We start from the raw sequence: 144,179 nt of genomic DNA on the forward strand, positions 1-144,179 counted from the left end.
TCACAAAGTCACTCACTCACTCAGACACTCGGAGACTCACACAGACTCAGAGTAACTCACACACTCACAGACTTACACAGTAACTCACAGTCACTCCCTCTCAACTCAGTCTCACCGGGTAACACACTCACAGACTCGGAGTAACTCACATGAACTCACAAAGTAACTCACTCACACAGACTCACAGACTAACAAACAAAACATTGCTTAATGTAGAGTGGCAGTCGGGATGGCGTCAAATTTTTCCATGAATACGTTGGCTACAACCGGAGATAGGGGGGAGCCCATTGGGGTGCCCTCAGTTGGTTTGTAGAAAGTTCCATTCCAGGTGAAGTATGTGTTGGTTAAGCAATGTCTCACCAGGGGGGGTACATCAAATTTGAAACTGACGCCATACAGACTGCCACTCTACGCCCGACCTTATGGAAGAGGTACGTGGATGACACCTTTGTCATCTGGCCACATGGCCAGCCTGCTCTAGACCAATTCCGCGACCACATCAATTCCATACACCCAGCCATCAGATTTACCATGAAGGCCGAAAAAGATGGCAAACTACCATTTTTGGATGTCTTAATTAAAAGGAGACATGATGGTTCAATGAGCCACTCTGTCTACAGGAAAGCCACCCATACAGATGCTTACTTGAAACCGGATTCCCACCACCATCCATCCCAAAAGAACTCCCTCATCAAGACTCTATACCATAGAGCCCAATGCATTTCCGACCAGGAACACATTACCAGTGAACTCAAGCACGTACACCAGGCTCTCAGGGCTAATGGTTACTCCGACTACACAATCTGCAAAGCCATCACTCCAGTCATGAAGAAGGATTCTCTTGTGGAGCCACTCAAAACCATCACCTTACCCTACATTGCAGGGGTCACTAAAAATATCTCCAAAATCCTGAATAAACACAAGATCCAGGTCCGATTCAACACAATACATAAAATCCGTGATCTAGTTCCATCTGTAAAATATGCTGTTCCAGACATACAGTACCCGGGCGTTTATAAACTAAAGTGCCTCTGTGGTAGAAACCAAACGACGTATCTCGGACCGCATCCGTGAACATAAAGCAGACTTGAAACACGGTAGGACGAACTCCTCTGCCGTGGCAGATCACTGTTATAATTCAGTGGGCTCACATGACATTGACTTCTCCAAGACGGAGGTTCTTTGCAAACCAACCGGCTACCATGAGAGATTCGTTCATGAGGCCATTCACATATACAAGCACAGAGACAATTTCAACCGAGAAGATGGATTCTGGCTTAGTAACCATTGGAAAGATGTTTTAAACCATTTCCGTTCTTAATTAATTGTATTTTACGATGACCTTCAGACCGCAGCTCTTTCACCAGCATTGACTCTTAATACCTCTCACACCACGGTTAATGGTATGGTTTACAACATGGAGTATAATAGCGCCTCGCAGCTGTCTCTCTCCCCCTCCTCTGTTCCGACCTTGGATGAACTCGTCCGTCTGAATGGGGCCCGTAGCTATCTGTGTTGCTAAAGTTGAGGGTAAGAATCCACCCATTTTTTTCGCCATATAGCATTGTGATATATAACGACTTATTGTTGGTAGCTTAGCTGATTGGAGAATATAGAGTTTATTGATAACATTAAGGTAATTTAGTTGTTTTATTGGTTCACTATGTAGTATTCATTATACATTGTATTGTATACCCAGTTACTGTGAATAGCTCAGATGTGTAGACCTTGACTTCAACATAGCCATTTCTGTGACCAGTCACTAGCTAGTCACTCAGTTATTTCAATGCTAAATTCGCCTAGGTATTTCAATGCTAAATTCTCCTGTTTGATTTGTACTAGGTGCCTCGGTGAATGTGTATGCTCTGACTTTAAACATAGCTATTTCTGTGACCAGTTACAAGCTAATCACTCAGCTATTTCAATGCTAAATTCTATTCATAATAACGGTTTTTGGGGTAGATCGCGTTTATTTATAAATGTGTCGTAACCCTCCACCACCCGACACGGCCAATCAGCAAAAAAAAGTGTCACGTTGACAAAAGACAAATAATTCACTACTTTAGCCCACCGGTGTGTTGAAGAGTGAATCCACATTTACAGTTTGAGTACGACGTTTCGCTGGTAAATACTTCCAGCATCATCGGGCAATTCGCCAGAATGGTAAAGCCCTCGCTTGCTCCCGGTTTTATATAGAGCAGCAGGGTGACGTCATCACTTAACTCATATCAGGTGCAGTGATTAGAGGCGGAGGGGGGGGGGTAATGTAATTATATAATCGATTAGTAATCAGTCATTGGTTATGATTAGTAATGAGTTGTAGATTAGTAATTCTTTAAATCAAAATGTAATGTGTATTATTTAATAATACGCTTCCAGGCCGCACTAAGCCGGTAGCTGTCAGAGCGATTAAAGTTATTCTTGTTCCTCTCAATTTCAATGGATTCTCTAATTAGTCTTTGCCAGTAATAATTAGTTTTACACACCACTGCAAAATTGTCAAAATCAATTGAGTGTCCTTGTTGACAAGCATGTTCTGCCACTGCCGACAGTTGTGTTTGAGATAATTTTATATTTCTCTGATGTTCTTTTAGTCTTACACTGATGTTACGTCCCGTCTGCCCAATGTAGCAGCTGCCACATGAACAATTAATCAGATATACACCTTCTGTTGATAGTTTAGGTAATGCGTCTTTAGTGCAAGATACTAGTTTTTGAATTTTGTGTACTGTACCAAATCTTACTGTAACGTTTTGCTTTTGCAAAACGCGGGCTAATTTGTCAGTTACTCCTGAGATATATGGAATTTTTATTGTTTTAACAATCTGGTCGCTTTCAGCAGTATTGCTTTGCGATCGTGATTTGGCATTCAGTGCTCTGTTAATTTGAGCATTATTGTAGCCATTCTGTCGTAGTGCGTCTTTAACGTGTTTAATCTCTCTCACTAAATTCTATGCTAATTCCTTTGTCAAGGGGTGCCTCTGCGGATGTGTATGCTTTAACTTAGCTATTTCAATGCTAAATTCTATGCTAATTCCTTTGTCAAGGGGTGCCTCTGCGGATGTGTATGCTTTAACTTTAACATAGCCATTTCTGTGACCAGTCACAAGCTAATCACTCGGCCATTTCAATGCTAAATTATATGCTAATTCCTTTGTCAAGGCACTTTGTTTCTTCTGACACAGCTTAAAGGTCGTGATCTGAACGTGGCTTTTTTCACTCCAGCGCTGTCCTACCAGACAGTCTCGTCCTTTCACCTGATGAAGGCCGCTTGTGTTGTGGCCGAAACGTCGTGAGAATATTATTGTGTTATTTTATTTTATCAATTTATTATTTTATTCTCATTCTACGTGACTTTACCGAAAGAACCAAAGAAGATGAATCCTTGCAGTCACGAAAGCTTTAAATCGAAATATAACTGCAATTGTCTGAGGACTTTGAGTGCACGAGTTATGTGAAACAGTTCTCGGTGGCAATTGTTATTTTGTTAGTTTTAGATGTTTGTTTGGCCTCCTCCATACAATTGTCCTACTGGTGGTGTATTTAATGGGCTGTGAGCTGCTGTTGGTCATTGCTGGTCGATGATGATGATGTGTGGATGTTCAGAGTTGGGACGTGGCGGTGGTGGGGAGGTGAGGACAGAGAACTTTGGGCATAACCCCCCTGACTCTACTCCACATTATCATCATCACATTCAACCTCCTCATTATCTCGCTGCTGCTGCTCATCATCATCATCATATACTTCACAAGGCAGCAACAGCAGCAGTAGTAGTAGGATGTGTGGGGTGGTGGGTGCCTTGTGTTTCGGCTCTTAGCAATGTGATCACAAGTTCCACATCGATACCCACACACGCCTCAATTACATTTTTTGGCGGGAAAGTTTATTTAAAATCTTTATTTAAAGCAGTCCTGGGCACAATGTGAGGAGATATGTGTTGCTGGATGTTGCTGTGCTCGTGGATATGAAAGAAAAGCGAGACCACTGTGTGTTGTAAGGACAACATTGTGGTGCTCACTCTGTGAGGAGTTTGTGTGCACCTTCCCAGGCAGGGTCGCCATCCGAGCCCCGTGGTCTCATCGCGGCCTACCTAAGTATTGCTTCCTGCGTGTCTGCCGCATTATTACCGCTGATTTAAGTTGTTGTCGCTGTCCAGCTCATTATATGACCGCTCCATCTTCGTGAACCAGCGTGTTGGGACGCTAATTCACTACTTTGAAGGAACAAACGCGTGTTGTAGGATGTGGCAGTGCATTTGTCTGCGTGGTTGTTGATACTGCGAAGGGACAGTTGTGGCTGCTGAAGTGCGATTTCTGGAGCTTCTTCCTCCTCATCCACACATTATTTTAAGTACACCACAGTACTTACAATAATTATTAGTCCATCTGTGGGTTGTATGAATGTCTCCTAACGCCGTGTTGGTCACAGGAAGTATTTGACTATACTTCACCATTCCTGGTGGGTGAGGGCAGGGGAAAGCCCTCCGATTCTATCCACCACACGGGGAATGTTAACAACACGCACTGCGCTTCTGGTCAAATAACTCGCACGGCATGGCAAGGCCCTCATCCAGCAGTGGATGGACCAGGGCTGCCCACGCTGCCTGCGTTGTGTTTGTGAGCGAGGGTGTGGGGAGCGGTGGCGCAGCGGTTAGCGCTACGCTGCGCTACGAACCCGGCGACCCGAGTTCGATTCCCGCTCACGGCCACCAACACCGGTGACGATTATCTGAACAGGTCTTGGGCCTCCCCTAGGTCGACTCGGCCTCAAATGAGTACCTGGTTGCGGTGTGTAAACATCGCCAATGGGGGAGACAAAGGCGGCCGGGCGTGGTGCTGGCCACCCACCCCCTCGTGTGCCGTGCCGGCCTTCGTAGGTGCTCGCTAACAGCACTTGCCCCTACAGTCTGTTAAGGGTTCACTGGGGATCTTTTTTTTTGTTTGTTAGTCTGTGAGTCTGTGTGAGTGAGTTACTTTGTGAGTTCATGTGAGTTACTCCGAGTCTGTGAGTGTGTTACCCGGTGAGACTGAGTTGAGTGGGAGTGACTGTGAGTTACTGTGCAAGTCTGTGAGTTACTCTGAGTCTGTGTGAGTCTGAGTGAGTCTCCGAGTGTCAGAGTGAGTGACTCTGTGAGTCTCTGAGTGAGTGACTTTGTGAGTCTCTGAGTGAGTGACTGTGAGTCTCTGAGTGAGTGACTGAGCGTGAGTCTCTGAGTGTGGCTCTGAGTCTCTGAGTGAGTGTCTGAATCTCTGAGTGTGGCTCTGTGAGTGCGTGCGAGTTTCTGAGTGAGTGACTGTGAGTCCCTGAGTGAGTGACTGAGCGTGACTCTGTGAGTCTCTGAGTGCGTGTTACTCTGCGAGTCTGTGTGTGTGTCAGAACTAGTATGTGAGTGTGAGTCTGTGTGTGAGTTACTCTGTGAGTCTGCGTGAGTGAGTCTGTGTGTGAGTCTGTGGGTCTCCTTGAGTGAGTGTGAGTCTGTGTGAGTGACTGTGATTCTCGGAGTGACTCTGTCAGTCTCTTGAGTGTGGCTCTGTGAGTCTGAGTGAGTGACTCTGTGAGTCTCTGAGTGTGGCTCTGTGAGTCTGAGTGAGTGACTCTGTGAGTCTCTGAGTGTGGCTCTGTGAGTCTGAGTGAGTGACTGTGAGTCTCTTGAGTGTGGCTGTGAGTCTCTTGAGTGTGGCTCTGTGATTCTAAGTGAGTGACTGTGAGTCTCTGAGTGTGGCTCTGTGAGTCTAAGTGAGTGACTGTGAGTCTCTGAGTGTGGCTCTTTGAATCTGAGTGAGTGACTCGTCATCACCATCGTCATCAACATCATCATCACCATCGTCACCATCTTCATCACCACCTCCATTACCCAGGTGCCATGGGGTGACACGCTGAGATGGGATGGGTAGCCAGCACCACGCCTGGCCGCCTTTGTCTCCTCCCATTCACCGAACCTGGATACTCATTTTAAGGCAGAATAGACCTGGGATGGGACCGAGATTGGTTCAGATACTCGTCACCGATGTTGGCCGTGAGTGGGAATAGAACTCGGGTCGCCGGATCCCGTCGCACGGTGCGCTAACCACTTCGGCACCGCTCCCCATGTAATCCTCACTTCAAGCACACACCTCATCACCGACACAGCTTCCACATCGTCATATCCACCACTCCTCCCCCAGCCCCATCGCTTACAACACTCTCACCCCTTCCCTCTCCACAATGCCGATGCACCTCACACTCCCCACACCTCCCATGCTCCCACCAGCAGCTTCCACTCCCGATGACGCCTCCTCACAATACCCCTTCACTCCCTCCCATCGGACCGCCGTTCTCAAACTATAACTTTTAAACTAAACTATATTTTGATTTAAAGCTTTCGTGAATGCAGGGATTCATATTCTTGGTTCTTTCGGTAAAGTCACGTAGAAGGGAAACAATAAAAATATAAAACAATAAAATTCTCACGACGTTTCGACAGCAACACAAGCAATCATCATCACCTGATGATGATCATCATCACCTGATGATTGCTTGTGTTGCAGTCGAAACGTCGTGAGAATTTTATTGTTTTATATTTTTATTATTTTATTGTTTCCCTTCTATGCGACTTTATCGAAAGAACCAAGAATACAAACTATATTTTTTATTTTACCAGTTTGAGGCCCCACTGAGCTATGGAGCTATTTTTTCAGAAGCAACCTGGCTATCACAAATGTTATCTTCAACGAAGTGGCTTATCCCGTGGAAATTTATAGAGGCCAAATACTCTAAACGCGTGATGTTTATTCTAAATGTAGTGAGAGAGAGACATGCAACCTCAAAATACACAGCAGGCGACAGGGTCGGGATTGAATCCACGGCCTCCTGCGTACCAGGCGAGGTAGTTAACATATTGCCACTGTGGTGCCCTGTGGTCACGTGAGGCCTACCACTTCTGAATGGCTTGTGATGCATATTTGAACATTACTGCAAGCGTCTAAGCCTCATTCATTAGTCAGGTATTCGAAGCGAATATTGTCATTTGGTAACGCTATTTCAAATATCGCTCATTAAACGTTCAATTTTAATGCAATGCAATTGAGGGACTTTGTGGAGTCTTGTCGTGGTCTGGAGCTGTGGTTGTTGTGTTGCTACCTTGCCCAAGCTTGCATTTGTTGACAAATTGGCAGGAATGTATGTACTTTGTATTTTTAGCAATTTGCTTACATTTTCTCCATCTTGCCTCTCATCGGTTTTGGAAATAGCTCGCTGACCCTCCCCTACTGGACATATGTGAAAAAGATCTTCATAGCTCATCGGATTCCTCCAGGATATAAAATAGATTCTGATTCTGATTAATCAGTGGCGCTGCGAACAACCTATTCCCTCTATTGCTGCGGGAATCTGCATCCACACATGATCAAGCACCCCTGTCTAATGCAATACACATGGTTCCTTTATCATAAACATGTAATTCTGCAAATGTGCAGAAATGTCTACCGTATGCGACTTACTCCAGACAAGGTTAGACTATTAAACGTGACCTGTTGTGACACGTCTAATGTGTATTATGTGGTCGTTAGCACAGAAAGATGCATCTGGTAATGTCCTAATGGACCAAAAATAGTAAAAAGGAGGCTGGGTCTGTGTTGTTCAGAGTGACCACCATATACAGACTCTTGTACGTACAAACGAGTTCGGTTCCATAGGTCTGTTCGTAAGTCGATTTGTTCGTGAGTCCAACTTTACTCCCGTCGATTTCAAACACGTTTTACGACTTGTACACTAAACACGGGGAATGGCTTTAACACTTGCCTCTGGTTCTTCACGTTCTGCAGATGCAGATGCCACCATCACCACCTATTGTTCGGTGGTTGAACTTGCGACTCTCGGTCCGAACAGGAAACTGGACATACGGACAGGTTTGATCATATCTCTGAAAGTTCGTAAGTCGAATGTTCGTAAGTAGAGGAGTCCCTGTGTAGTGGCATAGAATCGTAATGTAACAGCATAGCGCCTGCTGCTGGCAGGGAAAGGGATGTGAGGCTTACGGCCCTGACGTCAGCAGGCCAGGTTATACACAAGAGGGGGATCTAGGGAAAGGTCGCAGAAGGGGCACTGAATTCATAATGATACAATAATTCAGTAACACTGTACAAGTGTACAACACGTCAGATCATTACATGGCCTAACCCTGGTTGGAAACACCGTGGGAGTGAAGAAGAAGATGGATTAATAATCATTATTATTTACATTTGTAAGGTGCATTTTATCCGTATGCCACCAGACTTAACTTGGAGTGTCTAAATTACCTTTGCCCACCAGAATGAATATACCTCATCTTTCCCACCCCTGCAGACTTGGTATTAAAGTAGATACATGCTAATGTTTACAAAGTAATGGGCACTTGACCAATTTCATTTCCACATAAATCAATCATTTGGAAATAGGCCCCACTATACCCCACCGACTACAGCACTCTAATCTTGCCTCCTCGTTTTGCCTCTTCCACCTGCCTCATGCTCGTCAGCACCGCCTTTCGTGCAGCCATGCGGGTGTGAGGTCATCATCACGAGAGGCCGTGCACTTCATCGTTCGCACGCGGCGGAGGAACCACTGAAGTCAAACGTTTACATACGTGCGGTTTAGTGGGGTCATTTCCGAGCGAACTCGGTTTTAAAGTGTTTATCGTTGAATGTGGAAGGGTTTGGGTTAGTTTTCGTGTTACCACCTTTTCCACTATGGAGATCAAACCCAGACCTATGTTTCAGTCTGTCTAGGTCTGTCAACAACCATGCAGTAAATTTTGATTTAAAGCTTTCGTGACTGCAGTAATTCATATTCTTAATTTTTTCGGTAAAGTCACGTTGAAGAGAAACAACAAAATAATAAAATATATATAAAACAATAAAAAAATTCTCACGACGTTTCGACCATAACTCAAACGGTCGTCTTCAGGTGTGTTGGTTCGCATAAATTTATTTTTAAATGCTACTGTCATCATGGATAAAATAGAATACAACAACAAAATTAAAGAATTACTCGACGATGGTAGTTATACAAAAAAATAAAAAGAGATCCCACCAACAGCCTCGTCACACAAACCAACAAAATAATTTCTGATTCAACCGCATTAATTGATCAATCTAAACAGTTTTCGTTGAAACCTTCTGCTGCCAGGCCACCAAGATTATACGGCTTACCAAAAATACATAAAGTAGATACACCCCTTCGTCCCATAGTCTCTACTATCGGCTCCCCCACCTACAAACTAGCTCGTTTTTTGTCTGAAATCCTGCGTCCTTTCACTGGAAAGACCACCTCTGCGGTACAAAATTCTACTCACCTGGTATCGACAATCAAGGGTATTTCCCTGTCCCCAGACGACCTGCTTGTCAGTTTTGATGTAGTTTCCTTATTCACCAAGGTTCCTGTACCTGACACCACTGCAATCATTGAAGACTTGGTTCATCAAGGACTAAACACTGAGGTTCCCCCCTGGTGAGACACTGTTTAACCAATACATACTTCACTTGGAATGGAACTTTCTACAAACAAACTGAGGGCACCCCAATGGGCTCCCCCCTTTCTCCAGTTATAGCTAACATTTTCATGGAGAAATTTGAGACTGACGCCATCCAGACTGCCACTCTGCGCCCAACCTTATGGAAGAGGTACGTGGATGACACTTTTGTCATCTGGCCACATGGCCGGCCTGCTCTAGACCAATTCTTCGACCACATCAATTCCATACACCCAGCCATCAGATTTACCATGGAAGTCGAAATAGATGGCAAGATACCTTTTTTGGATGTCCTAATTAAAAAGAGACCTGATGGTTCAATGAGCCACTCTGTCTACAGGAAAGCTACCCATACGGATGCGTATCTGAAACCGGATTCCCACCACCATCCATCACAGAAGAATTCTCTCATCAAGACTCTGTATCATAGAGCCCAATGCATATCCGACCAGGAACACATAAGCAGTGAACTCAAGCACGTACACCAAGCTCTTAGGGCTAATGGTTACTCCGACTATACAATCCGCAAAGCTATCACTCAAACCATGAAGAAGAACCCTCTTGAGGAGCCTTTCAAAACCATCACTTTACCCTACATTGCTTGGATCACAAAAAAGATCTCCAAAATCTTGAATAAACACAAGATCCAGGTCCGTTTCAACACATTACATAAAATCCGTGATCTGGTTCCGTCTGTAAAAGATGTGATTCCGGACATACAATACCCTGGTGTCTACAAACTAAGTTGCATCTGTGGTAGTAGTTACATTGGAGAAACCAAACGCCATGTCTCGGACCGCATTCGTGAACACAAAGCAGACCTTAAACACGGTAGGACCAACACCTCGGCCGTGGCAGATCATTGTTCTAATTCAGTAGGCTCACATGCCATTGACTTTTCCAAGACAGAGGTTCTTAGTAAGCCATCTGGCTTCCATGAGAGATTCGTTCATGAGGCTATCCACATATACAAGCACAGAGACAATTTCAACCGAGAAGATGGATTCTATCTTAGCAATCATTGGAAAGATTTGATAAACCATTTCAGGTCTTAATTGATTGTTCACGCTTACAGTGGCTTTCAGACAGCATACATTATAAAAAAAAAAATTTCGTCTCCCCCCTCCTCTTTTCAGAATATAGATGGACTAGTCCTGGGTAAACTGCCAAATCGTTGCGCGTGGCGCTAACGTTTTTTTATAAATAAATAAATGCGCCGTTTAAAAATAAATGTATGCGAACCAACACACCTGAAGACGACCGTTTGAGTTATGGTCGAAACGTCGTGAGAATTTTTTATTGTTTTATATATATTTTATTATTTTGTTGTTTCTCTTCAACGTGACTTTACCGAAAAAACTAAGAATATAACCATGCAGTAGTAAAGTTCAGCACAGTACCGGTACCAGATCTCGGTACAAATTAATTCATGCCACCCAAACACAGATGCCAATTCACAGACTGTCTCGGCTGGACCGGGACAGGAGGTAACCCAAGGGTAGTGGGAGGATAACCGCTTTGTGAGCTATTTGTAAGTAATGCGTTTAGAGTATTTGGCTACTATAAATTTCCACGTGATAAGCCACTTCGTTAAGCTATAATTTGTGGCCAGGTTGCTTCTGAAAAATAGCTATTTAGCTCTCAATGGGCCTTACCTGGCAAATAAAAAATAGTTTACTTTAATGGTATACATACTTGAATTTTACTGCAGATGTTTTAAAACATGTCCTGTCTAACTGTCAACTTTGTTTGAATTTCAGTGGGAGAAGTTCTCACACAGACGTTAAAGCAGGTACCAGAGTCCACCTGAAGCTACTGCAGTGTGCGCCTCATATAGGATTCCGTCCATTACTGTTGGTGCGATGGTTTGGATTTTCAAGTTGAAATCTCCTAGTTCATTTTATTTTTACCCAGGCGACAACTCAATTGTCAAGGGTAGTCCTGTTTGGAAGAGGCATCCTTGTCTCTTGAGTTCCACATCTTGGAGAGGATGTGATTAGTCAGCATCGATGCCATTTTAGTTGGTGTCATGCATCATGCGTGCATTTTTAAATTACTGACGCTGACTGAAGACTGAAGATGCAAGTGTGCCATCTGACAATGAAAGTTATGAAGCCATTTTTTGTCATTGCCAATCTTCCTTTGTGCTCTGTCAGAGTCTGGGATAACACGGCCTTGGTGAAGTCTCCTGGACTTGTGTCATTTCTGTATCAATTATTTTTTTTTCATTTTGAAACCTCTGCTCCACGTCCTTCAATTGCATCCATCTGCACCTCCAATTAGCACGGCTGACTGACGTACGGCGCGAAAGAGGTTCAACGCACATACCTACAAGGAGTTTAAATTCATACGGTGCCAGAAACTCTGCACGAGTTCGTGCCGCGTTCTCCCGATGTTGCCGTCGATGTTTGTCCAGCGACAAGCCATTCGTTGCCAAGCGCGAACCTGTCTCACCTCCACAATCACAGGGCCGAGTGTGTGACGTGTCCGGCAAGCCGTGTGATGTGTCTGCGGATGATAATCTTCAGCAGAGGCCTGTGCCTTCTCCCATAGACGCCGCGCAACTGACGCCGCTCCCAGCGCCGCCGACCTCTGCTTCCCCGGCCACGGCCACGGGGAGTTCCTCTCCTCTGCTGGACACCCCGTGTGCTGGACCTGCTGCTCCACCACACTTGCCTGCCCACTACACAGGCACAAAGAGGTACGGGCAGAACTAATGCATAAACGCTTTCAACATAAGTTGGAGAGAGCTGAGCCTTTATAGGAATTCGGCAATGCTTTCCCACCTGTGATTGCTCCCCGATATATGACTCGAGAGCATGTAGGTTTTGCTTGCAGGCCACACACACACATGAATTATGTGTTTGGTATTATCTCATGGAAAATAATAAATTGCCCCATTCATTCTGAACGATTAAACCAAACTGACCCACGTTCACACACGAGAGCAGAGAGGTTGGCTGCAGGGTGACGCATGCGTAGAACACGTCGCTGTGAAAGAGTTAGAAGGTTCCCCTTCGTACTTTCTTACTCTCCCTCCCACCCCCCTCCTTCCGGTCAGGTGATTATGAAGTGTCGTCGTCACGCGAGGACGTGGACCGAGACAGCGCGTGGAACCAGTGGCTGTGCTCCGAGATCCCGGGGCTCTTCCTGCAGGCCCTGCACACGTTTACCGTGAGTCGGTGCAGATGTGGCCTCGCGACTGGGGCTGCCACCTGTCTGTGTTTGACCCCCGGACAGTGTTCGGGTGGCAGCAGGAATTGATTTGTGTCGAGATCTGGTACCCCGGGTATGGCTATGGTTGAATTTTATCACTGTGAACTGCACAGTTTTAACAATAGACCTGGGCTCGCTGAGAAATGTGCCTGGGTTTGCTCTGTCGTAGAAATGGTGGCAGCTGTACTTGGGGCATCGGCACGTTTATTCGCGCTCCAGCTCCATTTACACCGAGAGTCACGTGCTCGTCTCGTGTGGGGAGTGGTGGTGTAGCTGTTAGGGGGCATCCATTTAGTATGTATGCATGGAGGGGGGAGGAGGGGTTAGCCCAAATGCGTACGCTTGCGTATGGGGGTCTACTGACAATGTGTAAGCCGACTGCAATGGCATGAATCTGCCCATCGCAGTGACATGGGGAAGTAATTGCTTCCGACAAAGGCGTTCTATGACCTTTTAAATCGTACTCAGGTTTGAGCACGTGGACAATTTGCATTCATGATCCTGAATCATAACAATTCCTTGACTCTCTGGCAGTGGTGAATCGTTCCAACCACCAGTAGGAATCGTGTATATGTTGTGTACGTGTATGCACAGCTGTACCCATTGGCTTCTGTTGTGGTCATGTACGTTTATTTTTTATTTCGTGGAATATCACTTGTTGTACTCCACGCGGTGAGTTCTTTGTGTAGATAGGAATCATGTTATGTAGAGAATATAAATCTTATTCAGTACCTCTATATGTCTCCCACAGACGAGCGGGGAGACAGCAGCCAGGCGGTGAGCCGGCACTCCCAACAATCGCCCAAGATCTGCGGTTCTCTTTACATTCCGATATTTGCAGCCACTTACTGAGTGTTTACATGTGGGGGGAAACCAGTACACTCGCAGAAAACGAACGAATGTGAGCAAGGGGGCAACGTTCTATCCCGTGCAGATGGAAAGGATTCCACAGTTGTGTTCCACTGCCTCCTGGCAAGCCAGGGTATAACTCATCCTCGATGCCCAACGGAAGGGAGATTGCACACTTGCAATTGAATTCCCTGAGATTATTTATATCATGGGGTAGGCAGTGACAAAGCCCCTGACTCACTTAACATGAACATGCGGTCCAGTGCATTGTACGTGCAAGGATACTCGCTTTCCAAAATGCATTAATGTGTGTTGTGCTTGAATCTTGACTTAAAGCTTTCGTGACTGCAGGAATTAATATTCTTTGGGTCTTTCGATAAAGTCACGTAGATAGAACAATACAATTATAAAAATAAAGTGAATACAAAATAATAATAAAAAATATCACGACGTTTCGATCGCAACACAAGCAATCTTCATCATTTTTCTCCTGATGACGATTGCTTGTGTTGCGATCGAAACGTCGTGATATATTTAACTTTTTTATTCACTTTATTTTTATTTATTGTTCTATCTACGTGACTTTACGGAAAGACCCAAAGAATATGTGTTGAACTTATTTCGCAGTGTACGTAGCCAACCGTGCTAATCTGTGGTACATTAACACCTTGCCACAAATGCCCTGTTGCTCATGAGCCCAGCGACTAAAAATGAATCAGGCGCAAGGTTTGCATGATTAATGCTTACATAGTGGGGTCTATAATGAACAATATGGCTGAAGCTCGAGTTCTGTTCATTTAAAACCAAACGTGTTTCTTACCAACCATACCTGGTGTTTGCACACAGATACAGATTATGGGCGATGCGTTCTACACCATTCGGAATGCGCTGTTGCAATGTGCAGCCACAGCTGCTGCAAAAATATTTGTCTCGGTTTGATCCACTGAACAATATCCACTGACCACACCGCACGCGCAACAATGATATAACTATGAACAAAAATATTAATCAATTAGGATGGTTTATTAAATATATTGCACGTAAGAAAATACAGCAATAGACGTAAAAATACATGGCAGTTTAACACGTAGGCTTTCGCGACAAATATCCATAATACAGGTTTTACGGGTTGGATCGTGTAAATATACGTGTCATTATGAGACCTTTGCCAGTAGCAAGATATAGTAATAGGTTTTTACCCCTTTATCTGGCACCAAAACTGACACCTTTATACAAGGGATCATGTTTGCAATAACCACAACACAAGCAGTCAAAATGCAAACAAAAAGAGACAACTCTGATAGTGATATACACTGTCCTTGAAGTTGATTGGTCCACACCCGAGACGGCTTTTCTTAGAGCCTAGTCTCCACTGGTGTTGGACCAGATGACGCCAAAAGGCATACAACTCAAAAACAGCGCACTATCAGAGTATTGAGAGCTCGGGGTAAGAATTTACATTATGAGACCTCCTTTGCCAGTAGCAAGATATAGTAATAGGTTTTTACCCTTCTATCTGGCACCAAAACTGACACCTTTATACAAGGGATCATGTTTGCAATAACCACAACACAAGCAGTCAAAATGCAAACAAAAAGAGACAATTCTGATAATAATATACACTGTCCTTGAAGCTGATTGGTCCACACCCGAGATGGCTTTTCTTAGAGCCTAGTCTCCACTGGTGTTGGACCAGATGACGCCAAAAGGCATACAACTCAAAAACAGCGCACTATCAGAGTATTGAGAGCTCGGGGTAAGAATTTACATTATGAGACCTCATTTGCCAGTAGCAAGATATAGTAATAGGTTTTTACCCTTTTATCTGGCACCAAAACTGACACCTTTATACAAGGGATCATGTTTGCATAAAGGTGTTAGTTATGGTGCCAGATAAAAGGGTAAAAACCTATTACAATTTAAATGTGTCGTTAAACCCGCCACCACCCGACAGCCAACTAGTAAGGGTTGTCACGTAAACAGAACATGCCAATTCATCACTAGTACAGCACACCGGTGTGTGGTGTAGCCATTTCTGTGAGCAGTCACAAGCTAATCACTCAGCTATTTCAATGCTAAATTCTATGCTAATTCCTTTGTCAAGGGGTGCCTCTGCCGATGTGTATACTTTAACTTAGCTATTTCAATGCTAAATTCTATGCTAATTCCTTTGTCAAGGGGTGCCTTTGCGGATGTGTATGCTTTAACATAGCCATTTCTGTGACCAGTCACAAGCTAATCACTCAGCCATTTCAATGCTAAATTATATGCTAATTCCTTTGTCAAGGCGCTCTGTTTCTTCTCACACAGCTTAAAGGTCGTGATCTGAGCGTGGCTTTTTTCACTCCAGTGCTGTCCTCCAGACAGTCTCGTCCCTTCACCTGATGAAGGCCGCTTGTGTTGTGGCCGATGGCATCCACTGCATGGTGATAAATAAATTATGTATTAGCGCGTGCGTGTGCTCAACGGTGGATGTCTTGTGTTCCAGAGGAAAAGCCCTTCCCGTGCAGCGACTGATCGTACGGAGCGACGCAGAAGTCGAAGCTCAAGAGACACGTCCTGAGCGTTCACCACGTGCCCTTCGATAGCGCGCTGGACTCGGACTGCGCCAAGAAGAGAAGGCGGCTGGCTGGGTGCCGAGACCACGGCTCAACTCTGGATTTGGAGCGCGCACGATGCTCACGGAGAACTCCCTGATGATTTATTTCATCTTGAAGATGAATCCTTGCAGTCACGAAAGCTTTTAATTGAGAGGTGGCCATGTTAGTGAGACCCCAGCCCATTAATGCAGAGGCACCTAACAGGGCAATGCAACTCAGAGAGTCGGAGATAACAGCCAAATGACAGGAACGAATGGGAGCGCCACAGCAAGTTACGACTTTGCTTGGTTAATATCGTCCTTCCAATGATTGCTCAGCTTATACCCATCTTCTTGGTTGATATTGTCTCCGTGTTTATTTTTCTGGATGGCTTCATGGACAAATCTTTTATGGTAGCCCGAAGGTTTGCAGAGTACCTTGGTCTCGGAAAAAATAATATCGTGCGCGCCCACTGCGTTATAACAATGATCATCCACGGCAGAGGTATTGGTTCTGCCATGTTTCAAATCTGCCTTGTGTTCGCGAACACGGTCCGAGACATGTCGTTTCGTTTCCCCAATATAACTGATGCCGCAGACACAGCTTAGTTTGTAGACGCCTGGGTATTGGATGTCAGGAATGACATCCTTCACAGGTGGGATAAAATCATGGATTTTGTGTTCTGTATTGAATCGGACCTGGATCTTGTGTTTGTTTAAGATTTTGGAAATATTTTTGGTAACACCTGCTATGTATGGCAAGGTGATGGTTTTGATTAGGCCCTCAGATGGTTGTCTCCCCATAGCTGGAGATACAGCTTTGCGGATTGTGCGGTCTGAGTATCCATTCATCTTGAGGGCTTGGTGTATGTGTAGAGGCATTAATCGGCACTGCCCATCCTGTTAGTGAGTAGCTCCCCCTTCTCTTCAACAGGGGGTGGAAGCGCTATCACGCCACTGTTAATGACTATGGCCCAAGGGGCCAACGACAATCCCTGGGAAGTGGATCCTGAGACACATTCCCCGGACCTCGGGAGGGGGGACTGGGGGATGTTGTCACCTTCCAGAAAGTTTTGGAAGGGAGGCGTGGCTAGGGCGGAGCAAGCCACGAACCAGTATATAAGCCGGACCTCTCAAGGGTCCGGCTCAGGCATCTCCAAGCCGAAGACTGTAGACCTGGGCTGAAGTTAGGACCCTGGACCCCAAGCTCCGTCGTCCTTCCAAGGGTCGGAGCTCAGTAAGGCCAGTGGTCAGGACTCGAAGACCCTGGCACGGTCGGGTCAGCATAGCCTCCCCTAGGGCCCCCAGCCGGAGGACGGGGAATTAACGGGTTCCCAGTGTTAGGGCCCGTGTAGTCCGGAGGCCATACCTCCCCAGGTATTGGGTGAAGGGGCCGCTACCCCTTTGTGTTAGGGATCCTGTAAAATAGAGTGTTAATAAATATCGTGTTGCCTCACAAGAAGTTCTCCGCCGATGATTTACCCACAACATATGTGCTCCAGTTCACTGGCTAGGTGGCGCTGGTCGGAGATGCAGCGGATTATTTTTTCCGCCTGAGGACGACCGCTTGTGTTGCGATCGAAACGTAATATATTATTTTTAATTTTATTTTTCTACCTACGTGACTTTACCGAAAGAACAAAAGGGTATGGATTTCTGCAGTCACGAAAGCTTCAAATCACCACCAAAATAAGATTTTGTATATGAACAACAATTACTAATTATCTCTATTTTCCCAATGTTACCCACCAGAGATCCTTTCTGTATATACACAACAGCAAGCTAATTATAGCACCATACGTTCAGTCCCTATTCATGACACACTTGGCTCCCAATCCCCATGTAAGATTGCAATATAATTTCTGCATGAGGGCCCGTCAAAAAGTGTTGAGAATGGACACTTTTTTCAAAAAAACTACGTAAAAAATTCTTAATTAAAAGTCCAGTATAGTACTATTCGTGGCACTCATAAGTGGACTTCATTATTGCTTATGCTAATTATTACAATATTAACTATTTACCCAGGAAAGCCTCATTGAGTCTAAAGACTGATTTTTTTCAGAAGTTTCCCATTGCATTGAGATATTTGGCAATTACATTAATGAGCGTTTGGCTCTGTGTGAGTAGAACCCAGAGAGACCCCCACCTTGCACATGGGGAAACAGCACAACTCTGCACAGATTCTACCCACACTCGATAAATAATTCAAACCGATCTTGATTTGAAGCTTTTGTGACTGCAGGAATCCATACTCTTTGGTTCTTTCGGTAAAGTCACTTTGGTAGAAATAAAATAAAATAAATCACGACGTTTCGATAGCAACACAAGCCATCGTCTTCAGGTGAAAATCGCGACAGCCGCGATGTCTGCTGCGAGCAGCACGATGTCTGCTGCCTTGTGAAGAGAAGCTGTTACCAGCAAGAGTTTATATAAGTTTTTGAGAACAAAGGTAGCCAAAGTAGTGCTAATGGGGTATTATAGTGTAAAGGTAATAAATAGCGTGCCGTGTTAAAGGAAATTAACTTAGATGAGCATGTTGGATTATAGTGCAAAGTCAATTTGCTTCCGTAGCGCAGAAGAGTTCAGATTAGCATGTAGGATTAGCATATGTATTTTGATAAGAGATGCATGTAAAAGTTAGTGAAAAAAATAGCAAGTTAATGTCAGTCTATGTGTAACCAAGAATAGCATGTTAAAGTTGATGAGAAAAGTATGTCAAAGTCTATGAGCGAAGTTAATGAGAATATCATGTTAAAGTCAATGAGAGATGAGCAAGTCGATGTCAGTCTACGTGTAATAAATAGCGTGGTATGTTAAAGTTAATGAACTTAGCATAAGAACGGCTGGCGGTAGAGAGAGAGAGAATGTGTTTTAATGAGAGAAGCATGTAAAAGTTAATGAAAAATTTAGTAAGTTAATGTCAGTCTATGGGTAACCAAGAGTAGCATGTTAAAGTTAAAGAGAAAAGCATGTAAAAGTACATGAACGAAGTCAATGAGAATATCATGTTGAAGGCAATGAGAGATGAGCAAGTCGATGCAGTCATGCCGGTGGTAGCATGTCCACGTGTGACAAAAGCAGCCGTGTTAGCGATCCAAAAGATGGCCGTGCCAACGCGTTCGGGTGCGGAGCTCGCTCCCGCCACGGAGCTCGCTCCCGCCACGGAGCTCGCTCCCGCCACGGAGCTCGCTCCCGCCACGGAGCTCGCTCCCGCCACGGAGCTCGCTCCCGCCACGGAGCTCGCTCCCGCCACGGAGCTCGCTCCCGTTACGGAGCTCGCTCCCGCCGCGGAGCTCCCTCCCGCTAGGAGCTCGCTCCCGCCACAGAGCTCGCTCCCGCTAGGAGCTCGCTCCCGCCACGGAGCTCCCTCCCGCTAGGAGCTCGCTCCCGCCACAGAGCTCGCTCCCGCTAGGAGCTCGCTCCCGCCGCGGAGCTCGCTCCCGCCGCGGAGCTCGCTCCCGCTGCGGAGCTCGCTGACGTCACAAAGCTCTGCCCCCCCCCCCAAAACCATATTTCCATTTTTAAAATAAAACATGCTTCAAATCGCTTTAAACTATTGCCATTGTATTTAATGTGGCACTGCACTCTGATGTTGTAGGAGAAAACATTTATTAAAAAGTCTATTTAACTAAGTAGAACATGTTGTCTATATTTATTTAAAGTTGCGCATTTCGATGTGACGTCACATTTCTCAACCCCCCCCCCCCCTCGTCACAAATGTCTGACCCCCCCCCTCCCCAGGTGCGTGACGTCATTTATGGACGGCCCCCATTGCCTTAAAACGCGAACTCGCGCTTGCAAACTGAAACCGCGGAACTTTTTTTGTTCAGCAGCGCGATCCTCCGCGAGATGTAATGAGTCGGCCTCGCGCTGTGAGTGAGTGTGAGTGAGACAGCATCGTCCCCCACTCCTCCTGATGTCGAGGGTAAATGGGCGAGGTTTAGGTCTGTGACTCATGCAGCTGCAATGGCTGCTTTGTGTACGCGGTCCAGACCTCCCCAGAGACCCTGGCTGACAGAGGAGGTGTTCAGGATGGTTGAGAAAAAGCGACAGGCCCACTCTAATCGTCTACAGCATCCCACGTCAGAGAATGTGGAGGCTTACCGCAGCCTTCGGTCGGAGGTTCGGAGAGACGTGAGGCGCTGCAAGGATGGGTGGTGGTCGCGGGTTGCTGAGGAGATGGAGTCTGCCTCAATGGCCCGCGATCACAAATCCCTATTTAACTCCATTAAAAAAGTAACCTACAGCGCCACACCTACTACCATTGTAGGGGTAATCGTCACTCACCACTCTGTGGGCTGGTAGCTTCCCCTTATCGTCAATAGGGGGCGGAAGCGCTATCACGCCAGGGCTAATGCCCATGGCCCAAAAAGGGGCCAAGACAATAAATATCGTGTTGCCTCATCAGAAGTTTCTTCGTCTATTTATACCCACTACACCATCATTAGGGGAACGAAGGGTGATCCAATCTCCGACCCCCAGCGACAGGTTTGCAGATTTGCTGAGCATTTCTGTGAGGTCCTGGGGGAGGGGGAATCCCTCAGCCTGGAAAACATCATGGGACAAAGTGGGGACGACCCTGCTGAGGATGCGGTGCCTCAAATATTGGAGGAGGAAGTCACCCCCTGTGAGTGGCTGGCTGAGGTGCCATCCATTGAGGAAGTACTGAGGGCGATCCAGAGTCTGAGACCAGGAAAGGCACCGAGCAGTGATGATCTCCAAAGCGAAATGCTGAGGGAGGGTGGCGTTTGTGCGTAGACTGCCCTACATGACATCATAACAACAGTCTGGGCCACTGGACGGGTTCCGCAGGATTGGAAGGATGCTCTGGCGGTCCCCCTCTTTAAGAAGGGGGACCGCACAGACTGTAACAACTACAGGGGCATCTAACTCCTCAGTGTGCCGGGAAAGGTCCTGGCAAGAATTATTCAACATCGCCTTGCTAGGTACGCTAAGGAGAGGCTTGCGGAGCCCCAATGCGGTTTCAAGAAAGGGCGGTCCTGCAAAAATGTCATATTTTCTGTCCGTCTGCTACAGCAGAGGTGGAGGGAATTCCAACTAGAGCTACATCTCTGCTTTATTGACCTGGTTAAGGCCTATGATACCATCAGTAGGCCTGGGCTCTGGGTTGTTCTTCGTGCTTTCAGAGTCCCTGACCCTCTGCTCACACTCATTAAGGACCTTCATGATGGTGAGCAGACCCGAGTAAAACTACATATCCGGGAGTCAGAGCCATTCCCTGCGACAGGGATGTCCTCTGGCTCCAACATTATTTAACATCTATTTCGACCACATAGTTCGTGAAGCCTTCAGTAGCTGTACCAGAGGAATTTACGTCTGGTACAGATACAATGGGAGGCTGATCGATGCCCAGGTGCGGTCAAGGGATGTCTCCCTATTGGTCAACCACATTATGTATGCCGACGACCTGGTAATTGCTGCTCATTCAGAGGAGGAGTTGGAGGCGCTGCTGCTAAAACTGGAGTGTGCCACTAAGAGGTGGGGCCTTACCATCAGCCCCACCAAAACGAAGCACCTGCCTGGGTATTTTGTGCCATCGGGCACTCTACCCCCACAACTCCCAATCGGTGATGGGGCAGTTGGGGAGAGAGTGGAGAGTTTTCCATACCTGGGCAGTGTGCTCATGATCGGCTCCGGTTTAACAGCAGAGGTCTCACTCCGAATTAGTCGAGCGGCATTATCTTTTCATCGGTTGTGTAACGTTGTGTGGAAGCTACCTGGTCTGTCGCTCCGCATGAAGCTTCGGTTCTTCTCGGCCACAGTCATTCCCTCCCTTCTCTACGCTTGCAAAACGTGGACCCCCCTAATGCAGCATCTTCACCGGTTAGAAACATTTAGGCTGGCCTGCCTACGATCAATCCTGGGTTTAACCAGGCTGGATTGTGTGAGGAGCTCACAAATCCTCGAAAGATCTGGACAAAGTCCCATCGGTGAGCTCCTCCAGCAGGCAAGGCTGCGTTGGCTGGGCCATGTAGCCCGCATGCCCAATCACCGCATGCCCAAACAGCTTTTGTTCGGCCGGATCGAGGGAGCTAAACGGGCGTGGCACGGACTAGAGAAGAGATGGAGTGATGTGGTACAGGAGGATGTGGAGCTGAGTGGACTTGCCAATGACTGGTACCAGCGGTGTCTCTACTGGGCAGTTGGAGGCAGTCGCCCTCCAACAACAACGGAGGGCGGAGGAGCGACGCTCAGAAAAACGAGCGGAGCGTCGGGTGGCTAAAGCTCAGCAAGTTGGCACAGTAGGGGGCACAGGTGGTGCATCAGCCAGTAATCTCAGTCATCTCAGTCAGTCGACCAGTGGCACCTGGGTCTGCCCCGTGACCTCCTGCCAGCCGGCGATCGACACTTCACGTAGCCTCAAGGTGCACATAGCCTGGCATAAGCGTCGTGGTGACGTCACCGCCACTTAGTGGCGCATGGCGGTTGTTGTTTTGAGACAGTAAGAGAGTGTGAGGTCGACTCAGCCTCAGATGAGTACCTGGTGCGGTGTGTCGTAAACATCGCTACTGGGGGAGACAAAGGCCGCCGTGGAGGAGAATCCTAAAATAATAAAAGCTTTTATTATAATAAAAGCTTTGATTATAATATTATGATATTATAATAAAAGCTATACTAAAAGCTTTTTAAATTAAAAATACAAAATTTTTTGAAATAATGAAAGCTTTTATTATTTAAAATTTATTATTTAATTTTTAAATTGGCAGAATCTACACGCCATATTCTTGGTTCTTCAGGTAAAGTCACGTAGATTTGAAAATAAAAATAATTAAATTTAATTTAAAAATATAAATTATAATATTTAAACTAATAAAAGCTTTATTATTTTCAATGTATTATTTGAAATTTTAAAATACTAAAAAATAAAATACAAATAATAAATTGAAATTAATAAAAGCTTTTATTATTTTATAATAAATTGAAAATAAAAGCTTTTATTATTTTCAATTTATTATTTTAATTTTATTAACAGGTCCCTGCAGGGTGGGCTGGTAGGGCAAGTCTCTGCGCTGCCTATTGCTGATTTTACACCCAACAGCACGAGATTGCACTTCGTTAAAGTATTGAAAGGGGACGGACGGACACATTAATCTATTGCAGGCTGGTACCCTCAGTTTACAACTTCGTTCCTACCAGTATTATGACTTTACCGAAGGAAGCAATAATCTGGCGTGTAGATGCTGCCATCTGCTGGCCACCATTGTTGGGTGTAGATTGTCACAAAACTTTCGTGACTTCAGGAATTCATATTCTTGGTTCTTTCGGTAAAGTCACGTCCATAGAAAATAAAAAAAATATCAAATCAATTAAAAATGTGAAATTTTAAATAATAAAAGCAAAAAACCCACATTCATATTCTTGGTTCTTTCGGTAAAATCACGGAGATAAAAAAAACAATTTTAAAATAATCAATTGAATAAAAGCTTTTAATATTATTTAAGCTTTTGTTATATTCAATTTATTATTTTAATTTTTAAATTGGCAGAATCTACACGCCACGTTGGTGGCCGGCAGGTGGCAACATCTACACGCCGAATTCTTGTTTTTTTCGTTAAAGTCACGTACATTTTAAAATAAAAATAATATAATTTAATTTAAAAATACAAATAATACATTGAAAATAATAAAAGCTTTCATAATTTTATTTTTTTCAATTTTATTATTATTTTCTATCTACGTGACTTTACCGAAAGAAGCAATAATATGGCGTGTAGATGCTGCCATCTGGTGGCCAACAACGTTGGCAGGTGGCAGCATCTACACGCCAGATCCTTGGTTCTTTGGGTAAAATATAAATAATAAAGAAAAGAAAAAAATAATAATTCATGATTTAGTATTTTTTTCATTTAATTCTATTATTTTCATTTTCAAATCTACGTTACTTTACCGAAAGAACCAAGAATAAGGCGTGTAGATTCTGCCAATTTTTTAAAAAAATACAAATTAAAATAATAAATTTAAAATAATAAAAGCTTTCATTATTTTCCATTTATCTTTTGTATTTTTTTATTTAATTTTGTTATTTTTATTTTCAACCTACATGGCTTTACCGAAAGAACCAAGAATATGAATCTGGATTTTGATTATTATTTTCAATCTATTTTAATTTTTAAATTGGCAGCATCTACACGCCATATTCTTGGTTCTATCGGTAAAGTCACGTCGATAGAAAATAAAAAAAATATCAAATAAAATCAAATAAAAAGTGTGAAATGGAAAATAATAAAAGCAAAAAACCCACATTCATATTCTTGGTTCTTTCGGTAAAGTCACAGAGATAAAAAAAAATGAAACAAAATTTTGATTTTAAAATAATAAATTGAAAATAATAAAAGCTTTTATTATTTTCCATTTATTTTTTTGTATTTTTAAATTGGCAGAATCTACACGCTATTTTCTTAGTTCTTTGGGTAAAGTCACGTAGATAGAAAATATAAATAATAAAAGAAAAGTAAAAATGTAAATAATATTTTAAAAAATATTTATTTTATTTTATTGTTTCCCTTCTACGTGACTTTACTGAAAGAACCAATAATATGAATAACTGCAGTCACGAAAGCTTTAAATCAAAATATAATAATAATAACAATTCATGATTTTTATTTAATTATTTTCTTTTTATTTTCAAATCTACGTGACTTTACCGAAAGAACCAAGAATATGGCGTGTAGATTATGCCAATTTAAAAATTACAAATAAAAGTAATTTTATTACTTCCGATTTTTTTTATTTAATTTATTTAATTATTTTAAAATCTACGTGACTTTACCGAAGGAACCAAGAATATGAATCTGGATTTTTGCTTATTATTTTCAATTTATTATTTTAATTTTTCAATTTGCAGAATCTACACGCCACGTTGGTGGCCGGCAGATGGCAGCATCTACACGCCATAATCTTGGTTCATCTTCTTTGGTTCTTTCGGTAAAGTCACGTAGAATGAGAATAAAATAATAAATTGAAAAAATAAAATAACACAATAAAATTCTCACGACGTTTCGGCCACAACACAAGCGACCTTCATCAGGTGAAGGGACGAGACTGTCTGGAGGACAGAGCTGGAGCAAACAAAGACAAGCTCAGATCGAGACCTTTAAGCTGTGTGAGAAGACACAAAGCGCCTTGACAAAGGAATTAGCATTGAATTTAGCATTGAAATGGCTGAGTGATTAGCTTGTGACTGGTCACAGAAATGGCTATGTTAAAGTCAGAGCATACACATTCACAGAGGCACCTAGTAAAAATCAAACAGGAAAATTTAGCATTGAAATAACTAGGAGAATTTAGCATTGAAATAACTGAGTGATTAGCTTGTGACTGGTCACAGAAATGGCTATGTTAAAGTCAAAGCCTACACATCTGAGCTATTAATAGTAACTGGGTCAGTGTCTACTTCAAATATTGTTCAGGCTCTGGAGACTTCCAAAGTTATTCGTGATGTTATACATTTGGTTCGTTTTGAGCATAATCGCGACCTTATATAATTATGACGTGATACACACGCTGAATATACGCACACAAACATCGTGTACACGTGTGTCGTGCCCTCTATTGTCCACATAGACGGCTTGTGCTGACGAGAGAACGGTCTTAACGTACAATGTCGTGACATGTATCAGCCCTTTGTCGATCCAGCGTTTTGATAGAGGCCTCCCCCACACCATGTCGTTCGTGGGAGTTGTTTAACCATACTTCACCATGCCGGTCAATGCGGGTTTGGTGAAGTGAGGAGGCCCAGAAACTTGTATATGCAGATACGAGTTTGCCTGTGCTTGCATCTGCAGAATTACATTCTCACACATCTTCAAGTGTAGTTTAATACTTCTAAAAATGCATTTATTCTTGAGGATTCCATAAAGTACTGTGGTAAAAATAAAACAACTTGATTTGAATAAATTTCGATTTAAAGCTTTCGTGACTGCAGGGATTCATCTTCTTGGTTCTTTCGGTAAAGTCACGTAGAAGGGAAATAATAACATAATAAAATCAAAACATAATAAAATTCTCACGACGTTTTGGCCACAACACAAGTAGCCTTCCTCAGGTGAAGAAACAGAACTGTCGGAAAGACAGCGCTCCAATGAACACTGCTAAGCTTGGCAGCGTATTTTAAGCTGGGTGGGAGGAGCAGAGCTCCTTGACAAAGGAGTTTACGTATCCACAGAAGAATTTAGCATTGAAGTAGCTGTGTTAATGTGATAGATTAGCAGGATGTTAAAGTCAGAAATTAGCATGTATCTGTGAGATTAGCATGATGTTAATGTGAGGAATTAGCATGTAACTGGTGACAGAAGTAGCTATGTTAAAGTCAGAGTTTACATATCAACAGAGGCATTTAGTATATTGATGCTAACGAACTGCAACTACCCAACTATCATACAATAAACCGATGTGAAAGAACTAAATATAAACTACATCAATATAATCAATGTACTCAATATATTCTCCACTAAGCTGAGCTACTAACAATAAGTTATTATACATTACACTTCTATGTCGCAAAAAATATTATAATATGCCTCCAAATAATATTTTCAATTATAAACTGCCATAGACAGACCCCAACATTGAATTATACACTGCGTTACTATACACTACCCTATACGTTAGATTATAATAATATTAGACTTGTAATATTACACTATGTATTATTTTACCAACCCTACTGTATACCTCACTGCTGTAGATTCACTATACAATTAGGATATGTATATTACCAAATAAATTATATTAAACATTACACTGAGTACTTTGTTGAACAGGGAATGCTTTGAGCTTGTGGGTTGAATCCATCTGTGTGGAGTTGTGTTATTTCCCAATATGCAAGGTGGGGTCTCTCTGGGTTCCACTCACGCAAACATCTCAATGCAATGGGACCTTTCTGAAAATGCAGTACTTAGACGCAATGAAGCTTTCCTGGGTAACTAGTTAACATTGTAATAATTAGCATGAGAGATAATGACGTTCCCTTATGAGTGACATTAGTAGTACTATCCTGTACTTTTAATGAAGACTATTTTACGTAGTTGTTTGTAAAAAAGTGTCCATTCCCAAAACTTCTTGACGGGCCCTCATACAGAAATGATATTACAATCTTACATGGAGATTGCGAGTCAGAATGTTGTGAATAGTGGAGTGAACGTGTGGTGCAATCATTATATTGTTGGTGTGTATATACAGAAAGACCTATTTGGTGGGTAACATTAGGAAAATGGAGGTAGTTAGTCATTGTTGTTTAGAAACAAAATATTACTTGGGTGGATAAGAGGGTAAAATCGTACATGATAGGAACTGCAATATTGTGGAGTTCTGGTATAATGAGTTGTAGTATATATGAATCTTATGTCACCTTAAGTATGCCTGTGTGAGTACACTCGTGACACGGGTGTCATGCGCGTGACCTTTGTCTTTTGTTTCAGATGTGCGAGAGCAACTCCGCTGCGAGTCATGGTGGTGCTGGGAGAATTGCCTTCTCCATCGATGGCACTTCACCAGCACCCGTCTCAACCCCACCTCAATCCGTTAGAGTTACAAGAGCGAAAACACTTATCTCTTGTGACGTCTGTGGGAAAAAATTCCAACTGGCATGGTGCCTAGAAGCCCACGTAAGAACGCATAAGGAGACCCGTGAGCAATGGTGCGGCATATGTGGACAAAGGTTTAATCAGCCAGGAAAATTAAAAAAGGCACATGAAGACCCATGAAAAGGATTATATGATAAAGGGTGCACCAGGTTTGGTGAATAACGGCAGTTTTGCCAATGCGGTATTGAATCCACCATCGCCCTATGAGATGTGCTCAGTCTGCGGATTTTTAAGTCCTATTGAAATCCTGAAAACTCATGAAAGTCTTCACGCACAGTTCTTGTACAGACCGAAGCCTGAACATGATTACACTTTGACAAAAGATAGCGGCGTTAAGATAAATGACATGAAATCCAAATTTCTTGAATGCTTTGGCCTAGTTCCACGTCAACAAACTGCTTCACCAGTCAGTGAGAATAAACCATACGCTGCTCTCAATCCTATTACGAGCATGAAAGTGTTGATGACCTTGCAGCAGAAGAAGAAGGAAAAGCGAAGTAGACCTAAGTCCATTAAAAGAAAGAAGACCACCACCAGTGTCACCAATTGCAGCAGTAGCAACAGCCAGAATTCGGACATCAAGAGGATGGACTGCACGGAAGCAGGAGGCTGCGTGGAGCAGAGCATCCCCAAGGTGGATGAACCCAACCTGGCACCTTTAGGTACGTCCTAGTAATGTAATGTAATTCATAATTTCACAAATTAGTTAATGTACGCATATGTTGACCATATCTGTATGCCTGCGCTGAGCAGTCTAGAGATCTGATGTGGTGCTGCTCGGATGTTGGGTTAAACCGTGAAACTCTGGGTTTTCTGTCACCGAACCACGATTAAACTGGCTTCTCATTGATGGTCTTATCCAGTTACCAAACACTTCTTCCAGCAAACACTTGGACCTACAGCCCCAGAGCCCACTTGGACTCTTTGATGAATACCTCGAGATGGGTACAATGAGCTCAGAGGATCACACTACGGAGTCAACGCGTTTTACTTTATTATAAAAAAAAACACACACAATTGGGTATCATTTGACTATATAGGCACGTGTGTACGGCCCCTGTGTATCTGTCGGACATTGTTGTGGGAGGGAAATTACCCACACTTCGGGTTGTTGAAGGCAGGGAGCACAGATGTAAGAGCTTAGATATACAATACAACAATGTAATTTGCTGCACTGTCCTCTGCTGCTCACAACCCCACACTAACTATTGCATGGTCACCCATCCAACCAATTTTCAGGCTCAGCTCTCCTTAACTTCTGGGATCTGATTAAATCTGACGCATACTGGGTGATTTGGCCATAGGCACCAATCTATGGATATACTGTAACACAATTGTCTTTGAGCATGCGCGTATGTGCATATGTACGGAGTTAAGTTTTAGAAATAATAGGAGCACATATTTGCTCCTCTTGTCTGCTAACCAATGCAGCTACATTGGTCAGCTTGGATTGACGTTTTCCCCCTTACTATTTATTTAAAACTCTTGTGCATCATGTCCACTGTGGTTAACTGCTGTGATTTGTTGGCATTTCAGCCACAGTGCATATGCCTAAAAATGTGTGGTACGGTTAATGGAGTCCTCAATACAGGATGTGATCTAGTTATTATAGCCACCTAGTGGTGGAAAATGGTGCAAAAGAAACCCAGGTGAACCAGAGCTGAGCATTAAAGATGGTAGTGGCTGGTCGCATCTCAGTGGCCAATGTAATGGACACGATAATTTTGTGAACAAATGACACGAAAATGTGACCATATTTTGGGGTCTCCTTTGACTAAAACACATTCAATGCATTGAAAACATGTTTTGTTTGCTTAAAGTAATCACAACATAACAGTATTAAGAGTGTATGTCTATATCCTGTTTCACTCATTATCCTATCCTTGCCCCCCTACCCATTCTCAAAATATACCACAGTTATCCAATTCGGGTTTGTCACTCTCTTCGTGGCATCATTTCCACTTGCGCCATTGCTCGCACTGCTCAACAACATCATCAAAGTGCGGGTCGACGCGTGGAAGCTCGTAACAAAGATGAGGAGGCCTGTGATTTCGCGAGCAAGAGGAATTGGAGCCTGGGCCGACATCCTGAGTATCGTTGCCACCCTCTCTGTAATCACCAATGTAAGTCGCCAGATTGTCCACTCGCTTTCTCGCTCAAAATCCCATCTTATGAGTGACATAACATGTCATGTTAGCCGTGTGGGTTCTTTTTACCATACTTCACCATTCTGGTCCTGGCAGGTTTGAGAAGAGGTGTAGTGGGGGACCAGGAGCGGTTCGGGTATCACTCGTCACTGATGTTAGTCGTAGCTGGAAGTCAATTGCATTTGTGCTGAATTCAAAGTGCAGTGCACGAATCACTGCACCACTGCTCCTATCCACTCTCTCCCAAAATCGCAAAAGGTAAAGCCTTGCAATTGCTTGCTCATGTCACTGCTGGCAGAAGGGCCTCAACTAAAGGTAGCTCTAGAGAACCCCTCTACACGGTATTTGGCCTACTCTTCCATGATGACCAGACATGTTGTAAGATGTGGAATTACCTGCGCTAAAGCAGTGATGAACCCATTTATATTGCTAATTGGACAGAGGTGGGGGAGATTTTAGAAAATGATCCATTGCTTCAACTGTTGTGTCAGGAGACTGAACTGACGACTGCCAGATTGCAAGTCCTTATATGGTAACCATTTCACTCTGGCAGCAACCCCCCAAATTGTATTTGTGAAAATTAATGTAATTGCCAAGGTAAGATGTTCAGAAGCCTTGGTCAAATCATTGCATGCTAAGTGACCGCTATCGCTGTGCCTCCGTATGCTAATTCCACAGTCATGCATCTTGGCGTTCACAACGGACATCATCCCACGCCTGGTGTATTATTATGGATACTCAGCAGAGTATGGCACAGGTTCGCCTACAATGCATGGGTACACGGAGGACAGCCTTTCAATTTTCAAGATCAGCGACTTCAAGGAGCAAAATCATCCCAACATCCTGCCATCATGGTTTGATCCGGCATTCCACACAACCTGCAGGTTTGTGCCATTCAGTGTCATGCCCAGCTATCGGGTGTGCCGTCCCTGCGAATGTGATGCACTGATCTCTGGGTGTGTTGTCCAGGTAGATGCGACATCCTTCTGGGTGTGGCGTCCTCCTGGCTCCGCCCCTTCCTGATTAGGTTCGTTCTCTTCCTCTTTTCACTCCGTGACTTTCCTTTTAAGACCCACACTTCCCCTAGGCCCCACCTCTGTTTAGGCCCTGCCCCTTACCCTGGACACAGGGTTTGGCTTAGTTGGGTAGTAAGGGGTTGTGGTAGGGTTGGGGGAGGAGTGTGCGTGGTGGGCAGGGACAGTAAAGGGGGTGGGGGGGGGGGGAATTGGAGGGGGCGAGCAGTGGGTACGGGTGGGATGGCTTCACAACCAAAGTCCCACTTAGAGAAATATAATAATAGATTGATATAAATTATAGCTCATTGTTACCTTGCTAAAGAGTAATGTTATTTATTTATCTATCGATCCACGACTGCTTAATTGAGTCTCAAGATCCCTTTTCAGGAAGACCGTGCATTGGGATTCCAGTTTAAGGTGGTTTTATGCATGTGGGATGCAATAAGAGGTCCTGGAGAACCCATGATAATGAAATGAAGCTTAAAGGTCCACACAGACATGAAACCACTTGCTCTACAGCCATCTTCTGGTCACCTCACAGCACAGTTAGTTAGGAAATTGATGCGATCTACCAACCCTTTTCTGTAACGTTTTTGAATTGCTGGCATACACAACTATAATCAATATAACCATATTGATCGATATTTAATATAACCTTACTTGACTATGACCAAATCACCACGAATACAGCTAATCTTAGATTCCGGAAGTCAAGCAGGCTTGAGCCTTGTTCGTGCTTAGATTGATGAACACCATGCACAATGCAGGTGCAGTAGGCGACTTTGGAGCTAGGTTGTCAGCAGTGGGTAGTTCAGAAAAATTAATAGTTGTGCTATATTGTTCTCCCATTATCTGTACTCCCTACCTTCACCAACCTGGTACGGACCAGCGTGAACCATGGTCAATAGAGCCCCCACAAGCTGCACGTTGTGGGAAGGCCCTCTTTCAGAAGCGGATTTTTTAAAGGGCTGTGAACGCATATACCGTTTGTACACAACCATACTTGTTCAATTTAGCGCCAACTCTACTTTCGAGGCACTTTGCTCAATATAGTCCATGCGTGCTTGTGGTTGTACGTGTGTAGGTATCCAGGTCATCGCTACCCGCCGGATCATCCCCAAGCCTACTCCGTCACCAAGCAGTACTGGCAAGTACTGACGGCAAAGCTGGCCTTCGTCATTGCCATGCAGGTACACATCAACATGCACACACACACACATTCATAAACCCATTGAAAGATAAAGGTACAGCCCTCCAATTACTTGCTCATGTCACTGATGGCAAAAGGGCTCCTGCTATAAGGAGCTCAAGAGAGACCCTTAAGATGTATTTGAACTGCTCTTCCACACTGGTCAGACGTCTTGGGAAGAGCTGGGAGTTCCCGCACTGAACAGCACCAAACTCAGCCGACCAATTGACTGGATGTATTCCATTTACACTGCTTGGTGGATAGAGGCAGTGGAATGTAAAAAAAAACTTTCACCATTGTTTACACTGCCACGATCAAAGATCAATTCACACCCGCGACCTCTGGATTGCAAGTCTAGTGTGCAAAGCCTTACACTACTGCACCATCGTATAGACTCATCTGTGAGCAGTTGTTAAGGTCAGCAGAGCAAACCGTGATCATTGTCAATGGGTCATTACAGATAATGCCAGTAATGCTATTACACCTCACAATTGCACAGTATTTCTGAGATCACAAATAATAGTGGTAATACAATACTCACTTTCATCATGCAGCAGACGATTCATGTTGTTGATGCAATGTCACACGTAAGCATGTGTGCGTGTGGGAAGGGGAGCGGCTGCGTAGTTGTTTGTGAACTGCGCTACCAATCCTGTGTGACCGGAGTACTATTTCTGGCCACAGCCAACAACAGTGGAAAATATTAGAACCAGTGTTGAGCTTCCCTTAAGTTGATTCTGTCTTAAAATGAGTACTTGATGAAGTGTGTGAAAATCATCACTGGCGAGATAAAGGTGCACACCACCCCCACAGGCACTGTGCCACCCTTCATAGATGCACTTGTCTCAGTCTGTGAAAGGCTACACAGGGAATCTTTGTAGTGGTGACATGGCCGAGTGTAAGTGTTTGCTGATTGTTGCAGTAATTTGCGGCTGCCCAGGTGAATACTGTGGGTGCATTAACTGCACATCATAAATGTTGCCTGCTGCATAGTGAACGTAAAAAACCCATTAAGTAATTCAACAAAAAGTGTCTCGGTATAATTTGCCAAATGTTCAAAAATTACTCAAATGACTTAATTTAATTGGGAAAAACGACGTAACAATATAATATCCCTAGGCTTCAGGTCCCCGGAATAGTTGACCTGAGATGTAAAGCACTTTAAGATGCGGCCATATTATATTTAGTAAGCACCCTTTACATGCAAATCCTGAAACTGAAAATCCTTTACCTGTGTGTGGACGTGTGCAGCACGTGGTGTTACTCACGAAGGCCTGCATTGCATACATCATCCCGGACACCCATCCCATGTGCGCGCCTGCAGGCGCCGCGAGCGCTTCGTCGTACAGACGATTCTGCAGCAGGCAGAGCTGGGCCGTCTCCGTAACACCCTCCTCACCGATGCCCCCAGCTCACCGCCATCGCCTCAATTCCACGTTGAGGATGAGCAGGCAGAGATGGGCCTGCTTCGCTGCTCGCTGCATAAGGAGTCTCCTGGCGTATTGCACCCACCCCAGCCATGCCACATGGAGAATGAGCAGGCAGAGAAGACTGGTGACGACTCACTGCTGAAGGGATCCGAGGAGGAATCAAGCAACGAGGATTCGTCAACTGTCTTCTACAGTGTATAAATCTACTCTGGCTTTTAAAGGAGGCTGCTATCCTAACTCTGTTTGCACGTGGACAAGGACATTGCAGTCGAGGACTATCTGTATATATTAATAAATACGTTTATGATTTAACATGTCTCAATCATCTCATGTCTGTTCATACGAATCACGATGTGAATGAGGAAAACTAGAAATTATTGTTATTTTGTATATATTTTAAATTTTGGTTTAACATGTAGGCTTTCGCGCCCCAATATCATCCATAGAGGTGTTTTTTGGATTAGATCGCATACATATATAAACGTGTCGTTAAAACCCGCCACCATTCGACACAGCCAACTAGTAAGGGTTGTCACGGAAACAGAACAAGCCAATTCGTCACTGGTACTTTGGAGAGCCAAGCCACAACATTTACAATCGGAGTACGACGTTTTGCCAGTAATTACAACTAGCTTCATCAGGCGACAGCCAGATTTGTGGCACTCTCGCGCAAAGTGGGGGGGGGGGGGAGATTACCGAGTCAACGTACATTATGCATGTGCATTATGAGAGTCCTTCCTGTCTATTGTGTATTAAAATAGCCGTACCAATGGTAATCCCTATTGAAGTATGCTGCCCTTTATAGGCATGCATTTAAATAATGTATTATTTGTTGGCACCCGTGTTCAGCAGTAGCAGAACACACGTGCCAACAAGGACACTCAGTTGATTCTAATGTTGAAGTTCTGTGCAAAACTAGCTACTACTGCCCAAGAATAATTCGAGAATCTATCCAAATTGGAAGAAAAATTTACAGTTCGGATAGCTACCGCCTTTGTGCTGTGTGGAAGCGACTCATCAAATAGTACATTAGATGAAACTCCGAGTACCCACTCAGGAGGTATAGTGGTAAAACAGTGGAGGAAAAAAAAGCAATTTTTTTGATTTGCCCTTGTTGAATGATAGAGTCGATACACACAGCAAGCGAGATTAAGAAAGCGCATCGGAAGAAATACCGGAGGAGAGAGAGAAGACAATTGCTTGCTGCAGAAGGAAAGGCATTCCTACCGAGGGAGACAAGTTGACAAAGATTTTGATAATGGGAACCGGTGGCGTGGCTCGATCTTCCCTATGTACGCAACATGCTACCGAAAGAAAACAGAAAATCCTATTCAAAGGCTAAAATAAGCTCCATTTTTTGTATAAGAGCCCGATAAACAATAACCCCATCCATAGACTGAGGAAGAGAGGGAAGAGCCTGAACAAAGGGGAGGACATTACGACGGAGATGGGTTGGAGGTGGAGAGAAGGGGAGAGGGGAGGCCGTAAAGGCAGCTGCACATTCAAGGAAAGCGGTGTAGAAAGAGTTGAACGGGGACATGGAGACAGTAGAGACAAGGGTGGAGAAAGAGGAAGGGAGGATCTTTCAGTGCTCGCTACAGGAAACCCACAAAACTGAATTTCCTAAACTCGTGTCGCCTCCGTGACAGCAGCACCACCAACGCCACAGACTCACGCTCCCCAAATCGACAATACCATCTCCATTGCCGACCAGCCACGAGATGGCTGCTCTCAACACCTCGGTCGTGGTGTAAGCAGCAAAAGACTTCCGGCTGGTGAGCAACCGGCCATTGCGAGGGTTGGAAAGAAACTGAAGCACGGGGCGACTCCCACAACCTTCGGGTATTTCCAAACTGGATGACGTCTTGGGATGAAGCTAGAAGTAAGCCAAATCTGCACTCAATAAATGGGACAAAGATTCCAGAGAAGCCTCCAGAAATGTCACAGGAGGCTCGGGTGTGAGAAACCAGACTCCATGTGGGGTCCTCCAGACCTTTGCCCTCCAGTTCATCAACATTTGTAAAAGCAGGACGTCTCAAAGGTACGTAGCATGGGTGAGGTAAGAGGTTGAGAACCACGTTCCGAGATTAGGCGCTTTGACAGGTTGGGGTCCGAGTTAACGTTTAATGGAGCTCACCCTACGACATTATGGATAGAAGGGTAGTGTGCCGGCACAATCCGGACACCCTGCTACACCGAAACACTCTGCTGCACCAAACTCCCTGGTACAGCTAAACACTGGCACGATTGCGCTCAAATACACACAAACTCTCGCTCGGCCAGTTGGTACACAGGTTGTTAGTTGTGGGGGACGCGGGCCCCCGGCTCCCCCCCCCGGGGGAGGGCTGATCTCGGGAGGGCTGCGGGCTCCGGACTCCTCGCTCAAGTGAGAGCAGCCGCTACTCGACTCCTCGCTCGCGGTGAGAGGGCTGCCGCTCTCCGGCTCCTCTCCTCGCGCCGCAGCCCCTCGGGTCCGCGGGTCCTGTTTGTGGGGCATAGCTCGGGGCTGGCACGTGGCTGCCTGGAATCAATCCGTCGCTTCTCAGCCACTCAAACGCGACGTCTCCGCTCACACAACCCCGCGCACCACTCACACGAACTGAACGGGAGGTCAGGGGTCAGAGGGCAATGACGTCCTTCGCACACGCGTTGCCGCCGATGCCGGGCAATGGAGATTGTTTAAAGGGCTGCGGGGCGGGGATTTGGAGTCAGTTTTAGAGCGACACACCAATCGCACGCGCGGGACGGGGGGGTCGGGGGTTAGAGGGCAGGGACGTCACTCATACACGCATAGCCGATTGGGGGGCTGTATTGGAGATTATTTAAAGGGCTGTGGGGGCGGATATTCGGGATTGGTGTTAGCCCGCAGTCACGAAAGCTTTAAATCGAAATTTATGTTAAGTGTAATGTGTTGGTGTTAATAAATAGTGTTGCCTCCCAAGAAGTTGTGTGCGCCTATCTCAGCCCATTACATATAAGTGTAGACATGATTATGTAATTCTTGTGTTCATACAAGTGTAGTGACACAGCGCTGACTGCTGTCCAGCAGCGGCAACTGCAGTGGAAAGTTTGCACACACGCCGTTGAGCATATATACGGGTATGCCGGCCGGGCAGAGGAATTGGGGCAAGGGTCATGGAAGACCTCATAGGGAAGCCTCTGGAACCCTCTGGTCGGTTCGAGAAGGGAGGCGTGGATAGGGCAGAGCCAAGCCGCGCCGAGTAGAATATAGAATATAATATAAGCAGCGGAGAGCGAGAGCTCCGGGCTGCCGGTTCTGGGAGTGGACTCGTCTCGTCGTCGCTGTCGTTGCCACCGCATTCGCCCAATCATTGCGTGGCCAGACAGTAGCTGGCCTTCTCGGTCGACGCCGTCGGTGCAACACGGACAGGGTCGTGTCTAGGCCGGGCTCTATGGCAACGTGGTCGAGTGAGGCCGGAGTTGGTGTGAACAAGATAATAAAGAGACGGTGTCTCCTGCAACTACCTCGTCTTCGACAGTGTGTGCGACACACACCACACGTCGGAAGGAGAACACTTCACAAGTATAAATGCTGCCTGTGTCAGTCGAGTCACATTTGCTCTAATTTATTTTGGTGACCTAAGACAGGAGAAGCAAAATGCACTTCTTCAGGAAGTGATATTTTTTTCATAATGCAGAGGCTGTGCCTGATACACATCTTTCATGTGTTGTTTGGCAACCCTGGTGCCCAGTAAACGCCATATGGCCAGATCTTTGCATTGAATTCCAAGTATTAATTCCTCCATACTTGTGCACAGTTGAGTTTTTATTCCATTCCCTTCATGAACCATGTCTTTGAACTTTACATCATAGTAAGATAGTACATGCCGATGAATAATTAATAGATGCTTGAAAACATCTATCCCCAACCATCTGCCTGTGTTTGGCCTAAAACCCAATCACCCAGAATGCCCAAATTCACCTTACATACTCTAGGAATGTAAGCAGGTTAATGCTTGTATATCCATCACAATCATCACCCCCAAATGTGAAGACATGTCACGAGACTCGCTGACTTTTCTTAAAATACTTGAGAAATACAAATCATAGCTGAATATTTTCAATTCCATGTGTATAAGCCTTTGTCTCAGATTTATTGTAAAATAAATATACATGTACAATATAAACATTCAAATATCAGAAAATATTTAATGTATGTTGAATTTCTTTCACACTGTACATAACCAACCATGCTAAACAAGACATGATAAAAACAATCCAAGTCATGGGTTGCATACAATATGCAACTTTGGTTTATTGATTACAAGTTACATAAAAGGTTCTGAAATTTTACAATACATGTATAGTGCAATCTAAATAAGCAAATGTACTTTTACAGTGATTTCCCAAATGTTTATAACTACACAAATACTAGCATGTATGTTCCCAATAAAGTAGTCTCCTTCCAAAATGGATAAAACCAAAATAAGTTTAGTTGTGCTCACAATATTTTTCACATATCCGTTCTCTTTCAAGTGACATTTGAGTCTGCATGGATTTGCTGTGCAAAATACTGCTGCAACCATTCACTAACTCCAACCCTGAACGAACTTCATCACATTTTTCCAATACTTTGTTGTGGCACTTCCATTAACAGGGCAATTACTGTGCCCCATGGGCCCCACAAGTTCACAAGTAATTGCGATTCACACCACAGCACCTGAAGTACCATTGATGTTTAACAACCATGAATTAGCAGGACCAAGCGAACGTATCCTTCTGAGTACAAACCTCGACCACCGCCTTAAAATGCAGCCATCCTTGTTCTCCTTGATGGTGTCAACCAGCTCTTTCAGACGCGACAGGTGGTACACGGCCCTGAGAAGAGACACGATTGAGAGAAAATTACTTGGTTGACTTATTATCATGGTGGAAGCCAGAAAAATCTCACCAAGTCTCAGGCGGGTTTGGCAGTGATATTTTGCAAATTTCATCAGCGAGTGGTATGTGAGAGGAAATCGGAGAACCCGGTGAAAACAGAAGGAGTAAAATGCAAAACTCCGGATATAGATTCAAGATTCCATTGCTGTATTACTAACTCCTGGTTACCTAGCAGCCAAAATCTATAATATATGCTATTACCAAATAGTCTCCCATCCAAGTAATAACCAGGCTTACCTGCTTAGCTTATAACATTCATAATCTGACATCATACTTAGAGGCGGTGCAGCCTCTATGCTGTGCGTGAGTGTGAATATAAAGATAAATTCACAATGGCGTAGAGGGGTTTTCCCAGGGACGATCAGCCCCTAGGAAGACGTCCGTGTTGAAGCTGCCCGGGGAGGGGGCCTCCAAGCCGGGGGATTCCAACTCCATGCGCGCCCTGCTCAGCAGCTCCTCCAATGAGGCTGTGCATCAAGAATCACGCATCGCACGTCACAACCACATGGGTGGCCGCTCAGTCGTCTCTGTGAGAAAAGACTGAATATGTACCTGAAAACATATGAAATGTCATCTGCTATATACAGACTATATATATACACACACACACCTAGGGATCTAAGGTCCTCTGACACGGGCTCCTCGTTGGCTACATTCGTAAGGCCGGAGATGTCCAAATCTTTGAGCCACTCTGGGTACTTTGGTCTGCTTTGCGGGCTCTGAGCGGCACCTGCTCTCTTCGTGCTGGTATCCGTCTCGTGGCTGCTGGTCTGGGAGTCCACATCGCAGTCACGCAGCCAGGCCGGGTACCTGAGCTCAGGAATGCTCGTGATCCCCGACACATCCAGCTCATCCTTTTGGCTTGTCAACCACCTGGGATAGGTACTTGTCGCACAGCCGCCGTTCGGCAAGTGCTCACGCCTAGTTGCTTCACTGCTCCGTAAGTACAACAAAACATTCTTCTGGTTAGAAAAGAAATAATTTTTGGGCTTTGCCGACTCATTTAATGGCATCAGGGCCTTGTTGCTTCTCGCTGTTGAGCTCAACCGTTCAGTTGGCTTATTGCCCCTCACCAATGATGCGCCGAGGCTGTGCGCGGTGACCCCGAGAGATGACCGCTTGCCTCTGTGCGACACTGCGAGGTCTCGGTGGGCGCCAGGCGAGCGGAACAAGGACTTGGAGGAACCGTCAACTGGCGCCTCTAGGAACTGGTCCGTGGTTAGACTGACCGTCGGGCTATAAGCCATGACCGCTGCAGCGCAGCAGTGAGGCTGCACGTGCCCGAGATGAGGTCCTCCACAGGCAGCATGCCACCTGCAATGTAAGACCCACAGACATTTTACTGGTACACAATGAATTTGCTCTCCCCTAGATTCCTTGACCCCTGAACGGCAATCCTGCAATGTTGCCTTACTTTGCACCATCAGTAACTAATGATGTTATCCGTTTGTGGAGTTTGTGAGAATATGGGATAAATCAGTGCATGAGCTGTTATTGTTTAAACTTCAGATGTGTCCAGTCTAGGATCTGCAAATTTTGACACAAAGGTTGGAGGATCACTTAGATTTCACAAACTTTACAAACTCAATATTCAGTGAAGTTGCTGGAAGATGACAGGAGAAAGAAATGCATGCTCCGACCTATCTGTTCAGACCTATGCTATCCTCTCATATGCGTGTGCTTACTGTGGATAGTTTTCTCTGACATAAAATGAACTCATTAATGGAATTTGCCAAGCATCCCAGTGTGGGACTCTCACGAAAATGTATCTTTAGACCTTATTAAGGGTTTTTTTTCTAGGGGAATTACATTACATTCATGATAGCATAGCATAATTGACAAGCACCCAGTACAAGCAAATAAATGGGGTTCTCCTCTCCAATTATCCCCCCTCCAGTCAACTAGCTTCGATACCTCATGAGACCTCCTTTGCCAGTAACAAGATATAGTAATAGGTTTTTACCCTTTTATCTGGCACAAAAACTGACACCTTTATACAAGGGATCATGTTTGCGATAACCACAACGCAAGTAGTCAAAATGCAAACAAGAAGACGCTAAGAATAAGAAGACGCCTTTTTGCGTCTTCTGGTCCAACACCAGTGGAGACTGGGATCTCAGAAAAGCCATCTCGGGTATGGACCAATCAAATTCAAGGACAGTGCATATTATCAGAGTTGTCTTTTTTGTTTGCATTTTGACTACTTGTGTTGTGGTTATTGCAAACATGATCCCTTGTATAAAGGTGTCAGTTTTTGTGCCAGATAAAAGGGTAAAAACCTATTACTATAGCTTCAATACCATTGCACCGCGTGCACACTCGATAGCCACTCGAGTGCAAGCACCACGGAGCGATTCCTCGCGTGGCGAGAGGCGCAACCCACCTTCATCCACACTGCATCCTCCTCTCCTCCGCGCGTCTCCGCTCCGCCATGCTGCGCGGCGCTGTGCTCTGCACGTATCCTGGGTGGCGGTGACGCACAGATTCCGCTCTGCTCAAAGTCCTCGATGTAGGCGTCCAGCGCACCGCTCGCCTACGAGCAGCACTGCTCTCCGCACACCACAGGGCTGCGCTAGCCCCCGCTTCCGGTCCGGAGCAGCGTGCTGCCCAGGCTGCCGCGAGGGCTTGTGTCCGTCACCGTGCTGTCGCCCGAAGGGCTGTTTGTCTCACCACCGTTGCAGTACATTTTGTACGATTTGGGATGCCTGGACCGGATGGGGCCAGGGAGAGGAATGGCTGTGGCTACAAGGTCACCACTGGTCCTGGTATGGGGGGCACCATGAGGAGCTGCTGTGTGCGGAAAGTGGGTCCGCTGTCGCAACGCGATCGCATGGGCCAGTGTCGACCACTTCGCGTTAGGTCTCTTAAGCTACTGTGGCTGTTGTCCTTTTTTCAACAAAAATTCCAGCCTTTCCCATGGTTTCCTTCATCACACCTGCAAGCTCTATGTACAACTGAAGTGTCATAAATGCACTACCTGCCTACTACTACATTATGAATGATATACATTTAAGAATTAGCTGGCGACAACTCCATGTTTAAAACACACTGTATTCAAAAGAGAAGGCTTAACATTTAACATTGGTTAACGTTTGGCATGCACACCTGCATATAAAAAAATTACCGTACTACTAATACAATGAATGCTAAATATTAAGTGGTATTACAGTAGTATGACTACTTATATTTATATATTATCGCACCTCCGAAGAGCACGGTTGGCTTTGTACGATGCGAAAGAGGTTCAACACACATACAGAATACAATACTTTCCGAGCACATTATGCGTACCGAACCTCCAAGTTCCTTACCCTACCCTTTTTAAATCCATTGCTGGCTGACAGCTGTCCCATGCTATGCAGCTCCCAGGGGGAGGGGTTATTTACCATACTTCACCACGCTGGTCAGTGTGAGTTTGGTGATGGCAGGGGGCTATAGAAGTGCATTACAACCATGTACTGAATATTGCTGCACTGATGGCAGGGGGCTATAGAAGTGCATTACAACCACGTACTGAACATAGCTGCATTGGTGGCAGGGGGCTATAGAAGTTCATTACAACCACGTACTGAATATTGCTGCATGGATGGCAGGGGGCTATAGAAGTACATTACAACCACGTACTGAATATTGCTGCACTGGTGGCAGGGGGCTATAGAAGTTCATTACAACCACGTACTGAATATTGCTGAACTGGTGGCAGGGGGCTATAGAAGTGCATTACAACCACGTACTGAATATTTCTGCACTGATGGCAGGGGGCTATAGAAGTACATTACAACCACGTACTGAAAATTGCTGCACTTGTGGCAGGGGGCTATAGAAGTACATTACAACCACGTACTGAATATTGCTGCACTGATGGCAGGGGGCTATAGAAGTACATTACAACCACGTGCTGAATATTGCTGCACTGGTGGCAGGGGGCTATAGAAGTACATTACAACCACGTACTGAATATTGCTGCATTGATGGCAGGGGGCTATAGAAGTGCATTACAACCACGTACTGAATATTGCTGCACTGGTGGCAGGGGGCTATAGAAGTGCATTACAACCACGTACTGAATATTGCTGCACTGATGGCAGGGGGCTATAGAAGTACATTACAACCACGTACTGAATATTGCTGCACTGGTGGCAGGGGGCTATAGAAGTGCATTACAACCACGTGCTGAATATTGCTGCACTGGTGGCAGGGGGCTATAGAAGTGCATTACAACCACGTACTGAATATTGCTGCACTGATGCTCGCCACGTGAGAGCCACACAGCAGGACAATGCTATACTGTACAATATTGAAATGATTCTCCTACAAATACTAAACATTATTGTCTTAACAATCAATACTACTTTTAACATGAACAATAACTAATAAATGCACGCGTAGTAATCGCCGTGCTAACCCTTAGCGTGCAATGTGAGCAGAACTTGTGTTGTAAGTCGTACCCAGTCCATTACCGCGCCACACACTCCCATTAACAAACCAACGACATTTACTGAATGTCCTCCTCCTTTACACGGCACAACCAGACAACACTTTGCACACCGAAGTGTCCAAGCCGCGTGCTGAGTGAAGCAAACCCCATTCACTCTGCGCTCAGCGTTCAACAAAGTTGAACCTGGCTCGCCCTCACGCCTGCCCATCTCTCTCCGTCTCTCACCGGAGATTATTCCATTGATCGTCTTCGCCTTGCCGTCCAGAGATCCGTGTGGATTATCCGTGAGGGTAGTTAAAGGTCGCGGTTATTCGGAGAAGTTTTTTTTATTAATTTTCCCGCCACAACCGCCGCGTCGCCAACGGCCGCTGAAGGCGATGTCCGAGACGCGCGGCCTGCGCATGCGCACTGAGGGTTGAGAGAAACCTGCGGGGAGGGGCAGCGGGGGGCGGGGAAGCCGCCGCCGTTGGCCACACCCACATTCTGGCCACGCCTATATTGAACCGACGTCACGGTGACATCATTCTGGGTCGGACTTTATCGTGGGCTGGCTGTGCACGCGAGGAGCTCCTGACTTCTGACTCTGAATTCGAGAAAAAATCAAAGATTCACGATGTCTACCTTCGTCGAGATAGGTAAAGTTTAACGTTAGTGTTAGAGATGTGTGTTTGTGTTAAATGTTGAGCCTGTGGACAAAACTGCTGGGGATGTGCCAGATGTCTCCATCTAACGTTAAGGAGGTTGGAGCCTGGATAGTGCATACCAGGTGTTACAGGCTACATGATGGGAAGCAGAAGGCATTCTAGTAAAATAGGTTTTTGTTTGTACGTTAATGCTCCTCCTTTTCCTTTACCAACCCATACTCACCGGCATGGTGAAGTATGTGCAAATAACCAACACGATTCGTGCGATCGTCAAGAGGCTCTCCAGCAGGGGATTGGCAGAAGGCCGTACAGGAGCAGTTTTGTGAAAAATCATTGATTCTTTCATAATGTACATCTATGATTTATTATTATTGTTCATGTGGGTAACCTCGGCGAGGGGGGAAGCAAGGTCGGGAAGAGCGGGGGATGGGGCCGCTTTTGACCACGCCCATATTTAGGTGACGTCACGCCCTTTTGCTGTGACGTCACTATAGCAGGGAGTTATCCTTGGCTGGCTGTGCATGAGGAGCTCCCGAGTTATAACTCACAAGATCTGAGATTAGACCAAAGATTCATGATGTCCACATTTGTTGAGATAGGTAAAGTGTAATGTTCGTGCTATGACGGGGCTTTGGGCCAGTTTTAAATATTGAGATCTCGTCAGTGTTTTAATCGGACGCTCAGCAGGGTTTGAGCCAGGATAGTGCATAACAGGTCTAAAAGTGTGGTGTCGGGCTACATGGTGGGCAGCAAAGGGCAGTCCATCAAAATTGGTTGTACTATACATACTATACGTCTTCACCAACCCACATTAACCAGAGTGGTGAAATGTGGATTTGAAGCTTTCGTGACTGCAAGGATCCATACTCTTTGGTCCCTTCACCTGATGAAGGCCACTTGTTTTGTGGCCGAAACGTCGTGATTGTTGTCCATTTTATTTATTTATTTTTCCCTACGTGACTTTACCGAATAGAACCAAAGAGTACATATGTTATCTCCCGCGCAATATGGTATCTCCCTCGCAAGATGTTTTCTCCCGCGCAAGATGTTATCTCCCTGACAAGATATTATCTCCCTCACAAGATGTTATCTCCCTGACACGATGTTATCTCCATGACAAGATATTATCTCCCTCGCAAGATGTTATCTCCCTCGCCTCGTATGCAGGAAGTCCGTGAGTTCGATCCAAATTGTGACGCCTGTAATATTTGGAGTTTGCGTGTCTCTCTCTCTGTCTTCTCGTGGCCGCGTGGATTATTCCCTGGGTCCTCCGGTTGTTCCTTTAACATTTAGAATCAACGTGCTTTCAGAGTTATTTGGCTGCTATAAATTTCCACGTGATGCGAATTATTTTCCACCTCGCTACCAAGCCGCGCCAGGGCAGTGCCGAGCCAGCCCCGTGTGGCTCTCAAGGCACCAAGTTATGTTTCCACTGCGGAACCCGAGCCGTGCCACGGACGTCACGTGTGACGAGCGCGTCGAGACGCATGTGGGTGGTGTAGTGCAGTAATTTTCTTTTTTTTTACTCGGGGGTACGCGGACCCCTGGGGGCTATGTGGCAATGCCCCAGGGTGTACGTGAGATAATGTATAAATATGTGAAATCATATCGGACATGAGTCATTGGTGAATAGTCATGTATGAATCGGACAATGTAAAGTAACTACGATACAATTTGTATCCACGTGGTAACCTGGAACGATATGAAAGCACTTTCTAAACTCACTGATCGTACACAATGCGGGTTTACAAGAGCAGCCAGGGAACTAATGACGTCTCGCGTGCAGAGCGTCCGTTTAATTTGTTTTTATTCGCTTGCAGTTACTAGCAGCTGGTTAGGATATACCTCTCACAAAGTGGACAATTGGTTAAAATATTGACGTTCATTATTCACACGTTGATTTCTCAGAACCACGTTGGGTCAAGGGGGGAGTGGGGGGGGCTACTCGGTTTAAACTAAATTCAACAACGAGGGGGGGCACCGGTAGCCAACAACGGTTGAGAACCACTGGTGTGATGTGCGCTGGTGTCCTTACCGTGCACTCACCGAATGTCACGCACAATGTACGCGTCATTATCCCCGCCCCTGGCCCTGCTTGGCCCCAAGCCATATTCAGACACCGCGTGAGGTTAGCGTATCCCGGTTTTTGGTTCTAGCGCAACATGGAAAACGGCCAGTGGAGAACCAGGCAATAGAAATGTGGGAGGCACTGTTGGCACGTCCATATAAAACTGCACATGTTATCCCGTGGATACAAAATGCAGGTTAAGAGGAAGAATCGAGGCACGGTGATAAAAAAAAACGTGATAACCCAGCAGGGTTTGAGCCAGGATAGTGCATAACAGGTCTAAAAGTGTGGTGTCGGGCTACATGGTGGGCAGCAAAGGGCAGTCCATCAAAATTGGTTGTACTATACATACTATACGTCTTCACCAACCCACATTAACCAGAGTGGTGAAATGTGGATTTGAAGCTGTCGTGACTGCAAGGATCCATACTCTTTGGTTCTATTGGGTAAAGTCACGTAGGTAAAAAATAAACCAACAAAAATCACGACGTTTTGGCCACAACACAAGTGGCCTTCTTCAGGTGAAGGAACAGAACTGTCGGGACGACAGCACTTCAATTGAAATGTGGTCAAGTAACCACCATGATCTGTGTGGTCACGGGGAAGCTCTCGCAGAAGCTGACAAGCTTCCATCTTGGCAGTAATCATGTTGCCTCTTTTTTACTCTCAGCGTCTCTGCAGCGCTTGCCGCGCTCGCACTCCTCGCCCCATTCACCCCCACCCTCCCCCTCTCTGACTTATTTAACTGCCCTAACCCTGGTTTCTCTCCCACTTCAGTAAAACAGTTTCCTTGCTGTGGTTGTCACACCTGATGATGAGTGCTTGTGTTGCATTCGAAACGTCGTGATTTATTTCTATTTTTTTTCACCTACGTGACTTTACCGAAAGAACCAAAGAGTATAGCTGACAAGCTGTCAGGGCAAAAATGACTTTGCATATTCCAACTAATATTTTTTGCCCTGGTTTGTGTCTGACCATGCTGGGCACGGCTTTGTTAAAGTGTACGATATTCAATGGGGTAAAAGTCCCCTAATGGTAATACAACTTTATACCACAGGTGTACTCACACTGGAGCAGCGTCGACATTTATGAGAAAGCTTTACACATGAGTACCATGTGCGGTTCTTTACCGACATTCCCATCCCTGCACCTGCCTCCCCTGTCCCTAATGCAATGAACCCTCTACCCCCACATTACCTATGCAGAGCTCGTGGAGAGAATGAATGAGGAGGAGGGAGCGGAGGGGCATGAGGCTCAGCCTTCAACGGTGCCGCAAGACTTTTCGACGTCATCATTTCAATCTACCCTGGCCCAGGTACGATGCGGCACAACGTGGATTTGCACAGCCTATAAATTAACTTGGCTAATGTCAAAAGATGGGAAATTCCTGGTATTTACAGATTTAGTTGTTGTTTGCATTCACCAACTAATGGGCCCCAAAGTGTAGACATGGCTGCTCCTCATTTATAGATTTGCAGCCTTTGCAGCAGTGCGTTTTGGTGACTATACTGTGCTGATGAGTCCGAATGAGGATTACACCGGTCCACAGTTGCATATCACTGCATAACTGCTGCTGTTAGTCTGTCACATTTGCTCAACTTTATTTTGATGGTGGTTTAAGATAGCATTACCACAATGCACTTTAGAAAATACTGATGTTTTTTGTATAATGCACAGGGGCTAGATGCTTTGTGTACACATTTCTCCAGGTCTCTGGTTTCCTCCCATAGCTAAATGACACAGTGTAACTGGTATTGGCCAAACGTACCAATGCTGAAAAAATACATGCAAATTATTCAATTGGAATTAAACTAAGCAACTTCGTTCTCGACTGCAAAAAAACAGAACTTGGTAGGACCCTCCTTGAAAATAAAAATGTAAACTCATTGAGGTTTTCCTGGGTAAACAAGTACATCATCATAGCAATAAACAACTTGCATACAAATAGCAGATTAACTTATGTCCTGATACATGTATCATGAGCTTATGAATAAATATACATTTCATGCATAAGCTATTACATCTCTCATATTCGTGTGTGTGCTTGCCTTTGCGTGTAGGACACTATCTACTTTTGCGATGGAGTCCGTCGGATCGATTTCATCCTCGCGTTCGATGATGAGGTCCATTCTCAGGACGCCATCAACAATCAGGTGAGAACGAGGAACCTACAAATAATGCTCCACCTTCCTGCACCCAGCATTATCACCCCTCCCCACGTGCAACACCACACGCCTCTAAACCTAGGTTTGACGCAGTGGTGCCAGCTCAGCTCTCTGACTGCTGAGTCACCCTGCCACCTCCATACGAGTCTTTAAATCCACAGTATACATCCTTTATCAAACTGTATCGTCAACTGCAGACCACGCTAGTCAATGAACGCTAGACTCCCATCACTCAACTCGCACATCCATACCCTGAACCATACGCCTCACTGCTTTGGCGAACAACAATCAATTATCGTTACGTATCACACTCCATCCACAACTCCTCAATAAATACACCACTTTCATATTGCACACACCGACACCCAGACATAACTTACAGGATATATGTAATATCCACATTCTAACTGCCAAATGGAAAACTATTATAACAGTGCTGAAGTACCCAGTATGCATTCTCTGCAATATTGATGTTTTTGTTTATTTTGTTGCTATTGTACCCACGCACAATGGATCTATCTCCCTTGTAAAATAGCAAAGCAACTAGCTAAGTGAGACCATCCCTGTAACAAATAAGGTAAACTCAAAGAGTTGATTGACAAAGAGCTGTGCAAATTTTTATTTTATTAAGGTCTGCTGAAGTGACACCGACTGAAGCATTTCAGTGATGCTACTTTGCAGAGCCGTTCTCTGATTGATTCCCATGTGAGGCTCTACTCACTGTAAGAGTTCAAGAAGTTTCCTCACCTCTTGACTTGACTCCCACAGTGACACAACTGAGAACAATGTATAACACAGATGGTCAATTTTGTTTGACAGAAGAAGAGGACCGAATATCAGGCAAGCCTGATGAAGATGGGGCTAGATCTCGAGATTGAACCCAAGGAGGTAAGTTTCCTGCGTGTCTCTCTGCTATAGATGACAGACACTGTATACAAATAAAAAGGTGTTAGACTGTGATTGCTTCAAAATTTCACTGCTGGCATACATTCCTTGAGTAGGAGCGCTAAAGATCCCCGCTGGAGGGTATATGGCCTACTCTTCTCTGCTTGCCAGACGTCTTGAAAGAGATAGCGAATACCCATACTTTACCCCACCATGCACAATCTTAAGATGGATTAATTGTGGCTTAGCCATTTATACTGGAGGGTATAACAGTCTCCACCTTAATGTGGCATGCCAGCTATTTATACTGTAGTAATAAGTGTTCGATAACTGCACGTACGTTATGCAATTTGCTTTTGGGTTGTGCCACACGTTGATCGGCACGAGGTGCTAACAACACGTGACACAAGCACGAAAATCCACGCGGCCGTGGACACTCTTCCAAATGAGACCATCCTGTTCCCTTGAACTCTCACCTGGTCAAACAAAGTCTAATAAATACAACTAAATGCACTCATCTAGAGTCTGACGATGAACTTCGTGCCATCCACTAGGAGTCGGTGAGCGGACGCACCACCTTTGTGAAAGTACACGCGCCATGGAACCCACTCACCACCTATGCCGAGATTCTACACATCCAGGCAAGATTCTGATGGTCATTGTAATGATGATCATGATGATGCCGATGATTGTGATGATGATTGTGGTGATTATTGTGATTATGATGGTGATAATGAATGTGATGACAATAATGTTTGTGAAGATTCATCATGGTTGTGATGATAATTGCGATGATCATGCATGTGATACAGAGTATGATGGTGACGGTGATGATTGTGATGATTATAATTTATGACGTTCAACGATAATAATCGTAGCACTGACATTACGAGATATCGAGAGACGTAAATATACAAACGGATTAGAAAAACGTACATTTGGAAAAATTTGCATATTAGCAACATATTGACTCTTTTTAGAAAAGTGAATGGGCTCGGGAAGGGCACGTTGCTTGAAGGGATGATGTCTGCTGGCCGAAAATGACATTGGAGTGGCAGCAGAAGGAGAGAACGTGCCCAAGATGATGTATATCATAGAGATGGCGAGATAAGATTGGCTCATGTGCGTGTGCTCATGACTGGGGATATTGGTGGGACAACTTGAAGAGTGGGTGGGATATGCAGTGGAGGCTTTTGGCATATTAATTGTTGCATTATAGGACTTGTTGTATTATAGGACTTGTTGTATTATAGGACTTGTATTATAGGATTTGTATAGAATGTTGTATTATAGAACTTGTTGTATTATAGGACTTGTTGTATTATAGGACTTGTTGTATTATAGGACTTGTTGTATTATAGGACTTGTTGTATTATACGACTTGTTGTATTATAGGACTTGTTGTATTATAGGACTTGTATTATTATAGGACTTGTTGTATTGTTGGACTTGTATTATAGGACTTGTTGTATTATAGGACTTGTTGTATTATAGGAATTGTTGTATTATAGGACTTGTATTAGAGGACTTGTTGTATTATAGGACTTGTTGTATTATAGGACTTGTATAGAACGTTGTATTATAGGACTTGTTGTATTATAGGATTTGTTGTATTATAGGACTTGTTGTATTAAAGGACTTGTTGTATTATTGGACTTGTTGTATTATAGGACTTGTATAGATTGCAACAACTTGGGGAGACCTTCATCCATTCGTGGACTGATTTTGGCTGATGATGATTCCATGTGCTCAAGGCAAAGGGTTTAATACATTTAAAATCAAACAGGTGCCACTCAAGGAGAGCGACCTCCCCCAGGTGTCAGGCTCAGACAGTGGGCCTCTTCACTACCTGGGAAATATTCACCACCTGAAGCCGGGAGCCGTGCCCAAACAACCGGACTATTTCACGGCACCCTACCGGCGTTCGCAGCAGGACATCTATCCTATAAAGGATCATGACGTCCTCATCCCACCGGCCGTACGCAGCCAAATCGTACGTTTGTATCAATGCTGTATAAATAATGCCAGAATGGGGTGGTTTTTTTGCAAAAACATGTTAATTTAAAAGGGTTTTGTCGTGTTTTTATCATTTTAATTAAAGTTTTCAGCTCTGTATCGCAACTTGCGATCTCTGAGTGACATGTGGTTAGAAGTGTAAATCATTATGGTTTATTAAGAATGCCTGGATTTATGATTTATGGGTTGTGGTAATATGTGTCCCTGTAGAGAAAGCTACCAAATTTTTGGGATGCTTAACCAGGAGACATGGTGAGCTAGCAGCCCCACCCTTTGTAAGTCCTGCCCACATTATATAACCACGTCCCCTCAATCACTCTCCCCTGCACAACAAAAGAATGAAAGACTACTGTTGATATGGTTCTTGGTGAGCAGGTATCCTGTCGAGCCAATATTGTGGGCATTTGGGGTTTTGATAGTATTGTATTCTGAATAAATTGCCTTTGTGCATGGAAAGCATGCATAAAATGTCTCCTTGAAATCTGGATATTGTACTTGCTGAAATCGGTACATATCTGCTTCAGTTTTTGGGGTGTTCTATGGACCTTTCCGAGTCGGGACTCAATAAGAGTTGTGGGCCCATTATAACTGTGTAGGCTGGTGGTGGTTGGAGAGGGGGAAACATTTCAGAGTGGAGTGAGTCAATAATAGCTTACCCACCCAGCCCTATGTTTCATGCATGTTATGTTTGTCATGTGTGTCATGTGTGCTCACACAGGTTCACTACATGCTGCAAAACCCCATGCCACAAGACAGCACGAACATATTAAATATCAACCAAATGATTGAAAATGGCTGCTATACTGCAGCCTATCCACTGCATGACGTAAGTTGTTGGGGGGGTAGGGGGTGGAGGGCACACTGACACCCTACGGGAGGCCCAGGTACGACACCTGAATTGCACACCTGTATAGGACGCTATAGCATAGTCTAAAGCTTACCACATACTTAACATTAGTGTCCCACAGAGATGCGCCGCATAGGTGTCCAGGTTCCCCAGCTCACTAAACACACCTCTGATTTGCATGGTTGGCTACATACGGTGCAAAAGAAGTTCAATATCCATGCATTGGAAAGGACTCCACGAGCACTCTAGAGAGCCATTCTCAAGGGTATTTGGCCGACTATTTCACGTGGGACAGAAGTCTTTGGAAGAATTAGAAGTACCCACACTTCATCCCACAACACGTGAACAACCAATAGATTAACTGTGGGTGCACCCATTTACACTGCTTGCTGGGAAGAAGCAGCGTGATTAAGAAACGTGGTCATTGTTTTAACTGTCGTTCCCATGAAATCAAATGGGCGACCTCTAACTTTGCAAGTCCAGTGCAGTGTGCAACACCATTACACCACAGCAGCGCCACGGCAGAGTTTTGGGGGGGTGGAGCTGGTAATTTGTGAATGTCCATGCAGTGTTTGTGACTAACAATTGCTTTCCCCATGTCAGAGTGAGTCTGTTCATCCCACCAAAAACCCGAACACGCTGGGCGACCGCAACACGCTGCGACGGGAGTGGGCGAGAGCCGGGCGCTCTTTCAAGGAGCAGCCTCTTGACCTTGTGCGGTAAGTTCATGCCCTATCCACTGCTGGATGAAGACTTCCCCAAGCCTTCGCCATCTCTCCCAGTCTCCTGATGCAACGATCCATGTGGCTCCTGCACACATGCTGATTTCATTACTTAAATCTCTGTGGTGCACATCCTCTCAGACGCATTCCTTCTCTTGACTGCCACATCATTCTTAGTCTCGACCACAGGCCATCGTACCTCTTAGGGACGTGCCCTGTCCAGAAAGGTCCTAAGGCTGGACTTGAATGCTAGCTGGGAGTTGATAGCACAGACGGCTGGGGAAATGGAGTTCCAGAATAGCATTTGCCCATGCCTTCCCTGCTCTTCACATTTCCCTCCAGCCCATGGTCCTTGCTTACATATTCGATAGCTACACCACTGGTGCCATGTGCGGTTGGTGATGTTTGCGCTGTGTGTGCGAGTGATGTTGTCGGCACAGGTCATACTTCGGGGAGCAAGTGGGGCTCTATTTTGCATGGCTCGGCTTCTACACAAAGATGCTGATCTTCGCTGCAATCGTCGGCCTGATCTCCTTTTTCTTTGGAGTATTCAGCAATGACCGTGACATCACTAGGTACTGGCCCGACACATGCATACAGACAAATGCATACAAACACACACACACATACACTCATGTGTCAGATGTAGAACTCACACAGATCTCCTGCATAGCAATACAGACTGAACAATGAGTATCAGCAAGCACCTACTAAGGCTATACACAAGTACATATACACGTAAAGTACATATAGACATACATATACACTTATATACAATCCCATGGGATGCTGCCATGGCGTAATAGTTACATTTCTAGAATTGCAGTTTATAGATTTCCAGTGCGATCGCCTGGCATGGCAGCTGAAATAATGGCTAGGTTTCTTCAGTTATCCCACATATGCTCAGCAGTATAAACGGAGACACCGCAGTTAGATGATTGGCAGTTCAGATGTGATGGGGTAAAATGTGGGTACTCCCACCGTGTCCAAGACGTCTGGCCATCATGGACGAGTAGGCCAAATATCATCTCGAGGGGCAATCTAGAGCATTCTTTAGTGGAGGACCTTCCACCAGCAGTGGCATGAGCAAGCAATTTCAGGGCCACATCTTTAACATTTCACTATTAAAGTACATATGCACATATATACAATCTCATACAGTTTATATACATATACAGTACAAATATAGTACATTCAATATATTGTATATGTATATATGTTCCAAATGTCTCTGTTTCTAAAAGTAAATCCAAAAAATCAAGCCTAGCTACAATATTTCGGACAATCCAGGGAAAATTAAACATTGTTTTGGATTGCTCAGAAAACATGACATCGCCCATTGTGACGTCACTCACGACGACACGTATCACGTGGCATCGGGTTTCGTCACTCTTGTTCACATGAATATATTGTACATTCTTACGAATTGTAAATAATCCGAAAATCAAAAGCAAAAAATATTCAAATCCAAAATGTTTAAATGTGAAACGTATCCTTATAATACGACTTACACACATAGACTCTTTGGAGCTGCATGACGGACAGCGGGGAGCAAGTGCAGGAAATACATTGCTGTACTCTGTGTCTGGAGTCTTCGCTTCCCATATTCAACCCGTACTGACCAGTGTGGGATGACTAGAATTAAATAGCCCTCATGACCCACGAGGTGTGGGGAGGCCCTCAGCCAGAAGTCGATTGATAAAAGGGCTGTAAACACCCCTGAAAATCAATACATAGAGATGTTACACCACTGATATCAACGAAAATTATAATTAAACATCAGCAAATACCTTCTTTGGTTCTTTCGGTAAAGTCATGTAGAATGAGAATAAAATAATAAATTGATAAAATAAAATAACACAATAATATTCTCACGATGTTTCGGCCACAACACAAGCGGCCTTCATCAGGTGAAGGGACGAGACTGTCTGGTAGGACAGCGCTGGAGTGAAAGAGCCACGTTCAGATCACGGCCTTTAAGCTGTGTGAGAGGAACAAAGCACCTTGACAAAGGAATTAGCATATAATTTAGCATTGAAATGGCTGAATGATTAGCTTGTGACTGGTCACAGAAATAGCTATGTTAAAAGTTAAAGCATACACATCCGCAGAGGCACCCCTTGATAAAGGAATTAGCATAGAATTTAGCATTGAAATAGCTAAGTTAAAGCATACACATCCGCAGAGGCACCCCTTGACAATGGAATTAGCATAGAATTTAGCATTGAAATAGCTGAGTGATTAGCTTGTAACTGCTCACAGAAATAGCTACGTTAAAGTCAGAGCATACACATTCACCGAGGCACTTAGTACAAATCAAACAGGAGAATTTAGCATTGAAATAACTAGGCGAATTTAGCATTGAAATAACTGAGTGATTAGCTAGTGACTGATCACAGAAATGACTATGTTGAAGTCAAGGCCTACACATCTGAGCTATTCACAGTACTATATAGTGAACCAATAAGAAAACGTGCCAGTTTGTAGGTGGGGGAGTTGATAGTAGCTGCCATCGTTGAGAACTACTCAACGATGGCAGCTATACAAAAATAAAAAGAGATCCCACCAACAGCCTGGTCACCAAAACGAACAAAATCATCTCTGATTCAACAGCATTAATTGATGAGATCAAACAGTTCTCGTTGAAACCCTCTGCTGCCAGACCACCAAGATTATATGGCCTTCCAAAGATACACAAAGAAGATACACCCCTTCGTCCCATCGTCTCTACTATCAACTCCCCCACCTACAAACTGGCACGTTTTCTTGCTGATATACTGCGACCTTTCACTGGAAAAACCACCTCTGCGGTACTAAATTCTACTCACCTGGTATCGACAATCAAAGGCATTTCCCTGTCCCCAAACGACCTGCTTGTCAGTTTTGATGTGGTGTCCTTGTTCACCAAAGTCCCGGTACCTGACACCATCGCTATCATTGAAGACCTGGTTCATCAAGGACTGCATACTGATGTACCCCCCCTGGTGAGACATTGCTTAACCAACACATACTTCACCTGGAATGGAACTTTCTACAAACAAACTGAGGGCACCCCAATGGGCTCCCCCCTATCTCCGGTTGTAGCCAACGTATTCATGGAAAAATTTGAAACTGACGCCATCCAGACTGCCACTCTACGCCCGACCTTATGGAAGAGGTACGTTGATGACACCTTTGTCATCTGGCCACATGGCCAGCCTGCTCTAGACCAATTCCGCGACCACATCAATTCCATACACCCAGCAATCAGATTTACCATGGAGGTCGAAAAAGATGGCAAACTACCCTTTTTGGATGTCTTAATTAAAAGGAGACATGATGGTTCAATGAGCCACTCTGTCTACAGGAAAGCTACCCATACAGATGCTTACTTGAAACCGGATTCCCACCACCATCCATTCCAGAAGAACTCCCTCATCAAGACTCTATACCATAGAGCCCAATGCATTTCCGACCAGGAACACATTACCAGTGAACTCAAGCACGTACACCAGGCTCTCAGGGCTAATGGCTACTCCGACTACACAATCCGCAAAGCCATCACTCCAGTCATGAAGAAGGATCCTCTTGTGGAGCCACTCAAAACCATCACCTTACCCTACATTGCAGGGGTCACTAAAAAGATCTCCAAAATCCTGAATAAACACAAGATCCAGGTCCGATTCAACACAGTACATAAAATCCGTGATTTAGTTCCATCTGTAAAAGATGCTGTTCCAGACATACAATACCCGGGCGTTTACAAACTAAAGTGCCTCTGTGGTAGTAGCTACATTGGAGAAACCAAAAGACATATCTCGGACCGCATCCGCGAACATAAAGCAGACTTGAAACACGGTAGGACGAACTCCTCTGCCTTGGCAGATCACTGTTATAATTCAGTGGGCTCACATGACATTGACTTCTCCAAGACGGAGGTTCTTTGCAAACCAACCGACTACCATGAGAGATTCGTTCATGAGGCCATTCACATATACAAGCACAGAGACAATTTCAACCGAGAAGATGGATTCTGGCTTAGTAACCACTGGAAAGATGTTTTAAACCATTTCTGTTCTTAATTAATTGTATTTTTACGATGACCTTCAGACCGCAGCTCTTTCGCCAGCATTGACTCTTAATACCTCTCACACCACGGTTAATGGTATGGTTTTACAACATGGAGTATAATAGCGCCTCGCAGCTGTCTCTCTCCCCCTCCTCTGTTCCGACCATGGACGAACTCGTCCGTCTGAACGGGGCCCGTAGCTATCCGTGGTGCTAAAGTTGAGGGTAAGAATCCACCCATTTTTTCGCCATATAGCATTGTGATATATAACGACTTATTGTTGGTAGCTTAGCTGATTGGAGAATATAGAGTTTATTGATAACATTAAGGTAATTTATATTTTAGTTTTTTATTGGTTCACTATATAGTACTGTGAATAGCTCAGATGTGTAGGCCTTGACTTCAACATAGTCATTTCTGTGACCAGTCACTAGCTAATCACTCAGTTATTTCAATGCTAAATTCACCTAGTTATTTCAATGCTAAATTCTCCTGTTTGATTTGTACTAAGTGCCTCGGTGAATGTGTATGCTCTGACTTTAACGTAGCTATTTCTGTGAGCAGTTACAAGCTAATCACTCAGCTATTTCAATGCTAAATTCTATGCTAATTCCATTGTCAAGGGGTGCCTCTGCGGATGTGTATGCTTTAACTTAGCTATTTCAATGCTAAATTCTATGCTAATTCCTTTATCAAGGGGTGCCTCTGCGGATGTGTATGCTTTAACTTTTAACATAGCTATTTCTGTGACCAGTCACAAGCTAATCATTCAGCCATTTCAATGCTAAATTATATGCTAATTCCTTTGTCAAGGTGCTTTGTTCCTCTCACACAGCTTAAAGGCCGTGATCTGAACGTGGCTCTTTCACTCCAGCGCTGTCCTACCAGACAGTCTCGTCCCTTCACCTGATGAAGGCCGCTTGTGTTGTGGCCGAAACGTCGTGAGAATATTATTGTGTTATTTTATTTTATCAATTTATTATTTTATTCTCATTCTACGTGACTTTACCGAAAGAACCAAAGAAGATGAATCATTGCAGTCACGAGAGCTTTAAATCGAAATCAGCAAATACATTTTACTTTGGAAAATGCTTGATGTTGGAACCCATAATTTAGTCTGACTTTGTTTAAAGGGAGGGTATGACACATTCAAAGGTGGCATGACCTTTAGGCAAATTATATTTCTCATCCAAGTGTACTATGCCCATTAGTGTGTTTATGTTCGTGCGTGTCTATGTGTGCAGTGGAGAAATATGCAACAACACCATCGGAGGATCCCTGGTCATGTGTCCCCAGTGTGACCAAAAATGCACCTTTTGGAGGCTAAATGATACCTGCGAGACTGCGAAGGTATCACACAAATACACCATCGATGTTCCCTCTAAATAAGGATACTTATTGGTTTTTGGTGCTGTGCATCATTATCACAAAGCCAACTCACGTTGCTGAGATTGTATCATTAACATTAACCATGATCACTAGATTGCAGCACATCATGCTAAACACTATGCTGCCATTCGTGTGGGTGTTAAAAATTTTTATACTAATAATACACGTGTGATCATTTTTAAGGTAGTTAGTTATAGTTTTAGCAAATAGGGCATTTTAATGGACTAAGTCGATGGTTAGACAAATACATGAAAATGAATGCATCGTTACATCCCAGCGGGAGTGCAAAAGTTACTTTGTCTGAGTAAATCCGACACGATGTATTTCATGAGTATTTCTCCACGATCAATACAAGTGGACAAAGTATTTTGAAATCTGAATTTCAGTGCTAATTAGTTGACATGTCATGCCGAAATAATGATTATTCACTTTAAAGTGTCAGAAATGTATGTCCACAATCATGGAACTGCCCATTGCTTATTTTGCTCTTTCTGTCACATTTATACAGATTTGTTTGATACATGAATAGCGCTATAATATCAGACATTGTAGAGCATTGTCATCTCCACAATTTAATGGATGTTTCATGAGTGATTAATCTATTTTAACTTAAAAATCAATCGATGCATCATTATTTCCTGCTGTTGATATTGAAAAGACGTGGATGCTAAGATTTAAGGTTTAATTGTGACTAACACCTCTGATTGTGCCGTTGCAGACTTCACACATGTATGAAAATCCGGTCACCATATTCTTCGCAGTTTTCATGGGACTTTGGGGTAAGTGATGCTAAGCATTGGCACACATTGTCCAGACACAGTGACAAGTATCAACATGTTTGCAATGATGATGAGCACATTTGGCCACATACAGTGTTAAAGAAGTTCAACATACATACGTACAACCATATACAGTACCATCATGTCTTGCAATGTTCGTATGCAGTGATCCTGACAGTCCTATTATGAACCCACTGCTCAATGAGGGCAAATTTGGACCATGACTTGCACACATTGTCCTACTCTTACGAATGATAACCGATAATCTTTAATGTCCACTGTGAAGCAGATGGTGTGTATTTTTGTGTAATTAATACACGGGCAATATTAATCAGGGCAGCCACATAATTTGAACCACGAACCTCTGCAACAAGCAACGAATGCGGTACCCCAAGGCGATTCCATGAAAAATGCAAAGTGGCCAGGTGGCTCAGAGTTCAGAGTGCTGCGTTGCCGCCGCTGAGATTCTGTGTTGAAATGAAAGTGGCCACCTGCGATTAAACCAGTTTCTCAATTATAGCAAAATGATGGTCTCAACTCAGTCACCGATATCTGCACAACAAATACAAAAAATCCATAATGTTAAAGTTGGTTCTGTACTTAATTAGGCTACATTCCAGCTCTGAGAATAAAAATGTTAGCTTGACTATCACGTAACAAACGCTCCTCTCCGTGGCAAAGCATTTGGGAAAGAGCTACCCCTACTGTGTGGACCAGAGATCACAGAGGTAGCTCTGTGATATTCACTTTTGTGTAACGTTTTGTAACACGAAGAGCAGCACTGCTCTGTTATAGATCCAAAGGAAAACTCAATCTCATGCCATGCCACTCAGTGCAAGTGGGATAAAATTGTGGCAATGTACCAAAAAAAGCCAATAAAGGTATTTATGAAAGAAAAAAAAAATACTAATGAAGTTACTTTGAACATTACATTTAACAGACTACATTAGGTAACCTTTGAACCCTTGAGCAATCGATAGTGAAATTACTTTTCTAAGTAAATCCTCCCCGTGTGGTGTGTCGCAACAGCCACGGTGTTCCTGGAATTTTGGAAGCGTCGCCAGGCATCGCTCGCATACCGCTGGGACTTGACGGCAGCGGCGGAGGAAGGAGACCCCATCCGGCCCGAGTACCTGGCTCGCTGCACGACCACGAAATGTAACATCATCACCATGGTAATGCTTTTTGCTGTCACCACGGCGACTACCTCATTGCACACACACACCTCTGTTTTGTAATGTTGCATGTGTAACTGTTCACTGTTTTCCTAGTTTTTCTTCTAACATATTTGTTGGCCTTTGGTCAATTGTGTTTTCCTCCCAATATTATCCCGATTGTCCTATCGGCATCGTTATGAAACAATGTCCATTTGGAACTCTATGTTATGGAAAGGTTTGCTGAAGCAGATGTTACATAATTACTTATAAGATCCCTTCAAGTGAACACACACTAGAGGGTGGCCCTTTCGCATCAGCCCTGCTACAAAGAAATGTTCATGATGGTCAAACTCATCTTTTTTAATTCTGAAAGGTGAAATTTGTCCAAATTAAGAAAAGAAACAAATGTAATATTGGTGACCAGGCTGATCGGCTTACTACTTGGTTTTATTGGAGGCAGCTGCCTGGGTTAAAACCAAGAAATATCAGCGCTGCCAGCTCAACTCTCAGACATCAGGACCATCAAATCCATTCCTTTATATCATCGCATGCTTAACTAGTAGTGGGGAAAACAAATAATAGTTCATCAGTCAACCTTAACGGCTCACACTAACATTGGTCACTCCGACAGACTAATCTATATACAAATGCTTTTCCGTCTGTGTCCGTGCATTGTGAGTGCAGAAGGAGGAGCCTCATATGCCTAAGAGGATACTGAGGTTCCGATACTGCCTCTCCGGGATCATGGTGTTGTTCTGGGTGAGTCCGCCAACTCAACAGCAACATTGAACCCCTTCTCCTGATCCAGTGAGCTATGGCCAAGTCACCTGCTATGTGCCTCATCTTGGAGGCGAAGCAGGTTTTGAGCCTGGGTACTGCACGAATGGGTAACCATCATGCACAAAATGGACTGTAGGCTGCTGCAGAGCTACCTTGTGGCCAACAGAGAACTGCATTCTTTTGCTTCCATCCTTTACCAACCTGTACTGGTGTGCATGGTGAAGTATGGGAAAATAACCCTGACAATCTGCGCAGGGTTGGGAAGGCCATCATCCAGCAGTGGATTCATATACGGGTTATACACATATATATTTTTACTTGACCCAATCCTAACCTCCACACTCTGCTCCACCAGTCAGAATCGCTCTCAAACTATGTTGTTCCTCCTGTGTGATCCATTGAGTGATTACAAGTGGGGGTATAGATACATGCATAATTATATAACTTACAGCCCTTTGTCAATCCAATCACCTGAAATATCTACAGGTGGCCCAAGGCAATGAATACATCATGAGCCGTATCATGTTATCCACCTGCTCCTGTCAACCTCGATTTGGGTTTCTCGAGACTAGTCCTCGGCCTTAAGGCCAGATGGAAAAGATTTCCTCAGCTCCTTGGCCTTGAGTGTGTGGCCTCAGTCCGAGGAGTTTTACTAGAGGTACCGACCTTGACACTGGCCTCATACTAGCGCACCCAACCTTGAGTGACCTTGACACTGATTGTGCCCTAAAAAGCTGCCGCCTTGGCCTCACCTTGGCCCTGTGGCTTTTGGTCTCAACTTCACATCTGAACGTGGCTCGAGGACAAGCAGGGCCAGGGATAGTAATTCCTTTCATAACCTTGCATCATTTTCTACAATTGACCACGTGACGTTACCATTACACGTTCATTGTGTGTGATGTTAGCGAAACAGCTCAGGTTTTGTTTAACATGTAGGCTTTTCGCGACCAATATCATCCATAATATTTTTTTTGGATTAGATTGCGTAAATATGTGTCATTAAACCCACCACCACCCGACAAAGCCAATTAGTAAAGTTGTTCACGTAAACAGAACATGCCAATTCATTACTAGTATAGCAAATTCACAATATCTACAATCTGAGTACGACGTTTTGCCAGTCATTTGGTTCTGCTGTAGACAAACGAACTGGCACCTCCTGAGCCACACCAGGCTAGCTCGGCACAGCTAACTCACGGCTTGGTTATATAGTGGAAAAGAGCTACAAGACTGTAAATCTCACCCACCTCTGTGTTTCTTGTGTTACTGGCAGATCCTCCTGATTCTTTCTGCAATTTTGGGTGTGGTTGTTTACCGCCTGACCATCTTTGGCATACTCTCCTCGAGTATCCCCAATCATGTGACCAAGATCAAGGTGATCGGTGCCCTACTCACACCTGATATGGTTACCACCATCACGGCCTCCATCCTCAACATCGTAATCATATTACTACTCAACAAAGGTTACGACAAGCTGGCCCTCGTCCTCACTGATCTGGGTAGGTGTCATCACCATCACGGTTTGCATATGTTTATTTTATTATACGCCACAAGAGAACACATGTAAATTTGAAGCTTGGATAAATGTTGTGCATGGTAAATAATGTCGCTGTAAAAATGTCATCATGATTTTAACCTTGCACCATGGGGCCATGAATAGCAGCATCAGTGCATCATCCAGTCACTTGTTCAACTACTGCCTGTTTTTGTCAGAACTTTCTTAAATTTTTCCTCCAGTTTCATTCCGATTGGGCTATCAGAATCGTGTCTTGAGATGAAGTATCCAATGGGATCTCTTGTAGACCAGTGCAACCCTTAATGTCATGAAATGGCCCTAGAAGTGAATATCACTGAGCTACCTCTGAGACCCTTCATTCAAGTGAACTCTGGTTCACACATTAGGGGGAAGCACTTTTCAATCCACACTACTACGGAATATAATGTTAATCTCGTAACAGTCAAATTGCTCATTCTCACAACTAGAATTTCACCAAATTTAGTGATGAACCAAATGGTGTATGTTACAAATGTATATGCCATCATTAGTAACCGTCCTGAAGCCATCAATTCACTGCACTTGAGAACACATGTTACCAGAGGCCGCTGCCTGGATTTAAACCCAGGATCTCAATGGTGCCAACTTAGCACTCTGATTTCACCTCTCGATCCATTGAATCACTGAATGTAATTGTGGGCTGACCCTCACTGCTGCATTGCTACCTTCTAGTCAGCTGTCAGCTATCTGCTTGTGTTGCTCATGTTGCCAGCTACTGAGCCCTTTATTAGTAATTTATCCTGCTGAAGCCTGCACCCCCTCTGAAAGGTGACCCATGATAATTACTAAGATACACCTTATAGATATTTGAGAATCAAGTGCACTGGCTTTCAGACATCATACGGACAGTGTAAATGGCTTAATTGCAAATGGAGACTGAAGGACACTCCACAGGGCGAATGTGGTGAACAACACCTGGTAAACAACTTGTGCACTGTCACTCATTCCCCAGCAACATCTTTGAAATTAACTTTTGATCTTCAAATTCATTTTAATGGATATCAAAGCACGTTACATTGTGAAATGTTGCTATTCCTCAATGCGGCATAATTATCAGTGGCTTCTCGTAGCCTGTGTGCCAGAAACTATGAAAGTAACATCAAAACTGATTGCCCTGTTTGATGTTTGTGTCCATGTGTGCCTTTGTATCACACCCACAGAGATGCCCAAGACGCAAGGAGAATATGAGTATCGGCTGACGTTCAAGAAATTCTTATTTCAGTTCGTCAACTTCTACTCGGCGTCTTTCTACATTGCATTTTTCAAGGGGAAATTCATCGGCTTCCCCGGAAGCTACACTTACTTTGGAAAATGGAGAATCGAGGAGGTGTGTAGATCTGAGGGGTTGGCCCCTCTGTTTTCTATGCTGTTTGTACAACATTTTTATGTTTTACTTTTGTAGTTGATATTTTTCCCAACAATTGTCTTCACACCGTGCTGTTGGTGAAATGTCGAAATAAGGACTCTTTCTTTTGGAACTCTAAAAGGCCTCATTGTCTTCACACCTGGTCACCAGCTCTAGCATTAACACAGTCTCCGGAGTAAAACAGTTTTCGAAACCAGACTTGAGAGAGCACGAGGTCACCACGAGCAGAACACGTGTTAGACTGATGCAATTGGTAACCCAGTTAACTTGAGGGTGTTAGTTTATCACATATTTTGCAAGTAGTACCCTTGTGGTCTCTCATTGGACATTTTCAATTATATACCGTATTTATCAAACGCCATTTATTTAAAATTATATATTTGATCATCCTTAAAAATGTACAGTATTTCAGCCCCCCTCAAGGATATGTTTAGCCACTACCTATGACTCACTGTGGCGCAGTGGAGCACGTTGTGTTAGAGAACGGCCCCGTAATATGATATCAAGAACGAATTCTGGAGTAAGGAATTAAGCAGCATTGCGTTGTGCACACGTTAAATAAATGTCATTAAGACAGTGTTAATGACACGTAGTTTAACATTTACATAATTGCCATTCAGAGTCACCCTGAGTATTTGCAGTCACTCTATGCTTGGAAGAAAGTCCATTGCCCAAAATGTGCACCTGTTGCTCATGTTTCTGTTTGAAGGCAGACTTGTTGACACATGAGATGATTATAATGAGTACATTTGGTGTTATATTAAGGTGCCTACTTCTCCTGCTGCAGATTTGTAGGAAATCGTCACGAGGGCGATTCATTGATTGATATCCTCTCAAAAACAATACACATAAAGGATAAAGAATACAGCTTATTATTTAAGTGCCTCTGTGTTTTCTACCAACTTAATTTCATGTTTTACGATTATTATATTTACTAGACGATGCTCTGCAATTAAACTCACCTGATACTAAACACCAACTGCAGTATGCATGTTGTGTGTTGAACTTATTTTGCACCGTACACAGCCTGCATCGGATGTGTGGGGGAAGGACAACAAACAAAACATTATCAGATGCGCCACCATTTTCTTTATTTAAAATACATGAGGGGGAGGGGGAAAGTGTTTCTTATAATCTGGAGAATATTGATATTCTTAATCACTGTCCCCTCTAACATATGGAGCCGTCAGTTTTGCAGTGTGCAATTGACTGAAGAGAAGAATGTGAGAGGATCATTAGAAATGATGTGTGGTATCCATATATGTATTACCCAATATTTCATATCTTCAGTGTTTAACCTGAATCTATTCTCCACCTCATCCCCCCTCCAGTGTCCCCCAAACGGCTGTCTCTTTGAACTGACTTCTCAACTCACTGTCATCATGGTAGTGAAGCAGATGGTTGGCAATTTTCAGGAGGTCATCATCCCGTAAGTATCGCATGAACACATGATAGCTGTGAAGTCTGATTACGGCGTTTCCTCGTGTAATGCGGTAGATGCGTTCCTGAAAATTTCCGCGTGAAGTAAAAACGCGCAAAGCAAGGAATTACTGAGTTAATCACATTTGCACAGTAAAATCAACCTGCAGTCATCCCATGGTGGGATAAATAACTCAGGCTAGGCTGCCGTGTTACTGTATCATTCGGCATGCTTTATCAAACTGCTCAGCCGCGCAACTCAAGACAGTCGTTCATCGTCGACTGCTCAGGAAAGCATTATAATGGCCGCGTTCAGCGTTTTAACAGTGTGCATTCCACATTATAATGGACACGTTCCACGTTGTGTGAAAAGTTTTCCCAAATATAGGAACCATGTTACAATGAAAATGTGTTGTGTGAAAACGCATTCAGCGAAAAGTCATGTCGACAGCTTGTTAGCAGTGTGCACTGGTTAAGCAGTGAACACCAGTCAACTGGACAAAGTTCACCTCGTTAGTATCATGTGATATTCCGATCAGACGCTTCGTACATAGTTTCATAATATTAGACAAGCAACTCCCATGACTGAAAGAGTGTAGTGGATTGACAACGGGCTAAATGAAAAACAGCTACTACTTAGGTTTTAGCAGTTGTTTTGTACAGCTCTCTGACATGTTTTGTGTCATACCGCATATTGTTTGGCATGTCTTGACGTTTCGCTCCACGTGCTTGGGATATTCACATGATACAACCTGAAAACGCAGTGGAAAGCTATGAAATAGCAAACCTAGAGTTGATGAACAAATGGATATGCACGTGTGTAAGGGTGTCTCTGTGTCTGCACATGCGTACCTCCCCCCTCAATTCCCCAGATGGTTCAGCAATTGGTGGGCCCAGCGTCGGGCCAAGCTAAGGCCTGAGGCTGTCTACACGCGCTGGGAGCAAGACATGGACCTACAGCCCCAGAGCCCACTTGGACTCTTTGATGAATACCTCGAGATGGGTACAATGAGCTCAGAGGATCACACTACGGAGTCAACGCGTTTTACTTTATTATTAAAAAAAACACACACAATTGGGTATCATTTGACTATATAGGCACGTGTGTACGGCCCCTGGGTATCTGTCGGACATTGTTGTGGGAGGGAAATTACCCACACTTCGGGTTGTTGAAGGCAGGGAGCACAGATGTAAGAGCTTAGATGTACAATACAACAATGTAATTTGCTGCACTGTCCTCTGCTGCTCACAACCCCACAATAACTATTGCATGGTCACCCATGCAACCAATTTTCAGGCTCAGCTCTCCTTAACTTCTGGGATCTGATTAAATCTGACGCGTACTGGGTGATTTGGCCATAGGCACCAATCTATGGATATACTATAACACAATTGTCTTTGAGCATGCGCGTATGTGCATATGTACGGAGTTAAGTTTTAGAAACAATAGGAGCACATATTTGCTCCTCTTGTCTGCTAACCAATGCAGCTACATTGGTCAGCTTGGGTTGACGTTTCTCCCCCTTACTATTTATTTAAAACTCTTGTGCATCATGTCCACTGTGGTTAACTGCTGTGATTTGTTGGCATTTCAGCCACAGTGCATATGCCTAAAAATGTGTGGTACGGTTAATGGAGTCCTCAATACAGGATGTGATCTAGTTATTATAGCCACCTAGTGGTGGAAAATGGTGCGAAAGAAACCCAGGTGAACCAGAGCTGAGCATTAAAGATGGTAGTGGCTGGTCGCATCTCAGTGGCCAATGTAATGGACACGATAATTTTGTGAACAAATGATACGAAAATGTGATCATATTTTGGGGTCTCCTTTGACTAAAACACATTCAATGTATTGAAAACATGTTTTGTTTGCTTAAAGTAATCACAACATAACAGCATTAAGAGTGTGTGTCTATATCCTGTTTCACTCATTATCCTATCCTTGCCCCCCTACCCATTCTCAAAATATACCCCAGTTATCCAATTCGGGTTTGTCACTCTCTTCGTGGCATCATTTCCACTTGCGCCATTGCTCGCACTGCTGAACAACATCATCGAAGTGCGGGTCGACGCGTGGAAGCTCGTAACGAAGATGAGGAGGCCTGTGGTTTCGCGAGCAAGAGGAATTGGAGCCTGGGCCGACATTCTGAGTTTCATTGCCACCCTCTCTGTAATCACCAATGTAAGTCGCCAGATTGTCCGCTCGCTTTCTCGCTCAGTATCCCATCTTATGAGTGACATAACATGTCATGTTAGCCGTGTGGGTTCTTTTTACCATACTTCACCATTCTGGTCATGGCAGGTTTGAGAAGAGGTGTAGTGGGGGACCAGGAGCGGTTCGGGTATCACTCGTCACTGATGTTAGTCGTAGCTGGAAGTCAATTGCATGTGTGCTGAATTCAAAGTGCAGTGCACGAATCACTGCACCACCGCTCCTATCCACTCTCTCCCAAAATCGCAAAAGGTAAAGCCTTGCAATTGCTTGCTCATGTCACTGCTGGCAGAAGGGCCTCAACTAAAGGTAGCTCTAGAGAACCCCTCTACACGGTATTTGGCCTACTCTTCCATGATGACCAGACATGTTGTAAGATGTGGAATTACCTGCGCTAAAACAGTGATGAACCCATTTATATTGCTAATTGGACAGAGGTGGGGGAGATTTAAGAAAATGATCCATTGCTTCAACTGTTGTGTCAGGAGACTGAACTGACGACTGCCAGATTGCAAGTCCTTATATGGTAACCATTTCACTCTGGCAGCAACCCCCCAAATTGTATTTGTGAAAATTAATGTAATTGCCAAGGTAAGATGTTCAGAAGCCTTGGTCAAATCATTGCATGCTAAGTGACCGCTATCGCTGTGCCTCCGTATGCTAATTCCACAGTCATGCATCTTGGCGTTCACAACGGACATCATCCCACGCCTGGTGTATTATTATGGATACTCAGCAGAGTATGGCACAGGTTCGCCTACAATGCATGGGTACACGGAGGACAGCTTTTCAATTTTCAAGATCAGCGACTTCAAGGAGCAAAATTATCCCAACATCCTGCCAGCCTGGTTTGATCCGGCAATCCACACAACCTGCAGGTTTGTGCCATTCAGTGTCATGCCCAGCTATCGGGGGTGCCGTCCCTGCGAATGTGATGCACTGATGTCTGGGTGTGTTGTCCAGGTAGATGCGACATCCTTCTGGGTGTGGCGTCCTCCTGGCTCCGCCCCTTCCTGATTAGGCTCGTTTTCTTCCTCTTTTCACTCCGTGACTTTCCTTTTAAGACCCACACTTCCCCTAGGCCCCACCTCTGTTTATGCCCTGCCCCTTACCGTGGACACAGGGTTTGGCTTAGTTGGGTAGTAAGGGGTTGTGGTAGGGTTGGGGGAAGAGTGTGCATGGTGGGTGGGGACAGTAAAGGGGGTGGGGGGGGGAATTGGAGGGGGGGAGCAGTGGGTACGGGTGGGATGGCTTCACAACCAAAGTCCCACTTAGAGAAATATAATAATAGATTGATATAAATTCTAGCTCATTGTTACCTTGCTAAAGAGTAATGTTATTTATTTATCTATCGATCCACGACTGCTTAATTGAGTCTCAAGATCCCTTTGCAGGAAGACCGTGCATTGGGATTCCAGTTTAAGGTGGTCTTATGCATGTGGGATGCAATAAGAGGTCCTGGAGAACCCATGATATTGAAATGAAGCTTAAAGGTTTACACAGACATGAAACCACTTGGTCTACAGCCATCTTCTGGTCACCTCAGCACAGATAGTTAAGAAATTGATGCGATCTACCAACCCTTTTCTCTAACGTTTTTGAATTGCTGGCATACACAACTATAATCAATATAACCATATTGATCGATATTTAATATAACCTTACTTGACTATGATCAAATCACCACGAATGCAGCTGATCTTAGACTATGATCAAATCACCACGAATGCAGCTGATCTTAGATTCCGGAAGTCAAGCCGGCTTGAGCCTTGTTCGTGCTTAGATTGATGATCACCATGCACAATGCAGGTGCAGTAGGCGACTGTGGAGCTAGGTTGTCAGCAGTGGGTAGTTCAGCAAAATTAACAGTTGTGCTATATTGCTCTCCCATTATCTGTACTCCCTGCCTTCGCCAACCTGGCATGGACCAGCGTGAACCATTGTCAAAAGAGCCCCCACAAGCTGCACGTTGTGGGAAGGCCCTCTTTCAGAAGCGGATTTTTTTAAGGGCTGTGAACGCATATACCGTTTGTGCACAACCATACTTGTTCAATTTAGCGCCAACTCTACTTTCGAGGCACTTTGCTCAATATAGTCCATGCGTGTTTGTGGTTGTACGTGTGTAGGTATCCAGGTTATCGCTACCCGCCGGATCATCCCCAAGCCTACTCCGTCACCAAGCAGTACTGGCAAGTACTGACGGCAAAGCTGGCCTTCGTCATTGCCATGCAGGTACACATCAACATGCACACACACACACACATTCATAAACCCATTGAAAGATAAAGGTACAGCCCTCCAATTACTTGCTCATGTCACTGATGGCAAAAGCGCTCCTGCTATAGGGAGCTCAAGAGAGACCCTTAAGATGTATTTTTACTGCTCTTCCACACTGGTCAGACGTCTTGGGAAGATGTGGGAGTTCCCACACTGGACAGAACCAAACTCAGCCGACCAATTGACTGGATGTATTCCATTTACACTGCTAGGTGGATAGAGGCAGTGGAATGTAAAAAAAAACTTTCACCATTGTTTACACTCCCACGACCAAAGATCAATTCACACCCGTGACCTCTGGATTGCAAGTCTAGTGTGCAAAGCCTTACACTACTGCACCATCGTATAGACTCATCTGTGAGCAGTTGTTAAGGTCAGCAGAGCAAACCGTGATCATTGTCAATGGGTCATTACAGATAATGCCAGTAATGCTATTACACCTCACAATTGCACAGTATTTCTGAGATCACAAATAATAGTGGTAATACAATACTTTCATCATGCAGCAGACGATTCATGTTGTTGATGCAATTTGTCACACGTAAGCATGTGTGCTTGTGGGAAGGGGAGCGGCTGCGTTGTTGTTTGTGAACTGCGCTACCAATCCTGTGTGACCGGAGTACTATTTCTGGCCACAGCCAACAACAGTGGAAAATATTAGAACCAGTGTTGAGCTTCCCTTAAGTTGATTCTGTCTTAAAATGAGTACTTGATGAAGTGTGTGAAAATCATCACTGGCGAGATAAAGGTGCACACCACCCCCACAGGCACTGTGCGAACCTTCATAGATGCACTTGTCTCAGTCTGTGAAAGGCTACACAGGGAATCTTTGTAGTGGTGACATGGCCGAGTGTAAGTGTTTGTTGATTGTTGCGGTAATTTGCGGCTGCCCAGGTGAATACTGTGGGTGCATAGTGAACGTAAAAAACCCATTAAGTAATTCAAAAAAAGTGCCTCGGTATAATTTGCCAAATGTTCAAAAATTACTCAAATGACTTAATTTAATTTGGGAAAAACGACGTAACAATATAATATCCCTAGGCTGCAGGTCCCCGGAATAGTTGACCTGAGATGTAAAGCACTTTGAGATGCTGCCATATTATATTTAGTAAGCACCCTTTACATGCAAATCCTGAAACTGAAAATCCTTTACCTGTGTGTGGACGTGTGCAGCACGTGGTGTTACTCACGAAGGCCTGCATTGCATACATCATCCCGGACACGCCATCCCATGTGCGCGCCTGCATGCGCCGCGAGCGCTTCGTCGTACAGACGATTCTGCAGCAGGCAGAGCTGGGCCGTCTCCGTAACACCCTCCTCACCGATGCCCCCAGCTCACCGCCATCGCCTCAATTCCACGTTGAGGATGAGCAGGCAGAGATGGGCCTGCTTCGCTGCTCACTGCATAAGGAGTCTCCTGGCGTATTGCACCCACCCCAGCGGTGCCACATGGAGAATGAGCAGGCAGAGAAGACTGGTGACGACTCACTGCTGAAGGGATCCGAGGAGGAATCAAGCAGCGAGGATTCGTCAACTGTCTTCTACAGCATATAAACTACTCAGACTTTTAAAGGAGGCTGCTATCCTAACGCTGTTTGCACGTGGACAAGGACATTGCAGTCGAGGACTATCTGTATATATATATTAATAAATAGTTTATGATTTAACATGTCTCAATCATCTCATGTCTTTTCATACGAATCACGATGTGAATGAGGAAAACTAGAAATTATTGTTATTTTGTAAATATTTTTTATTTTGGTTTAACACGTAGGCTTTCGGGCCCAATATCATCCATAGAGGTGTGTTTTGGGTTAGATCGCGTACATATATAAACGTGTCGTTAAAACCCACCACCACTCGATACAGCCAACTAGTAAGGGTTGTCATGGAAACAGAACAAGCCAATTCGTCACTGGTACTTTGGAGAGCCAAGCCACAACATTTATAATCGGAGTACGACGTTTTGCCAGTAATTACAACTAGCTTCATCAGGCGACAGCCAGATTTGTGACACTCTCGCGCAAAGTGGGGGGGGGGAGATTACCGAGTCAACGTACATTATGCATGTGCATAATGAGAGCATTTTGATCTTGTCCTTCCTGTCTATTGTGTATTAAAATAGCCGTACCAATGGTAATCCCTATTGAAGTATGGTGCCCTTTATAGGCATGCATTTAAATAATGTATTATTTGTTGGCACCCGTGTTCAGCAGTAGCAGAGCACACGTGCCAACAAGGACACTCAGTTGATTTTAATGTTGAAGTTCTGTGCAAAACTAGCTACTGCTGGCCAAGAATAATTCGAGAATCTATCGAAATTGAAAGAAAAATTTACCGTTCGGATAGCTACCGCCTTTGTGCTGTGTGGAAGCGACCCATCAAATAGTACATTAGATGAAACTCCGAGTACCCACTCAGGAGGTATAGTGGTAAAGCAGTGGAGGAAAAAAAAGCAAATTTTTAAATTTGCCCTTGTTGAATGATAGAGTCGAGACACACAGCAAGCGAGATTAAGAAAGCGCATCGGAAGAAATAATGGAGGTGAGAGAGAGAAACAATTGCCTCCTGGAGAAGGAAAGGCATTCCTACCGAGGGAGACAAGTTGACAAAGATTTTGATAATGGGAACCGGTGGCGTGGCTCGATCTTCCCTAGGTGCGCAACACGCTACCGAAAGAAAACTAAATCCTATTCAAAGGCTAAAATAAGCTCCATTTTTTGTATAAGAGCCGGATAAACAATAACCCCATCCATAGACTGAGGAAGAAAGGGAAGAGCCTGAACAAAGGGGAGGAGATTACGACGGAGATGGGTTGGAGGTGGAGAGAAGGGGAGAGGGGAGGCCGTAAAGGTGGCTGCACATTCAAGGAAAGCGGCGTAGAAAGAGTTGAACGGGGACATGGAGACAGTAGAGACAAGGGTGGAGAAAGAGGAAGGGAGGATCTTTCAGTGCTCGCTACAGGAAACCCACAAAACTGAATTTCCTAAACTCGTGTCGCCTCCGTGACAGCAGCACCACGAACGCCACAGACTCACGCTCCCCAAATCGACAATACCATCTCCATTGCCGACCAGCCACGAGATGGCTGCTCTCAACACCTCGGTCGTGGTGTAAGCAGCAAAAGACTTCCGGCTGGTGAGCATCCGGCCATTGCGAGGGTTGGAAATAAACTGAAGCACGGGGCGACTCCCACAACCTTCGGGTATTTCCCAACTGGATGACGTCTTGGGACGAAGCCAGAAGTAAGCCAAATACGCACTCAATAAATGGGACAAAGATCCCAGAGAAGCCTCCAGAAATGTCACAGGAGGCTCGGGTGTGAGAAACCAGACTCCATGTGGGGTCCTCCAGACCTCTGCCCTCCAGTTCATCAACATTTGTAAAAGCAGGACGTCTCAAAGGTACGTAGCATGGGTGAGGACGATGTTGAGAACCACGTTCCATGATTAGGCGCTTTGACAGGTTGGGATCCGAGTAAACTTTTAATGGACCTCACCCTACGACATTACGGATAGAAGGATAGTGTGCCGGCACAATCCGGACACCCTGCTACACCGAAACACTCTGCTGCATCAAACTCCCTGGTACAGCTAAACACTGGCACGATTACGCTCAAATACACACAAACTCTCGCTCAGCCAGTTGGTACACAGGTTGTCAGTTGTGGGGGACGCGGGCCCCCGGCTCCCCACCCGGGGGAGGGCTGATCTCGAGAGGGCTGCGGGCTCCGGACTCCTCGCTCGAGTGAGAGCAGCCGCTACTCGACTCCTCGCTCGCGGGGAGAGGGCTGCCGCTCTCCGGCTCCTCTCTCTGGCTCCAGATCCACCCAGGACGGAGATCACAACCCCAGTCTCCTCCAACAGCTACCACAGACACAACAAATCCGTCAACATCAGTTGGTTGACACCGAGGCGACCGCAAGGCAAACACCGGCTTAAAGCTAAACGATACGCATGGAGCTGCATCTCACAATGCAGTGCACAAAAACTGATTAAATATTACAGATTTAAGTTTGCAAATTAACACAAAATTCGTTCTCAATTTTAGTTTTCCAAATGCGCTATCGGCGTAATGTCAAGAGACAAATAAATCATCCATTCGTAAATCTCGCATAGCCGTGCAGGCCCTGTGTCATAAAATGCGGTGGGTGGCCTTTTATCTTGTACACAATAGGAGCCAACACTTTCACATTAGCTGTGTTATGAGAATGTGCGGCGCACGAGAGTCAAGCTGAAATTGTTATTCTCAGAGATGGAATTAGGAAAATGAAGTGCAAAACCCAAGTTTAATGAGACTGTAATTTTGTGCAGTCGCTGGTGACGGGGCTCGGACGATCGACTTGATAAGACTTGAGACCTCGGTTTCAACCCAAGCAGTCAAAATCCAGATTCAAGCCCAGAATCTCATTATTGCCAACGCACCGCTTTGATCTCTGAGCCACCCGTCCACTTTGCATATATAGTGTTATCATATATTTTATCTGAATGTCACCGCTGTACACTCAATTTTAACGGTGATTTTCAATATCTACCTTTGGGATGTTTGCCAAATTCACAGATATTTTTTAAGAGTGACAAGAGAAAACCCATGCATCTTACGTGACACTTTGTTGTGCTCTGCATTGGCAGTGATTGAATAATGCTTAAACGTATTTGAGTTATCGACAAATGAGTTTTAAGTTGGTAATAATAAACTAATATTACCGCGCACAATTTTGGAAACAAACTTAACATTGAGCGCCACTCGGAGGCGATAAGTACACTCAAACTTTGCACGGGCAGTGTCGTACACCTACTTGCTGTACTGCCTCTTACCAGCTGGAGGCGGGTGGGCTCACGCACGCCACGTACGCACCTGTGCGTTGCGATGGAGGATGTCCAAGAAGGAGCCGAGGCCCAGGCTGGGGAGGTTGCGCGAGTCAAAAGCTCGGCAAGCTGCTTCTCCACGCGTGACAGCGCGGGTAGGCACAGGGGCTCTGCCATCTTACTTGCGTGGCTCAGCAGACGGACCAGATGCTTGGCTACCGCCTCTGCGAAGGAGACAAGCAATGCCATTGCAGGAGAGGACAACGATGCTGTAACTCGCTCCAATAGGCTCAACAACTGCAACTCTCTCTCTGCCCTCCCACCCCCCACGTCTCATCTACGGCCTCCCGATAAGTTTCATCATCACTCTCCAGATGACTCAAAAAACAAGTTTAACACGAAGGCCTTCGCGACCAATATTACCCATAATAGAGATTTTTGGGTTAGGTCACATAAATAGTGCATATTAAAGCGTATTATTGAGTGCATGTTTACATGATCTAACCCAAAAATCTAGATGGACTAAAAAAACCACTGGCAGACTTCTCGCACCCGTATGCAAGACGATATCGCCCCAATATTCGAATTGTTCAACTATCCCCCGAACCAGTCCAGGATTAATTTCAAGATCACACTCAGCATTCTGAAGGTCCTCCGTGGTCTGACCCCCTATGTACAATACAAGAAACTACATTTTATTCAGATTGTGCTTTCGATATCGTGTAATGAGACGGAGTATCCACTCGGATCTCTCACGGAGCAGCGGAACCCGTCCTATTGGAGAATGGCCCGCAGAAGAGAACATCACAAAGCTACCTCTGACATTGCTTCTAGTGACCTCTGGTCCACAGAGTAAAGGGAAGCACATTCCCACCCACTCTGTTGAGCCGATATTGGACTTGGTCAAATTAAGTGCATAGCCATTTATTTAGTATGTCTTGGGTTTTTTTGACAGTCATTAATGACCGAGCTGAGACCATCAACTGGCTGCACTTGACAAAAGCAAGTTTAATCACAGGTGGTTACCCAGATTCGAACCCAGGATCTCAGCGTTTCCAGTTCAATGCTAATAATCTCTCTCAGCCACCCGGGTCATCTCGACGTAAATTTGACAAACTGATGCGTCGTGATATGCCAAACTCTTACTAATGCATTAGTAATAATCGAGACGAGATGTGAAATAAGGTGTTTAGAGAAGCTACGACAATTCAGCGCGCGTGCAATCCAGTAGACTCTTGATTATCCGTGTGCGGTTTATCTGATTTGCGGATTAACCACGCACATGAGATTTTTACTTATTAATAACTCATGGATTTTCCCTTAGGCCCAAATTAATAATCTAAAAATAGTTATACATTGTAATTCTTGGAAATGTTTGTTACAAGTCACGTGCTTATATCGAGCAAATATGTGCGCCCATGAATCCGAAATCTACGTGATCACTTCGACAGTACAGTAGTTGCATATCTTTACAACAGTGGGTGGAGTTTGATTGATGGTGATTGGCGTGGCTCTGCTATCCACTTAGAGGGCCGAGTCTTCTGCTCGGGAGCAGGAAAGTTTTATCACCGACCACGTGCATCGATCGGTTGATCGTTAGTTTGTGGCATAGAGATCCACAGAAAATAGATATCTTTGGATCATCCGAGATTTTTTATCATCCGCAGCCATCTTCCCCGTAATTAGCGCGGATAATCGAGAGTCTACTGTATGTGAAAATTTGTCTCCTTACTCCCCGGAAGAAGCGGCGGTCTGGTGTCGGGAGTGCTGATGTTGCCGAGAAACGCGGCCGGTTTCTCCTTGACCACGAGGTCGCGAGGAGTCTCGAGGGAGCCACAGCACAGAGCCAACTGAAACAGCTTCCCGGCCAGCGTGTCCCCTTTCACCTGCCCCAGGAAGTCCTGCACACACTGTTGGTGGAAACAATAAAGGACCCAAACCACTTGCAGCCATATCACACTGTTGGGACAAATAGAGGGTGACACATGCATAGATGTCCGACCAATTTCAATGCCCCCCTTACTTTTGTCTCAACGTGTGACTGAATTTTGTGAAAGCGATGGCCCTAAATATTATAGAGGAGAGTTAATTCAGTGGTAGAGAAAGTTTTTTGATAATGGTGGAAGTATCCACAGACTTGAAACGTATGGCGATTATCACTCATTAAATAATTCCGAGGACAAATGTATTATGGAAAATCTTTGACAAATGTACGCAAATGCATGAACTTTCTCGCACGGTAATTTTGTTGCATTAAGTCCAGACGCCATGGCCCCCACCTTCTTCAGCTTATTCACAAAGATGTCATCGGCGTTCTGGAAGACCTGCAGCACCATCTCGGTCGCCGGCTGTGTCGTGAACTGTCGGCGAAGATCGGCGCTCGTCCCTGGCAAGGGGAACGACTCCAACAGGTATTTCTTGATCTTGTGTGGCCGGCCCTCCACCTCCTGCTTGATGTCACACTCAATGCGAGCCAGCCCACGGTCCATCGCCTCCCGCTCGCCTTTCTGGGCCTTGCCGATCACCTAAACAAACAACACAATGTTAGCAACTGTGGCGGCCACAGGTGCAGGGCAGTGCTGTAGTTGCGATGATGGATCACGTGATGGACGAGTGGTTCAACAGCGAATGCAAGGTGTGCTGCTAATGCACGATTGCAATCGAGAGATGGGATTGGTGGATCATCCTAGCAGCAGTGGCTTTTGGCAAGCCATCGAACAAAGACAGTTACCCCATCACTCGCTTTCAGATGGGCTTCTGCGGCCAACTGGAATGCTCTTCCTTCCGATATTAGGAAGCCATTGGAGCTATGCACTTTTAAATCTAGATTGAAAACAATTTCTTTAGAACTGCTTTTTGTGTTCAGTTTGTTGCCCTCCACACCTCCGATTAGCACAGTTGGCTACGTACAGTGCGAAAGAAGTTCAACATATATACTTGTGGTTTTACCCAATCCAGTAATTTCTGAGTACTTGTTTAGATTTGCAAATTTTGATTCTGACGCCGGCACACATGTCCTCCTCATTCATTAATAACAACACGGGATTTTTTTTTACATTATTTTTGAAGCATATAGAAATGCAGTTTTGGATAATACACCCGCAATATTAACTAGGGCGACTCCTGGGATCGAATCGCGAACCTCTGAAACAAGCGACAAATGCACAAAGACTCGGGAAAGAATATTTCTGTAAGGAACGGTACAGTGAAATAGGCCTCAGCCTTCAATACGATATATATTAACATGATGTACTTACACGAGCAGTTACTTCAGTGCTCTTGTCGCAGCACTGCACTCCCAAAACTGAAGTCGTGTTGGAAGTCTGTCTCAGACTGCATGACAAAAGGATACACCACATTCACTTGACAGGGAGACAGGTGTGAAACTTGTGTGCCTGAGCAACTGAGGATAGCTCAGCATTGTGGCCGTGTAAGGCAAACGCAGGGGCGGGGGAATATTGGTAAAAGGCTGATGCAGTGTCACTCTCAGGTGTGAACACAGCGACACGTACGTTGTGGCTGTGTGTCAGCAATTCCAGAACGCATTTAATTCAGAAAGTAAACCCCCTCAAGGGCAACAACAATACATACTTGAGGCAATCTTGATTTGAAGCTTTCTCGACTGCAGGAATCCACACTCTTTGGTTCTTTCGGTAAAGTCACGTAAAATCGAGGAGGAGGCCGCTTTCCTACCTGACAGTTACACGCTAATTTCTCACGTTAACATCACTAGCCCTGGACACTTCTTTATGACCCATGGGCTACACACATTTCAAACCATTTAAAACAGTCTGCCTCAGTAGCACACCAAGGCTTTATCACCTGATGACGGACGCTTGTGTCGCACCCGAAACGTCGTGATTTATTTTATTTTATACCTACGTGACTTTACCGAAAGAACCAAAGAGTATAACTTGAGGCATCCAATAATAATACAATTCGCAGTCAACAAGCGACGCAATGCATACACACGTACACACACACACACGCTCGTACACGCAGGCACGGCACGTAGGGAAATGCCCAGAGGTATGCTGGTGATACGGATGCCCAGATCGTGAATATCCGGAGCCCCGTATCGTTCCATGAGATGCTTCAGCAAGTCCGGCACCTTGAAGCGTGCCATCACTCCTTTGCCTCGGGAGCTGCGGCTCTTGGCCACGAAGGTCCTAAACTCTGCCGCAAACAACAACAACAACACGAGCGGGTTACGCAGAGCGCATGCTAGGGGAGCAACGACGACGCATTGATTCGGACGTGATCATTCATCCTGAAGATCGCGATATGCACACCGGATCGCGTGCGTAAGAATTTATGTTTTAGATTTGTATACGTTGCGTGTCATTGTTTCACATTGTCCAACACCCACCCACTCCAGTCACTAGAGCCGGCTGTGTTCACGTTTTAAAACAAGGCGTTGAATCTAGAATTTATTCACGAGCCCTCAATCGCGATAATCGATTGATTCGCGACATGGGTGGCTGGGGTGGCGCGTATCGCTTCTGTTTATGTCTGCAAGGAATCACTTGCTGAGCCTTCGTATCATTTCAAATACCAAACAAATTCATGCATCAGTAGCACTGGGGCCTTGAAAAAGGGAAAAAAAATCCGATAAGCGACGTTTCGGGCAATGACCCTTCTTCATATTGCATAGAAAGGCCAGAGAGATTGAGTGAACAATAAGAATTGGAAACTGCACTTCACAGCGATTACCGTGTTTCAAAAGTTATTAGGTAACCATTCATATGAACCTTATGGCGGGACCCCGGGGTCTCATAAGTCCCCGGCTCTTGCATAAACATTATATTATATATTATATATAATGTAAACATTATATTCTATATAATGTAAACATTGTGTTATAATGTAAACATAAACTTTGCTTTTTTTCACCAATGGGTTTGAAGGATGGTGGCAAGTGTTGTCTTGTTAAACTATGCCTTTAAAACTGAAAACTACTTACCTACAGTAGCTCTATTTACATACACTATCTAAAAAATAATTTACTCCCCTCGTCAATCATCGTGTTTCTCAGTGTGGATTTGTAAACACACTTGTTAAACAATACATAAAATAGTACGCGTTTTCAATGCGCTGTTCATATTGTAAAATGCGTTTTTACAAATGTGACTCTACAGCAGTTGCAGAGCCGCACTTTTATATAATTCAGGTCAAAGCCAGATAAACAGTGGAGGATAAACATCGCATGAAGGCGGGGCAATTGTTGTGCAATCATTTCAGGTCAAATTTACAGGTGCGTTTTATTCATGCCACACAGGTAGAGAGTTGAGAGTGAAACCTGGCCCACTGGCATCGTGAATCATGGATCATGAGTCACCCGGACTTGTTGTGTTTGTTTATGGTTGCTATACAAGCCATCAAATCTACACCACGAAGAGAGTTGATGAACAAGTAGGAGAGTGTGTAACTGGATTACATTCATGTGCACAGGCGTTTCACATGTGAATATAAAATAAATAACGTCGACTCAAACGCCACTCTTTAGGATTTGGCACACTCAATAACATTTTAATTGATAAATTAAGACCAACAAACCATAATCAAATGGGTCATGCATCGATGTACCAATTGTGGTTACGGACTGCTAAAGAAGAAAATGATGAATGCAGATTCGAAGTGAGTTTAAACGTGAATCTACACCATTTAAATATATTTTAAACAACCCGTTGCAAACATGACAGTAATTTGAAATGTAGCACTGTACATCAGAACAATTTGAAAGACGTTAGAGATTTGAAACTGTCCAAAAAGAAAGGAGGAAAATAAATGTATTTTTACATAATACAGGTTTTTTGGGTAAGATTGCATAAATATAAAAATATGTCGGTAAACCCACCACCACCCGACACAGCCAATTAGTAAGGTTTGTCACTTAAACAGAACATGCCAATTCGTTACTAGTACAGCACACCGGTTGTGTGTTAGAGAGCAAAGCCACAACATTAACAATCTGAGTACGTCGTTTCGCCAGTAATTACAACCAGCATCATCAGGAGGCAGCCAGAATTGTGGATTTTAAAATGTAGATTTATTTAAATCTAAATAAAAAAACATATGGAGAAACTGGAACATTATTATTACAGAATTTGGTGAGACATGTCGAAAAGAGAATGACTCCAGCTTAGCTTGCAAGAACTAAGAGACACAGTGTGGCCATGTGGCCTTAATGAGAGAGACTGACTCCAGCTTAGCTTGCAAGAACTAAGAGACACAGCGTGGCCATGTGGCCTTAATGAGAGAGACTGACTCCAGCTTAGCTTGCAAGAACTAAGAGACACAGTGTGGCCATGTGGCCTTAATGAGAGAGACTGACTCCAGCTTAGCTTGCAAGAACTAAGAGACACAGTGTGGCCATGTGGCCTTAATGAGAGAGACTGACTCCAGCTTAGCTTGCAAGAACTTAGAGACACAGTGTGGCCATGTGGCCTTAATGAGAGACTCACTCCAGCTTAGCTTGCAAGAACTAAGAGACAGTGTGGCCATGTGGCCTTAATGAGAGAGACTGACTCCAGCTTAGCTTGCAATAACTAAGAGACACAGTGTGGCCATGTGGCCTTAATGAGAGAGACTGACTCCAGCTTAGCTTGCAAGAAATAAGAGACACAGTGTGGCCATGTGGCCTTAATGAGAGACTCACTCCAGCTTAGCTTGCAAGAACTAAGAGACACAGTGTGGCCATGTGGCCTTAATGAGAGAGACTCACTCCAGCTTAGCTTGCAAGAACTAAGAGACAGTATGGCCATGTGGCCTTAATGAGAGAGACTGACTCCAGCTTAGCTTGCAAGAACTAAGAGACACAGTGTGGCCATGTGGCCTTAATGAGAGAGACTCACTCCAGCTTAGCTTGCAAGAACTAAGAGACACAGTGTGGCCATGTGGCCTTAATGAGAGAGACTGACTCCAGCTTAGCTTGCAAGAACTAAGAGACACAGTGTGGCCATGTGGCCTTAATGAGAGAGACTGACTCCAGCTTAGCTTGCAAGAACTAAGAGACACAGTGTGGCCATGTGGCCTTAATGAGAGAGACTGACTCCAGCTTAGCTTGCAAGAACTAAGAGACACAGTGTGGCCATGTGGCCTTAATGAGAGAGACTGACTCCAGCTTAGCTTGCAAGAACTAAGAGACACAGTGTGGCCATGTGGCCTTAATGAGAGAGACTGACTCCAGCTTAGCTTGCAAGAACTAAGAGACACAGTGTGGCCATGTGGCCTTAATGAGAGAGACTTACTCCAGCTTAGCTTGCAAGAACTAAGAGACACAGTGTGGCCATGTGGCCTTAATGAGAGAGACTGACTCCAGCTTAGCTTGCAAGAACTAAGAGACACAGTGTGGCTCAAAAAGCGCGTTGTGACGGAGCGCGTTCCGCGTTGTGCAAAAAGCGTTCCCTAAATTAAAGAAAACGCGTTGTAGTGAAAACGCGTTATCGTGTGAACACTTGGGACAGACCCAGGTGTTGTGGGTTAACTCCCCGAGGTAAACTTTCTTCCAAATTTGTGTTTTATACGCCTTGTGCTCCGCCAATAATTGTTGTGAGTGTCGCTCCTCTGCCCTCTGTTGTTCATGGAGAGAGACTGCAACCTAGTGCCCAGTATCCTCCTCCGCGAGCCTCTTCAAAATGCTGATCTTGACACCGCTGGAAGCAGTCATCGGCCTTGACCTCACCCCACAACAGTGCAATTTTAACAGCTCAACATCAAAACACGATGATGGGTCGCTTGCACCAATCGCACAGCACCACAGCATTGACTCTCAGCTGTTACTTGTGTAGAGGGGGTCACGTGTGTCACCATAATTGCCCTAATCCTGAAACTCGTGCTGCGTAATATTTTCCTTGCCATATTATCTGTGACACACATAATGAGGACAACCGGTAAGTCAAACGAAACCAGAGGTGGGAAACCTGTTCTTAATATTATTAATTTCAGGCAATGTGAACACGACTTTTAGAAACACCGATGCAGCTATACACATGCCAGATTGTCCAGAAATTCAGTTGATACTAATAGGGTTTATTTGCCAGTATTGTACATTATTTAAATTACATTTGTTTGGGCGGCAGGGTGGTGCAGTGGTCACGCCCGTGCATGACATCTGAAGGACTGCCTGGCTTCGCTTTTCTAATTATGGTCCCTTTCTCTGTATGGGTTTACTCCCATGGCAAAACAACAACAAGATACAATGTAACTGGTACTAGCCAAACATCCAAATTACTCCTGCGAAAAGTTGGCAGGCCCCTCCTGAACAAGAGTCTTGAGACTCAGTGAGATTGCTTGTGTGGCGATCGAAACGTCGTGATCCATTATTATTTTTTCTACCTACGTGACTTTACCGAAAGAACCAAAGAGTAAGGATTCCAGCAGTCACGAAAGCTTCAAATCAAGATTAATGAGTGTTTACATGTGGGAGGAAATCGGAGCACCTGGAGAAATCCAAGCAAATGGGGGGGGGCTAACGCTCTATCACAAATCTACAGATGGAACAGGCGGAGTCCACATTATTCGACACCGCCTTCTCTACCTCCTTGACGACCAAGGGGTGGGAGTTGTCGCAATATTTTTGTAATCCACCAACCCTCACCTCTACGCAGTCGTGGATTACAGGCACACATAGCCACCACAACCACCCGGCTAAAGTAGCTGTAATGCACATCTAAAATTCTACAAAAGTTGATGGGGCAAAGGTCGTAGGTCAATTGGTTTGATTCCTATGCGCATTAACCAGTCTCTAACGTATGCACATTTAGATTCGCATTCAGCCGCCAATGGAACAGGTGGAGTCCAAAAGCTAAGTGGATGTACTGATTGTATCTTCATTGCGGGACTCATCCAGCAGTGGATTGACATGGGCTTCAGGTATCCACGTGTGGACGGGCAATAAACACTGGGGCCACCTGGCGGTAAATGTTTGCCGGTGCACATTGGGACCGGCTCACACGTCGCTGGCCCCAGGCAGCCCCCAGCCACTGGCGTGCAACACAGCGAAGGGAATCTCCCACCAATGAGAACCACGCACAACCCATGGTGCAGTCCTATAACTTGGACTCCTAAACACAACAAAACCCATAGCCGCCAACCCACACGGTTTACCCGTATTCTGTTGGGGGAAAGTGAGTGTGTTTATCCCTTGTGATGGGACTTTGTAGGATGGACATTGAGATTTATAAGGGGCACGGGGTGACCAACAAGGTCTGAATTGGTCTGTAATAAGGAAGGCACTGATAAGGGGTTGACAGCGATGCAAACCCCACACAATACAAAACGGCAAGCGGCCAGCAACAACAAAAAATTATAATACATAACTGTCCAATGAGTAATTAGATCATTAAGATCAAAGAAACGTGTTCCTTAAATTGATCAAGTTTATTGTTGCAAGAGTTTGGGAAAACAGGAAGACCGGGTGTGGATTCCAGAGTGGAGCAGTGCAAACTGATAAATCTGAAAAGAAGAGTGAGGTGACCTGCATGGTGGTGAGCGGGTGGGTGAGTAAATGGGTGAGTGTTTGAGTAAACGAGTGGAGGAGTGAGTGATAGGGTGATTGAGTCAGTGACCGGATGCGTGAGTGACTGGATGCGTGGGTGACTGGATGCGTAGGTGATAGGATGATTGCGTGGGTGACTGAATGAGTGGGTGACTGAATGAGTGGGTGAGTGGATGAGTGCGTGATTGAATGGGTGACTGGATGAGTGGGTGACTGGATGAGTGGGTGACTGGATGAATGGGTGACTGGATGAGTGGGTGATTGGATGAGTGGGTGATTGGATGAGTGTGTAATAGGATGATTGACTGAGTGACTAGCTGAGTGTGTGATTGAATTAGTGACGAGATGAGTGTGTGATAGGGTGATTGAGTTAGTGGGTGACTGGATGATAGGGTGATTGCGTGGGTGACTGGATGCGTGGGTGACTGGATGAGTGTGTGATAGGGTGATTGAGTTAGTGACTGGATGAGTTAGTGACTGGATGAGTGGGTGACCGAGTTGTTTAGTTGAGTGCGTTCTTGTGACCTGCAGTGAGGCGCGGTGGTTGAACGCGGAGTGGATGAGATGAAGCGGTCAAAGTGTCTGGTAGACCGAGTCCCTTAACGTGGGTGGAGGAGGGATTCAACGAGGGGAAGTTCACTGCAACATTCACCACGGTGGTGCTAGTAGTCGCAGCGAAAAAAAAGTGATACAGGGCTGAATGAATGAAGGTTGAGGCGAGGATGCAAGATGGTGTAGAGGAGGCAAAGAGGAGGGTACAGGAGGTGAGGTGTTGAGGTTGCGTAGTGAGGAGGCGTAGAGGAGGTGTAGAGGAGGCGTAGAGGAGGGTGCCCCGCTCTTGGCGTTGATCTTGGTGAACACGTGTCCGCGCCCCGTCTCGTAGCTCTGCCCGGTGCTGATGCAGCCTCCACCGGTCGAAGCGCCCAGCGTCCTCGCTGAGTCCGTGCCCAGCTCCGCTCTGAGCAAGCTCTCCATTGCACGCCGTCTGCTCGCAGCAACAGACACAACGATAAACTCCCCCCCCCCCCCCCCCCCGGTCCCGTGTGGCCTCTAAATACTTATTTCCTTAGGAGAGGTGATTTATCAGACGAGGCCTAAATTGTAAAATAACACACACAGCGTTTACCAAAAGGGAACGCATACTGATGCCTATCTGAATGCATATTCGCATCATCACCCCGTACAGAATACCTCTCATCAAGATGCTCATACATCTGGCTAAAACAGTGTCAGATTTGTGAAAGTCTGAGGAGAGATTAAACATGTCAAAGAAATGCGACGATTGAATGTCTACAATAATGCTCAAATTAACAGAGCAGTGAATGCCAAACCAAGATTGAGCAGCAATACTGCTGAAAGTGAACAGGTTATTAAACAATTAAAATACCACATATTATGGGAGTGGCTGACAAATTAGCGCGAGTTTTGGAAAAGCAAAAAGCTACAAATCTAAGTACGATTTGGCACGGTACACAAAATTCAAAAAATTGTAACTCGTACTAAAGATTGATTGCTTAAGTCATCAACAGATGGTATGTATCGGATTAATTGCTTACGTGGCAGATGTTATATTGGCCAGACGGGATGTAACATTAGAGCAAGACTAAAAGAACACCAAATAAATATTAAACACTCTCAAACATAACTGTTGGAAGTTGCAGTACATGCTTGCCAACAAGGACACTTAATTGATTTTGATAACGATGAAGTGTTGTGTAAAACTAATTATTACTGTTGATTTAAAGCTTTCGTGACTGCAGTAATTCATATTCTTAGTTCTTTCGGTAAAGTCACGTTGAAGGGAATCAACAAAATAATAAAATATATAAAAAACAATAAAAATTCTCACGACGTTTCGACCATAACACAAACGGTCGCCTTCAGGTGTGTCGGTTTGCATACATTTATTTATTTATTTTAAAGCGGTGTATCTATTTATTTATTTATTTATTAAAAAAAACGCTAGCGCCACGCGCAGCGATTTGACAATTTATTTAGACGGACTAGTCCATCTATGTTCTGAAAAGAGGAGGGAGTCAAAATTTTAAATAAATAAATAAATACCCCGTTTAAAAATAAATACATTTATGCAAACCGACACACCTGAAGACGACCGTTTGTGTTATGGTCGAAACGTCGTGAGAATTTTTATTGTTTATATATATTTTATTATTTCGTTGTTTCCCTTCAACGTGACTTTACTGAAAGAACTAAGATTATAATTATTACTGGCCAAGACTAATTTGAGAATCCATTGAAACTGAGAAAAATGTAATTATTTTAACCGCTCTGACAGCTACAGGCTTAGTGCGGCCTGGAAGCGTATTATTAAGTAATTGTGATTGTAAGATGAGGAGATGAAGGCAGAAGAAGAAGACGTGGGGCGATGTGGTGATGCGGTCGAACGTGGTGGCCCGAGGAACGGAAGGAGAGATGGCACGGGACGGGGCGGTGTGGAGAAGGTGGCAAGGACGGCGAACCCCACGTGAGTGGAACAAACGCGTGGAGGAAGAAGACATCTCACATTTATCATTACTTATAGAGGAAACATACTCATTAAATGATTACTAATCAATTATATAATTTCAATAATCCCCCTCCCCGCCTCTGATTTCTGCACCTGATGGGTTCAGTGATGACATCGCCTTTCTCTATTTAAGACCGGAAGCAGGTGGATGGCTTCACTATTCTGGCAAATCGCCCGATGATGCTGGATGTAATTACCAGTGAAACGTCGTACTCATCTTGTGGATTTACTCTCCAAAACACCGGTGGGCTGAAGTAGTAACTAAAAGTGGAGTTTTGTTTACGTGACAAATTCCTTACTAATTGGCTGTGTCAGGTGGTGTAGGGTTATGACACATTTATACTTACACGATCTAACCCAAAAACCTTTGTTATGAAATTAGGACAATTTATGAAATATATTGTATACCAGAAAATACAGCAATTGACTAAAAATATACGGCAATAGATGTAACCTCGCAGCAGTGAACGTGACGAAATTTAATCATGGAAATGTCCGCTGCACAAAACCTTGAGTTCATCGCCCCACACGTGGTACCTCAGCCTCAGGATGAAATAAATCATCAGGGAGTTCTCCGTGAGCATCGTGCGCGCTCCAAATCTAGAGTTGAGCCGTGGTCTCGGCACCCAGCCAGCCGCCTTCTATTCTTGGGGCAGTCGGAGTCCAGCGCGCTATCGAAGGGCACGTGGTGAACGCTCAGGACGTGTCTCTTGAGCTTCGACTTCTGCGTCGCTCCGTACGAGCAGTCACTGCACGGGAAGGGCTTTTCCTCTGGAACACAAGACATCCACCGTTGAGCACACGCACGCGCTAATACATAATTTATTTATCACCATGCAGTGGATGCCATAGCATTACTATGTATATGGGACGTTTTATCAATCACGGTTGCTGACCACAGGCCCAAAGGCCCAAAATGCCAAATGGCCAGCAACAAATACCTCCGATTAGCACGGTTGGCTACGTATGGTACGAAAGAAGTTCAACATACGTATAAATAGTAGAAAAGCAAGATACTGATTTCCTGAAAAATATCATAATACATTTTTGAGGCTTATTTTGAAGCCCCAACATTTTGCACTTCTTCGTGTGGTTGATGTTGATGCAGAGCAACAACTATAATTAACATTGAGGTGGTTGAGCCAGATTATTCTATTACAGCTCATTAATTACACAATAATTACCTGCAATAGAACGAGTAAATACACATGGAAGTTAGGTGTTAGTACAATGAAGAGGAAATTCCCATTGTGGAAATGACTCGATCTATACATTCAAAAATGTTCCCTAAATTTACCCACTTGTTTAAGTAAAATTTACCCCGGTTAAGAAATAGATACTCTTTGGAATTTGTCAAGCAATGCATTTTGCTCAGTTTCCTTCCAATGGTGCTATTGGCTCCATGTCATGAGATGAAGGATCCCTGTGCAACTCTCACACAGCAGTGAACCACCTCATGTAAGAGAACAGCTCGTGGAAGGAGATATCATTGCAGATATCAGGCAGAATAGACCTGGGATGGGACCGAGATTGGTTCAGATACTCGTCACCGATGTTGGCCGTGAGTGGGAATAGAACTCGGGTCGCCGGATCCCGTCGCACGGTGCGCTAACCACTTCGGCACCGCTCCCCATGTAATCCTCACTTCAAGCACACACCTCATCACCGACACAGCTTCCACATCGTCATATCCACCACTCCTCCCCCAGCCCCATCGCTTACAACACTCTCACCCCTTCCCTCTCCACAATGCCGATGCACCTCACACTCCCCATACCTCCCATGCTCCCACCAGCAGCTTCCACTCCCGATGACGCCTCCTCACAATACCCCTTCACTCCCTCCCATCGGACCGCCATTCTCAAACTATAACTTTTAAACTAAACTATATTTTGATTTAAAGCTTTCGTTACTGCAGGGATTCATATCCTTGGTTCTTTCGGTAAAGTCACGTAGAAGGGAAACAATAAAATAATAAAAATATAAGACAATAAAATTATCCCGACGTTTCGACTGCAACACAAGCAATCATCAGGTGATGATGATCATCAGGTGATGTTGCAGTCGAAACCTCGTGAGAATTTTATTGTTTTATATTTTTATTATTTTATTGTTTCCCTTCTACGTGACTTTACCGAAAGAACCAAGAATATAAACTATATTTTTTATTTTACCAGTTGGAGGCCCCACTGAGCTATGGAGCTATTTTTCAGAAGCAACCTGGCTATCACAAATGTTATCTTCAACGAAGTGGCTTATCCCGTGGAAATTTATAGAGGCCAAATACTCTAAACGCGTGATGTTTATTCTAAATGTAGTGAGAGAGACATGCAACCTCAAAATATACAGCAGGCGACGGGGTCGGGATTGAATCCACGGCCTCCTGCGTACCAGGCGAGGTAGTTAACATATTGCCACTGTGGTGCCCTGTGGTCACGTGAGGCCTACCACTTCTGAATGGCTTGTGATGCATATTTGAATATTACTGCAAGCGTCTTAGCCTCATTCATTAGTCAGGTATTCGAAGGGAATATTGTCATTTGGTAACGCTATTTCAAATATCGCTCATTAAACGTTCAATTTTAATGCAATGCAATTGAGGGACTTTGTAGAGTCTTGTCGTGGTCTGGAGCTGTGGTTGTTGTGTTGCTACCTTGCCCAAGCTTGCATTTGTTGACAAATTGGCAGGAATGTATGTACTTTGTATTTTTAGCAATTTGCTTACATTTTCTCCATCTTGCCTCTCATCGGTTTTGGAAATAGCTCGCTGACCCTCCCCTACTGGACATATGTGAAAAAGATCTTCATAGCTCATCGTATTCCTCCAGGATATAAAATAGATTCTGATTCTGATTAATCAGTGGCGCTGCGAACAACCTATTCCCTCTATTGCTGCGGGAATCTGCATCCACACATGATCAAGCACCCCTGTCTAATGCAATACACATGGTTCCCTTATCATAGACATGTAATTCTGCAAATGTGCAGAAATGTCTACCGTATGCGACTTACTCCAGACAAGGTTAGACTATTAAACGTGACCTGTTGTGACTCGTCTAATGTGTATTGTGTGGTCGTTATCACAGAAAGATGCATCTGGTAATGTCCTAATGGACCAAAAATAGTAAAAAGGAGGCTGGGTCTGTGTTGTTCAGAGTGACCACCATATACAGACTCTTGTACGTACAAACGAGTTCGGTTCCATAGGTCTGTTCGTAAGTCGATTTGTTCGTGAGTCCAACTTTACTCCCGTCGATTTCAAACACGTTTTACGACTTGTACACTAAACACGGGGAATGGCTTTAACAGTTGCCTCTGGTTCTTCACGTTCTGCAGATGTAGATGCCACCATCACCACCTATTGTGCGGTGGTTGAACTTGCGACTCTCGGTCCGAACAGGAAACTGGACATACGGACAGGTTTGATCATATCTCTGAAAGTTCGTAAGTCGAATGTTCGTAAGTAGAGGAGTCCCTGTGTAGTGGCATAGAATCGTAATGTAACAGCATAGCGCCTGCTGCTGGCAGGGAAAGGGATCTGAGGCTTACGGCCCTGACGTCAGCAGGCCAAGTTATACACAAGAGGGGGATCTAGGGAAAGGTCGCAGAAGGGGCACTGAATTCATAATGATACAATAATTCAGTAACACTGTACAAGTGTACAGCACGTCAGATCATTACATGGCCTAACCCTGGTTGGAAACACCGTGGGAGTGAAGAAGAAGATGGATTTCTAATCATTATTTACATTTGTAAGGTGCATTTTATCCGTATGCCACCAGACTTAACTTGGAGTGTCTAAATTCCCTTTGCCCACCAGAATGAATAGACCTCATCTTTCCCACCCCTGCAGACTTGGTATTAAAGTAGATACATGCTAATGTTTACAAAGTAACGGGCTCTTGACCAATTTCATTTCCACATAAATCAATCATTCGGAAATAGGCCCCACTATACCCCACCGACTACAGCACTCTAATCTTGCCTCCTCGTTTTGCCTCTTCCACCTGCCTCATGCTCGTCAGCACCGCCTTTCGTGCAGCCATGCGGGTGTGAGGTCATCATCACGAGAGGCCGTGCACTTCATCGTTCGCACGCGGCGGAGGAACCACTGAAGTCAAACGTTTACATACGTGCGGTTTAGTGGGGTCATTTCCGAGCGAACTCGGTTTTAGAAGTGTTTATCGTTGAATGTGGAAGGGTTTGGGTTAGTTTTCGGGTTACCACCTTTTCCACTATGGAGATCAAACCCAGACCTATGTTTCAGTCTGTCTAGGTCTGTCAACAACCATGCAGTAGTAAAGTTCAGCACAGTACCGGTACCAGATCTCGGTACAAATTAATTCATGCCACCCAAACACAGATGCCAATTCACAGACTGTCTCGGCTGGACCGGGACAGGAGGTAACCCAAGGGTAGTGGGAGGATAACCGCTTTGTGAGCTATTTGTAAGTAATGCGTTTAGAGTATTTGGCTACTATAAATTTCCACGTGATAAGCCACTTCGTTAAGCTATAATTTGTGGCCAGGTCGCTTCTGAAAAAGAGCTATATAGCTCTCAATGGGCCTTACCTGGTAAATAAAAAATATTTCACTTTAATGGTATACATACTTGAATTTTACTGCGGATGTTTTAAAACATGTCCTGTCTAACTGTCAACTTTGTTTGAATTTCAGTGGGAGAAGATGCTTCTCACACAGACGTTAAAGCAGGTACCAGAGTCCACCTGAAGCTTCTGCAGTGTGCACCTCATGGGATTCCATCCATTACTGTTGGTGCGATGGTTTGGATTTTCAAGTTGAAATCTCCTAGTTCATTTTATTTTTACCCAGGCGGCAACTCAATTGTCAAGGGTAGTCCTGTTTGGATAAGGCATCCTTGTCTCTTGAGTTCCACATCTTGGAGAGGATGTGATTAGTCAGCATCGATGCCATTTTAGTTGGTGTCACGCATCATGCGTGCATTCTTAAATTACTGACGCCGACTGAAGACTGAAGATGCAAGTGTGCCATCTGACAATGAAAGTTATGAAGCCATTTTTTGTCATTGCCAATCTTCCTTTGTGCTCTGTCAGAGTCTGGGATAACACGGCCTTGGTGAAGTCCACTGGACTTGTGTCATTTCTGTATCAATTTTTTTTGTTTCATTTTGAAATCTCTGCTCGACTTCCTTCAATTGCATCCATCTCCACCTCCGATTAGCACGGCTGGCTGACGTATGGCGCGAAAGAGGTTCAACGCACATACCTACAAGGAGTGTAAATTCATACGGTGCCAGAAACTCTGCACGAGTTCGTGCCGCGTTCTCCCGATGTTGCCGTCGATGTTTGTCCAGCGACAAGCCATTCGTTGCCACGCGTGAACCTGTCTCACCTCCACAATCACAGGGCCGAGTGCGTGACGTGTCCGGCAAGCCGTGTGATGTGTCTGCGGATGATAATCTTCAGCAGAGGCCTGTGCCTTCTCCCACAGACGCCGCGCAACTGACGCCGCTCCCAGCGCCGCCGACCTCTGCTTCCCCGGCCACGGCCCCGAGGAGTTCCTCTCCTCTGCTGGACACCCCGTGTGCTGGACCTGCTGCTCCACCACACTTGCCTGCCCACTACACAGGCACAAAGAGGTACGGGCAGAACTAATTCATAAACGCTTTCAACATAAGTTGGAGAGAGCTGAGCCTTTCTAGGAATTCGGCAATGCTTTCCCACCTGTGACTGCTCCCGATATATGACTCGAGAGCATGTAGGTTTTGCTTGCAGGCCACACACACTCACAAACATGAATGATGTGTTTGGTATTATCTCATGGAAAATAATAAGTTGCACAAGGGCCAGGGTCATGCCCCATTCATTCTGAACGATTAAACAAAACTGACCCACGTTCACACACGAGAGCAGAGAGGTTGGCTGCAGGGTGACGCATGCGAAGAACGCGTCCCTGTGAAAGAGTTAGAAGGTTCCCCTTCGTACCTTCTTACTCTCCCTCCCACCCCCCTCCTTCCGGTCAGGTGATTTTGAAGTGTCGTCGTCGTCACAAGAGGACGTTGACCAAGACAGCGCGTGGAACCAGTGGCTGCGCTCCAAGATCCCGGGGCTCTTCCTGCTGGCCCTGCACACACTTACCGTGAGTCGGCGCAGATGTGGCCTCGCGACTGGGGCTGCCACCTGTCCGCGTTTGACCCCCGGACAGTGTTCGGGTGGCAGCAGGAATTGATTTGTGCCGAGATCTGGTACCCCGGGTATGGCTATGGTTGAATTTTATCACCGTGAACTGCACAGTTTTAACAATAGACCTGGGCTCGCTGAGAAATGTGCCTGGGTTTGCTCTGTCGTAGAAATGGTGGCAACTGTACTTGGGGCATCGGCACGTTTATTCGCGCTCCGGCTCCATTTACACCGAGAGTCACGTGCTTGTCTCGTGTGAGGAGTGGTGGTGTGGCTGTTAAGGGGGCATCCATTTAGTATGTATGCATGGAGGGGGGAGGAGGGGTTAACCCAAATGCGTACGCTTGCGTATGGGGGGGTCTACTGACAATGTGTAAGCCGACTGCAATTGCATGAATCTGCCAATCGCAGTGACATGGGGAAGTAATTGCTTCCGACAAAGGCGTTCTATGACCTTTTAAATCGTACTCAGGTTTGAGAACGGGGACAGTTTGCATTCATGATCCTGAATCATGACAATTCTTTGACTCTCCGGCAGTGGTGAATCGTTCCAACCATCAGTAGGAATCGTGTATATGTGTGTATGTGTATGCACAGCTGTACCCATTGGCTTCTGTTATGGTCATGTACGTTTATTTTTTATTTCGTGGAATATCACTTGCTGTACTCCACGCGGTGAGTGCTTTGTGTAGATAGGAATCATGTTATGTAGAGAATATAAATCTAATTCAGTACCTCTATATGTCTCCCACAGACGAGCGGGGAGACAGCAGCCAGGCGGTGAGCCGGCACTCCCAACAATCGCCCAAGCTCTGCGGTTCTCTTTACATTCCGATATTTGCAGCCACTTACTGAGTGTTTACATGTGGGGGGAAACCAGTACACTCGCAGAAAACGAAAGAATGTGAGCAAGGAGGCAACGTTCTATCCCGTGCAGATGGAAAGGATTCCACAGTTGTGTTCCACTGCCTCCTGGCAAGCCAGGGTATGACTCATCCTCGATGCCCACCGGAAGGGAGATTGCACACTTGCAATTGAATTCCCTGAGATTATTTATATCATGGGGTAGGCAGTGACAAAGCCCCTGAATCACTTAACACGAACATGCGGTCCAGTGCATTGTACGTGCAAGGATGCTCGCTTTACAAAATGTATGAATGTATGTTGAACTTGAATCTTGACTTAAAGCTTTCGTGACTGCAGGAATTCATATTCTTTGGGTCTTTCGGTAAAGTCACGCAGATAGAACAATAAAATAATAAAAATAAAGTGAATACAAAATAATAATACAAATATCCCGACGTTTTGATCACAACACAAGCAATCATTTTTCTCCTGATGACGATTGCTTGTGTTGCGATCGAAACGTCGTGATATATTTTACTTTTTTATTCAATTTATTTTCATTATTTTATTGTTCTATCTACGTGACTTTACGGAAAAACCCAAAGAATATGTGTTGAACTTCTTTCGCAGTGTACGTAGCCAACCGTGCTAATCTGTGGTACATTAACACCTTGCCACAAATGCCCTGTTGCTCATGAGCACACCGACTCAAATGAATCAGGCGCAAGGTTTGCGTGATTAATGCTTACAAAGTGGGGTCTATAATGAACAATATGGCTGAAGCTCGAGTTCTATTCATTTAAAACCAAACGTGTTTCTTACCAACCATACCTGGTGTTTGCACACAGATACAGATTCTGGGCGATGCGTTCTACACCATTCGGAATGCGCTGTTGCAATGTGCAGCCACAGCTGCTGCAAAAATATTTGTCTCGGTTTGATCCACTGAACAATATCCACTGACCACACCGCACGCGCAACAATGATATAACTACGAACAAAAATATGAATAAATTAAGATCGTTTATTAAATATATTGCACGTAAGAAAATACAGCAATAGACGTAAAAATACATGGCAGTTTAACATGTAGGCTTTCGCGACAAATATCCATAATACAGGTTTTATGGGTTGGATCGCGTAAATATATGTGCCATTATGAGACCTTTGCCAGTAGCAAGATATAGTAATAGGTTTTTACCCTTTTATCTGGCACCAAAACTGACACCTTTATACAAGGGATCATGTTTGCAATAACCACAACACAAGCAGTCAAAATGCAAACAAAAAGAGACAACTCTGATAATGATATACACTGTCCTTGAAGCTGATTGGTGCACACCCGAGACGGCTTTTCTTAGAGCCTAGTCTCCACTGGTGTTGGACCAGATGACGCCAAAAGGCATACAACTCAAAAACAGCGCACTATCAGAGTATTGAGAGCTCGGGGTAAGAATTTACATTATGAGACCTCCTTTGCCAGTAGCAAGATATAGTAATAGGTTTTTACCCTTTTATCTGGCACCAAAACTGACACCTTTATACAAGGGATCATGTTTGCATAAAGGTGTCAGTTTTGGTGCCAGATAAAAGGGTAAAAACCTATTACAATTTAAATGTGTCGTTAAACCCGCCACCACCCGACAGCCCACTAGTAAGGGTTGTCACGTAAACAGAACATGCCAATTCATCACTAGTACAGCACACCGGTGTGTGGTGTGTTGGAGAGCCAAGCCACAACATTTACCATCGGAGTACGGCGTTTCAGTAATTACAACTAGCTTCATCAGGCAACAGCAAGGTTTGGGAGAAGTCCACCTGTTTAATTCCTTATATAGAGGCGTAGATGTGGTGACAACACTTGTGCACTCTTTGAGCGCAAACTGGGGGGGGATTAATGAATCAACATACATTATACATGCACATTATGCTAGCCCATTGATCTTGTACTTAGTGTCCATTGTGTGTATTAAAATAGCCGTACAAATGGTAATTTGATGATTCTCTTCCATGCAGCACTAAGTCGGTAGCTATCCAAACGATTACAATTATTTTTATTTCTTTAAATTTCGATAGATTCTGGAACTAGTCTTGGCCAGTAGTAACAAGTTTTGCACAGAACTTCAACATTATCAAAATCAATTGAGTGTCCTTGTGGGCACGTGTGTTCTGCTACTGCTGACAGTTGTATTTGTGAGCATTTCATATTTCTGTGGTGTTCTTATAGTCTTGTGCTGATCATTCATCCTGTTTGCCCAACATAGCATTCCACAAGTGCAATTAATCCGGTACACACCTTCTGTTGATAGCTTCAGTAATAGAACAGCAAAGAAATATCCAATAGTCCTTTTCGTAGGTTTCCATATGCCTTCTGAATTTGCCTGGCTGATCAAAGTTTCGACCGCAGATGCCATTGGTCAGTGGTCTCTTTGTCCGTTCTCATGTGGGACTCTAGGCATGATGGCAGTTGGAATGCTTTCCCACAGACTTGGCAAGACATTTGTTTTCTCACTCTAGTGACTATGGGAGTGAGGTGGAGTCGAGACGGGCGCTGGTCAGCGTGGCGTTTCCCAGCAGGCGCCTTCGTTCCATGCGCGGTCGCTGTGATAGCAATAACTTCGTTGCACGCAGGTGCGCCCTTTGCAGAAGGTGGCATTGTCTGCAACTCTGCCTCCTCACCACCAGGACTCGACAAGCTGCTGCTGCTGGAGCTGCTGGTGCCATCCATGGCAAAGGCAATTCTTTCAGCACCATGACTCGCAGCCGTGTAGCTCTGACACACCTTTAACACCGCATTGGCAAAATTGCCGTCATTCACCATGCCACGTGCGCCCCTTGAGTTCTTTCCGTGGGTCTCCATATGCCTTCTGAGTTTGTAGGGCTGATCAAAGCTTTGATCGCAGATGTGGCAGCTTTGACCACCGGTCTTGTGCATTCTCATGTGGGACTCTAGGCACCATGCCAGTTGGAATGTTTTCCTGCAGACGTCGCAAGAGATTCGTTTTCTCACTCTAGTGACTCTATCGGATTCCAGTGGCTCTATCAGATTCAACACCGCATTGGCAAAACTGCCGTTATTCACCAAGCCTGGTGCACCCTTTATCATGTAATACTTTTCGTGGGTCTTCATATGCCTTTTGAATTTCCCTGGCTGATCAAAACTTCGTCCGCATATGCCGCACCATTGATCACGGGTCTCCTTGTGCGTTCTTACGTGGGATTCTAGGCACCATGCCAGTTGGAATTTTTTCCCACAGACGTCACAAGAGATTCGTTTTTTCGCTCTTGTAACTCTACCGGATTGAGGTGGGGTCGAGATGGGTGCTGGTGAAGTGCCATCGATGGTAAAGGCAATTCTCCCAGCACCACCATGACTCGCAGCGGAGTTGCTCTCGCACATCTGATACAAAAGACAAAGGTCACGCGCATGACACCCGTGTCACGAGTGTACTCACAAAGGCATACTTAAGGTGACATAAGATTCATTACAACAGATTCATTATAACAGAACTCCTCAATAGTGCAGATCCTATCATCTAATATTTTACTCCTTATCCACCCAACTAAGTACTCTTTGGTTCTTTCAGTAAAGTCACGTAGGTAGGAAAAATAAAATAAAAAATAATATATCACGACCATAAATGACGTCACGCGATTTTGGACGATTTTTGACCCCCCCCCTCGTCACACGGCGTCACAAAAAGTCAGACCCCCCCCCTCAAGTATGACGTCACAAAGCTCTGCCCCCCCCCCCAAACCATATTTTCATTTTGAAAATAAAACATGCTTCAAATCGCTTTAAACTATTGTCATTGTATTTAATGTGGCGCTGCACTCTGATGTTGTAGGAGAAAACATTTATTAAAAAGTCTATTTAACTAAATAGAACGTGTCGTCTATATTTATTTAAAGTTGCGCATTTTGACGTGACGTCACATTTCTCAAACCCCCCCTCCTCGTCACAAATGTCTGACCCCCCCTCCCTAGGTGTGTGACGTCATTTATGGACGGCCCCCATCGCCTTAAAACGCGAACTCGCGCTTGCAAACTGAAACAGCAGAACTTTTTTTGTTCCGCAGCGCGATCCTCCGCGAGATGTAATGAGTCGGCCTCGCGCTGTGAGTGAGTGTGAGTGAGACAGCATCGTCCCCCACTCCTCCTGATGTCGAGGGTAAATGGGCGAGGTTTAAGCCTGTGACTCATGCAGCTGCAATGACTGCTTTGTGTACGCGGTCCAGACCTCCCCAGAGACCCTGGCTGACAGAGGAGGTGTTCAGGATTGTTGAGAAAAAGCGACAGGCTCACTCTAATCGTCTACAGCATCCCACGTCAGAGAATGAGGAGGCTTACCGCAGCCTTCGCTCGGAGGTTCGGAGAGCCGTGAGGCGCTGCAAGGATGGGTGGTGATCGCGGGTTGCTGAGGAGATGGAGTCTGCCTCAATGGCCCGCGATCACAAATCCCTATTTAACTCCATCAAAAAAGTAACCTACAGCGCCACACCTATTACCATTGTAGGGGTAATCGTCACTCACCACTCTGTGGGCTGGTAGCTTCCCCTTATCGTCAATAGGGGGCGGAAGCGCTATCACGCCAGGGCTAATGTCCATGGCCCAAAAAGGGGCCAACGACAAACCCTAGCAAACGGATCCTGGGACACATTCCCCGGGGCCCCGGGAGGGGGGAACCGGGGGATGATGTCACCTTCCAGAACGTTCTAGAAGGGAAGCGTGGCTAGGGCGGAGCAAGCCACGAACCATAAGCCGGACCTCTCAGAGGTCTGGCTCAGTCATCTGCAAGCTGACGAACGAAGACCTGGGCTGAAGATAGGACTCTGGACCCCAAGTACCATTGTCCTTCTAAGGGCCGGAGCTCAGTGAGGCCAGTGGTCAGGACCCACGGACCGGGTACGGTCAGGTCAAATAGCCTCTCCTAGGGTCCCAGCCGGAGGAAGGGTAACGGGGTACCCAGTGATAGGGCCCGCATAATCCGGAGGCCATACCTCCCCAGGTATCGGGTAAAGGGACCGATATACCCTTTGTGTTAGAGACTTGTAAGGAAGACAATAAATATCGTGTTACCTCATCAGAACTTTATTCGTCAATTTATACCCACTACACCACCATTAGGGGAACGAAGGGTGATCCAAGCTCCGACCCCCAGGGACAGGTTTGCAGATTTGCTGAGCATTTCTGTGAGGTCCTGGGGGAGGGGGAATCCCTCAGCCTGGAAAACATCATGGGACAAAGTGGGGATGACCCTGCTGAGGATGCGGTACCTCAAATATTAGAGGAGGAAGTCACCCCCTGTGAGTGGCTGGCTGAGGTACCATCCATTGAGGAAGTACTGAGGGCGATCCAGAGTCCGAGAACAGGAAAGGCACCGAGCAGAGATGATCTCCAAAGCGAAATGCTGAGGGAGGGTGGCGTTTGTGCGTAGACTGCCCTACATGACATCATAACAACAGTCTGGGCCACTGGACGGGTTCCGCAGGATTGGAAGGATGCCCTGGCGGTCCCCCTCTTTAAGAAGGGGGACCGCACAGACTGTAACAACTACAGGGGCATCTAACTCCTCAGTGTGCCGGGAAAGGTCCTGGCAAGGATTATTCAACATCGCCTTGCTAGGTACGCTAAGGAGAGGCTTGCGGAGCCCCAATGCGGTTTCAAGAAAGGGCGGTCCTGCAAAAATGTCATATTTTCTGTCCGTCTGCTACAGCAGAGGTGGAGGGAATTCCAACTAGACCTACATCTCTGCTTTATTGACCTGGTTAAGGCCTATGATACCATCAGTAGGCCTGGGCTCTGGGTTGTTCTTCGTGCTTTCAGAGTCCCTGACCCTCTGCTCACACTCATTAAGGACCTTCATGATGGTGAGCAGACCCGAGTAAAACTACATAGCCGGGAGTCAGAGCCATTCCCTGCGACAGGGATGTCCTCTGGCTCCAACATTATTTAACATCTATTTCGACCACATAGTTCGTGAAGCCTTCAGTAGCTGTACCAGAGGAATTTACGTCTGGTACAGATACAATGGGAGGCTGATCGATGCCCAGGTGCGGTCAAGGGATGTCTCCCTATTGGTCAACCACATTATGTATGCGACGACCTGGTAATTGCTGCTCATTCAGAGGAGGAGTTGGAGGCGCTGCTGCTGAAACTGGAGTGTGCCACTAAGAGGTGGGGCCTTACCATCAGCCCCACCAAAACGAAGCACCTGCCTGGGTATTTTGTGCCATCGGGCACTCTACCCCCACAACTCCCAATCGGTGATGGGGCAGTTGGGGAGAGAGTGGAGAGTTTTTCATACCTGGGCAGTGTGCTCATGATCGGCTCCGGATTAACAGCAGAGGTCTCACTCCGAATTAGTCGAGCGGCATTATCTTTTCATCGGTTGTGTAACGTTGTGTGAAAGCTACCTGGTCTGTCGCTCCGCATGAAGCTTCGGTTCTTCTCGGCCACAGTCATTCCCTCCCTTCTCTACGCTTGCAAAACGTGGACCCCCCCTAATGCAGCATCTTCACCGGTTAGAAACATTTAGGCTGGCCTGCCTACGATCAATCCTGGGTTTAACCAGGCTGGATTGTGTGAGGAGCTCACAAATCCTCGAAAGATCTGGACAAAGTCCCATCGGTGAGCTCCTCCAGCAGGCAAGGCTGCGTTGGCTGGGCCATGTAGCCCGCATGCCCAATCACCGCATGCCCAAACAGATCGAGGGAGCTAAACGGGCGTGGCACGGACTAGAGAAGAGATGAGTGATGTGGTACAGGAGGATGTGGAGCTGAGTGGACTTGCCAATGACTGGTACCAGCGGTGTCTCTACTGGGCAGTTGGAGGCAGTCGCCCTCCAACAACAACGGAGGGCGGAGGAGCGACGCTCAGAAAAACGAGCGGAGCGTCGGGTGGCTAAAGCTCAGCAAGTTGGCACAGTAGGGGGCACAGGTGGTGCATCAGCCAGTAATCTCAGTCATCTCAGTCAGTCGACCAGTGGCACCTGGGTCTGCCCCGTGACCTCCTGCCAGCCGGCGATCGACACTTCACGTAGCCTCAAGGTGCACATAGCCTGGCATAAGCGTCGTGGTGACGTCACCGCCACTTAGTGGCGCATGGCGGTTGTTGTTTTGAGACAGTAAGAGAGTGTGAGGTCGACTCAGCCTCAGATGAGTACCTGGTGCGGTGTGTCGTAAACATCGCTACTGGGGGAGACAAAGGCCGCCGTGGAGGAGAATCCTAAAATAATAAAAGCTTTGATTATAATAAAAGCTTTGATTATAATATTATGATATTATAATAAAAGCTATACTAAAAGCTTTTAAATTAAAAATACAAAACATTTTGAAATAATGAAAGCTTTTATTATTAAAAATGTATTATTTAATTTTTAAATTGGCAGAATCTACACGCCATATTCTTGGTTCTTCAGGTAAAGTCACGCAGATTTGAAAATAAAAATAATTAAATTTAATTTAAAAATATAAATTATAATATTTAAACTAATAAAAGCTTTATTATTTTCAAGTTATTATTTGAAATTTTAAAATACAAAAAAATAAAATACAAATAATAAATTGAAAATAATAAAGGTTTTATTATTTTATAATAAATTTAAAATAAAAGCTTTTATTATTTTCAATTTATTATTTTAATTTTATCAACAGGTCCCTGCAGGGTGGGCTGGTAGGGCAAGTCTCTGCGCTGCCTATTGCTGATTTTACACCCAACAGCACGAGATTTCACTTCGTTAAAGTATTGAAAGGGGACGGACGGACACATTAATATATTGCAGGCTGGTACACTCAGTTTACAACTTCGTTCCTACCAGTATTATGACTTTACCGAAGGAAGCAATAATCTGGCGTGTAGATGCTGCCATCTGCTGGCCACCATTGTTGGGTGTAGATTGTGACTTGAAACTTTCGTGACTTCAGGAATTCATATTCTTGGTTCTTTCGGTAGTCACGTCCATAGAAAATAAAAAAAATATCAAATCAAATAAAAATGTGAAATTTTAAATAATAAAAGCAAAAAACCCACATTCATATTCTTGGTTCTTTCGGTAAAGTCACGGAGATAAAAAAAAATACAATTTTAAAATAATAAATTGAATAAAAGCTTTTAATATTATTTAAGCTTTTGTTATATTCAATTTATTATTTTAATTTTTAAATTGGCAGAATCTACACGCCACGTTGGTGGCCGGCAGGTGGCAACATCTACACGCCGAATTCTTGTTTTTTTCGTTAAAGTCACGTAGATTTTAAAATAAAAATAATATAATTTAATTTAAAAATACAAATAATAAATTGAAAATAATAAAAGCTTTCATAATTTTCATTTTTTAATTTTATTATTATTTTCTATCTACGTGACTTTACCGAAGGAAGCAATAATATGGCGTGTAGATGCTGCCATCTGGTGGCCAACAACGTTGGCAGGTGGCAGCATCTACACGCCAGATTCTTGGTTCTTTGGGTAAAATATAAATAATAAAGAAAAGTAAAAAAATAATAATTCATGATTTAGTATTTTTTCATTTAATTCTATTATTTTCATTTTCAAATCTACGTTACTCTACCGAAAGAACCAAGAATATGGCGTGTAGATTCTGCCAATTTAAAAAAAAAAATTACAAATTAAAATAATAAATTTAAATAATAAAAGCTTTCATTATTTTCCATTTATCTTTTGTATTTTTTATTTAATTTTATTGTTTTTATTTTCAACCTACATGGCTTTACCGAAAGAACCAAGAATATGAATCTGGATTTTGATTATTATTTTCAATCTATTTTAATTTTTAAATTGGCAGCATCTACACGCCATATTCCTGGTTCTATCGGTAAAGTCACGTCGATAGAAAATAAAAAAATAATCAAATCAAATCAAATTAAAAGTGTGAAATGGAAAATAATAAAAGCAAAAAACCCACATTCATATTCTTGGTTCTTTCGGTAAAGTCACAGAGAAAAAAAAAATGAAACAAAATTTTGATTTTAAAATAATAAATTGAAAATAATAAAAGCTTTTATTATTTTCCATTTATTTTTTTGTATTTTTAAATTGGTAGAATCTACACGCTACATTCTTAGTTATTTGGGTAAAGTGACGTAGATAGAAAATATAAATAATAAAAGAAAAGTAAAAATTGAAATATTTTAAAAAATATTTATTTTATTTTATTGTTTCCCTTCTACGTGACTTTACTGAAAGAACCAATAATATGAATCACTGCAGTCACGAAAGCTTTAAATCAAAATATAATAATAACAATTCATGATTTTCATTTAATTATTTTATTTTTATTTTCAAATCTACGTGACTTTACCGAAAGAACCAAGAATATGGCGTGTAGATTATGCCAATTGAAAAATTACAAATAAAAGTAATTTTATTATTTCCGTTTTTTTCATTCAATTTATTTAATTATTTTTAAATATACGTGACTTTACCGAAAGAACCAAGAATATGAATCTGGATTTTTGCTTATTATTTTCAATTTATTATTTTAATTTTTCAATTTGCAGAATCTACACGCCACGTTGGTGGCCGGCAGATGGCAGCATCTACACGCCATAATCTTGGTTCATCTTCTTTGGTTCTTTCGGTAAAGTCACGTAGCATGAGAATAAAATAATAAATTGATCAAATAAAATAACACAATAAAATTCTCACGACGTTTCGGCCACAACACAAGCGGCCTTCATCAGGTGAAGGGACGAGACTGTCTGGAGGACAGCGCTGGAGCGAACAAAGCCAAGCTCAGATCGAGACCTTTAAGCTGTGTGAGAAGAAACAAAGCGCCTTGACAAAGGAATTAGCATTGAATTTAGCATTGAAATGGCTGAGTGATTAGCTTGTGACTGGTCACAGATATGGCTATGTTAAAGTCAAAGCCTACACATCCACAGAGGCACCCCTTGACAAAGGAATTAGCATAGAATTTAGCATTGAAATAGCTGAGTGATTAGCTTGTGACTGGTCACAGAAATGGCTATGTTAAAGTCAAAGCATACACATTCACAGAGGCACCTAGTAAAAATCAAACAGGAAAATTTAGCATTGAAATAACTAGGAGAATTTAGCATTGAAATGGCTGAGTGATTAGCTTGTGACTGGTCACAGATATGGCTATGTTAAAGTCAAAGCATACACATCCACATAGGCACCCCTTGACAAAGGAATTAGCATAGAATTTAGCATTGAAATAGCTGAGTGATTAGCTTGTGACTGGTCACAGAAATGGCTATGTTAAAGTCAAAGCATACACATTCACAGAGGCACCTAGTAAAAATCAAACAGGAAAATTTAGCATTGAAATAACTAGGAGAATTTAGCATTGAAATAACTGAGTGATTAGCTTGTGACTGGTCACAGATATGGCTATGTTAAAGTCAAAGCATCCACATCCACAGAGGCACCCCTTGACAAAGGAATTAGCATAGAATTTAGCATTGAAATAGCTGAGTGATTAGCTTGTGACTGGTGACAGAAATGGCTATGTTAAAGTCAAAGCATACACATTCACAGAGGCACCTAGTAAAAATCAAACAGGAAAATTTAGCATTGAAATAACTAGGAGAATTTAGCATTGAAATAACTGAGTGATTAGCTTGTGACTTGTCACAGAAATGGCTATGTTAAATTCAAAGCCTACACATCTGAGCTATTAATAGTAACTGGGTCAGTGTCTACTTCAAATATTGTTCAGGCTCTGGAGACTTCCAAAGTTATTCGTGATGTTATACATTTGGTTCGTTTTGAGCATAATCGCGACCTTATATAATTATGACGTGATACACACGCTGAATATACGCACACAAACATCGTGTACACGTGTGTCGTGCCCTCTATTGTCCACATAGACGGCTTGTGCTGACGAGAGAACGATCTTAACGTACAATGTCGTGACATGTATCAGCCCTTTGTCGATCCAGCGTTTTGATAGAGGCCTCCCCCACACCATGTCGTTCGTGGGAGTTGTTTAACCATACTTCACCATGCCGGTCAATGCGGGTTTGGTGAAGTGAGGAGGCCCAGAAACTTGTATATGCAGATACGAGTTTGCCTGTGCTTGCATCTGCAGAATTACATTCTCACACATCTTCAAGTGAGGTTTAATACTTCTAAAAATGCATTTATTCTTCAGGATTCCATAAAGTACTGTGGTAAAAAGAAAACAACTTGATTTGAATAAATTTCGATTTAAAGCTTTCGTGACTGCAGAGATTAATCTTCTTGGTTCTTTCGGTAAAGTCACGTAGAAGGGAAATAATAAACTAATAAAAATAAAACATAATAAAATAAAATTCACACGACGTTTCGGCCACAACACAAGCAGCCGTCCTCAGGTGAAGCAACAGAACTGTCGGAAAGACAGCGCTCCAATGAACACTGCTAAGCTTGGCAGCGTATTTTAAGCTGGGTGGGAGGAGCAGAGCGCCTTGCCAAAAGAGTTTACATATCAACAGAATAATTTAGCAGTGTTAATGTGAGATATTAGCAGGATGTTAAAGTCAGAAATTAGCATGTAACTGGGAGATTAGCATGATGCTAATGTGAGGAATTAGCATGTAACTGGTCACGGAAGTAGCTATGTTAAAGTCAGAGTTTACATATCAACAGAGGCATTTAGTATATTGACGCTAAAGAACTGCAACTACCCAACTATCATACAATAAACCGATGTGAAAGAACTAAATATAAACTACATCAATATAATCAATGTACTCAATATATTCTCCACTAAGCTGAGCTACTAACAATAAGTTATTATACATTACACTTCTATGTCGCAAAAAATATTATAATATGCCTCCAAATAATATTTTTATTATAAACTGGCATAGACAGACCACAACATTGAATTATACACTGAGTTACTATACACTACCCTATACGTTAGATTATAATAACATTAGGAAATTGTAGGTAGATAGTCATTGTTGTTTAGAAACAAAATATTACTTGGGTGGATAAGAGGGTAAAATCGTACATGATAGGAACTGCAATATTGTGGAGTTCTGGTATAATGAGTTGTGGTATATATGAATCTTATGTCACCTTAAGTATGCCTGTGTGAGTACACTCGTGAAACGGGTGTCATGCGCGTGACCTTTGTCTTTTGTATCAGATGTGCGAGAGCAACTCCGCTGCGAGTCATGGTGGTGCTGGGAGAATTGCCTTCACCATTGATGGCACTTCACCAGCACCCGTCTCAACCCCACCTCAATCCGGTAGAGTTACAAGAGCTAAAAAACTCATCTCTTGTGACGTCTGTGGGAAAAAATTCCAGCTGGCATGGTGCCTAGAAGCCCACGTAAGAACGCATAAGGAGATCCGTGAGCAATGGTGCGGCATATGTGGACAAAGGTTTGATCAGCCAGGAAAATTCAAAAGGCATTTGAAGAGCCACAAAAAGGATTATATGATAAAGGGTGCACCAGGCTTGGTGAATAACAGCAGTTTTGCCAATGCGGTGTTGAATCCACCGTCGCCCTATGAGATGTGCTCAGTCTGCGGATTTTTAAGTCCTATTGAAATCCTGAAAACTCATGAAAGTCTTCAAGCACAGTTCTTGTACAGAGCGAAGCCTGAACATGATTACACTTCGACAAAAGATAGCGGCGTTAAGATAAATGACATGAAATCCAATTTTCTTGAATGCTTTGGCCTAGTTCCACATCAACAAACTGCTTCACCAGTCAGTGAGAATAAACCATACGCTGCTCTTGATCCTATTACGAGCATGAAAGTGTTGATGGCCTTGCAGCAGAAAAAGAAGGAAAAGCGAAGTAGACCTAAGCCCATTAAAATAAAGAAGACCACCACCAGCGTCACCAATTGCAGCAGTAGCAACAGCCAGAATTCGGACATCAAGAGGATGGACTGCACGGAAGCAGGAGGCTGCGTGGAGCAGAGCATCCCCAAGGTGGATGAACCCAACCTGGCACCTTTAGGTACGTCCTAGTAATGCACACACTACATTTCATTTGGATGTAATTCATAATTTCACAAATTTGTTAATGTACGAATATGTTGACCATATTTGTATGCCTGCGCTGAGGAGTCTAGAGATCTGATGTGGTGTTGCTCGGATGTTGGGTTAAACCGTGAACCGGGAACCGGGAAAATGTTCCCGGTTAAACCGGGAACATTTTTGAATGTATAGACCGAGTCATTTCCACAATGGGAATTTCCTCTTCATTGTACTAACACCTAACTTCCATGCACATTTACTCATTCTTTTGCAGGTTATTATTGTGTAATAAATGAGCTGTAATAGAATAATCTGGCTCAACCACCTCAATGTTAAATTATAGTTGTTGCTCTGCATCAACATCAACCACACGAAGAAGTGCAAAATGTTGGGGCTTCAAAATATGCCCCAAAAATGTGTTCTTCTGATATTTTGCAGGAAATCAGTATCTTGCTTTTCTACTATTTGTACATATGTTGAACTTCTTTCGTACCATACATAGCCACCCGTGCTAATCGGAGGTATTTGTTGCTGGCCATTTGGCATTTTGGGCCTTTGGGCCTGTGGTTAGCAACCGTGATTGATAAAACGTCCCATATACATAGTGATGCAATGGCATCCACTGCATGGTGATGAATAAATTATGTATTAGCACGTGCATGTGCTCAACGGTGGATGTCTTGTGTTCCAGAGGAAAAGCCCTTCCCGTGCAGTGACTGCTCGTACGGAGCGACACAGAAGTCAAAGCTCAAGAGACACGTCCTGGGCGTTCACCACGTGCCCTTCGATAGCGCGCTGGACTCCGACTGCCCCAAGAAGAGAAGGCGGCTGGCTGGGTGCCGAGACCGCGGCTCAACTCTGGATTTGGAGCGCGCACGATGCTCACGGAGAACTCCCTGATGATTTATTTCATCCTGAGGCTGAGGTACCACATGTGGGGCGATGAACTCAAGGTTTTGTGCAGCGGACATTTCCATGATTAAATTTCGTCACGTTCACTGCTGCGAGGTTACATCTATTGCCGTATATTTCTAGTCAATTGCTGTATTTTCTTGTATTCAATATATTTAATAAATTGTCCTAATTTCATAACAAAGGTTTTTGGGTTAGATCGTGTAAGCATAAATGTCATAACTCTCCACCACCTGACACAGCCAATTAGTAAGGAATTTGTCACGTAAACAAAACTCCACTTAGTTACTACTTCAGCCCACCGGTGTTTTGGAGAGTAAATCCACAAGATGAGTACGACGTTTCACTGGTAATTACATCCAGCATCATCGGGCGATTTGCCAGAATAGTGAAGCCATCCCCCTGCTTCCGGTCTTAAATAGAGAAAGGCGATGTCATCACTGAACCCATCAGGTGCAGAAATCAGAGGCGGGGAGGGGGATTATTGAAATTATATAATTGATTAGTAATAATTAAATTAGTATGTTTCCTCTATAAGTAATGATAAATGTGAGATGTCTTCTTCCTCCACGCGTTTGTTCCAATCACGTGGGGTCCACCGTCCTTGCCACCTTCTCCACACCGCCCCGTCCCGCGCCATCTCTCCCTCCGCTCCTCGGGCCACCACGTTCGACCGCATCACCACATCGCCCCACGTCTTCTTCTTCTGCCTTCATCTCCTCATCTTACAATCACAATTACTTAATAATACGCTTCCAGGCCGCACTAAGCCTGTAGCTGTCAGAGAGGTTAAAATAATACAAATTTTCTCAGTTTCAATGGATTCTCGAATTAGTCTTGGCCAGTAATAATGAGTTTTACACAACACTTCATCGTTATCAAAATACATTAAGTGTTCTTGTTGGCAAGCATGTACTGCAACTTCCGACAGTTATGTTTGAGAGTGTTTAATATTTATTTGGTGTTCTTTTAGTCTTGCGCTGTTACATCCCGTCTGTGCAATGTAACATCTGCCACGTAAGGCATTAATCCGATACACACCATCCGTTGATGACTTAAGTAATCAATCTTTAGTACAAGATACAATTTTTTGAATTTTGTGTACCGTGCCAAATCGTACTTAGATTTTTAGCTTTTTGCTTTTCCAAAACTCGCGCTAATTTGTCAGTTACTCCCATGATATGTGGTATTTTAATTGTTTAATAACCTGATCACTTTCAGCAGTATTGCTGCTCGATCTTGGTTTGGCATTCACTGCTCTGTTAATTTGAGCATTATTGTAGACATTCAATCGTCGCATTTCTTTGACATGTTTAATCTCTCTCCTCAGACTTTCACCATCTGACACTGTTTTAGCCAGATGTATGTGCATCTTGATGAGAGAGGTTTTCTGTGCGGGGTGATGATGCGAATCTGCATTCAGATAGGCATCAGTGTGTGTTATACCATTTAGGCCTCGTCCGAGAAATCACCTCTCCAAAGGAAATAAGTATTTAGAGGCCACACGGGACCCGGGGAGGGGGGGGGAGTTTATTGTTGTGTCTGTTGCTGAGAGCAGATAGCGCGCAATGGAGAGCTTGCTCAGAGCGGAGCTGGGCACGGACTCGGTGAGGACGCTGGGCGCTTCGGCCGGTGGAGGCTGCATCAGCACCGGGCAGAGCTACGAGACGGGGCACGAACACGTGTTCACCAAGATCAACACCAAGAGCGGGGCACCCTCCTCTACGCCTCCTCACCACGCCACCTCAACACCTCACCTCCTGTACCCTCCTCTTTGCCTCCTCTACACCATCTTGCATCCACGCCTCAACCTTCATTCATTCAGCCCTGTATCACTTTTTTTTCACTGCGACTACTAGCACCACCGTGGTGAATGTTGCAGTGAACTTCACCTCGTTGATTCCCCCCTGCACCCACGTTAAGGGACTCGGTCTACCAGAAACTTTGACCACATCGTCTCATTCACTCCGCGTTCAACCACCGCGCCTCACTGCAGGTCACAACAACGCACTCAACTAAACAACTCGGTCACCCACTCATCCAGTCACTAACTCAATCACCCTATCACACATTCATCCAGTCACTAACTCATCCAGTCACTAACTCAATCACCCTATCACCCACTCATCCAGTCACCCACGCATCCAGTCGCCCACTCATCCAGTCACCCACGCATCCAGTCACCCACGCATCCAGTCACCCACGCAATCACCCTATCATCCAGTCACCCACTAACTCAATCACCCGATCACACATTCATCTCGTCACTAATTCAATCACACACTCAGCTAGTCACTCAGTCAATCATCCTATCACACACTCATCCAATCACCCACTCATCCAGTCACCCATTCATCCAGTCACCCATTCAATCACGCACTCATCCACTCACCCACTCATTCAGTCACCCACTCATTCAGTCACCCACTCATTCAGTCACCCACGCAATCATCCTATCACCTACGCATCCAGTCACCCACGCATCCAGTCACTCACGCATCCGGTCACTGACTCAATCACCCTATCACTCACTCCTCCACTCGTTTACTCAAACACTCACCCATTTACTCACCCACCCGCTCACCACCATGCAGGTCACCTCACTCTTCTTTTCAGCTTCATTAGTTTGCACTGCTCCACTCTGGAATCCACACCCGGTCTTCCTGTTTTCCCAAACTCTTGCAACAATAAACTTGATCAATTTAAGGAACGCGTTTCTTTGATCTTAATTATCTAATTACTCATTGGACAGTTATGTATTATTATTTTTGTTGTTGCTGGCCGCTTGGCGTTTTGTATTGTGTGGGGTTTGCATCGCTGTCAACCCCTTATCAGTGCCTTCCTTATTACAGGACAATTCAGACCTTGTTGGTCACCCCGTGCCCCTTATAAGTCCCATGACAAGGGAGAAACACACAAATAAACTTAACAAAAATGTTGCCCGTATTGAAACGGCCGTGTGCCGTATGGACCTGACAACTCACTTTCCCCCAACAGAATACGGGTAAACCGTGTGGGTTGGCGGCTATGGGTTTTGTTGTGTTTGCAAGTCCAAGTTATAGGACTGCACCATGAGTTGTGCGTGGTTCTTATTGGTGGGAGATTCCCTTCGCTGTGTTGCACGCCAGTGGCTGGGGGCTGCCTGGGGCCAGTGAAGTGTGAGCCGGTCCCAATGTGCACCGGCAAACATTTACCGCCAGGTGGCCCCAGTCCACACGTGGACACCTGAAGCCCTTGGATTTCTCCAGGTGCTCCGATTTCCTCCCACATGTAAACACTCATTGATCTTGATTTGAAGCTTTCGTGACTGCAGGAATCCTTACTCTTTGGTTCTTTCGGTAAAGTCACGTAGGTAGAAAAAATAATAATGGATCACGACGTTTCGATCGCCACACAAGCAATCTCACTGAGTTTCAAGACTCTTGTTCAGGAGGGGCCTGCCAACTTTTCGCTGGAGTAATTTGAATGTTTGGTTAGTACCAGTTACATTGTATGTTGTTGTTTTGCTATGGGAGTAAATCCACACAGAGAAAGGGACCAGAATGAGGAAAGCGAAGCCAGGCAGTCCTTCAGAAGATGTCATGCACGGGCGTGACCACTGCACCACCCTGCCGCCCAAACAAAAGTAATTTAAATAATGTACAATACTGGCATATAAACCCTATTAGTATCAACTGAATTTCTGGACAATGTGGCACGTGTATAGCTGCATCGGTGTTTCTAAAAGTCGTGTTCACATTGCCTGAAATTAATCATATTATAAAGTACAGGTTTCCCACCTCTGGTTTCGTTTTACTTACTGGTTGTCCTCATTATGTGTGTCACAGGTAATATGGCAAGGAAAATATTACGCAGCACGAGTTGTAGGATTAGTACAATTATGGTGACACACGTGACCCCCTCTACACAAGAAAACAGCTGAGAGTCAATGCTGTGGTGTTGTGCGATTGGTGCAAGCGACCCATCATTGTGTTTTGATGTTGAGCTGTTAAAATTGCACTGTTGTGAGGTGAGGTCAACGCCGATGACTTCTTCCAGCGGTGTCAAGATCAGCATTTTGAAGAGGCTCGCGGAGGATGATACTGGGCACTAGGGTGCAGTCTCCCTCCATGAACAACAGAGGGCAGAGGAGCGACACTCACAACAATTATTGGCGTAGCACTGGGCGTATAAAACACAAAGTTGGAAGAAAGTTTATCTCGGGGAGTTAACCCACAACACCTGGGTCTGTCCCGCGTGTTCACACGATAACGCGTTTTCACTACGTTGAGATTTATAAGGGCACGGGGTGACCAATAAAGTCTGAATTGGTCTGTAATAAGCTCGGCCCTGATAAGGGGTTAACAGATATGAAATAATCGAGCAGACAGACACGGGCCTGACTTCATCCACAGATGCCTTGTTGAGTCTCTAATTTTTAGGATTCTGCTTGAGACGTCTTGCCAGTTCCTCACCAAATAATGTGTACGTGTGAGTAACCAGACCTACCTGAGATCTCACGCCTCGTAGAGAGCCAAAATAAATATCGTACGTTTATAGATTGCTCGGTAACCTCCGTTCCATGCTGCCATCGACTGGCCAAGAATGTGGCCTGTAGATGCTGCCATCTGCTGGCCACTGATGTAGATGGCAGCATGGAAGGTGGTGAATTGCGGTCGTTGAGATGAGTTTTGATTGGTGAGATGAGTGAGGTTGGTGCTGTGGATGAGATGGGTGCAGTCAGTATGGTGACTGTGTGGTTGGTGTGGTGAATGTAGTGGTTGGTGTGATGAATGTAGTGGTTGGTGTGGTGAATGTAGCGGTTGGTGTGGTGAATGTAGTGGTTGGTGTGGTGAATGTAGTGGGTGGTGTGGTGAATGTAGTGGTTGGTGTGGTGAATGTAGTGGTTGGTGTGGTGAATGTAGCGGTTGGTGTGGTGAATGTAGTGGTTGGTGTGGTGAATGTAGTGGGTGGTGTGGTGAATGTAGTGGTTGGTGTGGTGAATGTAGTGGTTGGTGTGGTGAATGTAGTGGGTGGTGTGGTGACTGTGTGGTTGGTGTGGTGAATGTAGTGGGTGGTGTGGTGAATGTAGTGGTTGGTGTGGTGGATGTAGTGGTTGGTGTGGTGACTGTGTGGTTGGTGTGGTGAATGTAGTGGTTGGTGTGGTGAATGTAGTGGGTGGTGTGGTGACTGTGTGGTTGGTGTGGTGAATGTAGTGGGTGGTGTGGTGAATGTAGTGGTTGGTGTGGTGGATGTAGTGGTTGGTGTGGTGACTGTGTGGTTGGTGTGGTGAATGTAGTGGGTGGTGTGGTGAATGTAGTGGGTGGTGTGGTGAATGTAGTGGTTGGTGTGGTGAATGTAGTGGGTGGTGTGGTGAATGTAGTGGGTGAGATGAGTGTAGTAGGTGTGATGAGTGCCATTTGTGCGGTTAGTGGAGTTGGTGTTTGGTGAGTGAGGTGAGTGTGGTGTGATTGGTGAGGTGTAGTTGGTGAGGTTAGGTTTGTGAGGTGTAATTGGGGTGGTGAGGTGGGTGAGGTGTAATTGGTGAGGTAAAGTTGGTGAGTGTATCAGTGAGCACCTGGAGGATTCTCCTCCACGGTCGCCTTTGTCTCCCCCAGTAGCGATGTTCACTCCACACCGCACCAGGAACTCATCTGAGGCTGAGTCGACCTCACACTCTCTCACTGTCTCACAACAACAACAACAACCGCCATTCGCCACTAAGTGGCGGTGACGTCACCACGATGCTTGTGCCAGACCATGTGCACCTTGAGGCCACGTGAAGTGTCGAACGCCCGCTGGCAGGAGGTCACGGGGCAGACCCAGGTGGTGCCACGGGTCGACTGACTGAGATGACTGAGATGACTGGCTGATGCACCACCTGTGCCCCCTGCTCACACTCACGCACGCGCACTCACTCACAAGCGCGAGTTCGCGTTTTCAGGCGATATAAAATAATTTATATTTCATGCCAGTTGGTTCTGAAGGGCGGCTGTTTGTAATTTGGGCGTTCGTAAGTCGAGGACTGTCTGTAAATAAAGATTCCGATTGTGGGGCTTTCACCGTGGGATGAGCTTGGCCCGATCCGCGGGGGCGTGGCTTGCACGACAGTGGGCGGGGCATAGCCGCGACGGGCGTGGCTTATCCAGGAAGTGGAGACCGCGAACGCCGGACTGCAAGCCTGAGGGAAGCGCGCTCCTTTTAAAGTTAACAACAACATTGTTAAATGTAAGTAGCGCCTCTCTACTTTATTATTGTTTTACTTGTTTAATACATTACTTGTGGTGCCGTGAGTCGAGTGAAATGAGTCAATAACCTTGCTAGACATGGCTAAGCTTTTAATAAGGGGCGCCGCGGTGTCGAGATGTTAACTACCTCGCTAGGCCTACAGCAGCGTGGAGGTTCCATCCAGACCCTGACGCCTGCTCTGTATTTGTTAATTTTTTCCCCTGTGGTCGCGTAGATTCTTCTCCTGGTCCTTCGGTTTTCCCCTCCACATTTAGAAACGTGAGTTTAGAGTACTTGACTGCTATAAATGTCCACATGATAAGCCACTTTCGTTGAGCTATCATTTGTGTCCAGGTCGCTTCTGATAAGAGTTATATAGCTCAGTGGGCCTTACCTGGTTAAATAGAAATAGTTTATAGTTTAGTTTATAGTTCATAAGAACTCGTGACAAGGGTCAGTGTCTACTTCAAATATTGTTCAGGCTCTGGAGACCTCCAAAGTTATTCGTGATGTTATACATTTGGTTCGTTTTGAGCATAATCGCGACCTCATAATTATTACGTGATACACACGCTGAATATACGCACACAACCATCGTGTACACGTGTGTCGTGCCCTCTATTGTCCACATAGACGGCTTGTGCTGACGAGAGAACGATCTTAACGTACAATGTCGTGACATGTATCAGCCCTTTGTCGATCCAGCGTTTTGATAGAGGCCTCCCCCACACCACGGCGTTCGTGGGAGTTGTTTAACCATACTTCACCATGCCGGTCAATGCGGGTTTGGTGAAGTGAGGAGGCCCAGAAACTTGTATATGCAGATACGAGTTTGCCTGTGCTTGCATCTGCAGAATTACATTCTCACACATCTTCAAGTGTAGTTTAATACTTCTAAAAATGCATTTATTCTTCAGGATTCCATAAAGTACTGTGGTAAAAAGAAAACAACTTGATTTGAATAAATTTCGATTTAAAGCTTTCGTGACTGCAGGGATTCATCTTCTTGGTTCTTTCGGTAAAGTCACGTCGAAGGGAAATAATAAAATAATAAAAATTTAACTATAAAATTCTCACGACGTTTCGGCCACAACACAAGTAGCCTTCCTCAGGTGAAGAAACAGAACTGTCGGAAAGACAGCGCTCCAATGAACACTGCTAAGCTTGGCAGCGTATTTTAAGCTGGGTGGGAGGAGCAGAGCGCCTTGACAAAGGAGTTTACATATCAACAGAATAATTTAGCATTGAAGTAGCTGTGTTAATGTGAGATATTAGCAGGATGTTAACGTCAGAAATTAGCATGTAACTGTGAGATTAGCATGATGTTATTGCGAGGAATTAGCATGTAACTTGTCACGGAAGTAGCTATGTTAAAGTCAGAGTTTATATATCAACAGAGGCATTTAGTATATTGACGCTAAAGAACTGCAACTACCCAACTATCATACAACAAACCGATGTGAAAGAACTAAATATAAACTACATCAATATAATCAATGTACTCAATATATTCTCCACTAAGCTGAGCTACTAACAATACGTCATTATACATTACACTTCTATGTCGCAAAAATTATTATAATATGCCTCCAAATAATGTTTTATTATAAACTGCCATAGACAGACCCCAACATTGAATTATACGCAGCGTTACTATACACTACCCTATACCTTAGATTATAATAATATTACACTGTATTATTTTACCAACCGTACTGTATACCACACTGCTATATATTGACTATACAATTACGATACTATATATTACCAAATAAATTATATTAAACATTACACTGAATACTTTGTTAAACAAGGAATGCTTTGAGCTTGTGGGTTGAATCCATCTGTGTGAAGTTGTGTTATTTCCCCATATGCAAGGTGGGGTCTCTCTGGGTTCCACTCACACAAACATCTCAATGCAATGGGACCTTTCTGAAAATGCAGTACTTAGACTCAATTAAGCTTTCCTGGGTAACTAGGTTAACATTGTAATAATTAGCATGAGAGATAATGACGTTCAGTTATAAGTGCCATTAATTGTACTATACTGTACTTTTATTGAAGACTATTTTACGTAGTTGTTTGTAAAAAAAAGTGTCAATTCTCAAAACTTTTTGACGGGCCCTCGTACAGAAATGATATTACAATCTTATATGGAGATTGCGAGTCAGAGTGTTGTGAATAGTGGAGTGAACGTGTGGTGCCATCATTATATTGTTGGTGTGTATATACAGAAAGGCCTATTTGGTGGGTAACATTAGGAAAATGGAGGTAGTTCGTCATTGTTGTTAAACAAAATCTTATTTGGGTGGATAAGAGGAGTAAAATCGTACATGATAGGAACTGCAATATTGTGGAGTTCTGGTATAATGAGTTGTAGTATATATGAATCTTATGTCACCTTAAGTATGCCTGTGTGAGTACACTCGTGACACGGGTGTCATTCGCGTGACCTTTGTCTTTTGTTTCAGATGTGCGAGAGCAACTCCGCTGCGAGTCAAGGTGGTGCTGGGAGAATTGCCTTCACCATTGATGGCACTTCACCAGCACCCATCTCAACCCCACCTCAATCCGGTAGGATTACAAGAACGAAAAAACGTATCTCTTGTGACGTCTGTGGGAAAAAATTCCAGCTGGCATGGTGCCTAGAAGCCCACGTAAGAACGCACAAGGAGACCCGTGATCAATGGTGCGGCATATGCGGGAAAAGGTTTGATCAGCTAGGAAAATTAAAAAGGCATTTGAAGACCCATGAGAAGGATTACGTGATAAAGGGTGCACCAGGCTTAGTGAATAACGGCAGTTTTGCCAATGCGGTGTTGAATCCACCGTCGCCCTATGAGATGTGCTCAGTCTGCGGATTTTTAAGTCCTATTGAAATCCTGAAAACTCATGAAAGTCTTCACGCACAGTTCTTGTACAGACCGAAGCCTGAACATGATTACACTTCGACAGAAGATAGCGGCGTTAAGATAAATGACATGAAATCCAATTTTCTTGAATGCTTTGGCCTAGTTCCACGTCAACAAACTGCTTCACCAGTCAGTGAGAATAAACCATACGCTGCTCTCGATCCTATGACGAGCATGAAAGTGTTGATGGCCTTGCAGCAGAAGAAGAAGGAAAAGCGAAGTAGACCTAAGCCCATTAAAAGAAAGAAGACCACCACCAGCGTCACCAATTGCAGCAGTAGCAACAGCCAGAATTCGGACATCAAGAGGATGGACTGCACGGAAGCAGGAGGCTGCGTGGAGCAGAGCATCCCCAAGGTGGATGAACCCAACCTGGCACCTTTAGGTACGTCCTAGTAATGCACACACTACATTTCATTTGGATGTAATTCATAATTTCACAAATTAGTTAATGTACGCATATGTTGACCATATCTGTATGCCTGCGCTGAGGAGTCTAGAGATCTGATGTGGTGCTGCTCGGATGTTGGGTTAAACCGTGAAACTCTGGGTTTCAGTCACCGAGCCATGATTAAACTGGCTTCTCATTGATGTTCTTATCCAGTTACCAAACACTTCTTCCAGCAAACACTTCTGATGTCGCGTGATGTGTAGGAAATTGCAATAACCTCCTAGTGGATAAAAAACGGTCACGAAGGGATGTCATGAGTAGTGCAATGATATCTCCTTCCACGAGCTGTTCTCTTACATGAGGTGGTTCACTGCTGTGTGAGAGTTGCACAGGGGTACTTCATCTCATGACATGGAGCCAATAGCACCATTGGAAGAAAACTGAGTAAAATACATTGCTTGACAAATTCCAAAAAGTATCTATTTCTTAACCGGGGTAAATTTTGCTTAAACAAGTGGGTAAATTTAGGGAACATTTTTGAATGTATAGACCGAGTCATTTCCACAATGGGAATTTCCTCTTCATTGTACTAACACCTAACTTCCATGTGTATTTACTCGTTCTATTGCAGGTAATTATTGTGTAATTAATGAACTGTAATAGAATAATCTGGCTCAACCACCTCAATGTTAAATTATAGTTGTTGCTCTGCATCAACATCAACCACACGAAGAAGTGCAAAATGTTGGGGCTTCAAAATAAGCCCCAAAAATGTGTTCTTCTGATATTTTTCAGGAAATCAGTATCTTGCTTTTCTACTATTTGCACGCATGTTGAACTTCTTTCGTACCATACGTAGCCAACCGTGCTAATCGGAGGTATTTGTTGCTGGCCATTTGGCATTTTAGGCCTTTGGGCCTTTGGGCCTGTGGTCAGCAACCGTGATTGATAAAACGTCCCATATACATAGTAATGCTATGGCATCCACTGCATGGTGATAAATAAATTATGTATTAGCGCGTGCGTGTGCTCAACGGTGGATGTCTTGTGTTCCAGAGGAAAAGCCCTTCCCGTGCAGTGACTGCTCGTACGGAGCGACGCAGAAGTCGAAGCTCAAGAGACACGTCCTGAGCGTTCACCACGTGTCCTTCGATAGCGCGCTGGACTCCGACTGCCCCAAGAAGAGAAGGCGGCTGGCTGGGTGCCAAGACCACGGCTCAACTCTGGATTTGGAGCGCGCACGATGCTCACGTAGAACTCCCTGATGATTTATTTCATCCTGAGGCTGAGGTACCACGTGTAGGGCGATGAACTCAAGGTTTTGTGCAGCGGACATTTCCATGATGAAATTTCGTCACGTTCACTGCTGCGAGGTTACATCTATTGCCGCATATGTTTAGTCAATTGCTGTATTTTCTGGTATACAATATATTTAATAAATTGTCCTAATTTCATAACAAAGGTTTTTGGGTTAGATCGTGTAAGTATAAATGTGTAATAACCCTACACCACCTGACACAGCCAATTAGTAAGGAATTTGTCACGTAAACAAAACTCCACTTAGTTACTACTTCAGCCCACCGGTGTTTTGGAGAGTAAATCCACAAGATGAGTACGACGTTTCACTGGTAATTACATCCAGCATCATCGGGCGATTTGCCAGAATAGTGAAGCCATCCACCTGCTTCCGGTCTTAAATAGAGAAAGGCGATGTCATCACTGAACCCATCAGGTGCAGAAATCAGAGGCGGGGAGGGGGATTATTGAAATTATATAATTGATTAGTAATAATTAAATTAGTATGTTTCCTCTATAAGTAATGATAAATGTGAGATGTCTTCTTCTTCCACGCGTTTGTTCCACTCACGTGGGGTCCGCCGTCCTTGCCACCTTCTCCACACCGCCCCGTCCCGCGCCATCTCTCCCTCCGCTCCTCGGGCCACCACGTTCGACCGCATCACCAAATCGCCCCACGTCTTCTTCTGCCTTCATCTCCTCATCTTACAATCACAATTACTTAATAATACGCTTCCAGGCCGCACTAAGCCTGTAGCTGTCAGAGAGGTTAAAATAATACAAATTTTCTCAGTTTCAATGGATTCTCGAATTAGTCTTGGCCAGTAATAATGAGTTTTACACAACACTTCATCGTTATCAAAATACATTAAGTGTTGTTGTTGGCAAGCATGTACTGCAACTTCCGACAGTTATGTTTGAGAGTGTTTAATATTTATTTGGTGTTCCTTTAGTCTTACGCTAATGTTACATCCCATCTGTCCAATATAACATCTGCCACATAAGCCATTCATCCGATACACACCATCCGTTGACAACTTAGGCAATTCATCTTAAGTACAAGATACTATTTTTTGAATTTTGTGTACCGTGCCAAATCTTACTTAGATGTTTAGCTTTTTCAAAACTCGAGCTCATTTCTCAATTACTCCCACGATATATGGTATTTTAATTGTTTAATAACCTGATTCAGCAGTATTGCTGTTCGATCTTGGTTTAGCATGCATTGCTGTTAATTTGAGCATTATTGTAGACATTCAATCGTAGCGTTTCTTTGACATGTTCAATCTCTCTCCCCAGACATTCACCATCTGACACTGTTTTAGCCAGATGTATGAGCATCTTGATGAGAGAGGTTTTCTGTACGGGGTGATGATGCGAAGCTGCATTCAGATAGGCATCAGTATGCGTTCCCTTTTGGTAAACGCTGTGTGTGTTATTTTACCATTTAGGCCTCGTCCGATAAATCACCTCTCCCAAGGAAATAAGTATTTAGAGGCCACACGGGACCGGGGGGGGGGGGAGTTTAACGTTGTGTCTGTTGCTGAGAGCAGATAGCGCGCAATGGAGAGCTTGCTCAGAGCGGAGCTGGGCACGGACTCGGCGAGGACGCTGGGCGCTTCGGCCGGTGGAGGCTGCATCAGCACCGGGCAGAGCTACGAGACGGGGCGCGGACACGTGTTCACCAAGATCAACGCCAAGAGCGGGGCACCCTCCTCTACGCCTCCTCACCACCTCACCTCCTCTACCCTTCTCCTCGCCTCCTCTACGCCTCCTCACCACGCCACCTCACCACGCCACCTCACCTCCTCACCACGCCACCTCACCTCCTCACCACGCCACCTCACCTCCTCACCACGCCACCTCAACACCTCACCACCTCACCTCCTCTACCCTCCTCTTGGCCTCCTCTACACCACCCCGCATCCTTGCCTCAACCTTCATTTATTCAGCCCTGTCATTAATGTATCACTTTTTTTTTAGCTGCGACTACTAGCTAATTTGTCAGTTACTCCCACAATATATGGTATTTTAATTGTTTAATAACCTGATTCAGCAGTATTGCTGTTTGATCTTGGTTTAGAATTCACTGCTCTGTTAATTTGAGCATTATTGTAGACATTCAATCGTAGCGTTTCTTTGACATGTTTAATCTCTCTCCTCAGACTTTGACCATCTGACACTGTTTTAGCCAGATGTATGAGCATCTTGTTGAGAAAGGATTTCTGTGCGGGGTGATGATGCCAATCTGCATTCAGATAGGCATCAGTATGTGTTCCCTTTCGGTAAACGCTGTGTGTGTTACTTTACCATTTAGGCCTCGTCCGAGCAAAATATCCAGGAAAGGGAGTGTGTTATTCACCTCCATTTCCATGGTGAACTGGATGGCCGGTTTTTGTGAATTGAGATGATTTAGACATTCATTCATTAAGTGTATCCTACCCATGTCGCCAGACAACCAAAGTGTCATCTACATATCTACACCAAAAAGTGGGTTTTAATGTACTTGAAGCAAGTGCTCTTGCATCCCGGGGGTTGAGGACCCCTGTGTTAGAGGCCACACGGGACGGGGGGGGGGGGGGGGGAGTTTAACGTTGTGTTTGTCGCTGCGAGCAGACAGCGTGCAATGGAGAGCTTGCTCAGAGCGGAGCTGGGCACGGACTCGGCGAGGCCGCTGGGCGCTGCGGCCCGTGGAGGCTGCATCAGCACCGGGCAGAGCTACGAGACGGGGCGCGGACATGTGTTCACCAAGATCAACGCCAAGAGCGGGGCACCCTCCTCTACGCCTCCTCACCACCTCACCTCCTCTACCCTCCTCTTCGCCTCCTCTACACCACCTTGCATCCTCGCCTCAACCTTCATTCAGTCAGCCCTGTATCACTCTTTTTTCGCTGCGACTACAAGCACCACCGTGGTGAATGTTGCAGTGAACTTCCCCTCGTTGATTCCCCCCTCCACCCACGTTAAGGGACTCGGTCTACCAGACACTTTGACCGCTTCGTCTCATCCACTCCGCGTTCAACCACCGCGCCTCACTGCAGTTCACAACAACGCACTCAACTAAACAACTCGGTCACCCACTCATCCAGTCACTAACTCAATCACCCTATCACACATTCATCCAGTCACTAACTCATCCAGTCACTAACTCAATCACCCTATCACACACTTATCTCGTCACTAATTCAATCACCCTATCACCCACTCATCCAGTCACCCACTCATTCAGTCACCCACTCAATCCCCCTATCACCCACTCATCAAATCAGCCACGCATCCAGTCACCCACTCATCCAGTCATCCACGCAATCACCCTATAACCCACTCATCCAGTCACCCACTCAATCACCCTATCACATACTCATCTAGTCACTAATTAAATCACCCTATCACCCACTCATCCAGTCACCCACTCATCTAGTCACCCACTCATTTAGTCACCCACTCAATCACCCACTCATCTAATCACCCACACATTCAGTCACCCACGCATCCAGTCACCCACTCATCCGGTCACTGACTCAATCACCCTATCACACACTCCTCCACTCGTTTACTCAAACACTCACCCATTTACTCACCCACCCGCTCACCACCATGCAGGTCACCTCACTCTTATTTTCAGATTTATCAGTTTGCACTGCTCCACTCAGGAATCCACACCCGGTCTTCCTGTTTTCCCAAACTCTTGCAACAATAAACTTGATCAATTTAAGGAACGCGTTTCTTTGATCTTTATTATCTAATTACTCATTGGACAGTTATGTATTATTATTTTTTATTGTTACTGGCCGTTTGGCGTTTTGTATTGTGTGGGGTTTGCATCGCTGTCAACCCCTCATCAGTGCCTACCTTATTACAGAACAATTCAGACCTTGTTGGTCACCCCGTGCCCCTTATAAGTCCCATGACAAGGGAGAAACACGCAAATAAACTTAACAAAAATGTTGCCCGTATTGAAACGGCCGGCTGCCGTATGGACCTGACAACTCACTTTCCCCCAACAGAATACGGGTAATACGTGTGGGTTGGCGGCTATGGGTTTTGTTGTGTTTGCGAGTCCAAGTTATAGGACTGCACCCTGGGTTGTGCGTGGTGCTCATTGGTGGGAGATTCCCTTCACTGTGTTGCACGCCAGTGGCTGGGGGCTGCCTGGGGCCAGTGACGTGTGAGCCGGTCCCAATGTGCACCGGCAAACATTTACCGCCAGGTGGCCCCAGTGTTTATTGCCCGTCTCCACGTGGATACCTGAAACCCATGTCAATCCACTGCTGGATGAGTCCCGCAATGAAGATACAATCAGTACATCCACTTTGCTTTTGGACTCCACCTGTTCCATTGGCGGCCGAATGCGAATCTAAATGTGCATACGTTAGAGACTGGTTAATGCGCATAGAAATCAAACCAATTGACCTACGACATTTGCCCCATCAACTTTTGTAGAATTTTAGATGTGCATTACAGCTACTTTAGCCGGATGGTTGTGGTGGCTATGTATGCCTGTAATCCACGACTACGTGGAGGTGAGGGTTGGTGGATCACAAAAATGTTGCGACAACTCCCACCCCTTGGTCGTCAAGGAGGTAGAGAAGGCGGTGTGGATTAATGTGGACTCCGCCTGTTCCATCTGTAGATTTGTGATAGAGCATTTGCTTGGATTTCTCCAGGTGCTCCGATTTCCTCCCACATGTAAACACTCATTAATCTTGATTTGAAGCTTTCGTGACTGCAGGAATCCTTACTCTTTGGTTCTTTCGGTAAAGTCACGTAGGTAGAAAAAATAATAATGGATCACGACGTTTCGATCGCCACACAAGCAATCTCACTGAGTCTCAAGACTCTTGTTCAGGAGGGCCTGAACATTTGGATGTTTGGCTAGTACCAGTTACATTGTATGTTGTTGTTTTCCCATGGGAGTAAACCCATACAGAGAAAGGGACCAGAATGAGGAAAGCGAAGCCAGGCAGTCCTTCAGAAGATGTCATGCACGGGCGTGACCACTGCACCACCTTGCCGCCCAAACAAATGTAATTTAAATAATGTACAATACTGGCAAATAAACCCTATTAGTATCAACTGAATTTCTGGACAATGTGGCACGTGTATAGCTGCATCGGTGTTTCTAAAAGTCGTGTTCACATTGCCTGAAATTAATAATATTATAAAGTACAGGTTTCCCACCTCTGGTTTCGTTTTACTTACTGGTTGTCCTCATTATGTGTGTCACAGGTAATATGGCAAGGAACATATTACGCAGCACGAGTTGTAGGATTAGGGCAATTATGGTGACACACGTGACCCCCTCTACACAAGAAACAGCTGAGAGTCAATGCTGTGGTGTTGTGCGATTGGTGCAAGCGACCCATCATTGTGTTTTGATGTTGAGCTGTTAAAATTGCACTGTTGTGGGGTGAGGTCAAGGCCGATGACTTCTTCCAGCGGTGTCAAGATCAGCATTTTGAAGAGGCTCGCGGAGGATGATACTGGGCACTAGGGTGCAGTCTCCCTCCATGAACAACAGAGGGCAGAGGAGCGACGGTCACAACAATTATTGGCGGAGCACTGGGCGTATAAAACACAAAGATGCAAGAAAGTTTATCTCGGGGAGTTAACCCACAACACCTGGGTCTGTCATGCGTGTTCACACGATAACGCGTTTTCACTACGTTGAGATTTATAAGGGCACGGGGTGACCAATAAAGTCTGAATTGGTCTGTAATAAGCTCGGCCCTGATAAGGGGTTGACAGATATGAAATAATCGAGCAGACAGACACGGGCCTGACTTCATCCACAGATGCCTTGTTGAGTCTCTAATTTTTAGGATTCTGCTTGAGATGTCTTGCCAATTCTTCACCAAATAATATGTACGTGTGAGTAACCAGACCTACCTGAGATACCACGCCTCGTAGAGAGCCAAAATAAATATCGTACGTTTATAGATTGCTCGGTAACCTCCGTTCCATGCTGCCATCGACTGGCCAAGAATGTGGCCTGTAGATGCTGCCATCTGCTGGCCAATAATGTAGATGGCAGCATGGAAGGTGGTGAATTGCGGTCGTTGAGATGAGTTTTGATTGGTGAGATGAGTGAGGTTGGTGCAGTGGATGAGATGGGTGCAGTCAGTCTGGTGACTGTGTGGTTGGTGTGGTGAATGTAGTGGGTGGTGTGGTGAATGTAGTGGTTGGTGTGGTGACTGTGTGGTTGGTGTGGTGACTGTGTGGTTGGTGTGGTGAATGTAGTGGTTGGTGTGGTGAATGTAGTGGTTGGTGTGGTGAATGTAGTGGTTGGTGTGGTGAATGTGGTGGTTGGTGTGGTGAATGTAGTGGTTGATGTGGTGAATGTAGTGGTTGGTGTGGTGAATGTAGTGGTTGGTGTGGTGAATGTAGTGGTTGGTGTGGTGAATGTAGTGGTTGGTGTGGTGAATGTAGTGGTTGGTGTGGTGAATGTAGTGGGTGGTGTGGTGACTGTGTGGTTGTTGTGGTGAATGTAGTGGGTGGTGTGGTGAATGTAGTGGTTGGTGTGGTGAATGTAGTGGTTGGTTTGGTGAATGTAGTGGGTGGTGTGGTGAATGTAGTGGGTGAGATGAGTGTAGTAGGTGTGATGAGTGCCATTTGTGCGGTTAGTGGAGTTGGTGTTTGGTGAGTGAGGTGAGTGTGGTGTGATTGGTGAGGTGTAGTTGGTGAGGTTAGGTTTGTGAGGTGTAATTGGGGTGGTGAGGTGGGTGAGGTGTAATTGGTGAGGTAAAGTTGGTGAGTGTATCAGTGAGCACCTGGAGGATTCTCCTCCACGGTCGCCTTTGTCTCCCCCAGTAGCGGTGTTCACTCCACTCCTCACCAGGAACTCATCTGAGGCTGAGTCGACCTCACACTCTCTCACTGTCTCACAACAACAACAACAACCGCCATTCGCCACTAAGTGGCGGTGACATCACCACGACGCTTGTGCCAGGCCATGTGCACCTTGAGGCCACGTGAAGTGTCGAACGCCCGCTGGCAGGAGGTCACGGGGCAGATCCAGGTGGTGCCACGGGTCGACTGACTGAGATGACTGAGATGACTGGCTGATGCACCACCTGTGCCCCCTGCTCACACTCACGCACGCGCACTCACTCACAAGCGCGAGTTCGCGTTTTCAGGCGATATAAAATAATTTATATTTCATGCCAGTTGGTTCTGAAGGGCGGCTGTTTGTAATTTGGGCGTTCGTAAGTCGAGGACTGTCTGTAAATAAAGATTCCGATTGTGGGGCTTTCACCGTGGGATGAGCTTGGCCCGATCCGCAGGGGCGTGGCTTGCACGACAGTGGGCGGGGCATAGCCGCGACGGGCGTGGCTTATCCAGGAAGTGGAGACCGCGATCGCCGGACTGCAAGCCAGACAGAAGCGCGCTCCTTTTAAAGTTAACAACAACATTGTTAAATGTAAGTAGCGCCTCTCTACTTTATTATTGTTTTATTTGTTTAATACATTACTTGTGGTGCCGTGAGTCGAGTGAAATCAGTCAATAACCTTGCTAGACATGGTTAATCTTTTAATAAGGGGCGCCGCGGTGTCGAGATGTTAACTACCTCGCTAGGCCTACAGCAGCGTGGAGGTTCCATCGAGACCCTGACGCCTGCTCTGTATTTGTTTATTTTTTTCCCCTGTGGTCGCGTAGATTCTTCTCCTGGTCCTTCGGTTTTCCCCTCCACATTTAGAAACGTGAGTTTAGAGTACTTGACTGCTATAAATGTCCACATGATAAGCCACTTTCGTTGAGCTATCATTTGTGTCCAGGTCGCTTCTGATAAGAGTTATATAGCTCAGTGGGCCTTACCTGGTTAAATAAAAATAGTTTATAGTTTAGTTTATAGTTCATAAGAACTCGTGACAAGGGTCAGTGTCTACTTCAAATATTGTTCAGGCTCTGGAGACCTCCAAAGTTATTCGTGATGTTATACATTTGGTTCGTTTTGAGCATAATCGCGACCTTATATAATTATGACGTGATGCACACGCTGAATATACGCACACAAACATCGTGTACACGTGTGTCGTGCCCTCTATTGTCCACATAGACGGCTTGTGCTGACGAGAGAACGGTCTTAATGTACAATGTCGTGACATGTATCAGCCCTTTGTCGATCCAGCGTTTTGATAGAGGCCTCCCCCACACCATGTCGTTCGTGGGAGTTGTTTAACCATACTTCACCATGCCGGTCAATGCGGGTTTGGTGAAGTGAGGAGGCCCAGAAACTTGTATATGCAGATACGAGTTTGCCTGTGCTTGCATCTGCAGAATTACATTCTCACACATCTTCAAGTATAGTTTAATACTTCTAAAATGCATTAATTATTGAGGATTCCATAAAGTACTGTGGTAAAAAGAAAATAACTTGATTTGAATACTTTGTTGAACAGGGAATGCTTTGAGTTTGTGGGTTGAATCCATTAGTGCGGAGTTGTGTTATTTCCCCATTTGCAAGGTGGGGTCTCTCTGGGTTCCACTCACACAAACATCTCAATGCAATGGGACCTTTCTGAAAATGCAGTACTTAGACTCAATGAAGCTTTCCTGGGTAACTATTTAACATTGTAATAATTAGCATGAGAGATAATGACGTTCACGTATAAGTGCCATTAATAGTACTATACTGTACTTTTATTGAAGACTATTTTACGTAGTTGTTTGTAAAAAAAGTGTCCATTCTCAAAACTTTTTAACTGGCCCTCGTACATAAATGATATTACAATCTTTATGGAGATTGCAAGTCAGAGTGTTGTGAATAGTGGAGTGAACGTGTGGTGCAATCATTATATTGTTGGTGTGTATATACAGAAAGGCCTATTTGGTGGGTAACATTAGGAAAATGGAGGTAGTTGGTCATTGTTGTTTAGAAACAAAATATTATTTGGGTGGATAAGAGGAGTAAAATCGTACATGATAGGAACTGCAATATTGTGGAGTTCTGGTATAATGAGTTGTAGTATATATGAATCTTATGTCACCTTAAGTATGCCTTTGTGAGTACACTCGTGACACGGGTGTCATGCGCGTGACCTTTGTCTTTGTTTCAGATGTGCGAGAGCAACTCCGCTGTGAGTCATGGTGGTGCTGGGAGAATTGCCTTTACCATCGATGGCACTTCATCAGCACCCGTCTCAACCCCACCTCAATCCGGTAGAGTTACAAGACCGAAAAAACTTATCTCTTGTGACGTCTGTGGGAAAAAATTCCAACTGGCATGGTGCCTAGAAGCCCACGTAACAACGCACAAAGAGACCCATGACCAATGGTGCCGCATATGTGGACAAAGGTTTGAACAGCTAGGAAAATTTAAAAGGCATGTGAAGACCCACGAGAAGGATTACGTGATAAAGGGTGCACCAGGCTTGGTGAATAACGGCAGTTTTGCCAATGCGGTGTTGAATCCACCGTCGCCCTATGAGATGTGCTCAGTCTGCGGATTTTTAAGTCCTATTGAAATCCTGAAAACTCATGAAAGTCTTCACGCACAGTTCTTGTACAGACCGAAGCCTGAACATGATTACGCTTCGACAAAAGATAGCGGCGTTAAGATAAATGACATGAAATCCAATTTTCCTGAATGCTTTGGCCTAGTTCCACATCAACAAACTGCTTCACCAGTCAGGGAGAATAAACCATACGCTGCTCTCGATCCTATTACGAGCATGAAAGTGTTGATGGCCTTGCAGCAGAAGAAGAAGGAAAAGCGACGTAGACCTAAGTCCATTAAAAGAAAGAAGACCACCACCAGCGTCACCAATTGCAGCAGTAGCAACAGCCAGAATTCGGACATCAAGAGGATGGACTGCACGGAAGCAGGAGGCTGCGTGGAGCGGAACATCCCCAAGGTGGATGAACCCAACCTGGCACCTTTCGGTACGTCCGAGTAATGCACACACTACATTTCATTTGGATGTAATTCATAATTTCACAAATTAGTTAATGTACGCATATGTTGACCATATCTGTATGCCTGCGCTGAGGAGTCTAGAGATCTGATGTGGTGCTGCTCGGATGTTGGGTTAAACCATGAAACTCTGGGTTTCAGTCACCGAGCCATGATTAAACTGGCTTCTCATTGATGGTCTTATCCAGTTACCAAACACTTCTTCCAGCAAACACTTCTGATGTCGCGTGATGTGTAGAAAATTGCAATAACCTCCTAGTGGATAAAAAACGGTCACGAAGGGATGTCATGAGCAGTGCAATGATATCTTCTTCCACGAGCTGTTCCCTTACATGAGGTGGTTCACTGCTGTGTGAGAGTTGCACAGGGATACTTCATCTCATGACATGGAGCCAATAGCACCATTGGAAGGAAACTGAGAAAAATACATTGCTTGACAAATTCCAAAAATTATCTATTTCTTAACCGGGGTAAATTTTACTTAAACAAGTGGGTAAATTTAGGGAACATTTTTGAATGTATAGACCGAGTCATTTCCACGATGGGAATTTCCTCTTCATTGTACTCACACCTAACTTCCATGTGTATTTACTCGTTCTATTGCAGGTAATTATTGTGTAATTAATGAGCTGTAATAGAATAATCTGGCTCAACCACCTCAATGTTAATTATAGTTGTTGCTCTGCATCAACATCAACCACACGAAGAAGTGCAAAATGTTGGGGCTTCAAAATAAGCCCCAAAAATGTATTATGATATTTTTCAGGAAATCAGTATCTTGCTTTTCTACTATTTGTACGTATGTTGAACTTCTTTCGTACCATACGTAGCCAACCGTGCTAATCGGAGGTATTTGTTGCTGGCCATTTGGCATTTTGGGCCTTTGGGCCTGTGCTCAGCAACCGTGATTGATAAAACGTCCCATATACATAGTAATGCTATGGCATCCACTGCATGGTGATAAATAAATTATGTATTAGCGCGTGCGTGTGCTCAACGGTGGATGTCTTGTGTTCCAGAGGAAAAGCCCTTCCCGTGCAGTGACTGCTCGTACGGAGCGATGCAGAAGTCGAAGCTCAAGAGACACGTCCTGAGCGTTCACCACGTGCCCTTCGATAGCGCGCTGGACTCCGACTGCCCCAAGAAGAGAAGGCGTCTGGCTGGGTGCCGAGACCACGGCTCAACTCTGGATTTGGAGCGCGCACGATGCTCACGGAGAACTCCCTGATGATTTATTTCATCCTGAGGCTGAGGTACCACGTGTGGGGCGATGAACTCAAGGTTTTGTGCAGCGGACATTTCCATGATGAAATTTCGTCACGTTCACTGCTGCGAGGTTACATCTATTGCCGTATATTTTTAGTCAATTGCTGTATTTTATGGTATACAATATATTTAATAAATTGTCCTAATTTCATAACCCATCAGGTGCAGAAATCAGAGGCGGGGAGGGGGATTATTGAAATTATATAATTGATTAGTAATCATTTAATTAGTATGTTTCCTCTATAAGTAATGATAAATGTGAGATGTCTTCTTCTTCCACGCGTTTGTTCCACTCACGTGGGGTCCGCCGTCCTTGCCACCTTCTCCACACCGCCCCGTCCCGCGCCATCTCTCCCTCCGCTCCTCGGGCCACCACGTTCGACCGCATCACCACATCGCCCCACGTCTTCTTCTTCTGCCTTCATCTCCTCATCTTACAATTACAATTACTTAATAATACGCTTCCAGGCCGCACTAAGCCTGTAGCTGTCAGAGAGGTTAAAATAATACAAATTTTCTCAGTTTCAATGGATTCTCGAATTAGTCTTGACCAGTAATAATGAGTTTTACACAACACTTCATCGTTATCAAAATACATTAAGTGTTCTTGTTGGCAAGCATGTACTGCAACTTCCGACAGTTATGTTTGAGAGTGTTTAATATTTATTTGGTGTTCCTTTAGTCTTACGCTAATGTTACGTCCCATCTGTCCAATGTAACATCTGCCACATAAGCCATAAGCCATTAATCCGATACACACCATCCGTTGACAACTTAGGCAATTCATCTTAAGTACAAGATACTATTTTTTGAATTTTGTGTACCGTGCCAAATCTTACTTAGATGTTTAGATTTTTGCTTTTCCAAAACTCGAGCTAATTTCTCAATTACTCCCACGATATATGGTATTTTAATTGTTTAATAACCTGATTCAGCAGTATTGCTGTTCGATCTTGGTTTAGCATTCATTGCTGTTAATTATTTGAGCATTTTCTTTGGTTCTTTCGGTAAAGTCACGTAGAATGAGAATAAAATAATAAATTGATAAAATATCAATTTATTATTTGATAAAATATCAATTTATTATTTTATTCTCATTCTACGTGACTTTACCGAAAGAACCAAAGAAGATGAATCATTGCAGTCACGAAAGCTTTAAATCGATATTTGAGCATTATTGTAGACATTCAATCGTAGCGTTTCTTTGACATGTTCAATCTCTCTCCCCAGACATTCACCATCTGACACTGTTTTAGCCAGATGTATGAGCATCTTGATGAGAGAGGTTTTCTGTACGGGGTGATGATGCGAAGCTGCATTCAGATAGGCATCAGTATGCGTTCCCTTTTGGTAAACGCTGTGTGTGTTATTTTACCATTTAGGCCTCGTCCGATAAATCACCTCTCCCAAGGAAATAAGTATTTAGAGGCCACACGGGACCGGGGGGGGGGGGGGGGGGGGAGTTTATCGTTGTGTCTGTTGCTGAGAGCAGATAGCGCGCAATGGAGAGCTTGCTCAGAGCGGAGCTGGGCACGGACTCGGCGAGGACGCTGGGCGCTTCGGCCAGTGGAGGCTGCATCAGCACCGGGCAGAGCTACGAGACGGGGCGCGGACACGTGCTCACCAAGATCAACGCCAAGAGCGGGGCACCCTCCTCTACGCCTCCTCTACGCCTCCTCACCACCTCACCTCCTCTACCCTTCTCCTCGCCTCCTCTACGCCTCCTCACTACGCCACCTCACCACGCCACCTCACCTCCTCACCACGCCACCTCACCTCCTCACGCCACCTCACCTCCTCACCACGCCACCTCACCTCATCACCACGCCACCTCAACACCTCACCACCTCACCTCCTCTACCCTCCTCTTCGCCTCCTCTACACCACCCTGCATTCTTGCCTCAACCTTCATTCATTCAGCCCTGTCATTAATGTATCACTTTTTTTTAGCTGCGACTACTAGCTAATTTGTCAGTTACTCCCACGATATATGGTATTTTAATTATTTAATAACCTGATTCAGCAGTATTACTGTTTGATCTTGGTTTAGCATTCACTGCTCTGTTAATTTGAGCATTATTGTAGACATTCAATCGTAGCGTTTCTTTGACATGTTTAATCTCTCTCCTCAGACTTTGACCATCTGACACTGTTTTAGCCAGATGTATGAGCATCTTGTTGAGAAAGGATTTCTGTTCGGGGTGATGATGCCAATCTGCATTCAGATAGGCATCAGTATGTGTTCCCTTTCGGTAAATGCTGTGTGTGTTACTTTACCATTTAGGCCTCGTCCGAGCAAAATATCCAGGAAAGGGAGTGTGTTATTCACCTCCATTTCCATGGTGAACTGGATGGCCGGTTTTTGTGAATTGAGATGATTTAGACATTCATTCATTAAGTGTATCCTTCCCATGTCGCCAGACAACCAAAGTGTCATCTACATATCTACACCAAAAAGTGGGTTTTAATGTACTTGAAGCAAGTGCTCTTGCAACCCGGGGGTTGAGGACCCCTGTGTTAGAGGCCACACGGGACGGGGGGGGTGGGGAAGTTTAACGTTGTGTTTGTCGCTGCGAGCAGACAGCGTGCAATGGAGAGCTTGCTCAGAGCGGAGCTGTGCACGGACTCGGCGAGGCCGCTGGGCGCTGCGGCCGGTGGAGGCTGCATCAGCACCGGGCAGAGCTACGAGACGGGGCGCGGACACGTGTTCACCAAGATCAACGCCAAGAGCGGGGCACCCTCCTCTACGCCTCCTCACCACCTCACCTCCTCTACCCTCCTCTTCGCCTCCTCTACACCACCTTGCATCCTGGCCTCAACCTTCATTCAGTCAGCCCTGTATCACTTTTTTTCGCTGCGACTACTAGCACCACCGTGGTGAATGTTGCAGTGAACTTCCCCTCGTTGATTCCCCCCTCCACCCACGTTAAGGGACTCGGTCTACCAGACACTTTGACCGCTTCGTCTCATCCACTCCGCGTTCAACCACCGCGCCTCACTGCAGTTCACAACAACGCACTCAACTAAACAACTCGGTCACCCACTCATCCAGTCACTAACCCAATCACCCTATCACACATTCATCCAGTCACTAACTCATCCAGTCACTAACTCAATCACCCTATCACACACTTATCTCGTCACTAATTCAATCACCCTATCACCCACTCATCCAGTTAACCACTCATCCAGTCACCCACTCATTCAGTCACCCACTCATCCAGTCACCCACTCATTCAGTCACCCACTCAATCACCCTATCACCCACTCATCAAATCAGCCACGCATCCAGTCACCCACTCATCCAGTCATCCACGCAATCACCCTATAACCCACTCACCCACTCATCTAGTCACCCACTCATTTAGTCACCCACTCAATCACCCACTCATCTAATCACCCACGCATTCAGTCACCCACGCATCCAGTCACCCACTCATCCGGTCACTGACTCAATCACCCTATCACACACTCCTCCACTCGTTTACTCAAACACTCACCCATTTACTCACCCACCCGCTCACCACCATGCAGGTCACCTCACTCTTCTTTTCAGATTTATCAGTTTGCACTGCTCCACTCTGGAATCCACACCCGGTCTTCCTGTTTTCCCAAACTCTTGCAACAATAAACTTGATCAATTTAAGGAACGCGTTTCTTTGATCTTAATTATCTAATTACTCATTGGACAGTTATGTATTATTATTTTTTATTGTTACTGGCCGTTTGGCGTTTTGTATTGTGTGGGGTTTGCATCGCTGTCAACCCCTCATCAGTGCCTACCTTATTACAGAATAATTCAGACCTTGTTGGTCACCCCGTGCCCCTTATAAGTCCCATGACAAGGGAGAAACACACAAATAAACTTAACAAAATGTTGCCCGTATTGAAACGGCCGTCTGCCGTATGGACCTGACAACTCACTTTCCCCCAACAGAATACGGGTAAACCGTGTGGGTTGGCGGCTATGAGTTTTGTTGTGTTTGCGAGTCCAAGTTATAGGACTGCACCCTGGGTTGTGCGTGGTTCTCATTGGTGGGAGATTCCCTTCGCTGTGTTGCACGCCAGTGGCTGGGGGCTGCCTGGGGCTAGTGACGTGTAAGCCGGTCCCAATGTGCACCGGCAAACATTTACCGCCAGGTGGCCCCAGTGTTTATTGCCCGTCTCCACGTGGATACCTGAAACCCATGTCAATCCACTGCTGGATGAGTCCCGCAATGAAGATACAATCAGTACATCCACTTAGCTTTTGGACTCCACCTGTTCCATTGGCGGCCGAATGCGAATCTAAATGTGCATACGTTAGAGACTGGTTAATGCGCATAGAAATCAAACCAATTGACCTACGACATTTGCCCCGTCAACTTTTGTAGAATTTTAGATGTGCATTACAGCTACTTTAGCCGGATGGTTGTGGTGGCTATGTATGCCTGTAATCCACGACTACGTGGAGGTGAGGGTTGGTGGATTACAAAAATGTTGCGACAACTCCCACCCCTTGGTCGTCAAGGAGGTAGAGAAGGCGGTGTCGAATAATGTGGACTCTGCCTGTTCCATCTGTAGATTTGTGATAGAGCATTTGATTGGATTTCTCCAGGTGCTCCGATTTCCTCCCACATGTAAACACTCATTAATCTTGATTTGAAGCTGTCGTGACTGCAGGAATCCTTACTCTTTGCTTCTTTCGGTAAAGTCACGTAAGTAGAAAAAATAATAATGGATCACGATGTTTCGATCGCCACACAAGCAATCTCACTGAGTCTCAAGACTCTTGTTCAGGAGGGGCCTGCCAACTTTTCGCAGGAGTAATTTGAATGTTTGGCTAGTACCAGTTACATTGTATGTTGTTGTTTTGCCATGGGAGTAAACCCATGCAGAGAAAGGGACCAGAATGAGGAAAGCGAAGCCAGGCAGTCCTTCAGAAGATGTCATGCACGGGCGTGACCACTGCACCACCCTGCCGCCCAAACAAATGTAATTTAAATAATGTACAATACTGGCAAATAAACCCTATTAGTATCAACTGAATTTCTGGACAATGTGGCACGTGTATAGCTGCATCGGTGTTTCTAAAAGTCGTGTTAAAATTGCTTATTAAAAATATTATAAAGAACAGGTTTCCCACCTCTGGTTTCATTTGACTTACCGGTTGTCCTCATTATGTGTGTCACAGGTAATATGGAAAGGAAAATATTACGCAGCACGAGTTGTAGGATAAGGGCAATTATGGTGACACACGTGACCCCCTCTACACAAGAAACAGCTAGGATTCATATTCTTGGTTCTTTCGGGAAAGTCACGTCGAAGGGAAACAATAAAATAATACAAATATAAAACAATAAAATTCTCGCGACCTTTTGATTGCAACACAAGCAATCATCATCAGGTGTGAAAACCACAAGAAAATTTGAAAGAACCAAGAATATGAATCTCTGCAGTCACTAAAGCTTTAAATCAAAATGTAACAGCTGAGAGTCAATGCTGTGGTGTTGTGCGATTGGTGCAAGCGACCCATCATTGTGTTTTGATGTTGAGCTGTTAAAATTGCACTGTTGTGAGGTGAGGTCAAGGCCGATGACTGCTTCCAGCGGTGTCAAGATCAGCATTTTGAAGAGGCTCGCGGAGGATGATACTGGGCACTGGGGTGCAGTCTCCCTCCATGAACAACAGAGGGCAGAGGAGCGACGCTCACAACAATTATTGGCGGAGCGCCGGGCGTATGAAACGCAAATTTGGAAGAAAGTTTATCTCGGGGAGTTAACCCACAACACCTGGGTCTGTCCCGCGTGTTCACACGATAACGCGTTTTCACTACAACGCGTTTTCTCCGTCACAACGCGCTTTCTGAGCGGACTACTTTCTTGAGCTGCGCGGTTGAGCGAGATGAGACGGTAACGCGGCGGCGGCGTCCCCTCAAGTTATTTGGACCCCCATCTTACCGTGCGTGGACATTATTATTATTTACGGGAGGAAAATAGTTTCCGCTTAACGCGACACTTTTCAGGAACGCATCTACCGCGTTAAACGAGGACTCGCCGCGTACAGGTGCCGCGCACGCTGTATCGACCCTGGAGAAATCCGAAGCGCTATGAAGCTCTTGTTCACAGACGTCCAGTAAGGGGCGGGTGGTGTTGGTGGTGTGGGCGTCACCACGTGACACACAGCTTGTCCGTGGAGTCGATCGTGAGGGTGCCGACGTCGCCTAGGCAACGCCGCCCCCCCTCTGGCTCTGCTGCTGCTGCTGCCTCGCTCTGTGCACGCGAGGCGCCAATCCGTGACGCGGGCACTGTACGCGTTGCGTCACCGTTCACCGTGGGGGGCGGCGGGGCCTCAGCTACGTCACGTCGTGTACAGTGGCACATTAATATTGACACTTTTACTCGTGTTTATGTGCCTCGTTATTAAAGGTGAGTTTAATAATAATCATGCTGCTGCTACACAATGTGTGCATTGATATATACGTACAGTTTATGTGTTTAAACGCGATTGTAGTTTATGGGCCCTTGAGGGATTTTTCGCCTCGTGTGAGGTTTTTATGCGCAACCTTAATTATTGCGCTTTTGTTAATCGTTAACATTTGGTCAGGAATAATGCACTTAAGATAAATGTTCTGGCGACGATATTTTGCAAAACAGACGATGGCAAAATTTCGATTTAAAGCTTTCGTGACTGCAAGGATTCATCTTCTTTGGTTCTTTCGGTAAAGTCACGTAGAATGAGAATAAAATAATAAATTGATAAAATAAAATAACACAATAATATTCTCACGACGTTTTCGGCCACAACACAAGCGGCCTTCATCAGGTGAAGGGGACGAGACTGTCTGATGAAGGCCACTTGTGTTGTGGCGGAAACGTCGTGAGAATATTATTATTTTATTTTATCAATTTATTATTTTATCTTATTCTACGTGACTTTACCGAAATAACCAAAGAAGATGGCAAAATTGTGTATATATTGTGCGATATGTGCCACTGAAACGGCAAGAAGTCAATAACAATGACTCGTGTTGAGTGTTTAATATGCAAGCAATGGGCCCACCACAGGTTCGTTAATGTTATAATGGAAGCAGTGAAATTAATGAAAATCTTTTGCTCTGCCATTTGATTTTAAATTACGACTCTTCAAAGAGCTTTGGTTGTAGTAAGCAATATTTGAATTTGTTTAAGCGACCTGTATTCTCTTACAACATGTTTTATATTCCTAGGCATTAAATTTGTACTAAAGATTCAGACTAATTGTAAATCTAATGGGACCACTGCAATCGATGTCCGTTAATATATGTAGGCGTGGTAAGGTTTCGAGACGCACTCTGCGATGCGTGAAACGCAGTCCGTGTCCTTCCTCATCCATTTGTCTTCATTCCAACGTCAACTTTGTTCTGCCGGTCTCTCTCATTAAGGCCACATGGCCACACTGTGTCTCTTAGTTCTTGCAAGCTAAGCTGGAGTCAGTCTCTCTCATTAAGGCCACATGGCCACACTGTGTCTCTTAGTTCTTGCAAGCTAAGCTGGAGTGAGTCTCATTAAGGCCACATGGCCACACTGTGTCTCTTAGTTCTTGCAAGCTAAGCTGGAGTCAGTCTCTCTCATTAAGGCCACATGGCCACACTGTCTCTTAGTTCTTGCAAGCCAAGCTGGAGTCAGTCTCTCTCATTAAGGCCACGTGGCCACAGTGTCTCTTAGTTCTTGCAAGCTAAGCTGGAGTGAGTCCCTCTCATTAAGGCCACATGGCCACACTGTGTCTCTTAGTGCTTGCAAGCTAAGCTGGAGTCAGTCTCTCTCATTAAGGCCACATGGCCACACAGTGTCTCTTAGTTCTTGCAAGCTAAGCTGGAGTCAGTCTCTTTTCAACATATGTCCCACCAAATTCTGTATTAATAATGTTCCAGTTTCTCTATATGTTTTTAAATTTAGATTGAAATTAATCTACATTTTAAAATCCACAAATCTGGCTGCCTCCTGATGATGCTGGTTGTAATTACTGGCGAAACGTCGTACTCAGATTGTTAATGTTGTGGCTTTGCTCTCTAACACACAACCGGTGTGCTGTACTAGTAACGAATTGGCATGTTCTGTTTAAGTGACAAACCTTACTAATTGGCTGTGTCGGGTGGTGGTGGGTTTACCGACATTTTTTTTATATTTACGCGATCTTACCCAAAAAACCTGTATTATGTAAAAATACATTTATTTTCCTCCTTTCTTTTTGGACAGTTTAAAATCTCTAACGTTTTTCAAATTGTTCTGATGTACAGTGCTACATTTCAAATTACTGTCATGTTTGCAACGGGTTGTTTAAAATATATTTAAATGGTGTAGATTCATGTTTAAACTCGCTTCGAATCTGCATTCATCATTTTCTTCTTAAGCAGTCCGTAACCACAATTGGTACATCGATGCATGACCCATTTGATTATGGTTTGTTGATCTTAATTTATCAATTAAAATGTTATTGAGTGTGCCAAATCCTAAAGAGTGGCGTTTGAGTCGACCTTATTTCATATTCACATCTGAAACGCCTGTGCACATGAATGTAATCCAGTTACACACTCTCCTACTTGTTCATCAACTCTCTTCGTGGTGTAGATTTGATGGCTTGTATAGCAACCATAATCAAACACAACAAGTCCGGGTGACTCATGATCCATGATTCACGATGCCAGTGGGCCAGGTTTCACTCTCAATTCTCTACCTGTGTGGCATGAATAAAACGCACCTGTAAATTTGACCTGAAATGATTGCGCAACAATTGCCCCGCCTTCATGCGATGTTTATCCTCCACTGTTTATCTGGCTTTGACCTGAATTATATAAAAGTGCGGCTGTGCAACTGCTGTAGAGTCACATTGGTATAAACGCATTTTACAATATGAACAGCGCATTGAAAACGCGTACTATTTTAAGTATTGTTTAACAAGTGTGTTTACAAATCCACACTGAGAAACACGATGATTGACAGAGGGGAGTAGATTATGTTTTCGATAGTGTATTTGAATAGAGCTACTGTAGGTAAGTAGTTTTCAGTTTTAAAGGCATAGTTTAACAAGTCAACACTTGCCACCATCCTTCAAACCCATTGGTGAAAAAGACCACAGTTTATGTTAACATTATAATATGTTTACATTATATATAATATATAATATAATGTTTACATTATATATAATATAATGTTTATATATAATATATAATATAATGTTTACATTATAATACATTGTTTACATTATATATAATATAATGTTTATGCAAAAGCCGGAGACTTATGGGACCCCGGGGTCCCACCATAAGGTTCATATGAATGGTTACCTAATAACTTTTGAAACACGGTAATCGCTGTGAAGTGCAGTTTCCAATTCTTATTGTTGACTCAATCTCTCTGGCCTTTCTATGCAATATGAAGAAGGGTCATTGCCCGAAACGTCACTTATCGGATTTTTTCCCTTTTTCAAGGCACCAGTGCTACTGATGCATGAATTTGTTTGGTATTTGAAATGATACGAAGGCTCAGCAAGTGATTCCTTGCAGACATAAACAGAAGCGATACGCGCCACCCCAGCCACCCATGTCGCGAATCAATCGATTATCGCGATTGAGGGCTCGTGAATAAATTCTAGATTCAACGCCTTGTTTTAAAACGTGAACACAGCCGGCTCTAGTGACTGGAGTGGGTGGGTGTTGGACAATGTGAAACAATGACACGCAACGTATACAAATCAAAAACATAAATTCTTACGCACGCGATCCGGTGTGCATATCGCGATCTTCAGGATGAATGATCACGTCTGAATCAATGCGTCGTCGTTGCTCCCCTAGCATGCGCTCTGCGTAACCCGCTCATGTTGTTGTTGTTTGCGGCAGAGTTTAGGACCTTCGTGGCCAAGAGCCGCAGCTCCCGAGGCAAAGGAGTGATGGCACGCTTCAAGGTGCCGGACTTGCTGAAGCATCTCATGGAATGATACGGGGCTCCGGATATTCACGATCTGGGCATCCGTATCACCAGCATACCTCTGGGCATTTCCGTACGTGCCGTGCCTGCGTGTACGAGCGTGTGTGTGTGTGTACGTGTGTATGCATTGCGTCGCTTGTTGACTGCGAATTGTATTATTATTGGATGCCTCAAGTTATACTCTTTGGTTCTTTCGGTAAAGTCACGTAGGTATAAAATGAAATAAATCACGACGTTTCGGGCGCGACACAAGCGTCCGTCATCAGGTGGGAAAGCCTTGGTGTGCTGCTGAGGCAGACTGTTTTAAATGGTTTGAAATGTGTGTAGCCCATGGGTCATAAAGAAGTGGCCAGGGCTAGTGATGTTAACGTGAGAAATTAGCGTGTAACTGTAAGGTAGGAAAGCGGCCTCCTCCTCGATTTTACGTGACTTTACCGAAAGAACCAAAGAGTGTGGATTCCTGCAGTCGCGAAAGCTTCAAATCAAGATTGGCTCAAGTATGTATTGTTGTTGCCCTTGAGGGGGTTTACTTTCGGAATTAAATGCGTTCTGGAATTGCTGACACACAGCTACAACGTACGTGTCGCTGTGTTCACACCTGAGAGTGACACTGCATCATCCTTTTACCAATATTCCCCCGCCCCTGCGTTTGCCTTACACGGCCACAATGCTGAGTTATCCTCAGTTGCTCAGGCACACAAGTTTCACACCTGTCTCCCTGTCAAGTGAATGTGGTGTATCCTTTTGTCATGCAGTCTGAGACAGACTTCCAACACGACTTCAGTTTTGGGGGTGCAGTGCTGCGACAAGAGCACTGAAGTAACTGCTCGTGTAAGTACATCATGTTAATATATCGTACTGAAGGCTGAGGCCTATTTTACTGTACCGCTCCTTACAGAAATCTTCTTTCCCGAGTGGTTGTGCATTTGTCGCTTGTTTCAGAGGTTCGCGATTCGATCCCAGGAGTCGCCCTAGTTAATATTGCGGGTGTATTATCCAAAACTGCATTTCTATATGCTTCACAAATAATGTAAAAAAATAAATCCCGTGTTATTAATGAATGAGGAGGACATGTGTGCTGGCGTCAGAATCAAAATTTGCAAATCTAAACAAGTACTCAGAAATGACTGGATTGGGTAAAACCACATGTATATATGTTGAACATCTTTCGCACTGTACATAGCCAACTGTGCTAATCGGAGGTGTGGAGGACAACAAACTGAACACAAAAAGCAGTTCTAAAGAAATTGTTTTCAATCTAGATTTAAAAGTGCATAGCTCCAATGGCTTCCTAATATCGGAAGGAAGAGCATTCCAGTTGGCCGCAGAAGCCCATCTGAAAGCGAGTGATGCGGTGACTGTCTTTGTTCGATGGCTTGCCAAAAGCCACTGCTGCTAGGATGATCCACCAATCCCATCTCTCGATTGCAATCGTGCATTAGCTGCACACCTTGCATTCGCTGTTGAACCACTCGTCCATCACGTGTTCCATCATCGCAACTACAGCACTGCCCTGCACCTGTGGCCGCCACAGTTGCTAACATTGTGTTGTTTGTTTAGGTGATCGGCAAGGCCCAGAAAGGCGAGCGGGAGGCGATGGACCGTGGGCTGGCTCGCATCGAGTGTGACATTAAGCAGGAGGTGGAGGGCCGGCCACACAAGATCAAGAAATACCTGTTGGAGTCGTTCCCCTTGCCAGGGACGAGCGCCGATCTTCGCCGACAGTTCACGACACAGCCGGCGGCCGAGATGGTGCTGCAGGTCTTCCAGAACGCCGAGGACATCTTTGTGAATAAGCTGAAGAAGGTGGGGCCATGGCGTCTGGACTTAATGCAACAAAATTACCTTGCGAGAACATTCATGCATTTGCTTAGATTTGTCAAAGATTTTCCATAATACATTTGTCCTCGGAATTATTTAATAAGTGATAATCGCCATACGTTTCAAGTCTGTGGATACTTCCACCATTATCAAAAGACTTGCTCTACCACTGAATTAACACTCCTCTATAATATTTAGGGCCATCGCTTTCACAAAATTCAGTCACACGTTGAAACAAAAGTAAGGGGGGGCATTGAAATCGGTCGGACATCTATGCATGTATCACCCTCTATTTGTCCCAACAGAGTGATATGGCTGCACGTGGTTTGGGTCCTTTGTTGTTTCTACCGACAGTGTGTGCAGGACTTCCTGGGGCAGGTGAAAGGGGACACGCTGGCCCGGAAGCTGTTTCAGTTGGCCCTGTGCTGTAGCTCCCTCGAGACTCCTCGCGACCTCGTGGTCAAGGAGAAACCGGCCGCGTTTCTCGGCAACATCAGCACTCCCGACACCAGACCGCCGCCTACTCCGGGGAGTAAGGAGACAAATTTGCATATACAGTAGACTCGATTATCTGCGCTAATGACGTGGAGGATGGCTGCGGATAATTAAAAATCTCGGATGATCCAAAGATATCTATTTTTTGCGGATCTCTATGCCACAAACTAACGATCAACCGATCGATGCACGTGCTGGGTGATAACACTTTCCTGCTAATTTGACCAAGTCCAATATCGGCTCATCTTTCATGTGACGGACATTACTCTCACGTTCAGAGTGGGTTAGAATGTGCTTCCCTTTACTCTGTAGACCAGAGGTCACTAGAAGCGATGTCAGAGGTAGCTTTGTGAAGTTCTCTTCTGTGGGCCATTCTCCAATAGGACGGGTTCCGCTGCTCCGTGAGAGATCCGAGTGGATACTCCGTCTCATGACACGATATCGAAAGCACAATCTGAATAAAATGTAGTTTCTCGTATTGTACATAAGGGATCAGACCACGGAGGACTGTCAAAATGCTGAGTGTGATCTTGAAATTTATCCTGGACTGGTTCGGGGGATAGTTGAACAATTTGAATATTGGGGCGATATCGTCTTGCATACGGGTGTGAGAAGTCTGCCAGTGGTTTTTTGAGTCCATCATCTAGATTTTTGGGTTAGATCATGTATACATGCACTAAATAATACGCGTTAATATGCACTATTTACGTGACCTAATCCAAAAATCTCTATTATGGATAATCATTGGTCGCGAAGGCCTTCGTGTTAAACTTGTTTTTTGAGTCATCTGGAGAGTGATGATGAAACTTATCGGGAGGCCGTAGATGAGACGTGGGGGTGGGGGGGCAGAGAGAGAGTTGCAGTTGTTGAGCCTATTGGAGCGAGTTACAGCATCGTTGTCCTCTCCTACAATGGCATTGCTTGTCTCCTTCGCAGAGGCGGTAGTCGAGCATCTGGTCCGTCTGCTGAGCCACGTAAGTAAGATGGCAGAGCCCCTGGGCCTACCCGCGCTGTTACGCGTGGAGAAGCAGCTTGCCGAGCATTTTGACTCGTGCGACCTCCCCAGCCTGGGCCTCGGCTCCTTGGACATCCTCCATCGCAACGCCCAGGTGCGTACGTGGCGTGCGTGAGCCCACCCGCCTCCAGCTGGTAAGAGGCAGTACAGCAAGTAGGTGTACGACACTGCCCGTGCAAAGTTTGAGTGTACTTACCGCCTCCGAGTGGCGCTCAATGTTAAGTTTGTTTCCAAAATTGTGCGCGGTAATATTAGTTTATTATTACGAACTTAAAACTCATTTGTCGATAACTCGAATACGTTTAAGCGTTATGTAATCACTGCCAATTCAGAGCACAACAAAGTGTCACGTAAGATGCATGGGTTTTCTCTTGTCACTCTTAAAAAATATCTGTGAATTTGGCAAACATCCCAAAGGTAGATATTGAAAATCACCGTTAAAATTGAGTGTACAGCGGTGACATTCAGATAACATTTATGATAACACTATATATGCAAAGTGGCCAGGTGGCTCAGATATCAAAGCGGTGCGATGACAATAATTAGATTCTGGGCTTGAATCTGGATTTTGACCGCTTGGGTTGAAACCGAGGTCTCAAGTCTTATCAAGTCGATCGTCCGAGCCCAGTCACCAGCGACTGCACAAAATTACAGTCTCATTAAACTTGGGTTTTGCACTTCATTTTCCTAATTCCATCTCTGAGAATAACAATTTCAGCTTGACTCTCGTGCGCCGCACAATCTCATAACACAGCTAATGTGAAAGTGTTGGCTCCTATTGTGTACAAGATAAAAGGCCACCCATCGCATTTTATGACATAGGGCCTGCACGGCTATGCGAGATTTACGCATGGATGATTTATTTGTCTCTTGACATTACGCCGATAGTGCATTTGGAAAACTAAAATTGAGAACGAATTTTGTGTTAATTTGCAAACTTAAATCTGTAATATTTAATCAGTTTTTGTGCACTGCATTGTGAGATGCAGCTCCATGCGTATCGTTTAGCTTTAAGCCGGTGTTTGCCTTGCGGTCGCCTCGGTGTCAACCAACTGATGTTGACGGATTTGTTGTGTCTGTGGTAGCTGTTGGAGGAGACTGGGGTTGTGATCTCTGCCCTGGGTGGATCTGGAGCCACAGCGGGAAGCTTCTGTCCAAAGCGCGACGAGCTGCATGGAGTTCATCCACCAGTGCGGCAGCCTCGACACCGCAGCGGTGAGACACGGGCCCCAGTAGGGGCCACAGGGGCGGCTCAGAGATGGGGATAAGGATTTGGAGATATAGGGCGCTCGCGTAAATAAACTCTTCAACTCAAAGCGCCTTACAGCAACGTCTCATCTCAACCATTCCATTGCTCTACGGCAGTCTACCCGAGGGGACCCCCCCCCCAATGGCAGCTGTTCCTATTTGGCACGTGGTGCACGCACTACCGGCCTGTGAATGGACATGTCTGCCATTCGGGAGCGATGTTTGATTTTCCTACGTGGTTTTTTCCCCGGTAAAGTAATTTGCAAGTATTTGATCTGATTTGGCAAATTTGGAACATGATGCGGTTACACGTGGCCAATTCAATTTTTTTTAATACGGCGTCACAGGATTATTATCATACATTGTGAAACAGATCTCTTTGTTTGTGGTGAATAAACTGGCAACATTAACCAGGGCGGATGCTGGGCTTGATCCGAGAACCACCACTCGGCCATGTTTCCATAAATTTGTGCAGTCACATTAACGCTGTTCACGTCGTACGCAATGGACACTTTATTATTAGCACCACCTCTGGACCTGTTTGGCTCCTGGTCCATTTTGAGAGGTCTTGTAAGGGCGACGTATTACAGTTTGATTTTATATCGGCACAGCAAATGGCCAATGGAAAACCACCCGTTCCGTGGGGGTGCTACGCGCTGGCACGGATCGGATGCGCCAGTGGAAAAGGGCTGCTAGCAACTCGGCCGCCTCCAAACGAAAGAGAGAGGGTTCCAGGTCTCTGTTGTTGGCTGTGTGCT

The 144,179-nt window shown here is 44.7% G+C and overlaps 1 protein-coding gene and 1 long non-coding RNA gene across 2 annotated transcripts; one reads left to right on the forward strand and one right to left on the reverse strand.

The window, feature by feature from the left end:
* Positions 1-37,756: 37,756 nt before the first annotated feature.
* On the reverse strand, positions 37,757-39,736 carry LOC142930120 (uncharacterized). Its single transcript, XR_012946077.1, has 3 exons — positions 39,650-39,736; positions 38,752-38,887; positions 37,757-38,357 (listed from the first exon to the last, which is right to left on the reverse strand). It is a non-coding gene; the product is annotated as an uncharacterized LOC142930120 (long non-coding RNA).
* Positions 39,737-46,936: 7,200 nt separating this feature from the next.
* Positions 46,937-108,861, forward strand: LOC142930106 (anoctamin-5-like). Its single transcript, XM_076072169.1, has 14 exons — positions 46,937-46,960; positions 52,087-52,202; positions 52,646-52,780; positions 57,498-57,603; positions 58,361-58,421; positions 59,451-59,596; positions 60,263-60,337; positions 61,632-61,857; positions 63,074-63,240; positions 64,611-64,708; positions 65,571-65,701; positions 66,675-66,880; positions 67,583-67,788; positions 108,837-108,861. Exons 1-14 carry the CDS (start codon positions 46,937-46,939, stop codon positions 108,859-108,861), a joined length of 1,722 nt encoding a protein of 573 aa, XP_075928284.1.
* The last annotated feature ends 35,318 nt before the right edge of the window (positions 108,862-144,179 follow it).

The sequence above is a fragment of the Petromyzon marinus genome, chromosome 37 (genome assembly GCF_048934315.1).
Source record: "Petromyzon marinus isolate PM22_M1 ecotype Great Lakes invasive population chromosome 37, UKy_Petmar_22M1.pri1.0, whole genome shotgun sequence".
Lineage (NCBI taxonomy): Eukaryota > Metazoa > Chordata > Hyperoartia > Petromyzontiformes > Petromyzontidae > Petromyzon > Petromyzon marinus.

Coding starts and splice junctions, on each gene's coding strand:
- LOC142930106 (XM_076072169.1), top strand. CDS start 46,937: ATGTCAAAAGATGGGAAATTCCTG. Junction 58,422..59,450: donor AGTTTTCATGGGACTTTGGG/GTAAGTGATGCT, acceptor GTGTCGCAACAG/CCACGGTGTTCCTGGAATTT. Junction 64,709..65,570: donor TTTCAGGAGGTCATCATCCC/GTAAGTATCGCA, acceptor TCAATTCCCCAG/ATGGTTCAGCAATTGGTGGG.